At 38.0% G+C, this 144179-nt stretch overlaps 9 protein-coding genes across 10 annotated transcripts in view; 2 read left to right on the top strand and 7 right to left on the bottom strand.

Moving 5' to 3' along the window:
- Window positions 1-38635: 38635 nt before the first annotated feature.
- LOC107775466 (U-box domain-containing protein 44) lies at window positions 38636-41890 on the bottom strand. The gene is made up of 3 exons (XM_016595193.2): window positions 41008-41890; window positions 40367-40667; window positions 38636-40246 (listed from the first exon to the last, which is right to left on the bottom strand). Exons 1-3 carry the CDS (start codon window positions 41758-41760, stop codon window positions 38775-38777), a joined length of 2526 nt encoding a protein of 841 aa, XP_016450679.2. The 5' UTR covers window positions 41761-41890; the 3' UTR covers window positions 38636-38774.
- Window positions 41891-43141: 1251 nt separating this feature from the next.
- Window positions 43142-58827, bottom strand: LOC107775465 (uncharacterized). Its single transcript, XM_016595192.2, has 15 exons — window positions 58312-58827; window positions 57662-57804; window positions 56540-56629; window positions 54920-54982; window positions 54029-54115; window positions 53749-53898; window positions 53506-53663; window positions 52925-53159; window positions 52621-52731; window positions 50185-51243; window positions 49827-50090; window positions 47075-47260; window positions 45803-46957; window positions 44852-45202; window positions 43142-44112 (listed from the first exon to the last, which is right to left on the bottom strand). Exons 1-15 carry the CDS (start codon window positions 58598-58600, stop codon window positions 43810-43812), a joined length of 4644 nt encoding a protein of 1547 aa, XP_016450678.1. The 5' UTR covers window positions 58601-58827; the 3' UTR covers window positions 43142-43809.
- Window positions 58828-60520: 1693 nt separating this feature from the next.
- On the top strand, window positions 60521-67907 carry LOC107775464 (uncharacterized). The gene is made up of 7 exons (XM_075237941.1): window positions 60521-60959; window positions 61914-62251; window positions 63799-63951; window positions 65462-65554; window positions 66213-66271; window positions 66974-67067; window positions 67529-67907. Exons 1-7 carry the CDS (start codon window positions 60695-60697, stop codon window positions 67742-67744), a joined length of 1218 nt encoding a protein of 405 aa, XP_075094042.1. The 5' UTR covers window positions 60521-60694; the 3' UTR covers window positions 67745-67907.
- Window positions 67908-71979: 4072 nt separating this feature from the next.
- LOC107806197 (uncharacterized) lies at window positions 71980-75208 on the top strand. Its single transcript, XM_016630312.2, has 2 exons — window positions 71980-74601; window positions 74749-75208. Exon 1 carries the CDS (start codon window positions 72238-72240, stop codon window positions 74587-74589), a length of 2352 nt encoding a protein of 783 aa, XP_016485798.2. The 5' UTR covers window positions 71980-72237; the 3' UTR covers window positions 74590-74601; window positions 74749-75208.
- A 328-nt stretch (window positions 75209-75536) lies between these two features.
- On the bottom strand, window positions 75537-78665 carry LOC107806198 (uncharacterized). Of its 2 annotated transcripts, XM_016630313.2 has the most exons (6): window positions 78528-78665; window positions 78384-78443; window positions 76992-77118; window positions 76353-76474; window positions 76121-76242; window positions 75537-75989 (listed from the first exon to the last, which is right to left on the bottom strand). In XM_016630313.2, the coding sequence occupies exons 3-6, from the start codon at window positions 77095-77097 to the stop codon at window positions 75686-75688; spliced, it is 654 nt and encodes a 217-aa protein (XP_016485799.1). In that variant the 5' UTR covers window positions 77098-77118; window positions 78384-78443; window positions 78528-78665; the 3' UTR covers window positions 75537-75685. The 2 variants fall into 2 exon arrangements, with proteins under 2 accessions (XP_016485799.1, XP_075094043.1); XM_075237942.1 differs by lacking the exon at window positions 78528-78665 and having other exon boundaries at window positions 78384-78524.
- A 1503-nt stretch (window positions 78666-80168) lies between these two features.
- Window positions 80169-83381, bottom strand: LOC107806196 (protein trichome birefringence-like 41). Its single transcript, XM_075239155.1, has 5 exons — window positions 83029-83381; window positions 82276-82447; window positions 81891-82105; window positions 81513-81671; window positions 80169-80659 (listed from the first exon to the last, which is right to left on the bottom strand). The coding sequence occupies exons 1-5, from the start codon at window positions 83379-83381 to the stop codon at window positions 80359-80361; spliced, it is 1200 nt and encodes a 399-aa protein (XP_075095256.1). The 3' UTR covers window positions 80169-80358.
- Window positions 83382-85099: 1718 nt separating this feature from the next.
- On the bottom strand, window positions 85100-88222 carry LOC107806195 (protein trichome birefringence-like 41). The gene is made up of 5 exons (XM_016630310.2): window positions 87848-88222; window positions 86576-86747; window positions 86243-86418; window positions 85874-86032; window positions 85100-85475 (listed from the first exon to the last, which is right to left on the bottom strand). Exons 1-5 carry the CDS (start codon window positions 88189-88191, stop codon window positions 85187-85189), a joined length of 1140 nt encoding a protein of 379 aa, XP_016485796.2. The 5' UTR covers window positions 88192-88222; the 3' UTR covers window positions 85100-85186.
- Window positions 88223-103820: 15598 nt separating this feature from the next.
- On the bottom strand, window positions 103821-107040 carry LOC107817756 (protein trichome birefringence-like 41). The gene is made up of 5 exons (XM_016643622.2): window positions 106736-107040; window positions 105833-106004; window positions 105556-105734; window positions 105099-105257; window positions 103821-104374 (listed from the first exon to the last, which is right to left on the bottom strand). The coding sequence occupies exons 1-5, from the start codon at window positions 107014-107016 to the stop codon at window positions 104062-104064; spliced, it is 1104 nt and encodes a 367-aa protein (XP_016499108.1). The 5' UTR covers window positions 107017-107040; the 3' UTR covers window positions 103821-104061.
- A 33061-nt stretch (window positions 107041-140101) lies between these two features.
- The window catches only part of LOC107817755 (auxin efflux carrier component 5-like), a 4083-nt gene continuing 5 nt past the window's right edge, over window positions 140102-144179 (bottom strand). The window contains exons 1-5 of the mRNA XM_075237940.1: window positions 143421-144179; window positions 142753-142838; window positions 142343-142500; window positions 140547-140623; window positions 140102-140296 (exon numbers count right to left, since the gene is read on the bottom strand). The exon at window positions 143421-144179 is cut by the window's right edge and continues 5 nt beyond it. Of these exons, the coding sequence (XP_075094041.1) occupies window positions 140224-140296; window positions 140547-140623; window positions 142343-142500; window positions 142753-142838; window positions 143421-144127 (1101 nt within the window). The 5' untranslated portion in view covers window positions 144128-144179 and the 3' untranslated portion in view covers window positions 140102-140223. The remainder of the gene's footprint in view (window positions 140297-140546; window positions 140624-142342; window positions 142501-142752; window positions 142839-143420) is intronic.

Below are 144179 nucleotides of genomic sequence, written 5' to 3'. Positions count from 1 at the left end.
ATCGGGCTGTTCGCCCCGACAGTATGATGGTGACACTATTCTTATGGGATCGGGTCATTTTCCTCGGCAGTACTGAGTACCACAATTATTATGGGATCGGGCCGTTCGCCTCAACAGTACTAACTAGCACTATTCTTATGAGATCAGGCTTAATAATCGAAACGAGTTCCGGTTTGCGTATAATTGAGTTAGCCTTCACGGTCAGTTATAATATGTTGGTAACGTGATACAGACTCCTGATTTTATTTATTGTAGTTGCTTTTATTTGCTTCACTGATACTTGTTGTATACTCACCATGTCTATTTTATGCACTTATATTATTATTATTTGACCTCCAGCCCTCGTAACTACTTTTTCGAGGTTACACTAGATACTTACTAGGTACACATTATTTTCCGTACTCACGCTACACTTCTGCACTGATGTGCAGGTACTGAGACAGATACTACCAGTGGTCACGCGGGCGCGTAGACGATCATTCCGGAGACTTAGTGGTGATCTTCTTGCCTTGCTACGATCTGCAGCACTAGAGTCTCCATTTGCTTTATTTACTTTTCTATCTATTACTTTCAGACTGTAATTATAGTAGTTTTGTGTATTCCCTAGATTGCTCATACACTTGTGATACCAGATTTTGGGGGATCTTTAGCATTTATGTACCTCTGTATTTATCATTTCTTTCACCACTTCGGATGTTCTTATTATGATGGTACTTTGTTTCAAATAGATGTTATGGTTGCATGAAATCTAGTTTAAATTGTTCTTTAAAAATGAGGACTTTTGTTTTAAAATGTTAAAGAGGGGTTAGTAAATAGTAGTCTAACTTGTGGGCTTACCTAACTGCGGCATTAGGTGCAGTCGTGACCTATTACAGAATTGAGTCGTGACAACTTGGTATTAGAGCCAGGTTCACATAGGTCTCACGAGTCATGAGCAGGCCTAGTAGAGTCTTGCGGATCGGTGATGAGACATTCGTACTTATCTTCGAGAGGCTATATGATGTTAGGAAACTTCTCTTTCTTCATCTCCTATCGTGCAATTGATATTGTGCTAAGTATCTTTCTATTAATCTCTCACAGGTGGTGAGAACGCGTACGATGGATGTACCAGGTGGTCGAGGGGCTGCCCCCCTCCCCGTTGCTAAAGGCCAAGGCAGGGCCCGGGGGAGGGCTCCAACTACAGTCAGAGGACGAGGGCACCCTAGGGTTTTTCCCGTTGTACCACTAGTGAAGGATATTATTGTTGTGGAGCAGGATAAGGCACCTGCAGATGTGCCAGCCCCAACGGATTTCTTGACTGCGCTGGGATTCCAGGAGGTCATAGGCCGTATGCTGTGCTATGACACATGCTGTTTTATTTCCAGTGGACCCTACCATATCTCAGGCGGGAGGGGGAGCATAGACCCCTACTGCTCAGGCTACAGGGAACGTTGTTGTCGTTTATCAGACCCCAGGTGCCCTACCTGCGGGCGGAGCCCAGCCTGTTACAGCGGTTATGCTTGAGGTTATACCAGTCGCGACCGTTGATCAGCACAAATGGCTGGACAAATGGACTAGAATTTGCCCTCCTACCTTTTGGGGTGAGCCTTCAGAGGACCCTCAGGATTTCATTGGCCGGTGCAAGGATAGGCTCTACAACATAGGGATATTGGAGTCCAACGTGGTAGACTTCACCACCTTTCAGCTTGAGGGCAAGGCCCGCAGATGGTGGCAAGCATACCTACTTAGCAGGTGAGCAGGTTCACCTCCTTTGACTTGGGATCAGTTTACACATCTGTTCTTGGAGAAGTACATACCACCTTCTGAGATAGGGAAGCTTCAGGGCCAGTTTGAGCGACTCTGTCAGGGTCACATGTGTGTTACCGACTATGAGGCGATGTTCATCGACTTATCTCTCCATATAACTATTATACTCCCCACAGACGCAAAGAGGGTGTTGAGGTTCATTGTAGGTCTGCACCCTGAGATTCAGGTGCTTATGGCCCGTAAGGCAGAGATAAAGACTTCTTTTATTTAGGTTGTGGATATAGCTCGATGGATCATGCATATTCACAACCGCAGTGGAGAGTTTGCGCTGAGAGATAAGTGAACTAGATAATTTGGGGGATTCAGTGGCGCCTCACCTTGGGGCAGAGGTCAGTTCATAAGGGGTCAACCTAGTAGGCCCATGCAGTCAGCACCATCGCTTGCTCGGAGTTCTCTAACACGACCCCATTTCAGTGCCATTCCAAAGAGTAATTACCACCCACCAGCTATTCAAGGTTCCTCCAGTGTGTAGTCAGACAATCAGGGTGAGACTTTAGGTCAGCAGTCCATCGTTCTGAGGGATTGTTTCGCGTGCGGGGATCTTGGCCACACGAAGAGGTTTTATCCCAGACTTCGGGGCAAGGTCGAGCAGAAGGACTATCATCCCATGCTTACCACACCACTCGCCCGACCGGCCAGAGGTAGAGGGCAGGCAGCCAGGGGTCGTCTTAGAGGTAGAGGCGAGTCAGGTGGCACTCCGGCTAGATTCTACGCTATCCCCGCTAGGCCAGAGGCAATCGCCTCTGATGCAGTGATCACATGTATTGTTTCTGTTTGCCGGAGGGATGCCTTGGTATTATTTGATCCGGGGTCTACTTACTCCTATGTTTCTTCTTTATTTGCTCCTTATTTAGATGTGTACCCGAGTCTTTGGGCATTCCTGTATATGTGTCCATACTAGTGGGTGATTTTGTTTTTGAGGATTAGGTGTACCGGTTCTGTGTGGTGACTTTCTGTAGATATGAGACCTGAACGGATCTTCTATTGCTCGATATGGTTAATTTTGAGGTTATCTTCGGCATGGATTGCTTGTTCCTGTACCATGCCATTCTTGATTGTTATGCCAAGACTGTTACCTTGGCGATGCCTGAGTTGCCCAGATTAGAGTGGAGGGGTTCTTCTGTCGGTACTTCCAGTCAGGTTATTTCTTGTTTGAAGGCTCGACATATGGTCGAGAATGGTTGTTTTGCCTACTTAGCCTTTCTTCGGGATACTACTGCAGAAACTCCCATGTTGGATTCGGTGCCGGTGGTGCGTGAGTTTTACCTGGTATGCCGCCAGATCGGGACATCGATTTCGACATTGATTTGGTGATGGACACCCAACCTATTTCTACCCCGCCTTATCATATGGATCCCAAGGAGCTTAGAAAGTTAAAGGAGAAGTTTCAGGAGTTGCTTGAGAAGATTTGTGTTTCATATATTCCGAAGACGGCTTTCCGGACTAGATATAGCCACTATGAGTTTTTGGTGATGTCCTTCGGCTTGGCTAACGCTCCAACGACATTCATGGATTTGATGAACCGAGTGTTCAGGCCGTATATTGATTCATTTTTCATTGACTTCATTGGTGACATATTGATATACTCGAGTAGTATGAAGGAGCACAAGCAATATTTGAGAGTAGTACTTCAGACCTTGCAGGAACAGAAGCTTTATGTTATGTTCTCCAAGTGTGAGTTCTGGTTGGATTCCGTGGCTTTCTTAAGGCATGTTGTATCAGGTGAGGGTATAAAGGTGGATCCAGGAAGATTGAGGTAGTCCAGGATTGCCTCGTCCTACCATATCGACCGATATCAGGAATTTCTTGGGGTTAGCAGGGTAATATCGACGGTTCGCGGAAGGTTTCTCGTCTATTGCATCGTCCTTGACTAGATTGACCCAGAAGGGTGCTCCATTCAGATGATCCGGCGATTGCGAAGCGAGCTTTCAGAAGCTCAAGTCGGTTTTGACAACAACATTGGTTTTAAAATTGTCTTTCGGTTCAGGGATGTATACCGTATTTTGCGACACTTAATGCGTTGGCCTGGATTGTGTATTGATGCAGGATGGGCGAGTTATTGCATATGCTTCACGTCAGGTGAAGCCCCATGAGAAGAATTACCCCGTGAATGATTTGGAGTTGGCTGCGATAGTTCATGCTCTCAATATCTGGAGGCATTTTCTTTATGGGGTGTCTTGTGAGGTTTACACCGATCATCGTAACTTGCAGCATTTGTTCCAACAGAGGGATCTCAATTTTAGGCAGCGCAGGTGGCTCGAGTTACTAAAGGACTATGATATTACCATCCTCTATTATCTAGGCAAGGAAAATATAGTTGCAAATGCCTTGAGCAAAAAGGTTGAGAGTAGGGGTAGTTTGGCATTTATTTCAGCATAGGAGAGACCATTGGCTTTGGAAATTTAGTCCTTAGTTAATGGAATTGTGAGGTTGTATATGTTAGAGCCCAATCGAGTTCTTGCATGTGTTGTGGCTTAGTCTTTATTAATTGAGCGGATCAGGGCTCGTCAGTATGATGATCCGCACTTGTTGGTTCTCAGAGAGACGGTAGGACGTTGCATTCATGCCTGGAGGTATAGATAATAAATTTGACAATCCCTCATAGTAGACGAGATTGGCATCCAGCAAAGAATCGGTAAGACTCCACCTCATTCAGAGTGCAGCCGAGTCTATGAATCATCGTGTCAGGATTTTGCTACAGACTTATGGGTAGGCCGGTACCCTGTCCCATTTGATGTCAAATAATCTTAGAGGCTTTGTAGACAGAGGTTCATTTTGTACAATGTCAAAGGCCTTGACGGCCCATATGTATTCATGTTTTAAGAAAAATGGTTCAGTGATACAGTGTTGCCCACTTATAGTTATACATTACGAGTTGTGGCCATAGTTGCCCATGATAGTTACAAAAAATAATATAGTTGTAGAGAGGATCCTATTATTAAGGAGCAGGGTGAGGTGCCCGTAGCAGAGCCAGCTCTAGTGGATTTCACGTCTGCACCGGGATTTCAGGAGGTCATGGGCCATATGCTGCGGTTCATGGATACTATGACTCAGGTCGGTTTATTTCCGGCAGACCCAGCCATATCTCAGGCGGGCGGGGGAGCACTGACCCCTACCGCACAGGCTCATGGCTAGGGAGCTTTTGTATATCAGACCCAGGGTGCACTACCCGTGGGTGGAGTCCGACAGTGGTAGCAGCTACACCTGAGCCTAGACCAGCTGTGGTGTAACGACCTGGCAGGTCGTTTTGAGTATTACAACCCCACTTCCCCCTTTACTGCTCAAATTGTACTATACAGTTGTTGTGTGAATTGCTGGGGTAATTGGTTCGGGTCCGGTGAGGTTTTGGAATAAATTGAAATACTTAGTTCCAAGGTTTAAAGCTTAAGTTAAAATAGTGGTCGGATGTCGACTTATGTATAAACGACCTCGGAATTTAATTATGATGATTCCAATAGCTCCGTATGGTGATTTTGGACTTAGCAGCGTGTCCAGAAAATTATTTGGAGGTCCGTAGTGGAATTAGGTTTGAAATGCCGAAAGTTGAATTTTTGGGAAGTTTGACCAGGGTGTTGACTTTTTGATATCGGGGTTGGAATCCTATTCTGGAAATTGGAATAGGTCCGTAATGTGAAATGTTACTGTTGCGCAAAATTTGAGGTCAATCAGACGTGAAATGATAGGTTCCGGAGTCGTTTGTAGAAACTAGAAATTTCAAAGTTCATTAGGCTTGAATTGGGGTGTAATTCATGATTTAACGTTGTTTGAGGTGATTTGAGTTTTCGACTAAGTCTGTATGATGTTCGCGAGTGGGCCCTCGCGTTCGCGAAGAGGAATTTGTGGCAGGTGGGATTTACTCTCCGCGTTCGCGAAGAGAAGCTGGGTTGTGCATCGCATTCACGTATGGGGTATCGCGTTCGCAAAGGGAAACATAGTGGGCATGGACTTTTGCCTTCGCGTTCGCGAAGGGGGAGCTCGCGTTCGCGAAGAAGGGCTCCGTAAAGCATCGCGTTCGCGAACAGTGTCTCGCGTTCGTGAAGAGCAAATGTTGGGAAGCACATTTTGTGCTCCGCGAACGCGAGGGACCTGTCGCGTTCGCGAAGAAGAGAGGTCTGGACAGAAAGTTTAAGTTCAGAAATTGGGACTTCGTCCCATTTTTAATTTTTAACGATTTGGAGCTCGAATTGAGGCGATGTTTGGGAGATTTTCAAAGAAAATAACGGGGTAAGTATTCTTAACTCAATATTGATTAAATTACCCGAATCCATGGTTGTTTTTAGCATTTAATTGGTGAATTAAGTTGGAAATATTTGTGAAAACCCTCTTGGTTTAATTTAGAGATTTGAGGGTCGAGTTGATGTCGGATTTGAGTAAAATTTATATGGTTGGACTCGTGGTTGAATGGGCGTTAATATTTTATAACTTTCATCGGATTCTGAGACGTGGGCCCCACGGGTATTTTGGGGCGTAATTTCGGATTTTGTGGAAATATTAGTATTTTGATATAAAATTAATTCCTATAAAATTTATGGGCTGAATCAAATTAATTGTGACTAGATTCGAGCCATTTGGAAGTTGATACACACAGAGTGGAATTGCTGGAGCATTGCTTAACTTGCTCAACATTGGATTTGGCTTGTTCGAGGTAAGTAACTCTTCTAATCTTGGAGTTAAGGGTATGAACCCTGAATATATGTATTTTGTGAATTGTTGGGAGGTGACGCACATGCTAGGTGATGGGCATGTGGGCATGCACTATAGAAATTGTGACGTAATTGTTTATGTGGAATTTTATAGTTAAATAATCTTGACGTTTTCCATGCGATTTTATGTGTTAAAGAAATTGAGCTGAAAAGCGTATTAGAAATCATGTTGAGGCCATGTGCCAGTATTATTGGGACCCTCAGAGGTCATATTGCTGTGAATTATTGTGTTAAATTAAAAATTCATACTCAGTCATATTCATTTCATTGCATATCATAACTCAGTTTTATGACTCTATTTTGATGCATATAAATATTTTGGGCCGAATGCCCTGTTTTACTGAGATGCCCGAGTGGCTTAAGAGGTTTATGACTGAGTGAGGCCGAGGGCCTGATTTATGTTACATATTCATGGGATCGGGCTGCACGCCGCAGCATGTTTGATATTGGTTGAGGGCCTGATTTGTGAGGATGAGTGTGGATCGGGGCTGCCCGCCTGCAGCATATTTATGACTGTGTGAGGCCGAGGGCCTGATTTGTGAGGATGAGTGTGGATCGGGGTTGCCTGCCTGCAGCATACTTTATTATTATAGCACGTGAGTTGTCCATGCAGATTATAGCGCTTGGGCTGTAGGAACCCCTCCGGAGTCTGTACACACCCCCAGTTAGCGTAGGTACCTACTGAGTGCGAGTGCCAAGTGTTGAGTAACTGGGAGGCATGAGTGATTGTGAGGTATGCCCGAGTGGCAAGAGTGATTGGGAGGTATGCCCGAGTGGCACGAGTGATTGTGAGGTATGCCCGAGTGGCACGAGTGACTGTGAGGTTTTGCCCGAGGGGCTGTATATGAGTGATGTTCTGCCCGAGGGGCTGTTTATGATCTTATCATTGAGTTGCATTGCATTGGCATGCACACATGACATACATGAATAGAGATGTATTTCCTCGTGCTGTACTGCATCACATCATTCATGATTTTTCACACATTATTGACAGATGGGCATAGTGATGCATTTGTTTTTATACGGGTTATCCGGAAGGAAAATGAAACATCTTATTTATTATTGACAAGATTTTGGGAGAAATTTATTGTTTTCAAACTATTCATATTTTTGGCAACTCCAGCAAACGATTTGGTTTTTTTTTTGTACTGATGTATTTGAAAGAAAGAACTACTATTTTTGAAATCATGATTTGACTGGGTATTTTATCCCTGAGTTACTTCTGACATTATTTGCTTTATGTTGTAATGGATTGTTGTGGACTATTGGTTTTGGACCCGACCTTGGTGGAAGCTCGTCACTACTTTGAACCTACGGCTAGGTTTGTTACTTACTCTGTACATGGGGTCGGTTGTACTGATACTACACTTCTGCATATTGCGTGCACATGTTGGCTGTTGTTGTTGCTGTGCTCGATGGTTGCGGGACTTGAAGATGTACCTTCGTTACTGTTGTAGCTGCCTCTTGTTCAGGGTAGCCTTATATTTATAAAAGCTCTGTTTATGTATTATTCAAACAGACTATGCGTTTATTTCATTTCCGCTTTGTATACTCTATTCTTAGAAGCTCATGATTTGTACTACCAGTTCTTGGGGATTGTACACAATTAAGACCTTTATTCACTTAAATTGCTTTAATAATTATTATTAAAATTGGATACTTGGTAATTGGCTTACCTAATGGGTTGGGTTATGTGCCATCACGACTAGTTGGATTTTGGGTCGTGACAAGGTGGTATCAAAGCTCTAGGTTCATAGGTTCTACAAGTCATGAGCAAGTGTCTAGTAGAGTCTTGCGGATCGGTATGATGACGTCCATACTTATCTTCGAGAGGCTACAGGGCATTTAGGATATATACTTCCCATTTTTTCTTTCCTTATCGTGCGAGATTGATTCAGCTTGAGATATAAACTTTTTGAATTCCTTCCACGTATTCGTATGCGCACATGAGTGCTCAGTATCAGCTGTGCATCACAGGATTGTGATTCTATGAACGAGGTTCGAGGTGAGTATTCTGTGTTTTGGTGATGGGCCAGTCTGGAGGACTTGAGGCCAGGTTTAGACCGCAGCTTAGGCTCGGTAGCTTCAGTTGTAACCTGTACATTTGGATTCATATGTTCGGTAATGACCCTACAATGGAATTTGTGGCTCGATGAGCGGTGGAATGGCGGTATGATGTGACCGCAGGATGTGTTAAGACGATTTGAATGTGACGAGAAGTGCTTCCTTGAAATGTAAAGAAATGGCCATGGGATGCTTGATTTTCGTTTTAATGTGACGCACAGTCTCGAGTATGAATTTTTTGAAGGATCTTTTATATTGTTAAATTTTGGGGTAAATTAAATTCTTATGTCTGGGTAATGAGTTTGGACGCAGATTGACTAAGTGATTGCATAGTAATTGTGACTGCGAAAAAATATAACAAGATACCAGATTGAGGCTAAGCAGGTGAATTATCCCCTGCGGAGTAATCTACGTAGGAGTATTCCTTATGATGTGAGTAGAGAGTTTCTTTTCTGCCGACGGGGTGTATGGGTGGAGATTTGAATTTGAATCTAGTTGATAAAGTTGCCTCGAGTGTCAAGAGAATAAATGCGAGCTTAGTGGATGATTGAGGTATTTTATGGTTGGCGTTGTATGAGCTTGAGAATGATTTTTCGTTGAACCGACTGCGGTATTATGACAGTAATAGATTATGGATATTGCGAGATATCTAGTGTTTAAATTTATGGCTTTGAGCCAAGTGGGGGAGTCTGCTATTGACAATTTGATTTCATGGTTAGGTGTTACATTTTAATTTTGGTCTGAGGCATATTTGTGGGTTAGCTATGACTTGCAGAAGTTGAGATCGAGGATGACTCGAATAAGGAAATTTCTGGTTAAGGATTATATTTCACGTATGAGTAAATGAAATTCGCAGGATGAGTGAGTTGTTATTGGTGAATGATGTAGTGCGCATGGAGTATGAATTTGATATGTGGTGTTAAAGTGGAGTTACTTCTTTGAGTATTTTGGTTCTAATGGGGCACGTGTCTTGGGGCCCTTTTGGGCAGTGCAATTAGATCTAAGCAAAGTGGGTGACTCCCGAGAAAAGTCCAGTGGGTTTGAGAATTATATATAGCAATTGAGAATGTTTTCGGACTTGTGTAGGGATAAAATCCGAGATTTGTGTTTGATGGTGCTTGGACTTGCGGAAATTCTATATAACTATGGATTCTACATTTTTGTATAAGGAAGGTAAGAAGAATAATTTCAAATTCACATAAGGTATTCTCAGAATGAGTGTTATAGTTGTGGTATTTTTGAAGGTGCTGAAGAAGAATACAGTTACTTATGGGCCGTAGGGCGTTGTGGTTCTAAGCTAAGGTTTGTAGGGTAAGTTGTGGTTGAAGATCGTGGTATTTTAGCAAAGAAGAAGTATCAATCTGAATAGAAATTCGGAAGGGACTCGGAGAAAATAGGACAACTGGGTAGTAGGTTGGATCAGTATGGTAATGGATATGATCAATTCTTTGGGTGCTTATGATGTGGGGGTTTTCTACAGGTGCTTTGTGGCAATACACCTGGACTTGGCGACCTGCGTGGCTTGGTCGAGTTAGAGGAATTTAGTTTTAAGGGCTTGATTATGTGCAAATGGATTCCAAAGTATTCTTGATGGTTTCTACCGGTGTGGAGAACGTGTTGTGTATTGTGATTTTCTCTTGGAAGGAAGCAAGATAAAGGTTTCTAACTAACCGGATATGTAATTTGCCAGTAACCAGAGTTGATAATGAGATTCTTGTGCTTTTCACATGATGGCAAGATAGATGTTATGTGTTGTGCGGAAGTTAGATTTACATGTACAAGGTGGCAGTTCAGTCTTGAAGGAAGGTAACGAAGTTTGGGTAGAATAGTCATGAATTCTTAGACAACATGGGCGGTTCCAAATGACTAGATGAATACGATTACTACTTGGTGTATGAGAAGGGTGCGTATTTTAGAAGGCGCATTGTATTTTGACTTACGGATGTTTAATTAGTATTGCGGTACTCACATGGTTGATAGACTGCTGATACTCAATTTTGTCAAGTGGTACGAAAGAACTTTCAAAGTATTTCTCGTGGGATGATCGTGTATGAGAGAGTTATTAGGCATTCGGGCGGTGTAGATGGAATCAAATATGGTGATTCGCGTGTTCTATGGATTTGGAGATTGGGAGTTCTCAGGAGCAGATTGTTTCATGGTTGTGGACTGTGAAGTTGTGGCCGGAGCTAGCCATATGATAAAATGTGTTATGATTCAGTCATTATGGATTTTTGGAAGAATTGTTATCTATTTGTGGGTAACCCGAGTGGATTTGGGGGTCCATAGGTAGGCCCAATTAAGATGTGTATTCTACACCGAGCCGGAATGATTGGCTCCATACTGCTATTATTGAGGGATGTGTCATTTGATTGATGTTGAACTTATTCGTGTTCTCAAATGATCTGGGAGTTATTCCTTTATGCTACGAGGAGTTGTGATTCATTGGTGATGTGCACAGATGGTGCGGTTCTATTTGTGCTTTATAGCGAAATTTGAGTGTGATGAGTAATTGGGTATTGCATGATCGATAGCATAATGGTTATGTCCTTTCAGGTTTTTGTGTGGTATTTTTGTCATTTGCCTCTCCGTCGTTATCAAATTGAAGCAGGGTGGCTCGGAGTATATAATATGAACCTCGTGTTAGAATCGGGTGATGGTTCTATGGTGTATGATAAATTTTCAGCGTTTCGTTGTGGAAGTACTTGTTAATCTGGCGGGGCAATTCTCTCATTTGAGTCATTTTTCATGACTGGGTACATTTGAATTGTTGCATATTAGTGCACGGATGGAACGAGTTGTGGCTCCAAGTTATATTGGTGCGGTATGTCTGTGGAGTAGTTATGTTTAGTAATATAAGGTCATTGGACCTAGAATGGGTACTATCAGGTTTAATTTCGGTATATTCAGGAGTATAATATTGAAAGTCGGCTCAGAAAGTGATTATGGTTCTGGTTGGGACAAGAGAGCTCTGTGACTTGTTGATCTGGTAAGTAGTCATGAAATTTTGCTTGTTTCTTTTACTATCAATAGTGTACAAAGGTTGTGGGATGAGGATTGGTTCGATATGGGTTTAATACTAGTATTTGGTTGGTTTTGGAGTAGTCACTGTGGTCAGGAATGGTTCTATGAGCATGCGAGTTGTGTAATATGTTAGGTGATTGTGTCAGTGGTTATGGTCATGGTTATGGCTTGATACAGCTTGTTCAGACTCATACAGGGTGTAAATGTAAGATTCGTGTCTTGAAAGAAATTCTAAAGGTTGGAAATTAAATTCCAAGGTATATGGGCTAAAGTTAAATCAATGATTTCAGTTGTATTGTATTGTCAAGCTCATATGTAATAGGGTAACGTGGGTTCAACCCCGGGTACGTGTGTGGTAAGATGGAACAGTGATTTGATGGCTTGGAAACAACTCTTGGCACGTTCGAGGACGAACATATGTTTAAGTGGGGGAGAATGTAACGACCCGGCCGGTCGTTTTGAGTATTACAACCCCGCTTCCCCTTTTACTGCTCAAATTGTACTTTACAGTTGTTGTGTAAATTGTTGGGGTAATTGGTTCGGGTCCGGTGAGGTTTTGGAATGAATTGGAACACTTAGTTCCAAGGTTTAAAACTTAAGTTAAAATAGTGGTCGAATATCGACTTATGTGTAAACGACCTCGGAATTTAATTCTGATGATTCCAATAACTCCGTATGGTGATTTTGGACTTAGGAGCATGTCCGGAAAATTTTTTGGAGGTCCATAGTGGAATTAGGCTTGAAATGCTGAAAGTTGAATTTTTGGGAAGTTTGACCGGGGGTTGACTTTTTGATATCGGGGTCGGAATCCGATTCTGGAAATTGGAATAGGTCCATAATATGAAATGTGACTGTTGCGCAAAATTTGAGGTCAATCGGACGTGAAATGATAGGTTCCGGAGTCATTTGTAGAAACTAAAAATTGTAAAGTTCATTAGGCTTGAATTGGGGTGTAATTCATGGTTTTAGCGTTGTTTGAGGTGATTTGAGTTTTCGACTAAGTCTGTATGATGACTTAAGACTTGTTGGTATATTTGGTTGAGGTCCCGAGGGGATTGGGTGAGTTTTGGATGGTTAACGAATCATTTTTGGCCTTGGTGAGATTGCTGATATCTATTGCTGCATTTTTCGGATTTTCTCTTTCGCGTTCACGAGTGGGCCCTCGCATTCGCGAAGAGGAATTTGTGGCAGGCAGGATTTACTCTTCACGTTCGCGAGGAGGTCTCGCGTTCAAGAAGAGAAGCTGGGTTGTGCATCGCGTTCGCGTATGGGGTATCGCGTTCGCGAAGGGAAACATAGTGGGCATAGACTTTTGCCTTCGCGTTTGCGAAGAAGGGCTCCGTAAAGCATTGTGTTCGCGAACAGTGTCTCGCATTTGCGAAGAGCAAATGTTGGGAAGCACATTTTGTGCTTCGCGAACGTGAGGGACCTGTCGAATTCGCGAAGAAGAGAGGTCTGGACAGAAAGTTTAAGTTCAGAAAATGGGACTTCGTCCCATTTTCCATTTTTAACGATTTGGAGCTTGGATTGAGGCGATATTTGGGAGATTTTCAGAGGAAACAATAGGGTAAGTGTTCTTAACTCAATATTGATTAAATTACCCGAATCCATGGTTGTTTTTAGCATTTAATTGGTGAATTAAATTGGAAAAATTTGTGAAAACCCTCTTAGTTTAATTTGGAGATTTGAGGGTCGAGTTGATGTCGGATTTGAGTAAAATTTATATGGTTTGACTCGTGGTTGAATGGGTGTTAATATTTTGTAAATTTCATCGGATTTCGAGATGTGGGCCCCATGGATATTTTGGGGCATAATTTTAGATTTTGTGGAAATATTAGTATTTTGATATGGAATTAATTCCTATAAAATTTGCGGGCTGAATCAAATTAATTGTGACTAGATTCGAGTCGTTTGGAAGTTGATACACACAGAGTGAAATTGCTGGAGTATTGCTTAACTTGCTCGACATTGGATTTGGCTTGTTCGAGGTAAGTAACTCTTCTAATCTTCGAGTTGAGGGTATGAACCCTGAATATATGTATTTTGTGAATTGTTGGTAGGTGACGCACATGCTAGGTGATGGGCGTGTGGGCGTGCACTATAGAAATTGTGACGTAATTGTTTATGTGAAATTTTATAGTTAAATAATGTCGACATTTTCCATGCGGTTTTATGTGTTAAAGAAATTGAACTGAAAAGCATATTAAAAATCATGTTGAGGCCATGTGCCAATATTATTGGGACCCTCAGAGGTCATATTACTGTGAATTATTGTGTTAAATTTAAAATTCATACTCAGTCATATTCATTTCATTGCATATCATAACTTAGTTTTATGATTCTATTTTGATGCATATAAATATTTTGGGCTGAATGCCCTGTTTTACTGAGATGCCCAAGTGGCTTGAGAGGTTTATGACTGAGTGAGGCCGAGGGCCTGATTTATGTTGCATATTCATGGGATCGGGCTGTACGCCGCAGCATGTTGCATATTTATGGGATCGGGCTGCACGCCGCAGAATGTTTGATATCGGCTGAGGGCCTGATTTGTGAGGATGAGTATGGATCGGGGCTGCCCGCCTGCAGCATATTTGTGACTGAGTGAGGCCGAGGGCCTGATTTGTGAGGATGAGTGTGGATCGGGGTTGCCCGCCTGCAGCATACTTTATTATTATAGCACGTGAGTTGTCCGTGCAGATTATAGCGCTTGGGCTGTAGGAGCCCCTCCGGAGTCTGTACACACCCCCAGTTAGCGTAGGTACCTACTGAGTGCGAGTGCCGAGTGCTGAGTAACTGGGAGGCATGAGTGATTGTGAGGTATGCCCGAGTGGCAAGAGTGATTGGGAGGTATGCCCGAGTGGCACGAGTGATTGTGAGGTATGCCCGAGTGGCACGAGTGACTGTGAGGTTTTGCCCGAGGGGCTGTATATGAGTGATGTTCTGCCCGAGGGTTTGTTTATGATCTTATCATTGAGTTGCATTGCATTGGCATGCACACATGACATACATGAATAGAGATGTATTTCCTCGTGTTGTACTGCATCACATCATTCATGATTTTTCACACATTGTTGACAGATGGGCATAGTGATGCATTTGTTTTTACACGGGTTATCCGGAAGGAAAATGAAACATCTTATTTATTATTGACAAGATTTTGGGAAAAATTTATTGTTTTCAAACTATTCATATTTTTGGCAACTCCAACAAACGATTTGGTTTTTTTTTTTTTTGCACTAATGTATTTGAAAGAAAGAACTACTATTTTTGAAATCATGATTTGGCTGGGTATTTTATCCCTGAGTTACTTCTGGCATTATTTTCTTTATATTGTAATGGATTGTTGTGGACTATTAGTTTTGGACCCGACCTTAGTGGAAGCTCGTCACTACTTTCAACCTACGGCTAGGTTTGTTACTTACTCAGTACATGGGGTCGGTTGTACTGATACTACACTTCTGCACATTGCGTGGAGATGTTGGCTGCTATTATTGCTGTGCTCGATGGTTGCGGGACTTGAAGATGTACTTGCGTTCCTGTTGTACCTGCCTCTTGTTCAGGGTAGCCTTAGATTTATAAAAGCTCTGTTTATATATTATTCAAACAGACGATGTATTTATTTCATTTCCGATTTGTATACTCTATTCTTAGAATCTCATGATTTGTACTACCAGTTCTTGGGGATTGTACACGATTAAGACCTTTATTCACTTAAATTTCTTTAATAATTATTATTGAAATTGGATAGTTGGTAATTAGCTTACCTAACGGGTTGAGTTAGGTGCCATCACGACTAGTTGGATTTTAGGTCATGACATGTGGTCGCCGAGCTGCAGAAGCTATTGGATAGATGGACTAGACTACATCCTCCTGTCTTTGGGGGTGAGCGACATGAGGATCCCCAGGACTTCATTGATCTGTTCAGGGACAGACTGCACTACATGAGGATATTAGAGTCTCACGGGGTAGACTTTGCTACTTTTCAGCTGGAGGGCAGAGCCCATAGATGGTGGAAATCTTATATTCTTGGCAGACCAGCAGATTCTCCTCACATGACTTGGGACAGGTTTACCCATATTTTCCTGGACAGGTACATTCCACCCTCCCAGAGGGAAGAGTTGCGGTTTCAGTTTGAGCAGTTCCAACAGGGTAAGATGTCAGTGACAGATTATAAGGCGAGGGTTTCTGAGTTATCTCGCCATGCACTTACGATACTCCCTACTGAGACGGAGAGAGTAAGGAGGTTTGTTGCATGTTTACATACTTACATTCAGGCCAATATGGCCCAAGAGGTTGAGATAGGGACTTCTTATGAGTTGGTTGTGGAGATAGCCCGGAGGATTGAGGGTGTGCGTCAGCGTAGCCGAGAACAGGTTATGAGGGATAAGCGGTTTAGATATTCTGGAGAGTTCAGAGGTGCTCCGTCTTAGGGTAGAGGTCAGTTCGTGAGAGGGCAGTCCAGCAGGCCCCCATATCCAGCTCCACCGCCTCCTCGGGGTGCCCCAATGCGACCTTATTTCGGTACTATGCCAGAGAGTTCTTATCGCCCACCAGCTATTCGGGGTTCTTCCAGTGGGTATTCAGGTACCCAGGGTCAGACTTCTAGTCAGCAGCCCATCACACCGAAAGGTTATTACGAGTGCAGGGATCCCAGTCACATGCGGAGATTCTGCCCCAGGCTTCGAGGTAGACCAGTGCAGCATAGTCAGCAGCCTATAATTATCGCACCAGTTGCTCCACTAGTTGTCTGACCACCTAGAGGTGGAGGGCAGGTGGGTAGGGGTCGTCCTAGAGGTAGAGGCCAGCCAGTTGGTGCTCCAGCTCGGTTTTATATTTTTCCAGCCAGACCAAATGCAGAGGCCTCAGATGCAGTGATTACATGTATTATTTCTTTTTGTGGTAAAGATGCCTTTGTATTATTTGATCCAGGATCTACGTATTGATATGTGTCCTCTCTATTTGCTCATTTCCTGGGTGTTTCTTAAGGGTCCTTGAGTACTCTTGTTTATGTATCCACTCCTGTGGGCAATTCTGTTGTTGTGGATCAGATTTATCGGTCATGTGTTGTTACATTCTGTGGTTATGAGACTAGAGCAGATCTTTTGCTGCTTGATATGACCGACTTCAAGATTATCCTAGGCATGGACTGGCTATCCCCAGATCATGCCGTCCTAAATTGCCATGCTAAGACTGTTACTTTGGCAATGCCGGAATTTTCTAGGTTAGAGTGGAAGGGTTCGTCTGTCAGCACATTTAATCTTGTTATTTCCTTTCTAAAAGCTCGACATATGGTCGAGAAGGGTTGTTTGGCTTATCTGGCCTATGTTCGGGATACTACTGCAGAGACTCCGACTATTGATTCAGTGCATGTAGTTCGGGAGTTCTCCGATGTATTTCCTTCACATCTTCCAGGCATGCCACCGGATCATGATATTGATTTTTGTATTGACTTGGCTCTAGATACCCAGCCTATATCTATCCCACCGTATCGCATGGCTCCAAAAGAATTAAAGGAATTGAAAGAGCAGCTTAAGGAGTTACTGGAAAAAGGGTTCGTCAAACCAAGTGTATCGCCTTAGGGTGCACGGGTATAATTTGTGAAGAAAAGGGATGGAACTATGCGAATGTGTATTGACTATCGCCAACTGAACAACGTCACCATTAAGAACAAGTACCCGTTGCCGCGTATTGATGATCTATTTGACCAGTTGTAGGGTGCTAGCGTGTTTTCTAAGATCGACTTGAGGTCAGGGTACCACCAGTTGAAGATTCGGGATTCGGATGTTCTGAAGACTGCTTTCCGGACTAGATACGGTCATTATGAATTTCTGGTGATGTCTTTCGGGTTAACTAATGCTCCGGCGGCATTTATGGATTTGATGAACAAGGTATTCATTCCATATATCGATTCGTTTGTCATTGTCTTCATTGATGATATTTTGATTTACTTGCGCTGTAAGGAAGAGCACGAGCAGCATATGAGAGTGGTGCTTCAAACACTGCGGGAACAAAAGCTTTATGCTAAGTTCTCCAAATGTGATTTTTGGCTAGATTCTGTAGCATTTTTGGGACATATTGTATCGGGCGAGGGCATTAAAGTTGATCCTAAAAAGATCGAGGCAGTTCAGAATTGGCATCGTCCCACTTCGGCGACTGAGATCAGGAGTTTCCTAGGTTCAACAGGTTATTATCGTCGGTTCGTGGAGGGCTTTTCATCTATTGCAGCACCTTTGACCAAATTAACCCATAAGGGTGCCCCGTTCCGAAGGTCTAATGATTGTGAGGTGAGCTTTCAGAAGCTCGAGACGGCATTGACTACAACACCAGTGTTAGTGTTGCCTTCCGGTTTGGGGATGTATACAGTGTATTGTGACGCTTCACGCGTTGGTTTGGGTTGTGTATTAATGCAGGAGTGACGAGTTATTGCAGATGCCTCATGTCAGTTGAAACCCCACGAGAAGAATTACCCGGTACATAATTTGGAGTTAGCTGCAATTGTTCATGCTCTTACAATTTAGAGGCATTATATTTATGGGGTGTCTTGTGAAGTTTACACTGATCATCGCAGTTTGCAGCATTTGTTCAAGCACGGGGACCTAAATTTGAGGCAGTACAGATGGATTGAGTTACTAAAAGATTACGATATTACTATCATATATCATCCGGGAAAAGCAAATGTAGTTGCAGATTCCTTGAGTAGGAAGGCGGAGAGTATGGGCAGTTTGGCTTTGATTTCAGCAGAGGAGAGGCCATTGGTTTTGGATATTCAATCCTTGGCTAATAGACTTGTAAGGCTGGATATTTCGGAGCCCAGCTGAGTTCTTGCGTATGTTGTGGCCCAGTCTTCACTATTTGAGCAGATCAAGGCTCGCCAGTTTGATGATCCACACCTAATGGTTCTTCGAGAAACAGTACTACGGGGTGGTTCTAAGGAAGTTACTATTGGCGTGGATGATGTTCTGCAACTCCAGGATCGTCTATGTATTCCTAATATGGATGGACTGAGGAAAAGGGTTCTAGATGAGGCACACAGTTCTCGGTATTCTATTCATCCAGGTGCTACAAAGATGTATCGTTATTTGAGGCAGCATTATTGGTGGCGGAGGATGAAGAAGGACAGAGTTGAGTATATAGCTAGGTGTCTAAATTGCCAGCAAGTTAAATATGAGCACCAGAGGCCAGGTGGCCTACTTCAGCAGATGACTATACCGGAGTGGAAATGGGAACGCATTACTATAGACATTGTAGTTGGATTGTTGCGTACCTTGCGGAAGTTTGATGCAGTTTGGGTCATTGTCGACAGGTTGACAAAGTCGGCACACTTTATTCCGGTTGTGACTACGTATACTACGGAGAGGTTGGCCCAGATTTATATTCAGGAGATAGTTCGGTTACATGGTGTGCCAATTTTCATCATATCAGATAGAGTCCCTCAGTTTACTTCACATTTTTGGAGATCAGTACAGAGTGAATTGGGGACCCACGTAGAACTCAGCATAGCCTTTCATCCGCAGACCGACGGGCAGTCGGAGCAGACAGTTCAGATTTTGGAGGATATGCTCAGGGCATGTGTGATTGACTTTGGAGGTCAGTGGGATCGTTTCTTGCCTTTGGCCGAGTTTTCTTATAACAACAGTTACCAATCCAGCATCGAGATGGCTTCATTTGAGGCTTTATATGGTCGGCGATTTTGTTCGCCCATCGGATGGTTTGAGCCCGATGAGGCTTAGTTATATGGTACTGATTTGGTGAAGGATGCCTTGGAAAAGGTAAAGTTGATTCAGGAACGACTTCGTACAGCACAGTCCAGACATAAGAGTTACGCGGATCAGAAAGCGCGTGATTTATCATTTAAGGTGGGTGAAAAAGTTCTCTTGAAGGTTTCGCTGATGAAAGGAATCATGAGATTTGGGGGAAAGGACAAGTTGAGCCCAAGGTTTATAGGCCCATTTGAGGTGTTGAGACGAGTTGGGGAGGTTGCTTACGAGTTTGCTTTGCCTCCCAGCCTATTAGGAGTTCATCTGGTTTTCCATGTATCTATGCACCAGAAGTATCATACCGACCTATCTCATATGTTAGACTTCAGCACGGTTCAACTAGATAAGAGCTTGGGTTATGAAGAGGAGCCAGTTGCCATTGCTGATAAACAAGTTCGCTAGTTGAGGTCCAAGAAGATTAGTGCAGTAAAAGTCCAGTGGAGGGGCCAACCAGTCGAGGAAGCGACTTAGGAGGCCGAGGAGGACATGCGGAGCAGATATCCACACTTATCCAGCACTCCAGGTAAAATTCTAAACCCATTCGAGGATGGACGTTTGTTTAAGAGGTGAAAAATGTAATGACCCAACCGGTCATTTTGACTTTTAAAATCCCGTTCCCCTAAATAAAATATGTGTTTTTACTGATTTATGACTTGCGGGGATGGTTGGTTCGAGATTTGAAAATGATCGGGTTGAAATCGGAACACTTGGTTCCTTAATTTGGTTTTAAAAGCCCAAGTTTGACTTCGATCAACATTTTGAGAAAACAACCCTGGAATCGGGATTTGACGGTTTCAATAGGTTCGTATAATGATTTTGTACTTGGGCGTATGTTCGAATCGGGTTTTGGACAACCCGAGAGGGGAGCGTTTCGGAGCTTAATAGTGAAAAAAATCAACTAATTGAAGGTTTAATATTTTTTAAATTTGGTTTGGAGTAGGTTTTGGAGTAATTGAAGTCCGTTTGGAATTCCGAGCCTGAGAATAACTTCGAGACCGCAGGTGCGTGGAAGGCACCGCAAAAGCGGACTGGGCGCAGATGCGCAAGTACAACCGCAAAAGCGCATCGCAGATGCGATGTACAAGCCGCAGAAGCGAACGGGGCCGACTTAGGGGGAAGCCGCATCTGCAATGCCTTTTCCGCAGATGCGAAGCCGCAGAAGCGGCTTGTGAGCCGCAGATGCGAAACCACTGCTTGGCAAAATGGGTAAAAAATCGGGGCTCAACCATTTTTGAGCCCATTTTCTCCATTCTTGGGCGATTTTTGAGCTTTTGAGAGGGGATTTCAACTAACAACTTAAAGGTAAGTTAGTTCTATACACTTTGAGTTAAATGCATAGATTATGGGTAGATTATAACCTGTAAATCTTGAAAATCAAGGGTTTAGATAAAAAACCTAGGTTTTGACAAAAAAGAGATTTTAACCACGAAAATGGTTATGGAATTGGATGAAAATTATATATTTGAGTTCTTGAGATTATGAGTAACGTTTTTCTCCGAAAATTTCCAGAATCCGGGTACGTGGGCCCGGGGTGAATTTTAGGAATTTACCATTTTTGGATAGGGTAATTTATTTAATAGTCTAATTTCGAATTTTCGAACATGTATTAATTATTTTATATAACATTTGGATAGTTTTGGATTTTTAGGCATCGAATTGGAATTTTTACGCGACGTTGTGATCGGGAAGTGGGCTTTGAGACAAGTTAAGTCTCTTGTCTAACCTTTTAAGAGGAAATTTACCCTATAGGTGATTTAAATTAATAATTATTGCTAATTGTGGGGGCTACGTACCCACGAGATGACGAGAGTCCGTGCGTAGATACTAATAGTATAGGACTCAAATCATGAATTACTTGTGATAATTGTATCCTTATTTAATTAAAGCAATAGAATTATGTTGCAAATTGTTAGAGGAAATGGTAAAAGATTGAAATCTCACATACTTGAAATTTTGTTCAGAATATTTAACTGTTGTAGAAATTTGTACATCCTCCTGCGTTAAATCTCAAAAATGTATATATATATATATATATATATATATATATATATATTCTCATTCCGGAGGTTCATAAGAAAATGTCCTCCTTTCTTGTAGAGCGGGCCGAACAACTCGGCAGTATAGATGCATCTACGGATCGTGCCGCACGTCCCTCGGCAGCATACACGACACGCTGGATCGGGCCAAACAACCTCGGCAGAAATCGTGCCTAATAATAATAATTACACGATACCTTGATATTTTAATTGTTGCTTGTGAAGTAAATTGATAAAATTGGAAATTATTGAAATGTATGGAATTAATTACTTTTGCTTGTTAAGAAAATTATTGTTGTTCATCTAAAAATCATGTTTAATTTAATATATTTTATTGTAATATTATTGACCCATAGTGAGTGTCAAAGTCGACCTCTCGTCACTACTTCTTCGAGATTAGGCTTGATACTTACTAGGTACACGTTGTTTACGTACTCATGCTACGCTTGCTGCACTTTTTGTGCAGGACCTGAGACAGGTACTATCGGAGGACCTATCGGCGCGCACCCACGTTATCCAGAGGCTTAGTGGTGAGCTGCCTTTCTTAGCCATTCTGCAGCAACTAGTGCCTCTTCTTGTATTTGTATTTTGTCTATTTTTTTCAGACAGTATTTAGAATTTTATATAATCTACTAGATGCTCATATACTTGTGACACCAGGTCTTGGTACACACTAGTAGAATTTGTGGATTTAATTATTTTACTTGGATTTTAATTTATCTTATTTTCTCATATCTTTCTTTATTTTTTTTTAAAATTTCGAAGAGATTGATTACTCGAAATGTTTTTAGAGAAATGAATATATGTTTAAATCATTAGTTGGCTTGCCTAGATGGGATGTTGGGTGTCATCACGACCTATAGGTGAGTTTGGGTCGTGACAGTAGTCTAACTAAACAATAAAGCTATCTTGCGTACAACAATTTCGCACAAATGCCCGTGCAAAGGCACGGGCAAGGGTAATCTAGTTATTATAGAAATGGATCTTTACTATTCTTAGCGATTTCGCACAATTATATCTTATTTCATAAGCAACATCTTCGATGCGTAATTTTAAAATTCAATGTAATATATAGTTTATCTTTTTTTACTGATACAATATTAATTTGTATATTGGAGGTCATTTGAGCGATATCATTTTTTGATTTTTGCAAAAAAAAAAAAAAAAAAGAATATCCTGATTAATAGAGCTTTGAGTTAATTCTCATAGATTGAAAATTTAAAATTTTTTGCTTTGAGAATAATTTTCATCTAACTCAACAATTAAATTGAAAAAATTAACCCAAGGATAAATTAATCAAAGCAAAAAAAAATTATATAGTAATTAAGCTATTCTTTATGAAAATCTTCTAATTGGAGGCGTATTATCATGAAATATTTTTTTTTTTTTTGAGATTTTATCTTAGAACATAATTGAATCAAGCGTAAAAAAATTCGAACTAAAATCAAAATTATTTGTCTTTTTTGTAAATAAAAGACCTAGTTGGATTAATCAAAGATTAATTAAATTGTACGTTCTTCCTATTCTGTCTTTGTGGCTAGTAATAGGTATATTATATACATATAGTGGCACTTGCAACCTTCAAATTTTGGATCCGCATCTGCCTTCAACTTGTCCGGGGTGTTGAGATATATGCAAACAACATCACTTAGTTACTTAGTCCATTAGTTGTTTCTTGTATTGGGCCTCAAAAGCCCACTTTTGTATTTATTCAGGATAGAAAAATTACGCGACACAATAAATATATACACCGCATTTTTTATTCGTAGCTATACTTTTAGAAAATTACTATTTGCAGCTATATTTAAATTTTATAGCAAATTCGCATGTAGTACTGAAATAAGAGATTAATTATTTTCAACTGAGACAAGAGAGCAACAAGCTCTCGTAGCTTAGTTGGTTAGAGCACCCACTTTAGTAAACGGAAGTCTTGAATTTGGCTCTCAACGAGAGCATTCTATTTTTTCTGCATTTCTGTATTTTGCCTCTTTTGTATACCTATTGTGATGACCAAAAGTGTCATCTTTAAATTTAATAATTAATTTTGTGTTGTAAGACCTCGAAAAGTACTATTTATCATTTCTCGACTTGCGTGCGCAGTCCGTAAAATTTTCTGAAAAATTTTTATGTGAAAAATGAATTAAAATATGAATTAGAGCTTTAAAACTCAACTCAGTTGACTTTGGTCAATATTTTCAGTAAACGGACTCGGATCAGTATTTTGACAGTTCCGGTAGGTCCGTATCATGAATTGGGACTTGGACATATGCCAGAATCAAATTTCGAGGTCCCTAACCCGAGATATGGAATTTTGATGAAAACTATTAAAAGTTTAAGTTCAAATAGTGATCGGATATCGAATTATGTGCAAACGACCCCGGAATAGAATTTTGATGATTCCAACAGCTCCGTATGGTGATTTTGGACTTAGGAGCGTGATCGAAATTTTATTTGGAAGTCCGTAGTGGAATTAGGCTTGAAATGCCAAAAGTTAAATTTTTGAGAAGTTTGATCGAGGGGTTGACTTTTTGATATCGGGTCAAAATCCTATTCTGAAAATTTGAGTACCTCCGTTATGTTATTTATGACTTGTGCGCAAAATTCGAGATAAATCGAACGTGATTTGATAGGTTCCGGAGTCATTTGTAGAAATTAAAATTTTCAAAGTTCATTAGGCTTGAATCTAAGTGTGATTCGTGTTTTAGTGTTGTTGGATGTGATTTGAAGGCTCGACTAAGTTTGTATGATGTTTTAGGACTTGTTGGTACATTTGGTTGAGGTCCCGGGGGCCTCGGGTTAGTTTCGGATGGTTAACGGATCAAATTCGGACTTAGAAGAAATAGCTTAAGTTTCTACCCTCTGTTGCATTCGCACCTGCGGAAATTCTATAGCAGGTGCGAGCTTGCAGAAGCAAGCCTGGCAAGCGTAGATGCGAAAATGGACTATGGGGCAATGGTCGCAGGTGCAAGGGAAATTCCGCACCTGCGTGAGCGCAGATGCAGAGGGACGCGCGCAGAAGCGGCCTGCGCAGGAGCGCAAACAGGCGCGCAGATGCGGGCAAAGGCGTAAATGCAGGACTTTTTCCGCACATGCGGTTGGCGCAGAAGCGGCCAAGTTGCCGCAGATGCGAAAATCCCTAGAAAATACAAAAACAGAGGGGTTCGGAGCTTTTGCCATTTTTTTGGCATTTCAAGCTCGGGTTGGGCGATTTTGAGCAAGGTTTTCACGAAAAAACTTAAGGTAAGTCCCTTGTGATCATTTCTACTCCATAATATTGAATTATCATCAAATAATCCGACTAGATTACATATTTTTGAGGTGTAAATCGGGGGTTGGAACTTAGAGATTTGAAAATAGGATTTAAAGCTTTGAGGGTTGAGTTGGAGTTGGATTTTGATAAAATTGGTATGGTTAGACTCGTGCTTGAGTGAGCTTTCGGATTTTGTAACTTTTGTCGAGTTCTGAGACGTGGGGCCCACGCGCTATTTTTGAGATAATTTGGGATTTTTATTGAAAAATGTAGTCTTTTCTTACAGAATTAATTCTATAATTTTTGTTGACTGTATCGAATTAATTATGACTAGATACGAGTCGACCGGAATTGAAAAATCGAGAAAAAAGCATACTACTTGGTTAAATTGGAGCAAGTCGAGGTAAGTGACTTGTCTAACCTTGTGTGGGAGAAATTTTCCCTAGGATTGATATTAATTGTAATGTGATAAAACTCGTGTACACAAGGTGACGAGTGTGTACACGGACTAAATGTGAAGGATTATGTTTTTAAATTGTGAATATCACTGTTGCATATTAATTAGTTTATTAAATCTTGTTATATTCTCTATCATTGATTTGATTTGTATACTTTAAATTTGCTTGACCTTTTCTTGCTAATTGTTTTACCTGTTTTGTTGAAACTTGGTTTCTTTGATTCTATGCATTATTTGAAGTTAATTTTTTTTAAATTAAATATTATTAATATGAAGTATTTGACATTTTAAATTTGGTATTGAAGCAACGTATTAAAGATTTTGAAATATTATTTTGCTAAATTATTTATTCTTGGATATTTTTGTAAAATTTTTGTACTCATTTTGATGGAGCTGTGGTCTCTTTATTGTGGAAAAATTTTATTGATGATTTATGTTTGCATGAGCCGTGAGCTCTTTATTGTGGAAAATATCGTTGATTTATTTTGGCAAATTGAAATATTTGGGCACTTGAGGTGCAAATTGTGATATATTGTGATATTGATACGCATGCGGTGGTATAAGGTCTGGGTATTGAAACGCATGCGGTGATATAAGGGTGGCTTGATACGCGTGGCTAGTATGGGGAACTACTAGAAGTCATGCGGTGTGATAAGGATGGCTAAAACGCGAGATGATATTTCGGAAAAAATATTTTCTTTAAAATAAATTGTGAAGGCTCCCGCGGTGAGATAAGGAAATGAGATATTGTGAATTTATTTATGATTTGGGACTACGAGGCGGTACCTCGGTAGTGCCCTTGTTGATATTGATTTATGGCCATAGTTGTCTTTAATGGCCATAATAGATTCCACAAGATATTATTTACAATTATTTGGTATCATTAAATGTGACATACTATTTGATTCATTTCCATAGTCATTTTATCTTATTAAATTGTTTAAACATTTTTCCATGTCATTATCTATTCTCCAGTAGGGCATGACGTTACCTCGTCACTACTCTACCGAGGTTAGGCTCGGCATTTACTGGGTACCAATGTGGTGTACTCATACTACGCTTCTGCACATCTTTTTGTGCAGATCCAGGTACATCTTACCAGTCTAGACGTGAGTGAGTTACCTGCGCACGGAGACTTCGAGGTATATCTGTCAGCGTCTGCAGACTCCGGAGTCTCCTTCTATTATTTTTATGTTGCTTCCTTATTTTCTTTAGACCTTGATACATAGAAACATTGAGAATAAATTTTTAGAAGCTTGTGACTTATTTCTACCGGGTTTTGGGAGTTATAATTATTTGAATTGTAGTTTATTTATTTCAGATATTTATGATTATTCTGCATTGATAGGCTTACCTAGTCTTAGAGACTAGGTGTCATCACGACCTCCTACGGAAGGAATTTGGGGTCGTGACAAGTTGGTATCAGAGCACTAGGTTCATAGGTGTTATGAGTCACAAGCAGGTTTAGTAGAGTCTTGCGGATCGGTACGGAGACGTCTGCACTTATCTTCGAGAGGCTATGGAATTGGTAGGAAATATTCACTTCTTTGATTCCTTATCGTGCGCCTTTGTTGATTTCAAAGTTCTAAACAATTGTCTTTCTATTCTCTCATAGATGGTGAGGACACGCACAACTGGATCTGATGATCAGACACCTGCACCCCCTGTTGGAGCCGCAAGAGGCCAGGGATGGGGTAGAGGCCGAGTCAAAGGCCGAGGAAGACCACGTGGTGCAGCCAGAGCACCTGCACGAGTTGCTGCACCAGAGCCACCAGTAGCTCCAGTTGGAGAGCAGGCACCCGAGATGCCTGTTACTACTCCTGCACTTCAGGAGACTCTTGCCCAGTTTTTGAGCATGTTTGGCACTCTAGCTCAAGCAGGGTTAATTCCACTTGCTCCTGCCACATCTCAGGCCGGGGGAGAGCACAGACTCCCGCCGCCCGTACTCCAGAACCATGGGCCCAAGTTGACCATGCCCCAGAGGTTATACCAGTGCAGCCAGTTGTCCCAGTTCGGCCTGAGATTGGGACAACAGTTTCAGAGGGGGAGCAACTCAGGCTCGAGAGGTATAAGAAGTACCACCCTCCCACTTTCAGCGGTTTAGCTTCAGAGGATGCTCAGGATTTTCTAGAGGAATGTCACCATATCCTTCGTACTATGGGTATTGTGGATTCCAGTGGGGTTTCTTTCACGGCATTCCAGTTTAGAGGAGCAGCCTACCAGTGGTGGCGGGCATATGAGTTGGATAGTCCCGCTGAGGCATCTTCACTCACTTGGACTCAATTTTCGGATATGTTCTTAAGGGAGTATGTTCCTCAGAGTCTTAGGGATGCATGGCGCGCAGAGTTTGAGCAGTTGCGCCAGGGTTCTATGACCGTGTCAGAGTATGAGGTCTGATTCAGTGATTTGGCTAGGCATGCACCAGCCTTAGTTGCTATTGTTCGAGAGCGGGTTCACAAATTTATTGTGGGTCTTCACCCTGGTATCAGATACATTATGGCCCGAGAGCTAGAGATGGACATCACATACCAACAGATGGTGTCAATTGCTAGGAGATTGGAAGGTATACGAACTCGGGAGAGGGAAGACAGGGAAGCTAAGAGACCCCGAGATTCTGGCACATATAATAATTCTCGTGCCCCAGTTGCAGCCCGTCATGGTAGAGGTTATGTGAGCAGTCCTATTCATTCAGCACTTCCAGCTTCCAGTGGTATATCATGACTACTCCCAGACCTCAGGTTCCATATTATGCACCACCAGTGTCTTCTATACCTCCTGTACGGGGTGCTTTCAGTGGACAGTCTAGTCGATCAGGCCCGAGCCAATCCCAGCAGCCACATCCTCCGAGGGCTTGTTTTGAGTGTGGTGACACTCGTCATATCATGAGGGATTGCCCCATACTTAGGAGGGGTGCACCTCCACAGATTTCTCAGGCCCCACCTATTCTACAGGGTCCTCGGGCTTCTCAAGCCATGATTACTGCACCAGTTGCCACTCCACCTGCACATCCAGCTAGAGGTGGAGGTCGGGCAGGTAGAAGTCGCCCTATAGGGGGAGGCCAGGCCAGATATTATGCCCTTCCTGCTAGGACAGAGGCTATTGCATCCGATTCTGTTATCACAGGTATTATTCCGGTCTGTCATAGAGATGCATCAGTCTTATTTGATCCAGGCTCCACTTATTCTTATGTGTCATCTTATTTTGCCCCGTATTTGGGCGTATCACGTGATTCCTTGAGTTCTTCTGTTTATGTATCTACACCCATGGGTGAATCTATTATTGTGGACCGTGTGTATCGGTTATGTTTAATTGTTATTAGTGGTTTTGAGACCAGAGCTGATTTATTATTGCTCAGTATGGTGGATTTCAATATTATTTTGGGCATGGACTGGTTGTCGCCATATCATGCTAGTCTTGATTGTTACGCCAAGATGGTGATATTGGCTATGCCAAGTCTACCACGGCTAGAGTGGATAGGTACCTCGGATCATGTTCCTAGTAGGGTTATTTCATTTCTTAAAGCTCAATGAATGGTTGAGAAGGGGTGTGATGCGTATCTGGCCTATGTGAGAGATGTTAGTATTGATACTCATATTGTAGAGTCAGTTCCTGTAGTAAGGAATTTTCCTGATGTATTTCCAGCGGATCTTCCGGGTATGTCACCCGACAGGGATGTTGACTTTGGCATTGATTTGTTACCAGGCACTCAGCCCATTTCTATTCCACCATATCGTATGGCCCCAGCAGAGTTGAAAGAATTAAAAGAACAGTTACAGGATTTGCTTGATAAGGGTTTCATTCGGCCCAGTGTATCGCCTTGGGGTGCTCCTATCTTATTTGTAAAGAAGAAGGATGGTTCTATGCGGATGTGTATTGATTTCCGCCAGCTGAACAAGGTTACCATGAAGAACAGGTATCCATTGCCACGTATTGATGACCTATTTGATCAGCTTCAGGGTGCCAGAGTATTCTCTAAGATCGACTTATGTTCAGGCTATCATCAATTGAAGATTCGGGAGCCAGATATCCCGAAGACTGCTTTCAGGACTCGGTACGGTCATTACGAGTTCCTTGTGATGTCTTTTGGGTTGACCAACACCCCAGCAGCATTTATGCACTTAATGAATATTGTATTTTAGCCCTATCTTGTTTCCTTCATCATTGTGTTTATTGACGATATTCTGGTGTATTCCAGGAGTCGGGAAGATCATGAACAACACCTCAGGACTGTGCTTCAGATTTTGAGAGAAGGAAGTTATATGCAAAATTTTCAAAGTGTGAATTCTGGCTTGATTCAGTGGGATTTTTGGGTCATATAGTTTCGTGCGAGGGGATCAAGGTAGATCCAAAGAAGATTGAAGCAGTGCAGAGTTGGTCCAGACCGTCCTCAGTTACGAAAATCCGGAGTTTCCTTAGTTTGGCTGGGTATTATCGCCGATTTGTAAAGGGTTTCTCTTCTATTACTGCATTTATGACCAAATTGACCCAGAAGGGTGCTCCGTTCAGGTGGACCGAAGAATGTGAGGAGAGCTTCCAAAAGCTCAAGACAGCTTTGACTACAGTCCCAGTAATGGTATTACCTACAGGTACAGGATCTTATACTATGTATTGTGACGCGTCACATATTGGTCTCGGCGCAGTGTTGATACAAGACGGTAGGGTGATTGCTTATGCGTCCAGACAGTTAAAGGTGCATGAGAAGAATTATCATGTACATGACATGGAGTTAGCAGCTATTGTTCATGCCTTAAAAATTTGGCGGCATTATTTGTACGGTGTCCATTGTGAGATCTACACCGATCACCGGAGTCTACAGCATCTGTTTAAACAAAAGGATCTTAATTTGCGGCAGCGGAGATGGTTGGAGTTGCTTAAGGATTATGATATCACCATTCTCTATCATCCTGAGAAGGCCAATGTGGTGGTTGATGCCTTGAGTCGTAAGGCGGAGAGTTTGGGCAGCTTAGCATATTTACCGGTAGCAGAGAGGCATTTAGCCTTGGATGTTCAGGCCTTGGCCAACTTAGACTGGATGTTTTCGAGACGGGTCGAGTTTTGGCTTGCGTGGTTTCTCATTCTTCTCTTTATGATCGTATCAGGGAACGTCAGTATGATGACCCCCATCTGCTTGTCCTTAAGGATATAGTTCAGCATAGTGATGCCAAGGAAGTCACTATTGGAGATGATGATGTATTACGGATGCAGGGCAGACTATGTGTGCCTAATGTGGACAGTTTGCGTGAGTCGATTCTCCAGGAGACTCACAGTTTGCGGTACTCCATTCATCAGGGTGCTGCAAAGAAGGGCAAGTTGAGCCCTAGGTATATTGGGCCTTTTGAGATTCTTGAAAGAGTTGGAGAAGTGGCTTACAGACTTGCGCTACCACCTAGTTTCTCTGCAGTTCATCCGGTATTCCATGTTTCTATGCTTCTGAAATATCACGGCGATCCGTCTCATGTGTTAGACTTCACTTCTGTTCAGTTGGACAAGGATCTATCTTATGCTGAGGAACCGGTGGTTATTTTAGATAGGCAGGTTCGAAAGTTGAAGTCAAAGAACATTGCTTTCGTAAAGGTTCAGTGGAGGGGTCATCCGGTCGAGGAGGCGACTTAGGAGACCGAGCATGATATACGCAGTCGTTATCCATACTTATTTACCAGCTCAGGTACTTTTTCTAACTCCGTTCGAGGACGAACGTTTGTTTTAGAGGTGGAGAATGTGATGACCCAAAATGTCATCTTTAAATTTAATAATTAATTCTGTGTTCTAAGACCTCGAAAAGCACTATTTATCATTCCTCGACTTGCGTGCACAGTCCGTAAAATTTTTTGGAAAGTTTTTATGTGAAAAATGGATTAAAATATGAATTAGAGCTATAAAACTCAATTGAGTTGACTTTGGTCAACATTTTGAGTAAACGGACCCAGATCAGTGTTTTGACAATTCTGGTAGGTCCGTATCATGAATTGGGACTTGGGCGTATGCCGGAATCAAATTCCGAGGTCCCTAGCCCGAGATATGGAATTTTGATAAAAAAATTAAAAGTGTAAGTTCAAATAGTGACCGGATGTCGAATTATATACAAACGACCCCAGAATAGAATTTTGATGATTCCAACAGCTCTGTATGGTGATTTTAGACTTAGGAGCATGATCGGAATTTTATTTGGACGTCCGTAGTGGAATTAGGCTTGAAATTCCTAAAGTTGAATTTTTGGAAAGTTTGACCGAGGGGTTGACCTTTTGATATCGGGGTCGAAATTCGATTCTGAAAATTTGAGTACCTCTGTTATGTCATTATGACTTGTGCGCAAAATTCTACGTAAATCGGATGTGATTTGATAGGTTCCGGAGTCATTTGTAGAAATTAGAAATTTCAAAGTTCATTAGGCTTGAATCTATGTGTGATTCGTGTTTTATTGTTGTTGGATGTGATTTGAAGGCTCGACTAAGTTCGTATGATGATTTAGGACTTGTTGGTATATTTGGTTGAGGTCCCGGGGGCCTCGGGTGAGTTTCGGATGGTTAACGGATCAAATTCGAACTTAGAAGAAATAGCTGAAGTTTCTGCCCTCTGCTGCATTCGCACCTGCGGAAATTCTATCGCAAGTGCGAGCTCGCAGAAGCGAGCCTGGCAAGCGCAGATGCACAAATGGACTATGGGGCAATGGTCGCAGGTGCGAGGGAAATTTCGCACCTGCGTGAGCGCAGGTACGGAGGGACGCGCGCAGAAGCGGCCTGCGCAGGACTGCAAACAGGCACGCAGATGCGGGCAAAGGCGCATATGCGGGACTTTTTCCGCACATGCGGTTGGCGCAGAAGTGGTCAAGTTGCCGCAGATGCGAAAATCCCTGGACAATACAAAAACAGAGGGGTTTCGAGCTTTTGCCATTTTTGGGCATTTCAAACTCGGGTTGGGCGATTTTGAGCAAGGTTTTCACGGGAAAACTTGAGGTAAGTCCCTTGTGATCATTTCTACTCCATAATATTGAATTATCATCAAATAATCCGACTATATTACATGTTTTTGAGGTGTAAATCGGGAGTTGGAACTTAGGGATTTGAAAATAAGATTTGAAGCTTTGAGGGTCGAGTTGGGGTCGAATTTTGATAAAATTGGTATGGTTAGACTCGTGGTTGAATGAGCTTTCGGATTTCATAACTTTTGTCGAGTTTCGAGACGTGGGCCCCACGGGCCATTTTTGAGTTAATTTCGGATTTTTATTGAAAAATATAGTATTTTCTTACAGAATTAATTCTATAATTTTTGTTGACTGTATCGAATTAATTATGACTAGATACGAGTCGGCCGAAATTGGAAAATCGAGGAAAAAGCATACTACTTGGTTAAATTGGAGCAAGTCGAGGTAAGTGACTTGTCTAACCTTGTGTGGGGAAAATTTTTCCTAGGATTGATATTAATTATAATGTGATGAAAGTCGTGTACACGAGGTGACGAGTGTGTACACGGACTAAATGTGAAGGATTATATTTTTAAATTATGAAGATCATTGTTGCATATTAATTAATTTATTAAATCTTGTTATATTCTCCATCATTGATTTGATTTGTATACTTTAAATTTGATTGACCTTTTCCTGCTAATTATTTTACCTGTTTGGTTGAAACTTGGTTTTTTTTTTATTCTGTGCATTATTTGAAATTAATTTTTTTAAAATTAAATATTATTAATATGAAATATTTGACATTTTAAATTTGGTACTGAAGCAACGTATTAAAGATTTTGAAATATTATTTTGCTATATTATTTATTCCTGAATATTTTTGTAAAATTTTTGTACTCATTGTGATGGAGCTGTGGTCTCTTTATTGTGAAAAAATATTATTGATGATTTATGTTTGCATGAACCGCGAGCTCTTTATTGTGAAAAATATCGTTGATTTATTTTGGCAAATTGAAATATTTGGGCACTTGAGGTGCAAATTGTGATATATTGTGATATTGATACGCATGCGGTGGTATAAGGTCTGGGTATTGAAACGCATGCGGTGATATAAGGGTGGCTTGATACGCGTGGCTAGTATGGGGGAACTACTAGAAGTCATGCGTTGTGATAAGGATGGCTAAAACGCGGGATGATATTTCGGAAAAAATATTTTCTTTAAAATAAATTGTGAAGGCTCCCGCGGTGAGATAAGAAAATGAGATATTGTGAATTTATTTATAATTTGGGACTACGAGGCGGTACCTCGGTAGTGCCCTTGTTGATATTGATTTATGGTAATAGTTGCCTTCGATTAATTGTTGTGATTTTCATAAAGTTGAAAGGAATTCTGTTTTGATTCCACGAGATATTATTTGCAATTATTTGTTGTCATTAAATGTGATATGCTATTTGATTCATTTCCATAGTCATTTTATCTTATTGAACTATTTAAACATTTTTTTATGTCATTATCTATTCTCCAATAGGGCATGACGTGACCTCGTCACTACTCTACCGAGGTTAGGCTTGGCACTTACTGGGTACCACTGTGGTGTATTCATACTACGCTTCTGCACATCTTTTTGTGCAGATCCAGGTACATCTTACCAGTCTAGACGTGAGTGAGTTACCTGCGCATGGAGACTTCGAGGTATATCCGTCAGCGTCTGCAGACTCTGGAGTCCCCTTCTATCATTTTATGTTACTTCTTTATTTTCTTTAGACCTTGATACATAGAAACATTGAGAATAAATTTTTAGAAGCTTGTGACTTATTTCTACCGGGTTTTGGGAGTTGTAATTATTTGAATTGTAGTTTATTTATTTCAGATATTTATGATTATTCCGCATTGATAGGCTTACCTTGTCTTAGAGACTAGGTGCCATCACGACCTCCTTCGGTGGAAATTTGGGGTCGTGACACCTATGTATTTCGCCTTGGTTGTATTTGTTGCACAAACGAATTTAGTTGATACAAGTTGTATTTGTTGCGCGAACGAATATATTTGACACATGTTGTATTTGTTGTGCATCTGAATACGAGTGATACAATCTGGTAATAATTGAACAGTAGCTATAAATTATAATTAGGCAAACTATAGTTACCTATAGTAATTAGGCTCTAAATTGTTGTGCTTTATAAAAATTCTTGAAAGAATATAGTGTATAAGTGAGTCACTCTTATACATTGGGCTTCTCGGATATTCGGATCTATATAAATTGACTTGTATTTGCTGACAAAAAGGAGAAGCAACTCAAATAATATTAGATTCAACTCTATCACCACAAGTGGAGAAATAAGCATACTTTTCAAGTATATCAGTCAAGGCATTAACTTTTTCACAGAAATCGCCTAGACAGGGATTTATCATGATAACTATGATTTCAAGCTCTAAACATCAAATAAAGATATCAAATACCAATTAGCATCAGAAAAATACAACTTTATGTCTGCGCATAAGTATTTACCACCATACCAATATGGTGGTAATATTGATTTAAGGTAGTTGACAAAAAGGGAAAAGGGCCGAATATATCCTTCTACTTTCGAATATTGTCTACATTTAACCTTCGTTATATTATCCGGCCAAATTTACCCCTACCGTTATACTATCTGGCCAAATTTATCTCTAGCATCAGCAAACATTTAAAAATTACCCCTTGATCCGTTAAGTAATCTAAAATCTACCAAATTTCTTTTATTTAAATCACTTGTTCTTCTTGCTCCACTATTTTCGAAAATTACTATTGATATGAATGCTAAAGTTACTAGACTCTACAAATTATTCATAAACGTTTTTAATTGGGAAAATTTCACATAAGAACAACTAGACTCCCTACTTTTTAATTTTATAGCCCATATTTTAATTTACAACCAATTAGCCCAAAAATAATAGGCTAAGATTCAACATTCAACTCCAATAGGTTCTCGAAATTACTATTTAATTTTTAAAAAAGATTGCTCAAGCTTTTAAGTTAATTTTCGAATCATTAACTGTGACTCAAATATTAGTTCAACAAATAAAATCCATTTGGGTGGTGAAAATTAAATTTTTAACAAGCTTAAATATGTGGGTTTAAATTTCGAATTTGATTTTGTGAGAAATTTGGAGTGGGTGTTAATTATACTTATTAGAAATAGTATAAGGAGGTTGTATATAAAATCTGAAGTCATTTAATGGAGATTTGGACTGGTTTTGAACAAAAATTGCAACTGAAAATCGTAAAAAAAGTTCGTATACATACACTTGTATAAAGGTGTATAATAGTATATAAGATGTGTTTATACACTCTTATATATTATTATACAAGATTATACATAATTATACAAAAACTGACTACGTCTTCTTCCTTGCGTCTTTTCTGAAATTTAACTCAAATCTTGCTCAAATCTACTCCAAATCACTTCAAATTTAAATTTTGAACTCCTTTTGATATTTTCAATCAATTGGAACAACACCCAATCCAAACAACTAACAAACTCAAAAAATCCTATTTTCAAAAACAAAGCTTTGAATGCCCTTCAATAGTAGACTTCTACTCTTCAATTTTCTTATATTGCAACCAGGTGATACAGGGGGAGAAGCAGTAATGGCGGACGGCCCCTTGAAGCATATGTAGAAGATGTGACAAGAAGAGAGAGTGAAAGCAATGGTTGTGAGAACACAAATTTAACTCCATAGCTTTTAGAAGTAATGGTTGTAAGAACACAGATTTTGAATTTGCTAGTGCTTTCAAAATATGTACAATATGGGCTAAGTCGGGTAAAACTTAAAAACATGGGTCATTTTTTTTATGGTGTGAAGTCACGTGTATTTTCTTGTAATTCTTTCTTTTTAATTACCATGCACCTACTTCTCTTCTTGTAATAATGGGTTTGGAATTGGAAAAAAAATTATTTATTTTTCAATCATATACACATTGTAGAATTCAGTGGGTCTATTTATTGTGTATTATATGCAGTTGATCATCATGTATGTACATATATATATTCAAATATATTTAGTCATTGTCTGGTTAGTATAGAGGTCGATCGACTAACTAAGAGTGTATAATGTGTAGACATTTGATTAAAGCAATGTTGAGTTTGACAATGTAGACTCTGAGGACCTTCAACTTCAATCACCAATACTTGCAAAGTCTTCATACATTTGGTGAATTCAACAGGCATCCTAATATCTGTTTTCTTGGATAAATAAGAGATCAGCTAAAGTAATGGGCATACCCCTCCTCCCCCTATCTTCTTCTTTCTTTCCAAATACATTGGGATGTCCATCTTTCTATTTCTGCTACTATGCCTCCTGTTTACTGTTTAGTTTAGTTACTTTTTTTTTTCTTGCAAACAAGAAGGGGAAAAAATAGGCGATTTGAATCCCCGTTCTTCTGATTTCCTCTTACGAATTCATTAAAATTGTCGTAAATACTTTTAGAATTTAGACAAGCTACCTAATTTAGATTTTTCAATTTACTATACTTTGTTTATTAATGGTTGTATTATTTAATATTTTTTTCTCTTATTTTTTTTCTCCAATTTAGTAAGCGGGTAAATGCCAATTATTTCGAAAATAGTGGACCAAGAAGAAGAATCAGTAACTTAATTAAAATGATTTGGGAGATTCTGGGTGACGGACTAAAGGGTAATTTTTAAAAGTTTGTTGATTGTAGGGGTAAATTTGGCCCGATAGTATAACGGTAGAGGTAAATTTGGCCCGATAGTATAACGGTAGGGGTAAATTTGACCCGATAGTATAACAGAGATTAAATTTAGACAATATCTGAAAGTAGATGGGTATATTTGGCCCTTTTTCCTTACAAAAAAGACAAGGCGAGGATAATTGCGAATTATTAGCACTTTTGCGCTTGCTTTGGTAAAAATAAAATCTTCAGTTACATACCATAGTTTACTGTATTAATATTTGACGACACGAAAATCATTAGCTTTTTCCCTTAATTAAAGTACCAATAAACACGCAAATACCATAAATACAAACACGAAAAATTAGGAAAAAAACATATATATATCCATAAATAAATGAGTACTAAGACGCACACCCCAGGACTGTATAATGGTAGTAGGAACCTTATTAAAATTCCTGAGATTTTAAGAAGTCTTTCTTCTTCATAACACTATAGTCTATACACCCTTTCCCTATAATTTGATGTAGTTTAATTCTCATTAGGTTTTAAAGAGTGAGTGAATAAATCATGGCGAAAAAGGGAAGCATATTCAAGAGATCGTCAAGAGGAACAATACTTAACAATAAATCCAAGGAAGTGGAACCACCAATCATGGCTGATAATGAACAAATCCATGAGGAAAATAGAGACAACGACGAGGAGGAGGAGAGGGAGGTCATTAATAATGCAGCTTATATACTTTTATCAATGAAACACCATGTTTTGAAAGAGGAAGATGCTATTTTACTCCAAAACATGCTAAGCAAAAGATTGCCAAGAATTCCACCTATTCAAAGTTTAAGAGGAATCATTGGAATATGCAGTGAACCCTTCGAAAAGCACTTGACACACACAGATTTAAGCGATAATTTTAACAGGCTTTCTTTGAACAGAGACAAAGTCATAGCTTTTATATTGCCAATGTTGCAAGAACATGAAGATGTTTATGATAGTAAAGGAATACAAGTGACTACTTATGGTCCAGACGGGGTTGCATACGATATGATATTCAAGTCTTGGGCAGATTCTAAGCTTTATGTGCTTAATTCAGGTTGGAAGAAGTTCTATAGATCTTACGGTTTGCATGAACATAACGACTATTGGGCAACTGTTTGGATGTTTCGTCATAGATTAACTGACAAGCCTTGTTTTGCACTCACTTGGAAGCATGATCCGATCAGATCGCCATTGCCCAGGTCCAAGAACAATAACAGAAAGTCATGAACATAGAGGTTTTCGTCTTCACTTTTCAGTTTATTTTTAGCAGTGGCTACGTAGAGTTATTAGTAATATAGATCTTATAGATTTAACTTAGCTTCTAGGTTTCTAGTGGTGAACATTTTGACTAGGGGTTCAATTGCTCCAGCTCTCTTTTGATCTGTGAGCTTCATCTTGAAAGTGCTGTTGTCATTAGAATCTTATCAAATAGTTAGTACTAGGATAAATTAATCAAATAGGTACAATTCGTGTACCTTGGTTCAACTAGTGTACAAGAGGCTTGAAATAACCAGCTTCATATGAAGAGCCTAATTAAGTGTCTCTGTACTCAATGCCCCCCAAACCCCCCACCCCTCTCTCTAAAAAAAATGAAAGAGCAGTTCGGTGCAGCCGGACCACAAGAGCCTATTGTATGCAGCATTACCCTACATTTCTGCAAGAGGCTGTTTGTACGGCTCGAACCCTGACCTTCTACATTTAAGGGCATCAGAGAATGGTACATTTGTCCATCATTGATTGTGCAAGGGTCTCGAAGGGGCTTAAACAATCCTGGGCTACTTCACCAATTGTCATAAGGTTTTGAATTAGATGTTCATATTTTTTCACAATACTCACACGTTTAGGAGGAGAAGAAGCGGTTGCCTCTACACTAGGACTTCAGAATGCTGAAATAATGTGCTGAAGATAACAAGGTTAATTCATTTCCAAAAACCTTTTTTTAATAACGAGAAAAAATCGCAACTGAAAATGTTTATCAGTATAAGCACTGTACAATTTCAATATTTCAATCAATCAACAAATATTTGAAGTATACAAAAAGAAACTCATTAACATGATGTCTCAAAAGTAACTTGATTGGGGTTGCAAGAGCTCAAGTTGTGCTAACAGTTTAGCCACTGTAGGTTTCAACAATGAGTCACCATTCTGTGCTAGATCAATGAGCACCACTTGTGCAGATTCACCATACTCAACTCTATAAGCCTCCACTCTGAAAATCCTTTCCAAAATCCAAAGTGATCTCTCTTGAGCTTTCAGACTCATCCCTTCTTCAAGATTCTTGATAATTGGTTGTACACATGACATTTTCACTAAGAAATTGCTCCCATTTTCCCAAATCTCATCCTGTAATAATGTTGCGAGGCAAGTTAGTGCAGCTTCATCGGCTTCCCTTTCGTTGCCTTGTAATATTTCGACTAACAGAGGCACTGCCCTTGCTTTTACCAAGCAAAATGTGCTTCTTGTAGAGCAATGACAATCATGTACACTACAAAAACCATCTGTAGGATGAGGAGGGGCACAAGAAAACCATCTTGATTTTCTCGATTTTCTCAGAACGAATGAGTTTTGAGATAGTTGAGCTAGAGATGTTGCAGCTCTAGATTTGGCAACTATCGAACCACACGTGAGCAGCTTTACCAGAGCATTGATCACCCCATTGTCAGCAGAAAACTGTTGTAGTTTCTTATCCGAAGGAAGAGTAAATCGGATTAATATTGCGGCTATGTTCTCAGCCAATAATCGTGATGTTGTAGGAGTACAAGACATTATTATGGAAATCAAAATGGGCAATAAGTTTGCTCTCATAAACACATCCGTGACATTCTTATCACTCACTGGAAAATTGCTTAGTATACCAATAGCAGCGGCCTTTTCATCATCTGTTGTTGAAGATGATGAAACGACATTTATCAATGTATTCAGATGCATTTCTTCTAGTTGTTCCATTAGCTCTCCACCTTTCATGTCATTAGATAATACGTAAATCAAATTTAAAGCTCCATTCCTTATCTCGGTTTTGCGGTTTTCTGTTAGGAATGGCAAGAGAAGGCGAACAGCGCCATTTTCCTTCATTTTTCTTCTGACCCTTGAGGCATTCGGACGTGCAGAAATAGCATTAAGTGCTTCTAACAAGTGACACTGGATTACTGGACTAGTCAGATTAAGGAGCGAAAGCATCTGCTGCGCAACATCTTGTTTCACTAGTACAATGCCAGCTTCCGATTGAGCTGCAATTTTTGCAAGAATCGCGGATGCTGGCTCTCTTAGAGTCATGAGCACCGATGTCACGGAGAAAAGAAGCTGTAGTAGAGTTGAAACGATGCCTGATCTTATCAGACGCTGAACGTTTGCTTTCGAGCCAGATAAGTTGTGCAACGCGTTTAGAGAAGATTGCTTAGCTTCTAGGTTCCCGGTTGTGAACATTTTCACTAGGGGTTCAATGGCTCCATCTTGTCCAAGGCTAGCTCTATTTTGTTCTGTCAACTCCATTCTAGAAAGTGCTGTTGCCATTAGAATCTTACTCATATCGGATCCTGCAAACATATATTAATCAGTTAGCGACTCATTATGTTCATATCGATCAATTATGTGCCTCTGCATCTAGCAAATTGGGACGGAGGGAGTATATAATTTATGGAAGTTTCGTAAAATACCTTGGTTCAAGTAGTGTACAAGAGGCTTGAAGTAACCAGCCTCAGCCATATGAAGAGCATATTGAGTATTGCCTGATAAAGAATTTAACAAGTTGGCAGCATCATGAGAAGCCATTTGATCATCTCCATTAAAAATTGCAACCAACATTACAATGCAGCCTTGGATTCTCCCAACTCTTCTCTTAACTGCAGCAACATTAGAGAGACTCACCAACAACCCCACTGCTTCTTTTTGCTCTTCCAAATCACGACCCAACGACTTCACCAGTATCGATAAATTTCCCATTTCTGCCATCTTTTCCTGCACACAATGTGAAAAGTCCAAACTTTCAGCTTCTTGATCCTCAAAATATAGATGCATTTAATTAATACTCCCTCCGTCCCAATTCATGTAGCACAGTTCGGATTTCACGAATCAAACTTCTTAATTTTGATCGTGAATTCGAAGATAGAATTTCTAAACTTTTTGAAATAAAATTTACATAATTGGGAAGTACGTATAAAGGTACTATAAGTCATAACAATTAACAATTTAAACTATTTAAAAGGCATATGATAAAGTCAAAGAAAAACTTGTTTGACTCTTGAAATCTGAACGGTGCTAGATAAATTGGGACGGAGGGAGTACTAAGTTAATGTACCTTATGTTCCTCGTCTTGAGCGACCAGGGCTTTTAGTATTCTGAGTATGATCAATCTATGGTCAGCTTTACTTGAACTCAATCGATTAAACAGAACGGGGATCATATCTTCATGATGAACCCTTTCTTTAGTAACCATACCATCCAAAACCAATGTATTCAATCCATGGAGCGCACACTTAAGATTTTCAGCATCACTATATTTGATTTGAACAACAATATCATCGACATCTAAAGTTATTCGATCGTCTTCTTCTTCCACTATCTCTCGATCATATGATGAGAACTCGGATTCATCTGAACTCATGATCAAACTAGGCTTATTAACACTACTCATCTTCATCATCTCTCTTCTCAGTGTCTCAATCTCAACCTTGTTAGTAATTTCGACAACGTCATGACTAGCAAAAAGCACAAGGCCTAAAGCCCTTGCAAGATTCTGCACAATTACTTGTAATTGTATGTGTTGCTCATCATGTGCAGCAGGGGAAATTTGGCTGCTTTTCAATAAGGCCTCGGCACGTTTAAAATCGACTTCAAGTGATTCAATGGCTTTCTGAATAGGAGTACTGTTGGTCATAATAACCCTTTTATCATCTTTCAATTCAGTGAGAATTGAACTCAGTTTCTCCATAAATTCTAAGAGTTGTTCTTGAGCAGATGAATATTCTGAACCCATAGTGTCATCTGTTGTAATAATTGATTGTTGATCAGAGGACACCTCTATGATTAATGTTTCTTCTTTCACACTCATCTGCAGTTTTTTTCTTTTCTCAAGTATGAAAGAAGAGAAGAAAATGAAGAAAGACCAAGACTTGGTTCAACTCTTACTGTAGTACTAGTAGTTTTGTCTGTTATGTTCATCATCTTAGTTCATTGACGTGAAATACAAGGGTTAACTTGCCTTAAAATATTGAATCCTTTTCCTAATTGAAAGTGGTGTTTTGTTTTTTTTGTTATACATGTGGTCATTTTTATAACAACTATTTCTAGAATTATTTTGAATATTATGTTTTGTACGTTTTTCATGAGAGAAAGGGGAGAGAGAGAGATTGGAAGGATGTGCTTTGTATGGATGTGAAGGCAAGGCAGGCATCTATCTAATGATCCAAGAAAGCCTCACATCGTAATAAATGTTTCTAATAAACTTTGAATGTTTGACTTAGTCCTAAATATTCTTGTATGACTTGTACTAGTGCAAATCGCACACTCCACTTTTTCTTTTCCTTTTTCTTTTCCTTTTCTTTTTCTCTTTTTCTCTTTTTTTTTTTTTTTTTTGGCTGGTCCTTCTTTGATGGATATTTTCAAAAGTGGATTCTTCTGTCCGTTGAAATCTACTGTTAAATAATTTTCTGTCACGGAATATGGGGAAGGAGACGAAACAAATGTAGTAATATACGAGTCAAATTACTTTATAAACAGTATCAATTCTCAATTAAGGTCAACACAAAATGAAGCGCATATCTTATCTTAATGATTCGTATTAAGTAGGAAAAAAAAAATTAAGGGATGACAAAGTAAACGCAATCACTTTCCTCCAACTTACAACTGATTTTCCTCCACCTTTTCCTACTTTTTTGGAGTATGTAACTGTCTTTTCGCACCCTGGTTTAGGAAAAGGAAAAAAAAAGTGAATTCTTCTGACTTCTGAGGGTGGCGTTGGTCCATTTTGATAGGGGCCAGCGGCCGGCAGGCCAGCTAGGAGAATGTGGACACAGGAATGGCAGCTGACTAGGATATTCTGTTAAAGAGATTATAATAATAATTTGGTATTCGATCTAACATCTTTATTTGACATGACACGTTTACTACGCGAAGAGTTGAAGTCTTATTTACTCTAGAAGTTGCTAGAGACACAAGTTGGCCATTGTAGGAAGATAAAGAGAAGTTGTGTTTAAAAATGTAAAATTGGTCTCTTAGACCCAGCTTTATATATATATATAGATGAACTTAGAAGTTTCTTAGGTAAAAGATAGCATTTCATAAAGACCCACAAAGGGTAACAATAACAATAATAACAACAATAGCAATAATAATAATAATATCACTTCTATATTCCACGTTACCCAAATCAATTGTTTTTATGATGAGAAGAGAAGTATTTGATTTGATAGGTTGAAATGTGGAAAGATGTGTTTGAGAACGTTGAAATTGAAATTAAAGTGTCTGCAAGTTGAATGAAAGCTTAAGCTTTAGAACAAGAGGAGTCAGATGACAATACAGAGGCTAGAGATTTTAACAAGTCAAGCAAGGGTTAATATCAGAATACCTACTCTCAAAATAGGAGAACTTGGCCATAATTTCCGGAAATAAGTTACAAAAGTTGTGTCATTTTACCGACCATAGGCACCTCCTGAACTCGCTGGTAAGTGAACCAATGAGGAGCAGCCCCTCCCCAGCCATACACGCACAGTGTCTTGATGAGGATCTCGAGGTGGTGCAGTCCATTCGCCAACAGCACACCCTTCGCCCTGGGTTTTCCCCACCTCCAATCTCTACAGAATAATTATTTTGATTTACTGCTCATATTGGTGATTACCACCTACGAGAACACAATTTTGCTACACACACTGCAACCAAGTCACGGGCTGTGGAGCTTAGAACCGTGCTGCTTGTGGAAGTCGAATGCAGCCAACGTAACATTGCATTTGCAGCTGTTCCACGACATCTGGCCTTTGAACTGACAACCTTTTAAGAGATCTATACAACTTAGGGCCGCTGATAATGAATATCATATTTTACATCTCTGTGGCAATCAAGTTACATGGGGGGCCAGAAAGGCAAACTTGCAGAATAGCTTATATTACTCTTCCATCTTGCTTTCCACATTCAAGTTGTTCTCGATGTCCATTCCGCCAGTATCAACTCTCTCATCCTTACCATCAACCTCTCCATTTGAATGGCTTGCAACTAACATCTCTCCATCATCAGGTGGATCCTTCGGGGACTCCATCGACTCTGATGGTTCTGTGTCTTGTGCGCCATCTTCAATAGCTGTCTTATCAGTAGCCATACGATGGGATAGGGACATCGCATTCTGCTCCACACTTTGCACGGGGACAGATTCCGGATGAGGAGGATACTCAATATGGCTCATCATCCGTGCCTGTGCAGAAGATAGAGGAACACGTTGAGCACCAAATTATGAAAAAAGTAGGGCTTTGCATCCCGCGTTCACGAAGGATCCGGGGAAGGGGCGCACGCCTGGGGGTGTAATGTAGGCAGCCTGCCCTGATGCAAGCATCAGTGACTGATTCCACGGCTCAAAGCCGTGACCTATAGATCACACCATTGTTCCAAGGCTCCCCATCAGAAAAATAATGTGTATAAACGCTGTAAATTAAGTATCTAGGCAACATTGAGAAGTGAAGGGGAGGCCTCTCAGGTGTAGAGTTGAGCAGAAGGCATAAAAGAAGGAAACAAATGTCTTAAACTACACAAACAAGAGATGAAAGAACAGTTCCATGACATTTACAACATTTCTACCATTTCATGTTGACAGGGGGCTGCACCAACATGCACCATCGTTTAATCAGTATATGTTTCTAGATGTCACAAGACACTCAAGCATGTCACAGTATGCTACACCATCCAATAGTATATTACTCTTAATCGGTGACTTGTGAAGAAATTTATACAAAATAAAGCAAAATATATAATTGGCAACACCATCATATACCATTTCTTAACCGGTGTGTCCCCAGAAGTCAACACAGGAAACATCAAACAGTTCCCATTGACTAAGGTTTTGAATCAAATCCACAAGACTAAGCTAGCAATGCTTCAAGCTTCCAAAATGTCATCCAAAAATTATCATCCATATATTGCAGTCAGAGAGAAGATACCTGATAGACCTGATGCATCTTGAAATTCACAATACCCTGCATTTCTTCAGGTCCACTAACAAGACTGATTGGTCCAGTTTCTCCAACAGGACGATTTGTCAGGGATGTTGCCTCATCAACATTGAGGCCGAGGTGATCAGGTCTCTCTAAAAGAAGTCGAAACGTCGGTTGGAGTTCATAGCATTGTTCAAAAAGAGAACGTCGACAAAAAACATAAAGACCCAGACGCGCACGGGACATTGCAACAATCAATCTTCTGACATCACGAAGGTGGCCAACAAAGCGCGTACGGACGAGAGACAATAAGATATAATCATTCTGCTGACCTTGAAACTTATCGACAGTTGTAACCTATCCCAAAAAGTAACACAAAAATTAACAGACATTCAGAGGGAGAAACCATTAAGCATTTATTAACAATTCCCCCATTGTATGTTGCGGGGCCCCCTTGAAACGATAGAGGAAAGCATTCATTCCAAATACACCGACATGTTACACTATTTATGACATTTGAGGTAGTATTCCACCTTACCAGTCATGTTTCAACTCAACTTCCCCTTTTTCCAGACCACCCCCCCCCCCCAAACAAAGAAAGATGCCAACGAGAAAACAAAAGAGAGAATGTTGTTTTCCAAGTCTAAAGAGGATCTTCACTGCAACTGTTCAGAAACTTCTAGAATACAGACTCACATGTTATACTATTGATGACATTTGAGGTAATATCCCGTCCCGCTCTCTTTTTTTGGATAAAGATTATCCCGCTCTTAAAGATCATGTTTCAACAGAACCACCTCTTTTCCCACAATTCCCAATCCCCCTTTCCCGAAGATAGATGCCAATGAGAAAATAAACTAGAGAAAATTTTGCTTTCGAATTCTAATAAAGATCCTCACTAAAATGCCAGAAGCTGAAACAACAAGATACAGCTCAAAGAGGTAACAGTATATTTACCTTGTGTGGTGGACCAATAAAGTCATATTGGACACATCTTCTATTTATCACATCACGGATCAAAAGTTTCTGACCATTGTAAGTAGTCAAGATTGATATCTTATTCGCAGGATATCCAAGTAAACGCATATACATATAGACACTGACTACGTATTCAGCCTCTCCCTCATTCTGATAGAACCAGGGTGAAGGGGCACTTTCACCTCTGCCATTGTAATCGGGTACATCTACCAACTGATAGTCATATGAGAATCCAGCATTTGCTTTATGAAAGACCGCATTCTCTTTCACATAAGGCAGATCCCCCAGTTCTCTGTATCTCCAATTGTAAAGCCGAGCTAAACTTGGCCGTGCCCTACCCTGCGCATTCAACTCAATATATGGAATCCCTAGCCTGACAAATCTTGTGAAGAGACTCTGATCCATGTGGCTGTACTTCTGAAAAGCCATATTTTTCACGACAGGGGGCAATTGATGATGGTCACCAATCAGTATACAGCGTTTAAGCCGAGCATAGCCATCTTCCTGCCTCTGAAGCAACATAGGGATGAAAGTTTCAATTTCCAAAATTTGGGCACTTTCTTCCATCAACAGGTTGTCATACTTGAAACCCACTTGAAGAAAATCCTTCCTTTTAAGTGCCGCATGGGTGCAGGTCATTGCCACAATTTTTGCCTGTTTGGTCATCAGGTAATTAGATCGATCAACAGTGGACTTGAGTAATTCAAATGCCCTACATTCTTCGAGCTCCTGAAACATCGTTTTCAAATGACGAAAGCACCCCTTAGCTGCACGCATGTCCTTTTCAAAGGACTTTCCCGCGAAAACTGGCTGGGGAGTATTAGAAAAAAATTCCTTAAAGGGAAACCGGTCCTGAACAAATGTAGGTTTATCTTGATTTTCAGCGCAAGCAGCTAAAAATTGTTCCCACCGTGAGTATACATGAAGCAGCCAGAAATATCCTGCAGTTTCACATGTATAACCAACATCCTCAGGAAGTTGAAGGGACCTTGCAAGGCGCTCAACTTCACTAAGCAGTTCCAGCCGCCGAACAAGCATGGCATTCACTCTTCCCTGACGACTGAAGTCAAGATCAGTTGCTAATTCTTGTTCTCCCTGACCAAGCCGGAGAAGATAGCGAGCTGGCACATCTCTCTAAAGTAATCACAGCAGAGGAAAGTCATTATTAGTTACAAAAAAAATTGGAAAAATTGCAACAAATTCATATCGCATTTCAAATGCATAAAACTCAAGACCCAGAAAATATCTTACTTGCATTATCTTCTCAAAAAGATCATTTAAAGCTTGATTAGAATGAGTTATTATCAGGGTCCGTTGAGAAGGGCAATTATGATAGAGAACATTCAAAATCTGCACAGCCGTATCAGTCTTTCCCGTACCAGGGGGACCCACAACCATGGATAAACCTGGTTGAATGCCTGAGATAATTGCTCCAACCTACATAGGCCAACGATAGCAAAGATTCCAGAGTAAACTTAAGTAGAACAATCAGAGTGATTCTTAAACCAAATTAACACAATCAGACTTGAATTTTAAAAGAGACAAGCTACAAGGAGAATGAAAGAGAGCAACAACTTGAAGTCGAAGATACTTGATTTGATTGTACAGTAGTAAGACAACAAACAGTGTGAGAGGAGCACCACAGATTTTCACTCTGTTTTTCCGCTGGTCTTAAAAACAAATAGAACCTTGAAAATCAACTATATCTCAGTCCCAAATTAGTTGGAGCCGACTATATGAATCATTTATGTTCATTATGCTCTACTCAGGCCTGTTTCTTACCAATACTAAACAATTGGCTTTTTAAGGCAAGTTAGGGGTTATCTATAACTAGAGGTTCGCTAATCTCAAACTTATCCGCACACCAATATACAAGTCTCTGATCAAATTGAAAAGACCCCTCAGTGCAACAAGTAATTCTTAATCACAACCACACCCTCCATCTATTATATGTTTGGAACTTTTCATTTATTACACCAACTTCCAAGCTAAGTAAGACTAGACCAATTCACTTCTTTTAAAATTAAAATTTAGACATTTGGAAACTGTACCAAAAGTCACATGTTGCAATTCTCCTCATATCAAAACAGTGAAGAAGTACATTACAAAATACTGGTCAGAGTTCATGTATTTTGAATCTCGGAAGCGGAAAATGCCAAAAAATCTTGGTCCAAATGGAAAGGATCCTTTGCTTCCATTGTGTTTTTTCCTAAGACAAATTCACCTATATCTCAAATAACGATAGGTATATAAAGATGATCTCTCTCCATGTGATTGATGGAGAGTTTACCAAGAAATGTTTTTGCTTACTTAAGCTCAGTGCTCCTAACAGGTGTTACGGTCTAAATAGGACAATAGCATCCCTCTGATAAAACTTACTATTCCAGGATCATAAAACAGCAAGGAGGTGCAATGATAATTAATAGGTCGTCTGAAGCCAATTCTAGATATAGAATGTGTATCCAATCATGTTTTCCTAGTTGCACGCAAACAACTATAGTTAATAGAGATTGACGTGAATCTGTCTTGTTTTGGGAATGTCGTTTTGATACCAACAAATCCAAAAAACATAGAATTTCATGGGGTGACTCTACAAAATGCTCTTTCTTTGAACTCTAATTAGAATTTCAAAACTACCATTGAAACCAACAAGCATTACCAAATTCTGAATCTTGAAATTTAATACAATTAAGCAAGAGAAGATTCACCCACTTGAGCAGAAAGTAAAAGCAAAAGAAATGAAAAGATAATTTGGGCAAAGCACAAGTCCAGAAACAAGATTAAAGTGAGTCTCTTTAATCCACAACTTGCTTTTATGTAAGTTGTGCCCAAAGGATTCGGCACAAGCATCATAATTCAGAACTTTGAATACTTTTTTCCAATTTTCAAAGACGAGTTCATCTTCAATCTGCATCTATAAGAGGCAATGAAAAATAGTCTTCGTTTATCAGCGTATTTTAAATGTAACCAATAGTAGCACAATGCCATTACAACCTTGGGACATATACTCAAACACCATGACAACATCGATGCATGGAATCCTTGATGTTAGACAATTCCTCCATAAAGTAAATTACTACCCTTCTTAGGCAAGGATCCCAAGCAATACAAATTTGATTCGGTTATAGGGCAAAAAGGTAGAAAGTTGGATTTATTGCATATCATTAAAAGCAAGATTTACTGGCTCCACAAGCACATATTAGAAGGCAGGAAACTGCCTACCACAACCGTTTTTGTAACCCAACCAAAATAGAAGAAAAGTAGAACCAATACCACATGTCCACTTCAATGTGAAGGTAGCAGGCAGACTCAAGAACCCATAAAGCATTCAGTGTGAAAGTAGCAGGCAGACTACATAAAGCATTCAGTATTACTATAAAGTCATTTTTAAACTGATAGGTAACTACAAAGTCATTCTACATTTCACTTTGCCCCTAGAATCTGCATATTTCTTATCTGATTAAATACTGCACATTCAGATTGGACAACAGTGTTTAAGTATTCGGCTAGCCTTTTTTTCAAATATGAAATACGAATCATCTTAGAAATTAGGGGACATATGAGAATAAGAACAAGACAGCAAAAGTAATAGAATTCGATAAAACACAAACAAAAACAATGAGGTTATACAACTCCATATCATAGGCCAGAGGAGTTGTAAATGGAAGAGTCATTGGAGGGTTGAATAGGCATCCAACATAGAGTTGGCTGGATTGCTGCTATATAATGAGGTTCCAGTTTATACCCTTCCTCGAAGGTGCTGAGCCGGAACTAATGATAGCATTGTAAGCCCAATTTTGCTCAATGATGTAGATACAGTTTTGCGTTTTTTTTTTTTTTTTTGAGAACTAGCTCTGGAGTCCAAAAGAGTTAGCTGTGTACATTGTTATACTTTGGTTGAATTAAAAAAAAAAAATTGAACCCAAAAAAACAAAACAATGAGGATAACATCTGAGAAAATAAAGAAATTAGAACCATAAATCATGTATGATGTGATAAGCACCTGTGTCGGGGTAAATCTAACTGAGTTCCGCTTTGGTTGATCCTGAGGATAGGGACCTGGATCAGGAGGGATATATGCTTCGACAATAAGCTTGTCTCTTTCAGAATGAACTTCTGGCATACCTACAGCATCAGCTGAAGCTATAGTAAATTTTTCACTTCCAGGAAGAGCATGAGCTTTCCCTTTCAGATTCCTAGGAAGCTTAATCTTAAAGGGGGGGCTTGGTTGCAAGCTTTCTATGCCATCTTGGTTAACGAAGCAAACCTAGAACAAAGAAGATGAGGAAACAGAGAGAAAGACAGAGTGAGTACAATGAACACCACAGCATAAGTACCAGAAAAAGAAAGACAATAAATACCTGATAATCTGGAAAACACTCCCTAACATGATCAGCATTTAGGAAGGTATCTTTGAAATCCACTGTTTCAAGGAGGTCTGGCATATTAGTCCACTGTGCTGCAGAAGGATTTCCATAGCCCAAAAATACGTCGTGCAGCCAGTCAGGAACTATGCATGTTTCATTCATCAGATCTCTTATAGACTCTAAGATGGCTTTGAAATTGTTCTCCTTCGGTTTCCTCCTCATCAGTATATTAAATGTACCATAAATATCTTCTGCGCCTTTCTCTGCTATATCACCAACATCCATATGGTATTGTGCTGTGTCAAGCGCAACAGTAACAGTTCTAAGATCTCCTTTTGGAGGTTTCCACTCGTCCCGCTTGATTCTCCCAGTAAAATCGTTCATAAGAGTTCCCTCCTCATCACGCAACTCGATTATTTCACAGCCGCGCACACACTGAAGACCAAGCCTCTGTGGTACAGTTGCCTTAGCAGCCTCTTCGGCACTGAGAGGCTCAAATGAAGGACGAATAGAAAGTAAAAAGAGAACGTCGTGCTCTTTAAGTGAATTCCATTCTGACCTAATTTGTGATTTGTAGCTGGAGATGCTGAAAGTAACTTCTGCTGTTACGGCAGATGGCTTTACTTCACCTATATTTGGTTGTTTTACTGCTGTAATCTTAAATTCTTTAATTGGTACAGCCATTCTAGACCAACCTCGAAACGCCGCCTCTCCTTCATTATTGATATAAGCGAGGAGATGTGGCACAGCTTCTTGGATGTCCTCACGGATTTCATAGGTTGATTCAAGGCGAAAGAGGTTGAAGTTTCTAAGCAGATAGTCATGAAGTGTCAAAAACTGTAGATTGAGCTTTGGAAGTGCCAGGCATCCTTCCCCAGTGTAGTTGATACTTGGTACAAGGCTTTCATCCCACATTATTTGCTCATTAGGGTAAAGAGGAAGAGCATTTATGGCCTCTTTCTGCGACTGCTGTCTCTCAAAGAATGATACCATTACTTCAATTAAGAAATCAACTCTATCTGAACATGGATCATCCACTGATATCAGTTTTAGCTGCAATACAGGAGGAGGTATCAGACAAGCAATAACAATCTATCATTTTGCGGAAGATAATTACTTGTGCTATTATGGAGATAAGCGAGTATAACTACCAAAGGGATAAGAGAGCAAATGCACTAATATTAAACGTTTAGCAATAAAAACCAGAAAGCAATTATGAGGTAACTAAGCCACCAACAACACATCTCTGACTTAACAGTTTAAGCTGCACTATCCGACATGATATCAGTCAGAAAGCATACAGCAACCAATCTGCATTTTTTGCAAAGATAACTAGTAGGGGTTGCTCGAGAGGCAGCTCTCTAAATAGTTAAAGATAAGAGAGCACACACAGACTAACTGCACATCAAACAACAATTATCAGAAATCCCCTTCAACGGAAAATCGTATTTTCATCAAACAACTATAGAATTTGTCATAGAGCTAAGCAAAGCACCTATAGTTCTAGTCATCTGCCTTATATTCCTTCCTTTTCTTTTTTGGGTCCTTATGGACCTCAATGCCGTGAAACGAACAATCATTTTCTCCATTATTTTAAAGGTAAACAAGTTAATCATTTGTAGCCTCGGTAACAATCTATACGAAAGGTATAGTTTTGTGTACCAATGCTATTTTGCAAGAACGACCCGAAATCACGCTGATGCAAACATGGAAATAGACAAGGAGGAGTTGGCATTTCTAATAGAGCCCAATATGTTCAAATCCATGAAGCAAGTCAAACAATGCAAATTATCCAGATTGTAATTTGTTTAAGCAGGTTCACCGAAGAGAAAATCGCACATGTAAAGATTAGTAAGAATAGCTGTAAACCCATTAGCAGTTGAATCAGTGGTTTACAGAGATCATTAGTCCTTTGTGGCTAATCTATCTCTGAATCCTATATCTCCACAAGAAAGAGATATACCTTTTGGTTTTATCATCATTGTATAGTGTGCTGAGTCATTAACCGTCAAAAAAGTTGATTTAATCATCGTCTAGATGTCACTACTTCAGCTGAAATCTACTTTTCATAGAATTTGAGATAACAAGGTACCATAACAGAAGTTATACAAACATGACTATCAACACTGTCGAAGAACATCACTGAAGGGTTTAAGTATTTTTCAACAGATTTAGCACCCAGCATTCAAACTTTTACAAGACAAGTAGTGCACCTAAGTACTTGGTATATTCCGACTAAACAGAAGTTTTCCTCATCGAAAATATCAAAAGGATGACCTCTAACTTGCACTCTTTTATAATTTCTTTTTTAATTAGTAAACTTGCACACTTCATAATTTGTATATAGAAGAACTTCACATGATAAATAATGAACGATTATCCTATTTTCTATGTCATATATCGGAGATAGTAAAGAGCCATTTCACGAACCTTCCGGCATACTAAATCTCTCAGCTCCTCAGGAGTAAGCACAGAAAGTTTCTTGGATAGATCAGCACGCTTGTTTATTGCACCAACATTTGACAATGCAAGTTCCCGTAGCTACAGAAACATGGGGGGAGAGAGAGAGAGAGAGAGAGAGAGAGAGAGAGAGAGAGAGAGAGAGAGAGAGAGAGAGGGGTAAACAGATTAAATATGATACAGTTATATTGTGCATAAAAATTGCATTCTCTTAAAAAGAAACAATATCCAGAGCTGTTCATCATCATCAAAAGGAACAGAAATCAAAACAGACCTTGGGTATCTTCTTAAATGCAAGGAGCTGGAATGACTGGAAACGATCATAATGAGCCTGAACCACTTCATCATCAGTCATTTGTCTCCCTAAATGGTCATCAATTTCAAAACCTTCATAGAACTGAAGTAAGTCAACCAGCTGGGCAAAAAGTTTTCCTTTTTCATGCCTATAGAGAGCACTTAAATGACATTTGGCAACCACAGCAACATCAGCAACAACAGGCCTTATATATCTGCAGAACAACCAAATAGAAAAAGCAACGTGAGAAAATGGTAACAAATTGGAACAAATCTAGTGTTGATAAATTATGTAGCAAATATAACGGTGGTAGTGAACGTCAGCCAAACTGAGAAGTACCAAGCTCCGCAAAAAGGAGCACAATCAAGAATTAAATGATTTTATGCGCTTTAAACTAGCAATTGTGATGGAATGGTATCATGTTCCTAATTTTCAACACTAATCACTTTGTATCTGAGTCCACACCGTACGTGACACTCATGTTTATGTTTCTGCTACATAGCCAAGCATCCTTTAACTTTCTCCATCGGAAGCTATTCTACTACAGAGAGCATTATTACCTTCTAGTTGGCAATTGGCTCAATAGATCAATGAGGAACTCCATAAATCGTTCACAGTATAGGACAGAGGCATCATTAACACCTTCAAAATCATTCGTGATATCCAAGCGATCATCAACCTCAGAGTTTGGCTGAGGAAAAACCTTGCAATCAAGAACCTGATCATGGCAAAGTAAGCATCAGAAATTTTCTGCTAGAACAAGCTAGAGAGAATGGTGGAAAGACAAGTCCCTTATCAGATACCTCAAGAAACTCTTCAATTAGATGTCTCAAGAAATTCAGTTCTAGCATCTTTGAGGGATCAAAAGATTCCCCTCTTTTAGCTGCCTCCTTGGCTCTTTTTGCAATCTTCTTCCATTTCTTGATTAGATCAGGGTTAAGACAGAGCTCCATCTGTTCTCAAGAAAAATAATAATAATAATAATAAGAAGAATAAGAAGAAGAAGAAGAAGAAGAAGAAGAAGAAGAAAATGAGATGGGATGAGGAACATTCTACTCCATTTAGCAACACAGTACGAGTTACCTGAAATCGACCATATGACAAGCAATGCCAACACTGCAGACCAGCTAATCTCAATACCTTTTTGCTAACTATCTCATCTTCTAAACTCTGAAAGAACAAAAGTAGTAAATAATTCATCCAAATGAAAATAAATGACAACATAAAAAAGAGTACAATCAATAACACTCCCAGAAAACAAAATAGGAAAATAATAGTACAACGGCCATGAATTATGTACCAGGAAGCAATGCAGATACCTAACAGTCGCTACAGGTGTAGAAATACGCTTTTTTATTGGTGAATATAAAAACAATATGCTTTCCCAACATTCAAGATGCTATAATTTTTCATGAATTTAAAAACAAAAAAATTGGACCTTAGGCCAAACTCAACCACAAAAAACCACAATAATACTAACCTACCGCATACCAAAGGGCTGTATATATGGAGCATGGGTAGCATAACATGGATAACCAATATTAGGTAGCCCAACATTAGATATGGGTTTTGGCTATACCATGTTGAGAAATGGACTTCGGGACAAATGCAACAGTCAACACCACACAAGCAGAAGGATTGTTCAAGACCATATAAAGAGATTAAAATCCATATATTAACCGGGTGCAATTCTAACAATGAGAAAATCGATTATACGACTCAGAGATACATTCAACATCGATATAGGTTAAGAATAATTTCGTAAAACTAGGAAGAAGAAATGTGGATGTGTCCATCTCATATGCTGGTAGAGCAGGGAACATATACTTGCCCATACTTCATAACATTTACGATCTAAAATTAGAGAAATAATTAAAATTCAGAAAATGTAGAAAAAGAAATCAGATATTAGAGGTGAAGGGAAATGGAATCAGAAAATTAGAGTAAGATCCACCAATAAGTAAGTAAATGTACCTGGAAAGCATTGATCATGAAAAGTAGATAATTAATTTTCTCAGCAATTGTCAAGCTTCTACCCTGCAGCCAGGTCTTAGACTGTGAGATAAAACAATGAATAGCAGCAGTAACTTTACCACTAATGAACTACCAATGCCCTGAAATGTTCAACCATATGAAACAGCCGCAATCAGAAAGTTATCTTAAAAACGGAACAGTTTAACTTAAGAAAAGAAAATACAACACCAGAACCACAGTCTAGTATGAAAGTGTCGCACATCAACCAAATTAAGAGAAAGAAACAGTGACCTGGAGACCAAGATGATCGGAAACAATAGCTTTCTAGCATTCTAATGCTTAAACAACCTCCACCATGAAATTTTATAGCACCAAGGATGCATGATAAAACAAAAATGCCAAAAGAAACCATGTCATCACTGTTACGTACATATGGTCATAAAGTCTAACAAGATAAAAATTAATCGTTACCGCTGACAATTATAAATTCTTCTTTACCAGTCTGCATAAGATTTCAACAATTGCTCAAAGATTTTGGACAAACAATAGTTACCAGTAAAGTTACATAAAGAGCTGAAAAGTATAGGCTTGTTACATAAAACTGATTAGTAGTAGTTGTCATTTCCCTTTCCTGCATAAGTAATACTTACACAACTTATGCAGGATTTATGTATTATTTTATGTGTGATATAATGTGAAATAAGATCAATTGTATTAGCAATACCTGTCGAAGAGCACCTAAAATAGAACATAATTCCCTTAAAGGTGACTTACCCTTGATGTAAGCTGCCTTATTTTAAGATGTCTTGTCATAGCAAAAACAAAAATAAGAATATTTTATTTAAGAAAATCAAGATATTACTATACAGTAAGAATTCTAACATTCTTGAATTTAAGAATTTATTTTCACTATACATGTACACGTGTACCAAATAATTGAAGAATATATTGACTCTTATCCATAATGATCCGTGTATTGTTAATGACATAACATAACAATCCCTATATTATGATCCCTGCACAACTAGCCCGTCAACCAAACTATCCATACGCAGTAGCTATGCTAACTCTGCAATCCATGGTTTACTAACACTATATATAGAACCTAACAACAAAACAATTGCATTCTCAAGGTAAGATGCAAGTCAAAGTTTACAAGATATGATCCTTAGACTTGACAAAAAGCTGTGAATTATTTGATCGTTCAGCAAAGTAGACAGTTCACCTATGCATTTTTCAAGGGTCTCCACACACAAAAGGTGTTCTTAAAGTGGTTAGGCGCTTTTGATAAAAGTATATTGTTTTTCTCCTTTGCCTTTGTTTCTTTTCAGCACTCTCAGTTTCTAGCGCACCCTCACATCAGAGATAGAGAGAACTCTGTTGAAATAGATTCTTATTTTACACTTCATGTGGAGCTAAAATTTTCCTACTGATCAATCATCCACCAAGGATGCGTTATTATTCACATTAGTAGTCGAGGAGGAGTTACTGATGCTTATAAAGCAAGTTACAACGCAGCTTCAGGTTAGAAAACAAGCTTTTTCGATAGAACAAGCATTACCAAATTACTGAGGATAACTAAACCACTGAAAATTCGTTGAGCCCAAGACAAAAACAAACCTCTTTCAGCCGAAGAATCCTATCAAGGAATGCCTTGAACATATCCTTTCTATCATAGAAGCAGATCCATGCAGCCACATTCTCCCGAAACTACAAGTTGCAAAAATTATTTGGTAACCAGTGACAAATAGCGTGCAAAGATTAAATAAAGGAATCATAAGCATTTACATGATCCTTATTTGAAACTATTGCACATTACAGACTCTAAATTTTCTGCTAATGCAGCCAGATATCTCACTAACTCTACCAATGCTTAACTTATTCCGTCTTTCATCATCTTATAAGTCAAATGCAGCTTTCCTTCTATTTAACTTGTAGGAAAAAGAAACAGAGCCACCAATTTCCATTTTGAACATAACACAACAGACGTACAATGCAACAAAATTACCCACAGATATGCAGAGTAAAAGTATATGGCTTAATGTTTTTTTTTTAAATACACGTGTTACCATTCTCAAAAAAGAGATATGCAGAGTAAAAGCAGTTCAATCCTTAACTGAATTGCATTTTTGAGGTTTTGAAAGACATGAATATCATAGTGTACATATGAAGTATGGTTGTAATCAAGATGGACGGATTTATGGATGGTTCTTAAGGAAATGTTTACACATAGGACAAATGCGTGGAAAGGGATTGTGAAGGAGAAAATGACATTAAAATGCTTCACGGGATTTTTGGTAGCAAAGGGTAAGAAGTAAAAAAACACAACACTGAAAGAAGATTCCCCAAATTTTTCTGGTGTTGCGAATTACAAGAATTCCATCGCAGCTCAACTATTAAGAAGGCGCAAGCCGCGCAACAAAGGTGACCTTGGATGTTTCTTTTAGGAGACCCTAATAAGACACGGAGGTTTAAGAAGTGGAAGCTTTCTTTCAAAGCTTTCTATCTGAGAAAGGTGCGTTCTGTATGTGTTGTGCAGTAACAGATGCTATCAGATGGCAGACAATTTTAGTAGAAGATGTATAGTATTATAAGTTGCTTTTTGTAAAAACATGGTAATAACATGCACCATCTCTGTGTACTTAATAGCTTTGCCTTGTTATTGTGAGGCGGAACACCCTGACAAGCAACCAGAAATTCGTAGTAACTCAGATGAGTCCAAAGGCAGTAAGAATATTATACCTTTTCATTGACCATCAGCATCATTGACATCACATGCTCAAAGGAAGAAGCCTCTGGATCAAAATTGGGCCAAAGATAATTCTCCAAATACTGGCTAACCTCCAATATCATCACCCTCTGCAGCGGAACCGTCTTTCTCCCCCCTTTACACGAACCATGATCAAATATCATCAATCAAAATTTATTTCTACGACGGCCTAATCACAAGATATCATCAGATACCACCATATGCATATGCACATACATTTATCTGTTTTTTATGACAGCGGTGTCCAAGCCAGCTTGTGCACACCTAGGCTATTCCACCCGGTACTTGCTATCTCCCAATACAGGTAGCAGGTAACTCTGTCCACCGAGGTGGCATGGACAGATGGGAAGAAATCAGCAAGTGTTTGTTATCTCCAAAGGAAACCTGAGAGCTCATGGTTCTCTACCCACTTCATCGACCACTAGGCCACACACTTGGGTGCCAAATACATATATATTACTAGCACACACATTAATAGAAACTCATATATCCAATTATGTTTTTATAAAATTTAGTCCTTTGTTGACTGACTTTCAGACGTCAGTCGAAACACATACTGATCATTTACTTTTAAGAATAAAACACAAACATTAAAGCACTTTTTCTAATTTCAACTACTAACCTTTTACAGTGAGCTCCGTGTCATAAATTTCTTTGACGAGCTCAGGACTAAAGGGTTTCTTCTCCCCAGTTTTAGCCCAATTAGAAGCAGCGGTTTTAGTCAAGCGGTCGCGTTGGATCTCAGCAAGGGTTATGGAGCTAGGAATGTTCGAACCGGGCTTTGACTCAGGCGGCCTGTCTGTTACGGAAGGAAGCATTTTCTCTGCCGGCTGCGGTAATGCTTCCACCGGGTACTCAGCTACGCGGTGGCGCCGGAAATCGTAGGTTCCGGTTCCGTAAACCTTAGTCATTATTGGTGTATTTGAATTTTGAACTTTAGAGGAGAAAATTTAGGGGATTTGGTTCTGGTATGAGGTTCTAGAATCTTGTAGGGGAGGAGAACAGTAGGGTTTATGGTGAAGAAAGGTTTGGGTTTTGAAGATTTTTGCAGTCACTTCAGAGGAAGTGAAGGCGGTGAAGAAGAAAGTGCAGAGCTAACTTGAATTTTTTAGTTTCGACTTTCGACCCGAACCGGCCTAAACTAAATTTAAATGGATCTTTACTAAAAAATAAATACGGAAAGAAAATTAAAACAAAAAATAAAAATCAAAACAACTCAATGGAAACAAAAGACGCCTCTAAATTCCTTTTTCATTTATTTTTGGTCATTCGATAGGTTGTGGTATAAATTGATTATCTACTCAATCTGTGCAGTAAAGAAAATATTGTGAAAGGTCGTGATAAGTTTGCATATTAACTCCAAAACTTCCGTATGTTATTTATCTTTAACTCCAAAGAAAAAAATAATTATTATTATTGTCAAATCAAAAAATAGAAAAAATGATTTGGGGTTACATTTTCACTACAATTTGAAAAATGGTTTGAGTCTAGATGGTTAACTTTAACATTATCTTTGAGAATACATGCAGCTCAAATAAACGGAAAGACATTGGAAATTCAATATAAGGGCTTAGAACCTATGTATGAGTCTCTTTTATGATAAAAATTGTGTATTCTTATTGCTTCTTGGGTATCTACATCTCTCTCTTTTGTCTTATTTCTCTAACTCTCTTTTGTCTATTATTTTCCTTGTTTCATGTGTTTGTTGGGATCGTTTGATTCCTTTGTATCGTCAAAAAATAACCTAGTATTTTTTCTTTGTTAGAATTTGAACTTGAAACCTCTCATAATTCACTTCATTGACTACTAGGTCACACTCTTGAATGTTTACCTTTTGTCAAATAATGAGCCGCATATAGTTATTCCTCTTGTTGGTAGTCATGCAAAAGGATTTCAAAACAAACATCCTTCTTTGTCGGAAATGTGGCCATTTAAGCATATGCAAAATCAAACACTTTTGTTAGGATACAGAATAAGCTCAAAATGCGAGAATGTAAGAGAAAGAGCAAGCAACTAATTGAATGGATTGATACCGAGAAAGAAAACATATTTTCCTTGATAGTGTGAAATAAAAAGTGTATCTTTAGTGAAAAAAATGTACTTAAATACTATTATCGAAGATTTGATTATATCTCTCTCAATTTTAAATCGCTTGAACTTAATAGAGTTTCGATGTGGACATAAAAATGCTGCCGTGAACTTGAAAAAACAATTCCAACAAAAAAATGAAGATCGGGATCAAGAGCTCAAGCACAATCTCAATGCATAATAACAACTAATGCCTTTTTTCGAGGAATGTCTTCGATATAAAATTTTATTGCATCTCTATTATGCGAGTTGTTTTGTCTGTATTCATCAACCGAAAACCTAAAAATATAAGAAGTGAGCTTTTTCAAGAAAACATCTCTCATGAAAAAGGCAAATTTGATACACATCCATGCAAAATTGTCCAAAAAACTAATTCAGAAAATCATTGCTATATTCTTTGGTGAGTACAGAACAATGAAGTAGAAGGGAAAAAAATGATATATAGCTAATTAATCAAGGGAAGGAAATATTTTTACAACTTCCTATTTCTTTGTTTGGTTTGATAAGAGAAAAGAGAAAATTAAGGAGACAAAAAATAATATTCTTGGTACACTTATATATCTTTTTCTTTATAGAGGAAATAAAACAAATAGAGATGTAGTTGTCCCAACCCTTCTAGTAGCATTTTCCCTTTCACTCTAATTACCAAACAAACAGATACACTTTTCCCATTACCTGTTCAATTTTTCTACATTTTCCTAAATGCAAAACAAATTAAAATAAAAATAACACGAAAAAGGAGAAAAGAGTGAGGCTGAAAATAGTACTAGCAGCTAAAATCTCCTCTTATCTGAGCTCGCAAACAGCAGGGCAGCTGTTTATTCCACTCCCATGGCCAATTCTGCACCTTCTTTATTATAGAGAACAAATTCTTTGAAAATCTTGGCCCATTAATTCAGCACCAGAAAAGAAGAGACATGGCGTTAGTCCCACATTCCCAAGTCTTCTCTTCTTTCCCAGCCATCAAGTCTGGCCCATATCCCAAAATCATGAAATCTAGAACTCTCAAAATCTCAGCTTCCAATAACTCAGAAGATAAGCCTCAGGACCAGAAGGTTGAAACTGATCCTGTGAAGCTTGCATTTTTAAAAGCTAAGGCTTACAAGAAAGAAACTAAATTAGATGATAAAGTGGTGCCTTCAGCTGATAAACTTGCATTGGACAGTAACACTGTACAAGAAAGTGAGACAAATATCTTCTTACTTATTTATATGCTTTCTCTATTTCCCTATCTTTTTCCAAAATTCTTCACTTTACTCTTTTCAATAATTAAACTTTCGCCATGATTTTTGGACAATTTTTTCTTTGAATGTTTACTGAGAAAAGTTTCCGCCCTCTACTTATATTCAAATGATTAATATATTCACGTAAATATTTTTTGTAGAAATTAGTAAGCTAGAACTAAAAAACCTTCAATATGGAGTTGTGAAGGATTTTTTTTTTTTAAGTTTAATGCAATATGGATGTGCTTAGCATTTTATATTGTGTAATTTTCTTTTAACTGTAGATGGATTGTATGGATATTGTAAACCATGGTTAAAGGATGTAGCTTAAGAGTTATACTTCTAGTAGTTTGATCAAGATTATTTGGGGTTGTTTGGTTAGGGAGATTAAAAAAAAATATTCCCTACATGAAATGGCATAATGTTTGGTAGGAGGGATTATAAAAAATAAATTCATTCGTGACTGATGCAGTGTTTGGTTGGTTGTATAATAAAAATAATAGCCGCATAACTAAAGCATTGTTTAGTTACTGGTATTAGATAGTACTTGTAGTGCGAAAATCTATGTATTATTTTATGTGATATAGAACATGAAATAAGAATACATGTATTAGTAATATGGAGATTAAAATATCTACTGTCTAAAATTAAATACAAAAAATTCATCAAATTAGGTAATCTCTGCATAACATTCTCTGAATTGTTATTCTTTACCGTATAATGTTCCCTTCATTGTTATTCATCCCATAAAGAATTAATGCATTATAATCTCAGCAACATGTGAACCAATGACCCTTTAGAATTTGATTGTTATGCAAAAGATAAGGGCTTTATTATCCTCCATTTGGTGCATCAACGTTATCCTTTGTAATCTGAGTTGTATTCAATTGAAGGCTGTGAGTTTTTTCTGTAGGATCAAATAAAGGGAATGGAGAAAGTGACAGAAATGCCTTACCCAAAAAGAGTGTTAGTAAGAAGGAAAAGTTGACGATCTCAAGTAGTGATTTCGTGGGGCTTGGTTTTTCTGATAAAAAGCAGAGCAGGGGACTGCCTGCTGGATTGGTTCCAATAGTAGACTCATTCCCTGAAGGAAACTTGCCTGATGTAGAGATACTTGTTGGGGACACAAGCAAGTTTGTAGATACTGAGACATCAAAGTCAAACCGCATCCAAGAAGATGACACAAATACCTATAAGCCGAAGGTTTCCACATGGGGAGTTTTCCCCAGACCAAATGACATCTCAAAAACTGTAGGTTGCCCATTATGACTTGTGCTTTAGCTTTTTGTTATGCATTGTCTTCTTATTCAGTATGCTTCGTGTTATCATTATCTACTATGATTTCATGGAAATAGCAGCTTTTACTGCTATTGTAGGATATGTTTATTTGAGTGTGTTCTGGTGCAATTAATGTTTATGCTTTCTTTGATATGCCCTGAGTTCAATGTTTTATGAAATAGCAGTAGTTTAATTTCAGTGCTAACTCCCGATTCCAGAACCTCACCAATTTGACCATGATTCTTCCTAAAGCAGAAAGTTAATCAAAAGTGAAACAGTAAATGCAAGTTTGGAGAATTAAGCTCCATCAGGAAAGATACAATCGTTGTAAAGTACAAAGGAAAGATATTCATAGAAAGCTAAGCAAAACTGGATAAATGACATCATATTACAATCGTCTCTCCAAAAAATGAACAGGCTCATTGTTTGGAGAAGTAAGCTCCATCAGTTTCTTGCATTACGTTGTAAAACAATCTGTTTGTCCATGGTATTTCAAAAATATGCGTAGCATTTAAGGTCGGGGATTTTATTGTGGAAATTATCTGGGGCTATTATGTGTGTGCAATAGATGAGTACAATTGACCATTACAAGCATTTTTAATGATGGCTGAATCCCTGTTGATAACTCCGGTGCAGCAGTAGAAAGTAATGAAGGTAAGCTTCAAGTCAGGAATAATTTTAGAAGAGAAGGGGTAAAAGTAGAAAACAGGCATGCAAAATGATAGTTTACTCATCTGGTTAATATTGGAAATAAGTGGGTTTAGAGCTAATAAAAATTGCTGATGACGAGTGCATGGATATTTTCAGGAAATTGCAACTCAGCTTAATCCATGCATGAAACCTTATTCTTTTTGCAGTTAAGAATGACAAGCTGTAGTATCTGCAAATGTTTTGTTGCTAGGAGATTTAGAAAGCAAAGGCTGCTACATAGTGTTAATCTCCGTGGTATAGAATATTCTGATTGACAACTTCCAATTTTCGGTGTACTGACAATGTTTTACAGGAGAGTTTTAACTTTTGTAAGGATACACTTGAATAAGAACTTTCTCTCTTTTCTTTTTTGGTAGTAAGGGTGGATTGGGAGAGCGATTCTCTTTGTGGTAAGGTGGAGCAGGATAAAAAACTTACTCATTACTGATTACTTCTAAAATAAAGCACTGTTTAATGGTTTCTTGGGTAGTGATACCTTATTAGTTTGGTATGTTTTTGATAATTAGCATAAAATCGAACCATCTGACCAGCAAGCTGCAAAAGGTTAAACACTTGCCATTATTCATTCTCGGCATTAGCGTATAAATATGTGTGTAGAGGTTGCATTTCATCTCTTTCTCAGCCTTCTTAGCCCTGGCCCTCCTTGCATACTGCCAGCTTTATGAAATTATTTCTCGTTATCATTATGTTGGACTATGCCTCTCTCTATCAAATTTTAGTTTCTTTGAATACCCCGCTCTCTTAAACTAATGAATGTAGTTATTTATGCAAAACACTATGAATAACCTTATTGCTTATTTGGAGCTTAGTTTGGCGGTGGAAGAACTATACGTCCAGGAGAGGCACTTGAATCAGGAGAAGAGAAAGCAGCTAAAGAAGCACGTACGAGGGAGCTACTTGCTGCCTACAAGAAGAGAGTAGGCCTAAGTATTGATCAAAACGTAAAACTTGAATGTGAGAAGGTATAGTTTAACTGCTACTGTTATTTTTCTTTATATCATGTTCCTTAATGCATCAGATTTCTTTCATTAAGGAAAATACATTTAATCTGCTTCTTATTGTTCTTGAGAGCTGATGCAGAAGTCTCATCATTTATACATAACTTATGACTTTTCAGCATATAAAAGCTGTTGTACACCATCCCCAGTTCTATGAATTGCCATGTTATTGGCGACTTGATTCGATAAACACCATACTTGTTAATTCAAGTAGTTCTACGAATTGCCATGTTGTTGGCGACTTGATTCGATAAACACCAGACTTGTTAATTCAAGTAGTGGAATTGAATGTTTTTTCCAATCATTTCTACTTTGAATACATAAACCAGAGTCTGATTTTGAAATGAAGAGGGGTATCTTGTCACATTGTCAGTCACTTAAATGAATGAGGAAGATTGATAGTTTTTGGAGGGTTGGTACTGATATGCTCCGTATTCTCACAAATCCATTTAGATGGACTGAAATTAAAGGTTTTAAGACTTGGAAATTATATCATCGCCGTGCATTTTCGAAAAATTTATATCATCGCCATGGCCCTTGGTGAGTGGGATAAATTCACATTACCATCAGATGGAGTTAGAGAACCTCCGGGATACTGGCCTTCAGAGCTCATTATAACTTAAGCACACCTACCAAGCAGTGTAATTTTCCTCGATTTGATGATGCTTTGGATCTCCACATTCCAGTGGTTAATTAGATATATTTGCAAATCCAGGCTATTGTAGATTATATTTAATTGGGCCATGAACGAGAAATAGTGAAGCTAAATGCTAGATGTGGACAATTGTTACATTAGTCCCGAAGTAGTAAAAATTAACTTCTGAAGTTTCTACAACTGACATCTGTGTTTTTGCATTGGCGGGTAATCTTGAATGAACTTTTAGCATTAAGGGTGCCAACATTTCATGTTCATGGAGAGCCATTTTGACATGCGCGAATGGTGCATATAAGATTTATTTTACAAAAAGCATGACATTACCGGCAAAACTATGGTTAGAAAGACTCACTGGGTTTGGCAATGGGACGTGCGAAGGAAATGGAATGATATTGGTCTGATTTAGTTATTCTCTAGAACCAAATAGTCCAAAAAGTCCTCTATGGACGACATGCCTTTCCATTTGTGTTTCTTAATGCATTTAAGAGGCTAGATGTGGTTTCATTTCCTGAATTGACAAGTGGTAAATTAGACCAACGACTTACCAACATGATTGAAATTGATTGAAGCACGCTTTTTTAAAATGGATTTACTGACAAATACTCCATCCCTTATAAGCAAGATAAACTGAAAATTAAACTACTTCAGAAACTTATGTTTATGGTTGATTTAGATAAGTTAATAAACTATGTTGAAGGAGTCCTTTGAAAGGGAAGAGTGTTTCTAGTATTATGCCATTCTTATGCGGGTTTATATTCTTGATTGATTGAGAATCATGAGGTATGACTTACTTCTTAATTTTAGTATTGTCATGCTTAGGCACTGAAGGATGGCGACTCTTTCATGGACCTTGGCAAGCTCAGGGAAGCACTACCATTTTATGAGAAAGTTATGAATGAGTTGCCATTTCAGGTGATTTCTTGTACTAGTTAGATATTCTTCAACCTTATAAGCTTGCATAATTTATGCATGTATCATTTTTTTTTTCCTTTCCTTTTCACATCTGCATTTTATCCAACTTCATTGTCTGTTATATGAGTAAAGGCACAACTCCCTAAGCACTCTCCTGCAAATGACCCACATCCGTCCACCAAAAAAGAAGGAAAAGTGCCAATTTCACACTCAAATATCTTTTGGGGATAAGGATTGCATATATGAACATTATTATGATAAAAGAGGCCTTAAACAAGTTGATTTGCATGCACATAAGTAACGAGGACTAAAGTAATAACTCATACTTTTTTGTCTCTCTTTCGAATGATGTGAAAACTTAAGATTTGCTTTCTCTTTTGAATGTGAAAACTTAAGATTTGCTTTCTTACAGAATGAATGCCCTGTTTCATGAGACACTAGATACATTTGTCTTACTTTTATACTTAACATAGTGTTATCCTGTTTTTAACAGAAGCGTAATACTTTGTGTTGTCCTGTTTTTAACAGAAGTGTAATACTTTGTGTTATCCTGTTCTTAACAGAAGCATAAAGTAATATAATGCAAACCTGAAGGCAATTGGAACTTCTCTTCTCCAGTACATTTGACATTGAAATATATGACATAATGTTTGTGCAGACTGAACTTCATGGATTAGCTGCACTGCAGTGGTCTATTTGTCAAGACTCGCTTCGTAGGTTTGTCATCTGTAGTTCTCTAATTTTCCAAGGGTTTAAACAAGTTCTTATGAAATGCCTGTCTTTATCTGTTACAAGAGTAGTTAAAGAATTTATGCTAAAGAATTCCAGCTCACCCAAGAGAAAAGAAAAAGGAAAAGAGAAAATGATGCTTTGCATTGTTCTCATATGCTTTCTACAAGGGGAATAACATACTGAATACTGATATGTCCATCACGTTTTGCAGCCATGCCCATATTCCTTACTCACTAAGCCATGACCTACTCTTTCTGACAATTCTAAAATATAACATGGCTAATACTCGGAATGTTAAGAGAAAGTATGAATGATTATATGTCTCTCTAACAAGATCAAGTGCTTAACGCTTAAGTTAATTAAATGTTATGGACAGAAAAATCTCTTGTCACCGTGAAGTGTCTGGATAAAACTAAAGTTATATGAGCATGCACTGGAAGGTTTTCTTACATTATAGAATCTTCATAATATAAAAGATAGGTGTTAATCCAGTTATGTCAGAGTCCGGGGAAATTGGAGCTCTAGAACTTCACTGTGGATTGACAATTGTTGCAGCAAACTCTTGTCATTTCATGATCTCTATGATGTTTTGAATGTTAAAACATTTAACTGTGAACTTGCATTTGCATTTTTGGCCTTGTGCCTGCTTCTAAGACTGACCATTCAAATCCACATCATAATTGACAGGTCCAATGAAGCTCGTATAATGTATGAGAAGCTTCAGTCTCATCCTAATGGTCAAGTGAGCAAGAAAGCAAGGCAATTCATGTTCAGTTTTCAGGTAATAGTTAGCTATTCAGGGAGTACAAGTTGTGCATCAAACTAGAGGGTAAAGAACCATCGAAAGTTGAAGTTTAAAGCACACTTGATTTCAGCCAGGAATTTATACAAAATGATTAAAAAACAATGCTATTATGTCATAGTTGGCATCTGAACCTGTGGCCTAAAGTAACTTTTGAACCGCCTTTACTACTAAACTAGAATTTCCCTTTTGTCGAGAGAATTCGACATCAAAAAGATATTGTTAATTGCTCTACTTGCGTAGTAGAATTTTCCTACGAAGGGGATACAATTGAACCCCCTTCCCGTCACCGAGATAACATTGAAGCTCTCAGTATATCAGAATTGGACCATTGGCTTTTGGTTGGATCTTTTATAAGCTGGAAATTCATATATTTGAAATCCTTGATAAGGAAAATGTTTGGTATGAGTACTCAAATTGTTTGTCTTAATTGATGGCAGGCCATGGAAATGATGAAGGTAACTGGCTCAACATTCTCTTCAATGAATCTTGGCTATCAGAATTATTTCAACGCCTTTATTAGGGATAAAGTAAACTATTCTTTAAAAGAGGATGAATCTGAAGAAGGTGCAATCCGACAGGCAATCCCTTACATTATATTTCTTCTTTTCCCTATTTTTATTGTGTTACTAATTGCTCTACGAAAAGGTGTATAAACTTTGTATTTCACATGCTTAAATAGCTAGGTAGTCTTGGAACTTCATCATTCGTTTGATCTTAACCTTCACATCAAAGGGTGAAACCTAATTTATATGCTATTTTGGAACTTCTATTTTGTAAAATATTTATATAAGTGAAATACATTCGATGAAAGACCAATTACTATTATATTTGCCACTTTACTTAAAAATGATTACCACTGTGATAAGTATTGATGATACTATGATAGTGAACCAAAGTTCCACCATGAGTTTAGAAATTCCTTTCATGTAACCTAGTTTTTATGTAGAAAAACTTGACCCGCCCAACCTGCCCAAGGTGGGGCGATCATTGACCCACCCGTTTATTGAAATCAACCAATCTTGACTCACAACATCGCAACTCATCTAAAATTGGGATGTTTTTTAGCCCAAAAGCGATCCATGAGTAACTTTAACAAAATATCTTACAAACAATTTTTTTTTGTTTGATATGTTATATACGATCATAACAAAAGAAAAAAAATCTTATTTGTTAATTAAACAATTCATAAGAAAATAACACACATTAATTAAAGCATGATAAATGTTAGGCTTGTTGGGCTATGTCCCAAGTTTTAGTCATTCATCTCAGATCAATTAACTTTTGAAGAGTTTATTCACCCGCCCATTTATTGACTTAGCCCGCCTAAAATCAGTCCAATCCGCCCATTTTACACTCCTAAATTTAACTGATACTTGTAGTTGTTTTAAAGTCATCACTTGCACACAATTATTGATACTTAACGCGAGATAACTGATTATCCGCAATTGATGATTACATCAAACAATATATTTTAGCTTTAGCAATTAAAAATAAAAATAAAAATACATATTACTTAATTATAATTAAGAGAGAAGTGTGCGTTCCATTGAACTTGTATTTTACGTTCATTAATTTGGCATAAATACTAAATGCTCGTAATTTTTTACCAATTATATGCAATTAAAAACAAGACAAAAAACTATCTTGAAACAAATGAAAGGAAAAGAAGAAAGAGTAACTCAAAAGTCCAGTCAATTATGCATGCATTTGACAAGACATGACAGCACCATGCTACTTCTATTAGGAAATGACTTCGATTTATATCCACATTTTTCATGGGCGGTACGCAACAAGTTAGGGACAAAAAAAGTGACTACTTATATAATTGAGTTAGCATCACTATCTTATCAAAATACCATAATGAATTACTGTAATCTTAATATTATCAATCACTAGTTTGGAGTAAAATAATGGAAGTTGATACTGTAATTCTTATAGCATTATAGTTTGAACGAAATTAAATTTGCAAATTATTTTTTGTCTTTGTCCTCCCAAAACTAAAGAGATGCTGATATAATAAGTTTATTCTTTTTTTTGGTCTGATAAATACTTCAGTTTGCAAAGCACGGTGACTAAAATACATTTGAAATATATAAACAAAGAATTCAACGTCAACCTTGTGTGTAGATAATTTTAAATTTTTAGATAATATTAAAAAGATTACTGTCTTAGTTTATTTGATTCTTGACAACGAATTATTTAACCTAATTTAAGAGTATGGAAGTCATTTGGCCATCAATTAAGAATACAGTTACAATATGTAAAAGCACTTCAATTAATCGCAAATATTCTTTCAACGAAACCAAATAAGTTTAATTATGTTACGTATAGTCACTTCGTGGAGCCGTTTGATTGGGCAAATAATTTCTATATTTAGCATAGCTAGTACATTGTTTGGTTGCTCAGATAAAAAGAATCAATCTCCTCACTAAAATCAACATAATTTGCACCTCGATTGTTTGTAAATTTGTTTCTTCTTATAAATTACACTCCACTATTATTTTATTCGAGATAAAATATGAAATAGAAAAATGTATATATTAGCAATTCATGAACTAAAACTACTGAAATAACAAAAGATACAATCATCTATTCAAATTCATACGTCTTATAATATCGTCTAACAGAAATAATTCTTATATTATTGAATTACTAATTTTAAATTATATATAAATCTCTACATCATCAATTTCTGCATAACTTGTTTCCGAACTCAACGACTCCTAGATATTCAAGAATAATTCAATGATCAAAATAAAAATATCAAACATGATCATTATTCAAGAAAAAACGTTTAGCACAACTTTTTTTTTCTACCTTAAAGAGAAAGCAAAGAGAAAAGAAGTGCGGAGTGCCTGGAAAAATCTGCTGTACCTAAGACGCTCCTCCTTTAGGTGGGTGGTCCTACAATAGGCAAGCTTTTTGGCCGACCATTAGCTTAATTCATTTTTTGTGACCATTTCCACTAACTTTTTTTTTCCTTTTCAAAAAAGTAAAATAAATATAAGAGCACTTGGATTTTCTATGGTCAACTAAATCACCCTAGAATACAAGATTTGTCTTCTCCATATTCTCATTTCTTTACTTTCCTTTATCTAATCTAATAAAATAAAGCAAAAGAAAGAAAGAAAGAAAGAAAGAGAAAAAGAATCCTCCATTTTCAGCATCATCTCTGATATTTTATATTTTCAAGAAGTTCCTCTACATGTTTTAGCTTTTTAATTAGAATAATGATTTTTTATACGGTCTAATACTTGAAAACAAACGATTTGGGTATATTAAAGATCTGCATAATCAGCTAAACTATATATTATGCTCCCTTATTTTATGCCATTATGGTTGGCCAACAAAGTTGATCTTTAACTAAAATCGTTACTCCTATCATTGTCATTTTTTTTAAAAAGGATGATTTTGTTTATAACTTATAATTTTTTTAAGCTTCAAAATATCGTGAATTATTTACTTATAGAACTAACAAATCTCATCCCAAAATGGCAAGTTATTTTACTGGATAAAGCCATCCCTTAACGTATAAAATTAGGGTTATTTAAAAACCGACTAAACCGACCGAACCGTACCGTACCGTACCGAATCGATTTTTAGGTTTTTAAAAATAAAACCATAGATTCTTATATAAATCTACAGCCGTACCAATAATTATGGTAGATTTTTTATTTTATAAAAATAAATCGAAAAAATATCGAACCGTACCGAATAAATTTATATGTGGAAAATATATTTATATATTAAGTTTAAAAATAATAATGCATTAAATTTTTCTTTGGGCCATGAAATTATGAAAATGGTTACAAGCCAATAAGTAATTAAAATCAAAATCCTAAATTCCCAAACCTATTATGCTACTCCTATTGAAACTAAATTATTCTTAGCATATTTACTAGCAAGACACAAAGTATTCTAGCAATTATGAGTAGCAAACTACAATGTATTGAATTGAATATGTTTCATTTCGTCTGATTTAGATTTATAAATATTTAATCTTCTATAGACTTTATTCTTGAGTCCCAACTTGATTAATATCTTTTCACTCGTGTGATTTATCTTTTCTTTGTCCTTGCTAGTTTCTTTTACGCTGCTGTAGAGTAGTGGATGGATCTATACTCTAGCCATCTTTCATGTTTCTTAATTCATCACCATTTAAATACTAAAACTGCCTAGAGAGTTTTGCTAAGTCCTATAAAAGTATGTATATTATTGCATTCTACTTTTACTAATGACTTTTACATGACATTTAAAAAAATACCAAAAATTAACCGAACCGTAGATACCGAAGAGAAACCGACATGGTTGGGACGATTTCGAAAAGTTTAATTTTAGTTATACATAATAGAAAAATCGAAAAATTGGTATGGTACAAATTTGATAAAATAACAACCCGAACCGAACGATTGACACTCCTATATAAATTGAGGATACTTCAGTCGTTTAATAAATACATTACACTGGAAATCTGTAATGGCTCATCACTTAATACTTTAACAGATCAAATCTCCATTATGCCATATGTTTGAGTTCCCTTTCCTTGTCACATATCACAATAATACAAAACCAGAATGACCATAAAAAGAACCATCAAATGTTATCGTGGATTGATAAGTATTAGTTCATCTTTAATAAAAAATCTCGGGTTAAAGCTCCGAGTATGAAGTCACCTTTGGTAGGTTACGCTTTACCAAAATGTAACTTCCCAACGCGAATCCAGATTAGTCGAACTCATACAGGATATTAAATGGGAACCAGAAAAAAAGAATGAGCATAAAATAAGCCAAAAGGCACACAGGGACCCATGACCTCCCAATTAGTGCAGGTCAGCATCTAATTCTTATCTTAACCTTAATATTATTAATAACTTCCCACATGACAAATCAAACACCAAAAAGCAATAAGCGCCCCCCCCCCCCAACCCACACACACAAGAAAACAAGACAAGAAAATAAAAAGAAGGCTGCAAACCAAAGGAAATAAACTTAGAATCTCTGGTAGTTGAGATTTCAAAAACTGCCTTCTTCATGATCTCAAAGTCCTCTATCTCAAGAAGAAGAAACACCCAAGAAAATCCTACCTCAAATCCAAATATCCTTGTGGTTTTCCTTTGAAAAGAATATATCTTATTCCAACAACTAAGATGGTGCAAAGAAAGGTTCCAAATAAGCTTGATATCAAAGCTGATCATATTAAAGCCAACAAGCAAACGATGAACCTCAAACCATCTTTACCAATATCACCAAAACATGATATCAAAAACAGAGGAGCTGACCTCAAGATAAAGATGATGAAGAAATCAGGCAAAACCAAGCTCTCAGAATATGAAATCTGTCACTCACCCAAATTTAGAAGGCATGTTCCTCAGCCAGGAAAGCCACCACCTCTTGTTCATCCCACTACTAATTCTTCAACACCAAAGAAGTCCACTCCAAATTATATGAAGTCCACCAGCAGTTCTGTTGCAAGGAAAGAGCAGTCTCAGGTTAGTTCAAGGAGCCCTCAAACTTACTCTCAAAGTTCTAGCAGAAAGAATTCCAATAACTCAAAGTTAGGCTCAGCTTCTTCTGTTAATAAACCAACAAGAAGTTTAGCTAGAACTTCTAGTTTGAAACTAGTGAGGACAACACTGACAAAAACTCCTAGTTTTAAACCAGTAAGAGTTTCGGCCAAGAAATCATGTTCCCCAGCAGTAGTTCTGTGTGAAAACTTCCATGTTGAAAGAGCAACATGTTCATCAACTTTGAAAGAAGCTAAGTTTCCTTCATACCTTGAACTTAGTCCCGGAGCAACAGAATCAGATGGAACTTCTGTTTTTAAGGTCTGCCCCTACACATATTGCTCTCTTAATGGCCATCATCACCCTCCTTTGCCTCCATTAAAGTGTTTCTTGTCAGCTAAAAGGCGTGCATTAAAGACTCAGAGAAACTTCAAGTTGGGATGCCTATCTCCACGTCGAGCTAATCCCCATGGATTAGGCTTGAATGCTAATGTACCAAAACAAATAGTGAATCCTACAGAGGTAGCTCCTGTGACAAATGAAGACGACGACAGAGATTTTTTTGTCGAAATTTATAACAAAGAAAGGGAAGAGATGGCTGATACCATTAGCAAAAACACAAACTCGGCAGATGATCTAGTAACTTCGAATGAAGGCAGTGAAGTGGCAGCAGATGATACAGAGGGCAATCTTGATCAAAAGAGAGAAGATATTTCAGCAGAAATTAACATCCTTGGCTTCTCTCTTGCAGAGAATCTAAATGAAGGTGCTACTGAAGAAACAGATTGTGAATCCTTGAGTATGCACAGTGAATTAGATATAGAAGAGTCTGAAGCTTCCGATATGGACTGGGATGTAGAGAAGTACTATGCATACAGCGAAGGCGAAACAGGTTCAATCTCAAATGATATAGAGCCCATCACACTGGTTGATGATTCAGTTGGCAGCGACGAGTTCATGGCAAAGTCATCTATTCTGGAAGAGACCTTGGATAATGGAAGTATCATCTCTGGAATAAGTTATGATTATGATGACTCACGATCTGCCTGTTCACATACAGTATTTGACATTGATGAGTGCGTTGAAGCGTCTGAGGACACTTCAAATAACTCTCTGGATGCCACTTTCTTTCTGGAAGGTGAAATAGCTGAGAAGCCAGAAGATGAGCGCAGTCCCTGTCTAGCAGACAGCGAGGCAGCAACAATGGATTATCAGGTTGAGGTTGCTGTTACCTTCTGTCTAGAAGAAGAAATTTCAGCTTCTTGCGAGGACTATACAACTCTTCAAGATGATTGTGCAACTGCACTTATGGGGTATCAAGAGCTAAATGTTTGCAATTTCAATGAAGTACAAGATGAAACATGCAAGGACAATCAAAAAAGTTCTGATGAAAACATTGCTGTCAAGATGGAAGATGTGGGAACAAAAACAGATTGTTGTGAACAAGGAAATGAAAATGATCGTGGCAGTAATGATAAACAATTGGTAGTGGATGCAGATCCCAAGAGAACTGAAAACGCTTCTGGTGTCGAAGCGGATTCAACAGCTGAGGCATGTGAGGAAAAGCTGAACCAAATCAAAGATGCACCAAGATTTAAAGATAAGAAGACACATAAATATGATTCGAGTGTAGAACTGTCTGAGAGCTACACAAACCTGAGAGGCATAGCCAGGCGCATTGACATTGAGGAGCCAGGGGAATCAAAAGAATTCAATCCACGAGCACCAAATTTCCTGCCAGTGGAGCCAGATCCAGAAGCAGAGAAAGTTGATCTCAAGCATCAGATGATGGATGACAGGAAAAATGCAGAGGACTGGATGGTTGATTTTGCACTCCGACGAGCAGTGGACAAACTTGCACCAGCTCGCAAGAGAAAGGTAGCATTGCTCGTGGAAGCTTTTGAAACAGTCATGCCAACATCTAAATGGGAACCTCACCTCAGGCGCAGCGCAGCAGGATTTGCACATTCTAGGCCAATTCAAGCTTGTCGCTGATGCCAGTTCAAGGTCAGTTACAAACTCGTAGAATTTGATACAATCCTGTCCTTGTAGCTCATAATCAAACTAGTATGATAAGGATCAAATCTTGAATTACATAAAGTTGTTTCCATAGATGAGTTACAGATCGAAACACATGTTTCCATTGTGGCACAGGTGGACATCAGCGGGGAGCAAGTTCTTTATAAATTAAGCCTGTCAGACCAAGAAAGCCCAAGAAAAAATACATTTCTAGGAGCAAACAAGAATCTTAGGTCCAGGAGCAACTGTTTGTTTTGGTCCAGGAACAACTGGCTTGCTGCTCACAAGTCACAACCCTCCAGCATGTGCAAAGATTTCAGCTTAATGGCATTAAGGGAGTTGATTGGGATTGAATGATGGAAAACATCATCATGGATTCTCCGATAATTTGATAGAACCTGCTATTTAATAGAACCTGCTATTATGCTTATTTGTCGAGGATGATGCCTATCCATGCTTTAGTGTTGTTAAGGGTTTTTATGTATTTTCATCTATGGCTTTAGCTACAGTTGGTTAATATTTCATGTATGTATCCATGAAATGTTATGATACCATGATCTTCAGCTATTATTTCACAACTTCCACTTCATATTAATTCTTTGCTACATTCCTTTCACAATTTTTTTATTAATAGTATAATCTTAAGGCTGAAATGCTGAGCTGCTAAGATCAGACAATTTAGTCATGAACTATAAGGTGCTGGACTTTCTTTATGAGATCTGCGATTTCAACTCTTTTCAACAGACTATTCTCCTATGCAGTAACAATAGCAATACACTGATATCTTTTCTCTTGAATCTTTTTGAAAACTTCCAATTTCTAAAATTTTAGCAGTATTACTTACCTTTTTTCCTTCAGTATTAGTTACCTCATGGGGCCAAGCTCAAACATGTCAAAAAGTAATTTTTTATTACTCTTTAAAATGCCACACAACTTTAACTTAACCTTGCATATAATATTAGAAAATGGAATTATTCCACATACAAACTATGCATTCAAGTATACTATCTTTTTTCTTCTGAATGCAATTTTCATGGGGTATGATGGAAAAACATCACTTCTGAAGGAAAAGCTATTGCTTTGTGTCTAAGTGCAATTTGAGCCCTGATTCATCAATAAGTGATTGTAGCTCTTTCTGGTAATGGTCCAGAAGATAGTCATCGGGACTGAGGTCATTGGCATCGGCCAAGCAGGAGCTGGATTTATCATCTTTACCACTCTCTTCCGATTTCTTTGACAGATAATCATGGAACACCTTAAGCACTTCCGTTGTTGAAAGAGATTGCACAGACTCGTGTAAGTGTTGGAACTTATTCTGGATTTCCTTAGTATCAACCATTCTTTCTTTCAAGCCATCAGGAAGAGAGGCAAAAGCACTTCAACAAAGAGGAAGAAAACAAAAAGAGAGAGGATCAAATTTAAATCCAACCCAGCATGAAGAAAATTTCTAGTTGGTAATACAAACTCAAATCTCCACAAATTCCATCAAAGAGATGCTCATACTCACCTAGTGATACCTCTGACAAGACCCCAGTTGTATCCAACATATACAGAGTCCCTAAAACCGATGTTAAATCCCTCTTGTGCTGAAGTTTCTTTCCCTGCCATAAGACCATCACGGTATCCAATCTGATAATTCATCAGGAATTACCAAATACAAATTGAATTTGCAACCAAAAGGAATACATCTAGTTATGTTTTTCTGGATACTCTCAATCAGATTAAACTTGTAAGGATACAGTATGGAATTGGTCATGCCGCCTCTGCCATTCCCTGTCCATTTCAGATGTTTTATCCAATTTATCAGTAGAATCATGACACAAATCTCCATCATCATTCCACACGTCGTCCCAATCGCTGTCTGGAATTAGATGTTAATCACAGTCAGTGCTATTAACACAACTATGTGCTGGAGAGAGCCAACTAAGTAAACCATACATAAATATGGGAATATCTCCACTTAGCAGCATTTAACTTACATAATTATTCACAAATCGCGATAAAGTTTTAAAATGTTTGAAATGAAAGAATAGTAAAAGACAGGAGAGATACAGTTCTTTCAATTTTAATTAATCTTAGGCACACAAATAAAGGAAAGAGAGAAAAAAGCATTGGTAGCTGAAGTTTGCTATCATCCAAATCTGCTGAGAGTAGCCAGCAAAGAAGACCTTTTTAGAATACTACTCTTTAAAATGCCAATGAAGACCTTCAGTTTTTCACTTCGATGGTTATTCAAATAAAGATGCAATTCCAGATTTCCAGGAATAAGAGCACCGGAATATACCTCTTTTAACAGTAATCTATTTGATGTTCAAATCTTAATACCAAATGCATTTCTAATTTAATTATCAGTTGACGCAATCAGCTGAAGTCCATACCATGTGAATCATTGTTTCCGGTATCGGTAGTCGACCTAAGACTTGATTGAAGATTTGACATATCAAAAATGTCAGAGTAGAGTTCATGCTTTATACTGCTATCCATCTCCAAACCTTGGACAATCAGCTGAAAACATTACAAAGAAAAGAAATCAAGCCAATTCAAGCATCATAAGCCAGAAGGAAACCAATTAGTAAAGAATTGCGTCATAATTATACCAACAGCCTTTGTCCTGTTGTGAAAAACTACATATAACTTTTAATAAAAAGTTTCCACATGAATGCACAAAGTGTATTTTACTAATAGAAGCATTCAGGTGCTCAATAGAAGATAATTGTACCAGAATACATATCACTGCAGCTGTCATGCTTCTTGTAAAAAAGCAACGGAAAACTTTTAAAATGATTGATGCAACGGATCATCATCTATACCATTTTATATCCAGTAGCTTCCAAAAATGCCATCCATTGCAACAAAATAAAAGATTTCATTCCAATTATTCTTGAACACATTTATACCATCTTCAGTACTGTTTGGTTATATTCCCTCTTTACCGTAATAGATGAAAAGTTCAGCTTACCAAGTTCGAATCAAGCAACCTCTGGTTGGAATGCAGGCACTGATAAATAAGTTTTAACCCAAAATTTGTAGCTTTTGATAATTTATCGGAAAAATGTTTGTAGCTTATGAATCTACATAAAAATAAAATAAAAAATAATAACATAAATGTCTACTATCAAACAGAAATTGTATAATATGCAACCAAAAAGAAACAATGTGCCAGGAATAAAAACCTATTCCCAGCCTATGAGCTTCTCCTATAAATTAAAATCTTTTCCCCCCGATTAAAACTTATCTTTACCATACAAAATCAAGTCCTAGAAACTTTAAAGATGAGATGCAAGTAATAAACAAATACAAGAAAGCAATGGAAAAAATAACATCATTTACCAATACAAAGCAGTAATATTAACAAGAAACAAGCAACTCCATAACCCCATCATCATTATAACCCAAAAGTCCATGTTAAAAGGACACTTATTAACCTCTTCTTCGTTGTTATTATGATTCCATTGTTTTTACTATGAACTGATACTGATATCTCAAACCAAAAAATGGCATATGAAGTAAATGAATCTCACACAGCAACCGAATCACAGTAATTGTTATAACACAAGGAACAAATCATTCCTTAACCTTAGCAAAACATTAATCCTTCTCTAATAAGATTTCAATTAGGATTTACTGATCGATTGCCAACGTCTGAGCTTCTCCTAATGGATTTTAATCTTTTCCCCAGATTAAAACTTATCTTTATCATTAAAAAATCGTGCTTTTTACGTCAGTTTCAATACTTAGAGTGAGCTTTTTGAATAAGAGGATCTTCTTACCTTGATTTGAAGCTTTCGAATTATGGAGTCTACCTTCCTTTTGTTTCTTCCCCTCCTTTCCTGTACTCAGCACCAACTCCTTTTACACAAAAATATACTCACCGGAGGTAAAGTTTGGAACCGTAAAGGTAAAGATTTTCTCACCGGAGGGAATTCGGACAGAATGGCGTAGAGAAGAAACCGATTGGGGTCGTCACAGATATTTGCTCACCTGAATTTCATGTTAGTTTTAATTGACGGTGTTAGGGTATTTGCTAACGGAGACTAAAAACTGTTCATTACTTATAACCATAAAGAACTAAATATGCTTAAATTATATTTTGAAGGACCATTTTAAATCTACCCAGAACTTAAGGAACTATTTATGTCATTTTCTCCACAAATAACCCCAGAACTATGAAGTCCTAACATTTAAATTGCATACAATCATCAAATTTTCTAATTTTAATATAAGTCTAATTGTTCAAATTTAAGAAGTAATGTTTCTTGAAATTTCTCATAATTTTTTTTATCACTATTTTTCTTCAAATAATTTTAGAATATCTTAATTAACAAATCGCTGCAATTATATCAAATCCGTCAAAAAGATCTATTTATGCACCAAAAACCTGCAACGAATAATAAATTGAAACACTTCCTTTGTTTGATTGCAATCTAACGAACGATTAAATATTTTGTCAGATTGACACACTTCCTTTGTTTGATTGCAAACTCCGTATAAGATGGCCTTTAATTGAAAAAAGTTCCTATTTACTCATGTTTTGTACTTACATTTAAGCAACGAATAATAAATTAACGGAAAAAGGCCAAAACTGTCCTGAAGTATTGAAATTGGTACAAAAATACCCTCCGTCCACCTATTTGAATAAAAATGTCCCTATCGTTATTTTTTTGGCTCAACATTGCCCTTATTACTAACAGAAAATTCTGGAAGACAAAAATATTTAATTAATATCCACGTGTCACCGTTCCATTGACATAACTTAAACTTCAACTAAAATATAACTAAACTCACCCTTAACCCGTCCGAATATTGAATATAACAATCAAAATAAGAAAATAAATACTGAAGAAATTATCAAAAAATATTGTTAACTATTATTAGCACATCATATGAACCCAGTGTGTATGAAATGTGACAATTGCACAATACCCATTACACGAAGTAGAAAAGCTTACATATTAATTGAATAAATAGTGAAATAAATAAAAAATAGAAATACACATCACATAAATAATAAAAAATTGAAAAACAAATCCTCAAATTTTCATGGAGGAATGACAAAAAAATAGTGAAGAAACCCTCCCATAAATTTTAAATAAAGAAAATTATATAATAAAGAATACCCATTGCATAAACAAAAAAAAACTAAACTTTTTGCATTAAGAAGAATATGACAATTCCTTGCATCTTACATAAAAATAATTCTAATAGATAACTCAATTTTAAATTTGCCTCATGAATAATAGTAGACATACACTCGTAATTAAATGATCACTAATATGAAATAGCGAAGAGAGAGAGAGAGTTATGTTTTAAAATTGGGGCGGGTCAATATCTGGGCAGGTTGCGGGTTGGGGTTTATGTTAGGGGGTTTATGTTAGACCAATGGGACGGTGACACGTGGATATTATTTAATTTTATTTTTTTTTAATGAATTTTCTGTTAGTAATAAGGGTAGTGTTGAACCAAAAAAATAACGGTAGAAATATTTTTATTCAAATAGGTGGACGGAGAACAATTTTGTACTAATTCCAATACTTCAGGCATTTCTGGCCCTTTTCGGATAAATTAAAGCCCTTAAGCTTTCCTAAAAACAAAATCCAAGTGTTTCACTACTAGAATTATTAGAAAATAAGTAATGAGTACATAACAAGTTGTCTTAATGTTCAAAAAAAGAAGTGTGGTAAAGTAGAAAAAAAGAGAGAATAATTCCATAATCTTTTCCCAAAAATATTCTTCGATGTTTAATTTCTAAGACGTTAAATGGAGAAGAGAAACATAAAAGAGTTGGTTCCAAGTATCAGGGACTCCAGAAAGGCAAAAATGTGTACAATCAACGCCTCCGTAGCCATTGTAATTGCCTGGATGTCCATCTTTTCTTAAATGGGTTAGTATTGTAATATCCAGCAGAAATATTGACTTTGACTTATTCTTCAATACTTCTTTCACTATTTTTGCAGGTAATGGCAAACCACCTGGGTATATTGATCCAGCTACCGGTGTTGTTTGATTTAAACAACCCTTCACTCCTGGCTCACCCCAATCTTCTCCGCTGAAAAAAACAAACAAAAACAAAGTGCAGAAATCCATTAGCATTAAGGTAAAAATGGTCAAATTTGTTCTATATTATTTGAAATTGCTCAATTTTGTGTTTCTTTTGCCTCGGTCAGCTTCAGCTCAAGGTTGGTTAGTCCTTCCTTCTTCCAAGCACTTGAGTCTACGACCCTTGATGGACTTGACGAGGTCAAAGAGTCAGTAGATCAAGCAAGTTTTGAGCACAAGGAAGGACTAACCAACCTTGAGCTGAAGCTGACCGAGGCTGTATCAGCATTGCACGGGGAGATTGACGTAGGAAGTTACTCCTAACATAGTTCTGCGTAAAGGTAGTTTTAAATCAAACTCCTTTCGGTCCACTTTAATTGATCTTTTGACTATTTTCACATTTATTAAGGAGTTAATCTTTTAATATTAATTAACAATAAAAATGATAACCATAATTTGTTCATTGAAAGTATAACAAATACTCCTAGTCACTTTACTCCAAGAGAAACTTTGAAAAAAAATAAATTAATTTCTTCTTGATATCTGAAAAAGTCAAATATTATGAACCAATAATAAAGGCTAAAAAATCAATTAAAATGGATTGAAGAGAACAGTAAAAAATTGAAAGGAATAAATTTGAATTTTTTTTTCTTAAAGAATTTGGACTCGTGGAGTCCATGTCATTTCATGATGGAGTTTCTTTATGACAATTTAGGGCAAGTATGAGATGATTTGTTAATGTAAAAAAATAAAAAATAATAATGAACCAAAGTTTAATGGAAAGGCAAAACGAGAGATATTTCGAATAATACACGAGGATATTTGGATATTTTTCCTAGAATTACAATCAACAAATATCTTACTAGTGATGAGAAGCAGCTTCCCCTTGGTAGAAAACTTTGGTTTTGGTCAGGTCCACTTCTGTCTCAACCCATTTGACCCATGTGTTTAAACCTCTCCGAAATGCAACCATACGATTCATATCCTTCACTACCTTGCCACCATCCTCAATATAATCCCACCTATACATATTTACACCATTTCAACAAAAAAAAAATCATGGTTAACATGATAATATTCAACCGATAATCTCATAAAAATGATAAATTACCTGTTATCACAAGTTAAATTATATTTATAATGTGAAAAATATTTACACGTCCGATGTGTATAACCTAATTCCTTATAGAGAAAAAGTATTCTTATAGAGAAAAAAGTGAGTAGGTAATGTGAGTTCATACGGTTGTCTTGGCTTTCTTCTCGCCCACCAAAGCCAAGTATTGAAGATCAAAACATCAGCTTGCTTCCAAATCTCTCCATTTTTAATGGAATTGAGTTTTAATACTTTTCCAATATGTTCCTCTTCAACGTCTACTAGGTATAATGAGTTGAATAATGTGGCTGAAACGTTGTAATCCTTCAAATGAAAGTCCAGAAAAATAATGTATGATGATATGAAGAAAAATAATGTTTAAGTAAAATTTATTATACGGACTTCTAGCTCTGCCTCTTTTCTGAACTACACTGACTGGTGCACTTGTCAAAACAGTTTTGAACTTTAGGTTAAGGGAAATGAAATAAAATAGAGAGTACCCAACAAAGGAAATGAAGAATATAATTACTTACCTCAAAAATTACAGTAACGCTTTGGTTGGTTAACTTAGTCTTATAATTTATTCCAGGCACTGAAACATAGAGTAAGCATAAAAATGAGTCATAATTATTTAGACTTAGAGAATCCCCAATAAACATGATCTGCTTCCCGTTGAATCTCTTCAAAAAATCTCTACCATCAAACCTGCAAGAGAAACTTCACGTGAGATGCATACACTGAAAAATACAATTACGATAATCTTTCAAACTACGCGTTATGACGTTTAAAGGGTAGCCCGGTTCATAAGGTATTCCGTGGTCAAGTAGAGCTCGGGGAAGGGCCGTAATCCAATGTATGTGATGTAGACAGCCTACCCTAATTCAAGCATTAGTGGCTGCTTTCACGGCTCGAACTCGTGACCTATAAGTCACACGGAGACAACTTTACTGTTGCTCCAAACTTTTTAATTATGACATTTTAATTACATTATGTATCATCTGTTGTAATATATATATTTGTAGAAAACCAAATTTCCCCCAATAACAGGCAGAAAATAGAGGTAAACTAAAACAACATCGTTTAACTGGGTAATAATCAGATGAGAGCTGGCAGGGCCGACCGAGCTACTGCTAGTGAAGGGTGATCAGCTGAACATCCTTTGCCATAGAATTATACCGTGTATATATAAGTTAAATAATAAGTACTATTTTTATACATAAATACTAAATCTTGATCAACACCTTTAGCAAAATTTCTGACTTCACAAGCAGAAAGAGAGAAAATACCTTGGTAAATTACAAGCAGTAGGTTGCCATATATACTTCAGATATTGACGATCAGGGCGCTTGGTACAATCAAATGTCTTTCGAATAAATGGACAAGTAGTCGTGTTATATAAAGGATCAAGATAATCATCTAACACCCAACTCCCTTCAAACAAGTTGCAATTTCTAATTTCTGATTGTTCGTGTTTTGATATTCCTTTTGTATTTCTTTCAATTTGAACTAACTTCTTGGCAAATGCATCCAGATAAAACGTTGAGAATATTGTCAACATGGCTTCGAAAACAAACACAAAACTCACCATAAACAAGGCACCAAGAATATATACTAAAGTACTATTCACACCTTTAGCCATCTTCTCTCTCGCTTTCTAAGCAAACGACTAAACTGAACAAAAAATCCCTGAAAATAACAATTGGGATGAGATATTTTCTGGTTGATAAATAAAAGATATAGAGCTAGTATTTTAAGATTTTGTAGCGTCATTAAAATCAGACAAGCAATGTAACACGTGCGTTGCTGCTACTACTAGTGATTAATTAAGGAATGATAGTAATTGTCATAATAGTGTCTTTATTACTACAGTCCTTTTTTGGTCGCTTATTGAAAGGTTTGTTTTTAAATTTGCAGATGCTTAACTAAAGGAACAGTGAATATATATATATACTGAGAAACATTTAACTTTTATGCTGGAAAAGTGAGATGAAACAATAATGTGGATAGAAATGGAAAGGTGATTAAGTACATGCATGAGCCAATTTATCATGGTATATTTTGATGACATGTACAGAGCACATGGTGTAAAATAGTGAAGTTGTGGAAGTGTACATTACAATCCAATAAGAAAATACTTGAATATTAAACATGATCATTCGTTTAAATTTGACCACCCTATTTTCTATTTGAGATATGCAAGCTAGCTCTCATCTAATTGCATATAATCCTATAAAAGGAGCCTTGTGATATGTACCTTATTCAGATTGTTATGAAAATCACGTTTTTTTTCAAATTGAACTCAAAGTTTTATGCTTAATAAAGATTCTTGGATACATACCATATCCTTACATCTTGTTTGGATGGTTGTTATGTATCCTTTCATAATATATTATATTGTATTGTATTGTATTGTATTGTATTGTATTGTGTTGTGTTGTGTTGTGTTGTGTTGTAATGTACTGTACTATATCGTTTTGATTTTGGATATATTGTATTATTTATCGTCTTTTCATGATATCATGCACCAACAATATGAAGAATGAACTTGCAATATTATAAAGAAAAAGTAAGGTATGAGGTAGAATTATTATATAAAAAGGTAAGAGTAAATGATAAAATAGAATTATTTAATAATAAGGAACGGCAAGATGAGAAAAAAAAAGGTAATGACGCGACCACACCAAATCGGGCATTTCATAAAGTGATACTTTTCGTCGTTACGTAACGATAGATTTAATGATACGATACAATAAAATTTAAGTAATAATCAAAACAAATATTGTATTTAAAGTAACACTACGATACAATAGAGCAGGTAACAATCATCCAAACAAGAAGTCTCTTCTTCTTCTTCAGTGGAGAGCATATTGATCTGATTTCTAGTGCGTCTCGTGTTCTTAATTAGGTGATGAAGATGAAGGGAACTTTTGTTTTGATTTCTTTAGTTTGATTAATAGGTTGTTTTCTTTCTTTGACATTTATATGTGCAACAGAAGTAAAATTGACAACTAGAGAGGTGATCTTGGACACAAAGGAATATATATATATATATATATATATATATATATATATATATATATATATATATATATATATATATATATATATATATATATATATAATACCTCATCATATTGAATAAAAAACTGCACAATGGCATAAGCCGTTACGCCACAAAATCATACTCGAATGTATGTTCTACGGTCAGACCTATCTATAACAACATTTTTATATAATATCACTTCATTATAAAAGTCAAGTTATTTCGGAACCAAATTTTATGTTCTGTTAAAATATATGTTCTCTATAACAAAAATTTGCTATAATATCCAAAAATATCCAAAATAAACGAGGCTATTATAGAAATGTTTGACTGTATATATTTCTTTAAGACACAAAATTCCTATTTTCTACGGTCAGTACTTTGACTGTATATTCTCTAAATTAAATAAGAGATCCATAAAAAATCTGATTCCAAGTATCAGGAACTCCAGCAAGGCACCAATGAGTACAATCCATGCCTTTAAAAGCATTGTATTTGCTAGGATGCCCATCTTTTCTCAGTTGTGAGAGTTTTGTTATGTCAAGTAAAAATACTGGTTTTGAAATATTACTCAACACTTCTTTCACTATTTCTACAGCAACAGGTAAGCCACTTGGGTATGTTGATCCATTTACTGGAGTTGTTTCGTTCAAGCAATTGTTCACATTAGGTTCACCCCAATCCGATCCACTGAACATCCATTATAAAATAATTAGTAGTAATTAAAGATATAATTACAAGAAAAAACAATATTGACGTAGGACCCGTTTGGACATAAATTCCCAAATATTTTTGAAAAAGCCGATTTTAGTGAAGTTTGATGTGAAATTGTTAAAAAGTCATATTTTTATTCCAAGCTAAAAAGTCCCAAATGGTCATGATTTGGCCCAAATAGAGGGTTTAAACTATATTTGGGATTTGAAGTTTTGATTTTCAAAATCTCCCAAAAACTAAATTTATTCTATAAACAAACACATATTTGAATCTTTTTGATTTTTTTTTTCCAAAACTTATGGCCAAACGCCTACTTAATATTATAGCTCAAAAAATAGTAGTACTATATAAATAAATAAAATAAAAATACTTACTGGTAATGGGCTGGAGATGCTCCTTGAAAGGAAACTTTGGTTTTGTTTGTATCCACATCTGTTTCAACCCATTTGGCCCATGTATTTAGTCCAGCCCGGAAAGCTTCTACCCGGTCCATATCTTTCGATATTTTGCCACCAACTTCAATAAAATCCCACCTTCAACCAATATTCACACATCGTGAACTTAAATTTCTTTAAATAATAATAATAAAGTTCAAAAAAGCAATTAAGCTCGACTATGTGTGGGCCCGATTACTTGTACCAGTGACTTAGTCAAAAAGTGATAATTTATCTGAGACTCCTTTCAGCGGAATAAAGCTAAGAGTAGAAAAAAAATTAAGAAAATATGGATGTTAATCAACATACGGTTGTTGGGGTCCTCGTGTTGAATACCAAAGCCAAGTATTGAAAATCAACAAGTCAAATTCCTTCCAAATTTGTCCGTTTTTAATTGAGTCGAGTTTCAACACTCGTCCCATAGGCTCAATTTCAATGTCTACTAAAAGGTTCGAATGAAATAATACGACTTGAACTCCATAATCCTGCAATAAAAAAAAATAATTTCAGTGTTCTACAACACACACGCACAACATTTGATGTAAATAATATTTCCTTATTTGACTATTTTGAATTTGTGCCGCATAGATCTCATTATGATTTATATGTACATAATTTGCATAAACAAAAAAAGAGTTTTACCAGAAATGTAACAGTGACATTTTCCTTATATATCTCTTGATTGAATTTTGCATCTGGGACTGCAGCATTAAGTAAGCAGAGAAGGGATTCAAAATTATTAAGACTCAAAGAATCCCCAACATACATAATCTTCTTTCCCTTAAATCTTGTCAAAAAATCTTTGCCATCAAATCTACAAATTATTCCAAAAACACAAAGAAATCAACTAATTAGAACGGAATGAAACACGTGCACAACATTTTTTTGTTATTGGTCATAGATTTCAACAAACATAATTAGCATCAAGTCCCTCCCCCACCACTTTGATATTTATCCTTTGTGAAGAAATTAAATTTTCAGTCAAACTTCATTTATAATTAGGAAAACGTTTTAATTAATATCTTTATCAACAAGATACAATGTTGTAATTCCTTGGTGTAGTAGGTTCAGGCCAGTTCATTTTAGTTTTCGAAAATGAATTGGTAATGCTCCATTGTTGCCTTTCTAAATATTCATTTCATTGTGTCCGGGCCAGTTTGTGCACATCTCGATAAATTTCACGGGATTTCTGCTACTTCCCTCGACAACAAATACCAGATAACTCTATCTATCAAGGTGTGAATAAATAAGAAGAAATAGCCTAGTAATTTTAAGATGTGTTTTCCCAAAAAAGATTTGATGCTTTAGAATCCATAGTATTATTTCACTTCCTTTGATATCTAACTTTTTTAAACAATTGCAAACGAAGTATTTTCTTCCATTCATTTTATATTGCAATTGGGTGCAAAATTTAAGAAAAAAAATTACTCACGAACCATATCAAAAGTATTCTTAGAATACGTTGGTCTTAAATATCTTATGTTATTTCTATGACTACAGGAGAAAATAAAAATTTAAAGGTAAAGACTTTACAGATATATATATATATTCAGCTTAATTGATATGCATTGACATCGCAAAAATATTTATACAATCAAAGTCACTTCTAAGGTAATTTCAAGTAATTGGTTGTAACTTGGTTCGACTAATATACAGGTCAAACTATAGTAGTAGTATAAAAAAACTTTTACATTATCAGTGTATAAAGCTTAGGCACATTTATAAATCTCATTCTTTTTCAAACTACTACACAAAAAATTATAAAAAAATTACACTATCATGTATATAACTTAAACTCATATATAATCTCATTCTTTTAAAGCAAACTAAAAAGCAAAGAAAAGAGTATCGTATAAACAGAAATTAATGGAGTACTATAAGTTTTGTTCTGGGGAGAGAGACAGAGAAATGAACCTGGGCAAGGCACAACCAGTGGGCTGCCATTTATATTTAAGGTATTCAAGATTACTTCTGCCAAATTTGATGCAGTTAAATTCCTTCCTTATGAATGGACATGCTGTTGAATTATACAATGGATATGAATTATCAAATATCCAACTTCCTTCAAATAAATCACAACTCTTTATTTCTGCATTCGCTTTTGATGTGCCAAATACTGCTAAACCCACAACAGCAATAAGAAGAAGAAAACTAAACTCCTCAATAATTGCTTTGCCCATTTTTATTCTGAGAAGCAAAAAAAGAAGAAGAAAAAGAAAAAAAGAGAGAATTATGGTGGAAAGATGTGGATTTAGCATTATATATGTGTAGGTAGCAATTACAAATAAGGCAAGTCATTTATTTAACGAGTTTTATTATAATAAATAATTTAATTAAAAAGAATCTAATTCAATGTTTTTCTCAATCAGTTTCAAATATTGCGGACGTGTTAAGCCAAGTTTAAAAGACCATCTATAGTAAGACAGGAGATTACCGTAATTTCCCTATTAGGAGATGGTTTGAAAATAATTGACCAGAACAAAAAAGAGATGTACTTAATGAATTGTGTTTACATTATATATTAATAGTATAAATTCAAACTGATCGTGTAGATTAATTATATTATTAGCAGTTACTCCCTTGTTCATATTTACTTGTCAGTTTGTCAAAAATAACTATTTCAAAATATTTGGCATTTGAAAAATCAAGAAAGTATTAATGAATCTTTCTAATTTTATCCCTAGCATTAATAGGTTGAGCATTTATTGGATAAATAAAGATAAGAGCGTCTAAATTAGTCAAATAACTCTTTGTATTAATATTTTAATAGAGGGAGTTTAAACGACTAATATGAAAACTAAATAGGAACAGAGGGAGTACAAAAAATATTAAAATAAATATCAGCTATTAATTGATAAATATTTATAAAAGATTTATTTTTTATATTTATTAATTTAGTGTGAATATAAAGTACCAATAAATCTTTCACTCTTTTTTCCTCCCTCTTCATGCACTTTTAGGGAGCGTGTATAGGAGAGGTTGAGGGAACCAAATTTTTGTATGTGAATTGAATGAGATACTACTAAAAAAGCAAAACCAAAAGTAGCTTTTTGATTGTGGGTGTGGGTATACAAATGAGCACACAGTTTGTTAAAGCACCAATAAAGATTACCATGAAATTGTAAGTATCTATTCATTATTAATAAAAAGTCTCGGGTTCGAATTTTGAATATGAAATTATCGTTATTGAGAAGCATTTTACCTTCAATTCGAATTTAGTCGGACCGTAATATTACTACCGACACCGAAAGAAAAAGAAAAAAGGTATGTTAAAGTAAAACGACTTGAGGCGACGCAAGGCTGGATGTGTGATGTGCATTTGCCATTTTCACATGGCAAACACCTCACATTGAAGAATCATACGCCTTTATATTATTTATTGTTTCTCGCTCTATCATATCTGGCTGGTTACTAGTAGCTTCATAATTAAGAAGCACAAATAGAAATTCAAAACACTAATCTGTGTTTCAACAATAATCAACACTTAGTAAAATATTGGAATTTACCAGCAGGTCAATGTTAATAGAATGTTGATCTTATTCTCTTGAACCTAAATCTAAGCTAGCGTTTGGCCATAGATTTCCAGATTTGTTTTAAAAAATTTGATTTGGGTGAAGTTTGATTTGAAGATGAAAATTTGTTTGGACATAATTTTTCAAAACATATTTCACTTTAAAAAAAAAAAACATGTAATGTGAGTATGTGACTTAACCCATAAATACTAAAAGCTATCAAAAATACTCAACAATATCAAACAAACAAACTTGTTAATCCTGTATATGCATAACCTTCTTCGATGCCATTCAACATCATTATCAAAAACCATAGTCCTAAACATAGATAAGTTTGGCACAAAATTATTATTTTTATAATGAACTACACAATACACTATCCCAAAACTACAACCTGATATTTTAATATCAACTGCTAATAACATAATTACCAACCACTATACTTCGTGAAATTGCAATAATATTACAAGATTCATCTATCCAAAAGAAAATGATAGTGATTAGCTGGTAGATTAGTTGGGTCATAATAGATGGTGAGTTTTTTTATAAAATAGAAAAGTTTGGGGTAATTTTTAAAATTGATAAAAAATAAAACAGTAAATTTGGGCCAAAAACAGGTGTAGAGCTAGTTTTGGGATTTGAAAATTTTATTTTCTAAATCGGCCAAAACATGGATAGAATGGCCTAAATGGCACTTATACTTGAGCCACTTTGTCATGCCAGTACCCAAACTTAGAAGTTTGCCAATTGAATACTTACACTCATTCAAACTGTGAATAATAAACGCTTATCCTACGTGGTTGATCCTATGTGTCATATTTGGCTTTAGTGCATGATTCACACGCTTGTAAAGGGCGTGAAGGCATTTTAAAAAGCCCTAACGATAATAATGTGGCCTATTTAACAACCATCTTCTTCTTTCTACCTTATTCTACATTGTTGAACATTATAGAAGCTGATTTCTATCCAAATTTGATGCCTTCTTTCTTTGTTAGCTTCAACAGTGCAAAATAAATTTTTTTTGCTGGGATTCTTCATTGCCCATCAATTTTTGCCATCTCCTTTTCTTTTGAAATTCGATTTTTTTCTTCTTCTCTGGCAAGAAATAAGCTACTGTCGCATCTTCTCCTTTAGCAATGAAGAAGGAACCTTTGTATTATTGTGGACTTGCTGCAGATCTTAAAATGTCACGAACACCCACCAATCCTGAAAGAAGGTTCCTAGGCTGCCGAAGATATGAGATTGGTGAAGGTTGTGGCTTTTTCCGATGGGTTGATCCTGCAATTGAGGAAGAACACTACAAGACTCTTCTTGCGGGTCTTATTAAGAAGAGTGATCGATGTCATTGTCAGAGAAGACAAGGAAGGTCGAAGTTCAGAGTTGCTGCTATTATAATTGGGGTTGTAGTTGTTCTTATGTTATGTGTTTAGGATTGATAGTGTACTTTCTTATTTCCTGGGTTTAGGCTACATATTTTGTGTTTTAAAATTTTGTTCATGGAATATATTGACAAAGGTTCCATTACAGCAACAAGTACAAGAATTACTAATATCATGGCATATTATAGGCAGTTAATAAAATATCCAAAATAAAAAAGTTGCTTTACAAAATATTGTCTGCGATAGACAGTCAACAAAAACATACATAATAAAGTAGCTTTACAAAATATTGTCTACCATAGACAGTCAACAAAAATATCCATGATTAAATCTTCAAAATATCAGTTGAGCACTTCAATTAATGTATGTTGTATCTTGGTTTCCTGGTGTGAATTGTGTCATTGATGTGGCTTGAGTGGTTGTAGCAGAGTTTGCCCTTCTGTAACTCTGTTCTTGCAGCTGCCTTTGTGTAACTGCAGCTCGACCCTTCCACTTTAGCCCATGGGGTTTGAACCTAAGTTCAATGTTGGTAGGGGCAGAACTTATGAGTGTAGAAGGATTGTGTACTACTCTATGAGTAGTTCCAGACTGTACAAAGATAAAAGGTTGTGAGTGAGGGATTATCTAGTAAACCATATATGTTGATTGTATAATTAAGTGGAAATATTTACCCTATGTATCACAGTGCCACTTGAATCAAATAGCACACCATATCCTGCTGCCTTTGGTTTCTTAGACCCTGCATTTGCCTCTTCTAGGTTCATTGGTCTTCCTTTTTGGACCTCCAGCAACATTAGTTGATTGTTGTGTGCTTGGATCAGTGATTGGTTGAGTAAATGTGTCACTTTCCATATTTGAAGCTGCTGCTGATGATCCAGCTGCTGCTGCTGATCTAGCTGCTGCTACTGATGCACTTCCAGCTGTTGCTGCTAATGCACTTCCACTAGTTCCAGCCCTTCCACCTGATGTTGTTGATGAATTATTTTCAGCAGTTTCACCTCTAACTGAACTAGTTCCAGCCCTTCCCCCTTGGTTTCTCTGCATACACATAACAAAACAAATATTAGTAATTGAATTCATCTGACAATGACCACAAAGAACATTAATACTTACTGCTGATGGACATCCTTTCTTGTTATGTCCAAGAGTCTTGCATAAAGAACATCTCATTTGTCTCCCTATCCTTGTACCCTTCCCAAACTTCTTCTTTGGTTCATCAGCAACTTTTCTCCTTTTTTTTCTTTGCCTTCCCGGAATTGCAGTTATAACATGTGGCTCAATAGCTGGCAGTGTTCTTTTTGGCCACAAATTCATTCTAGTTAGAGGTTGAATGAATCTGTTGTATGCCTTAAGGTAGGTGTCCTTCCTATACCAATGGTCAACATATGGCTCAACCTCATAGTTCTTATAATTCATTGTTGTAATTGCATGTGCACATGGAATTCCTTTGAGTTGTCATGATCTACAAGTACAGGAACACCTCCTAAAGTCAACAACATATTTATATGGCCCATCTTGGATCTCATACCTTATTTCACCATTAAATTTGACATCACATTTGGCTGCCCTTTGAGTATTCTCTCCAAGTATTTCCATAGCCATGGGTGATATATCACCTACCCATTTTTCAGAAAACTCTATCATGCTATTCATACACTTGATTCTAATTTCCTCTAATATAGTAATGATAGATTTGTGCCTAGCTGCCAATATCCAACTATTGAATGTCTCACACATATTGTTCTCTATTACATCACACTTACTATGTTCTTTGAAGTATCCCCTACACCATGTCTCCTTGTTGTATTCAATAAGTCTTGAACAATATCTCCCCCCAGTTGGTCCATTTCATCCAACTTCTTGCTAAAGTAAACTTCAAATGTCGCTCCTGCACACTGCCAAAATTATTTTCTTCTTTCCTCACCAGGCCAAGTTTGCTTCCAATTATCCCAGATATGTCTAGCACACCACCTCATCTCAGCATTTGGCAATAACTGAGTTATGGCTAGATGAAGACCCTACAATCAACAACATTATATTGTTATAACTTAAACATAAATGAAAACAATTACACTTTAAAGACAATGTGTCAAAAACCATACTTTCTGCATATTAGACATGACTGTCAGCCCTTCTCCTTCAGATTCTATTAAGTTCAGATCATGCTTGAGACATCTGATAAACCAAGATCATGTATCTTTTGATTCCTTTTCAACTACTGCCAAATCCACAAGGTACATTTGATTATTTCCATCCTTGGAAATGCAGGAAAGCAATTCACATTTACATGTTCCCTTTAGGAATGCACCATCAAAGCCAATTATATTTCTACACCCTTCTAACCATCCAGTTTTTAATGCTTCAAGACAGACATAAATGCCCATAAACACCTCCTTGCTAGGTTCTGCATTCTTAGATGTCCTTATCACTACAGTAGTTCTAGGATTAGTAGACTTTAGCATTTCTGCATAATCATGAAGCCTAGCAAATTCTTTCTTGTAATCACCCATATTCTCCTTCATAACTATCATTTTTGCTCTTCTGCAAGAAGTTTTACTCACATACAGACCATATGCTTTCCTAATTAAGGCTTGAGTTTGATGAAGCTTAATTTGAGGCTCACTAATTATTCTGTCTTTGAAGTTCTTTGCAATCTATGGTGGGTTACACATCTTGTTCCTTGTTTTCTTGAAGCATTTGTGGACAGGGTAGTATGTAATCACCCTAAAATTCCTGTTGCTACCTTTTATGCTGCCAAGAATATGCTATGGACAACCTTTCTTTGTGCAGTTTGCCCTAACCCTTTCCCTCTCATTAGGTTTTAACTTAAGGTTCACATCTTTTTGAATAGAATAGGTCTGCAATGCCTCCCTAAACTGTACAACATTCTCAAATATCATATACAGTTCAAAAAATATTTTTTTATAACTTGTGTCAATGTAGATCTTCTTACTTGGATTCCTACCTTGTGCATCCCTTACTTCATCAGTGCCAACAAGTTCTCTTTCATCATCACTACACTCATGTAACAACCTGACCGGTCATTTTGAGCATTTGCACTTTGCTCGGTAGTTTACGGGTATGATTAGCTCCGTATGATGTATTATAACTTATGTGAATCGTCGATTTTGATTTTTAGATTATTCAGAATCGAATTGGAAGAATGGATTTTATTGTCGAAGCTTTAAATTGGGAGAGTTAACTAAGTTTGATTTTTTTGAATTTGAATCAGGAATGGAGTTTTGATGGTTCCGTTAGCTTCGTGGATAATTTTGGACTTAGGAGAGCGTCCGGATTGTGATTCGGAGGTCCGTAGTGGAATTTGACTTGAATTGGCGAAAGTTTAATTTTTGAAAAGTTTGACCGGGGGCTGACTTTTTGATATCGGGGTCAGATTTCGATTCTGGAAGTAGGAATAGGTCCGTAATGTCGAATGTGACTTGTGTGCAAAATTTGAGGTCAATCGGACGCGATTTGATAGGTTTCGGCATCGGTTGTGGAAGTTTGAAGTTTCAAAGTTCATATATTTCAAATTGATGTGTGTTTCGTCATTTTGATATTGTTTTGAGGCCTCAATTAGGTCCGTATTATGTTATGGAATTTGTTGGTACATTTGAACGGGGTCCCGAGGGGCTCGGGTGAGTTTCGGACGTAGTTCGGATCATTTCGAATGGTTTTTGCATTGTTGGTTTTTCTGGTGTTACTTGTTGCTTCTGACGTTCTTCGCGATCGCGAAGGCTTGGCCGCGATCATGAACGATGTTTGGTCAGTGGAGATATTTGTTCTTCGCATTCGCGCTTTTGAGGTCGCGTTCGCACTGGATTGAAGATTGTAGTCTTCACATCCGTTCGCGTAAGAGGATGCCTGGGCAGAAGTATAAAGTACTCTATTACGAGGGTTTCGACCACTTTTATATTTTTGGAGCTATGGAGCTGGGATTAAGGCGATTCTTGAAGCAATTTTTACCATATGAATTGGGGTAAGTGTTCTCTACTCGGTTTTGGTTATATTTCATGAATCTATCTTCGATTTTAGCGTTTGGTTGATGAATTTTAAAGAGGAAATTAGGGGTTTTGGTCTAAAGTTTCATAATATTAATTTTTGAGTTTTGAATATCGAATTGGAGTCGAATTTAAGTGAAACAAGTATGGTTGGACTCGTAATTGAATGGGTTGTCGGATTTTGTAAATTTTGTTGGGTTCCGAGGTACAGACCCAGGTGAGGCTTTTTGGCCAATTTTGGGCTTTTGATTCAAGATTTGATCTTTTTCGATCGGGATTGGTTCCTTTAGCATTGTTTGATGCATTTGAGTTATTTTTGGTTAGTCTCGAGTCGTTCAGAGGTCGGAACGCACGGGATGGCATCTTTGGAGCATAGCTTGGCTTGCTCGGCATTGGTATTGGCTTGTTCGAGGTAAGTAACTCTTCTAATCTTTGAGATGAGGGTATGAAACTCCGAAATACGTATTATGTGATTTGTGTTGAGGTGACGCACATGCTAGGTGACGGGCGTGTGGGCGTGCACCATGTCAATTGGGACTCTGTTGTTTCCATGGCACTGTATAAGTATAGTGGCCCTATTTTGTTGATATCCGTGTTTTCACCATGTTATAAAGTAATTGAGCTGTCAATCATGCTAGATATCATGTTTAGGCTTCACGCTGATGTTGTTAGGACCAACAATGGTCGTTTCTTGCTGCATCTCACTGATTTCATCGATATTTTGTACTCAGTCCTATTCATGCATTCATATCATATCTCAGTCTCAGTTGTTGTTATTGATATATCATATCATTGTTGTCGGGCTAGTTTCATGACGTTGTGAGCCTGTGAGTGAGACTGGAGAGAGTGATGACTGAGTGAGAGTGACATTTTGGGATCGGGCTGCACGCTGCAGCATCTCTCTCTCTCTCTCTCTCTCTCTCTCTCTCTCTCTCTCTCTCTCTCTCTCTCTCTCTCTATATATATATATATATATATATATATATATATATATATATATATATATATATATATATATATATATATATATATATAAAATATTATTGGATCGGGTTGCACGCCGCAACAATATTGGATCGGGTTGCACGCCGCAACAGTATTGGATCGGGTTGCACGCTGAAAAAGTATTGGATCGGGTTGCACGCCGCAGCAATATAGCGCTTGGGCTGAAGGAGCCCCTTCGAAATATGTACACCCCCAGTGAGCGCAGTCGACTATATATATATATATATATGTGTGTGGATCAGGCTGCACGCCGTAACAGTTATTATACAGCGCTGAGTGATTGAGTGTGCTGAGCATTGAGCATAGTGAGAGAGGATGCAAGACAGTGAGATTGAGCACTCTGAGAGTATGAGTACATGATTCATCTTTGAGGTACATGGCATTTGTATGCACGCATGACATACAGGCATAGAGATACATTTTTTCTCATGCTATACGGTATCACGTCATTCATAATTATTTTTATACACATTGATATGTGGGCATAGAGAGGTATTTTATACTTGTTATCTCGAAAGAAAATGAAACAGTTTTATTTATTGTGGAGAGGATATTTGAAAAATTACAGTTTTCAAACTTACTCGTATTTTTGACATTTTCGGTAAGAAACTTGGCTTTTCATTGAGATACTTAAAAAACATGACCATTTTCTGGAACTGTGAACGAGCTAAGCATTTTTACTTCTGATATACCTATTTTATCCTTGTATTTGTGCTGTTATGAACTATTGAGGGATTTTGGTATTGAACCCGACCTTGTGTTAGCTCGTCACTGCTTTTAACCTAAGGTTAGGTGGGTTACTTATTGAGTACATGGGGTCGGTTGTAGTCATACTATACTTCTGCACCTTGCGTGCAGATGTTAGCTGCTGTTGTTGCTGTGTTTGATGGCAGCTGGATTGAAGATGTACCTGCGTCCCGGCATCTTTGAGGTACATGGCATTTGCATGCACGCATGACATACAAGCATAGAGATGCATTTTTTCTCGTGCTATACGGTATCACATCATTCATGATTATTTTTATACACATTGATATGTGGGCATAGAGAGGTATTTTATACTTGTTATCTGGAAAGAAAATGAAACAGTTTTATTTATTGTGGAGAGGATATTTGGAAAATTACAGTTTTCAAACTTACTCGTATTTTTTGCATTTTCGGTAAGAGACTTGGGTTTTTCATTGAGATACTTGAAAAACATGACTATTTTTGGAACTGTGAACGAGCTGAGCATTTTTACTTCTGAGATACCTATTTTATCCTTGTATTTGTGATGTTATGAACTGTTGAGGGATTTTGGTATTGAACCCGACCTTGTGTTAGCTCGTCACTGCTTTTAACCTAAGGTTAGGTGAGTTACTTATTGAGTACATGGGGTCGGTTGTAGTCATACTACACTTCTGCACCTTGCGTGCAGATGTTAGCTGTTGTTGTTGCTGTGTTCGATGGCAGCTGGATTGAAGATGTACCTGCGTCCCGGCTGTAGCTGCCTCTTGTTCGTGGTAGCTTTAGATCTGTAAAACTCTGTTTATGTACTATTCAAACAGACTATGTATTTATTTTATTTTCGCTTTGTAAACTCTATTCTTAGAAGCTAATGATTTGTACTACCAGTTCTTGGGGAATGTATAAGATTAAGATTTTTTATTACTTAATTACTTTATAAATTGTTATTAGAATTAGTTAGTGGTTAATTGGCTTACCTAGTGAGTTGGGTTAGGTGCCATAACGACTAATCGGATTTTGGGTCGTGACGCGTGGTATCAGAGCTTTAGGTTCATAGGTTGTACAAGTCATGAGCAAGTGTCTAGTAGAGTTTTGGAAATTTGATTCGAAGGCTTGTGGGCTAGGTTGAATTAAGAAATTTCAGTTATGTTGTGTTATTGGACCTGTATGAGATAGAGTGACGTGGGGTCAACCCCGGGTATGTGCATGGTAAGGTTATACAGTGGTTTGATGGCTTTGAGAACAACTCTGGACACGTTCGAGGACGAACGTATGTTTAAGTGGGGGAGGATGTAATGACTCGACCGGTCATTTTGAGCATTTGTACTTTGCTCGGTAGTTTACGGGCATGAGTAGCTCCGTATGATGTATTATGACTTATGTGAATTGTCGGTTTTGATTTTTAGGTTATTCGAAATCGAATTGGAAGAATGGATTTCATTGTCGAAGCTTTAAATTGGGAAAGTTGACTAAGTTTGACTTTTTGTGAATTTGAACCCGAAATGGAGTTTTGATGGCTCTGTTAGCTTCGTGGGTGATTTTGGACTTAGGAGCGCGTCCGGATTGTGATTCGGAGGTCCGTAGTGGAATTTGACTTGAACTGGCGAAAGTTGAATTTTTGAGAAGTTTGACCGGGGGGGAGGGGGGAGAGGGGTTGACTTTTTGATATCGGGGTTAGATTTTGATTTCGTAAGTAGGAGTAGGTCCGTAATGTCAAATGTGACTTGTATGCAAAATTTTAGGTCAATCGGACATGATTTTTTAGGTTTCGGCATCGGTTGTGGAAGTTTGAAGTTTCAAAGTTCATAGATTTCGAACTGAGGTATGATTCATCAATTCGATGTTGTTTTTTATGTTTTGAGGCCTCGAGTAGGTCCATATTATTTTATAGGATTTGTTGGTACATTTGGACGGGGTTCCAAGGGGCTCGGGTGAGTTTCAGATGTAGTTCAGATCATTTCAAATGGTTTTTGCATTGCTGGTTTTTCTGGTGTTACCTATTGCTTTTGACATTCTTCGCGATCGCGAAGGCTTGGCTGCGATCGCGAAAGGTGTTTGGTCAGTGGAGCTATTTTTTCTTCGCATTCACGCTTCTGAGGTCGCGTTCGCACTGGATTGAAGATTGTAGTTTTCGGGTCTGCGTCCATGGCTATGCGTTCGCGTATTGTTGAGCGGGGGTTGGTAAGTTTATATGGATTCTTCATCACGTTCGCAGGGAGTTGTCCGCGATCGTGGAAGTCTGGTAGGGTGTTTCATCGCGTTCGCGAGGGTTTTGCCGCGAACGCGTAGTGCAAAGTGAGGCAGTGTGGATTTGTGCTTCGTGAACGCAAGGCTTCTACTGCGTTCGCGTAAGAGGATGCCTGGGCAGAAGTATAAAGTACTCTATTTCGAGGGTTTCAGCCATTTTTACATTTTTGGAGCTATGGAGCTAGGATTGAGGCGATTCTTGAAGCAATTTTTACCATATAAATAGGGGTAAGCGTTCTATACTCGGTTTTGGTTATATATCATGAATATATCTTCGATTTTAGCATTTGGTTGATGAATTTTAAAGAGGAAATTGAGGGTTTTGGCCTAAAGTTTCATAATATGAATTTTTGAGTTTTGAATATCGAATTGGAGTCGGATTTAAGTGAAACAAGTATGGTTGGAATCGTAATTGAATGGGTTATCGGATTTTATAAATTTTGTCGGGTTTTGAGGTGCGGGCTCAGGTGGGGAGTTTTGGCCCATTTTGTGCTTTTGATTCAAGATTTGATCTTTTTCGATCGGGATTGGTTTCTTTAGCATTGTTTGATGCATTTGAGTTATTTTTGGGTAGTCTCGAGTCGTTTAGAGGTCGGAACGCGTGGGATGGCATCTTTGGAACATCGCTTGGCTTGTTCAGCATTAGTATTGGCTTGTTCGAGGTAAGTAACTCTTCTAATCTTGAAGCTGAGGGTATGAAACCCCAAAATATGTGTTATGTGATTAGTGTTGAGGTGATGCACATGCTAGGTGACGGGCGTGTGGGCGTGCACCATGTGAATTGAGACTCTGTTGTTCCCATGACACTGTATAGTGGTCCTACTTTGTTTTTATATCCGTGTTTTCACCATGTTATAAAGTAACTGAGCTGTCAGTCATGCTAGATATCATGTTTAGGCTTCATGCTGATGTTGTTAGGACCCACAATGATCGTTTCTTGATGTCATCTCACTGATTTCAACGATATTTTGTACTCAGTCATATTCATGCATTCATATCATATCTCAGTCTCAGTTGTTGTTATTGATATATCATATCATTGTTGTCGGGCTAGTTTCATGACATTGTGAGCCCGTGAGCGATACTGGAGAGAGTGATGACTGAGTGAGGCCGAGGGCCTGAGTGAGAGTGACATTTTGGGATCAGGCTGCACGTCGCATTATATATATATATATATATATATATATATATATATATATATATATATATATATATATATATATATATATATATATATATATATATATATATATATATATATATATATATATATATATATATATATATATATATATATATATATATATATATATATATATATATATATATATATATATATATATATATATATATATATATATATATATATATATATATATATATATATATATATATATATATATATATATATATATATATATATATATATATATATATATATATATATATATATATATATATATATATATATATATATATATATATATATATATATATATATATATATATATATATATATATATATATATATATATTTATTATACAGCGCTGAGTGATTGAGTTGTGCTGAGCATTGAGCATAGTGAGAGAGGATGCGAGACAGTGAGATTGAGCACTCTGAGAGTGTGAGTACATGATTCATCTCTAAGGTACATGGCATTTGCATGCACGCATGACATACAAGCATAGAGATGCATTTTTCCTCGTGCTATACGGTATCACGACATTCATGATTATTTTTATACACATTGATATGTGGGCATAGAGCGGCATTTTATACTTGTTATCTGGAAATAAAATAAAATATTTTTATTTATTGTGGAGAGGATATTTGAAAAATTACAGTTTTCAAACTTACTCATATTTTTGGAATTTTCGGTAAGAGACTTGGGTTTTTCACTGAGATTCTTGAAAAGCATGACCATTTTCTGGAACTGTGAACGAGCTAAGCATTTTTACTTCTGAGATACCTCTTTTATACTTGTATTTGTGTTGTTATGAACTGTTGAGGGATTTTGGTATTGAACCTGACCTTGTGTTAGCTCGTCACTGCTTTTAACCTATGGGTAGGTGGGTTACTTATTGAGTGCATGAGATCAGTTGTACTCATACTATACTTCTGCACCTTGCGTGCAGATGTTGGCTGTTGTTGTTATTGCGTTCGATGGGAGCTGGATTGAAGATGTACCTGCGTCCCGGCTGTAGCTGCCTCTTGTTCGTGGTAGCTTTAGATCTGTAAAACTCTGTTTATGTACTATTCAAACAGACTATGTATTTATTTTTTTTCGCTTTGTAAACTCTATTCTTAGAAGCTCATGATTTGTACTACCAGTTCTTGGGAATGTATAAGATTAAGATTATTTATTACTTAATTGCTTTATAAATTGTTATTGGAATTCGTTAGTGGTTAATTGACTTACCTAGCGGGTTGGGTTAGGTTCCATCATGACACGTCGGATTTTGGGTCGTGACAACTCACTACCTGGATCTGAGCTATCAAAATACTGGTCATCCCCTCCTAGTTTCCATTCATATTTTTTCCTTTTGTTTTTATGCATATCTTCAAAACCAGAATCTATACCAACTGGACCAGATGATATTTCATCTATATTTACTTGGGCATCCTTCTTTTTGTTGATTTTAGACTGTTTAATTTCAGCTAAATCATCTTCCAAATCACTACACTCTTTAATGTTCTCATCTATCTCAAACAGTGAGTCAGACCCTTCAGAATCATCAAAGTCCTCATCAAAATCAGATTCTGATGTTTGAAGGTGATATGATGAGAAGTTATTACCTTCACCTTCATTTGATTTTTTTTTATCTCTCCATTTATACTGTCCCTTTACCCTTATCTTTGTCATTTTCAGTCCTATTTATATCATTGTTGGGAGGTGACACATCAATCCTAGCATTTAACCCATTGTCATTCCCATGTGTTTGTATAGTGGGGTCTAGTTCTGTTATGTCCTCAACAAGAATAGGATCACTAATTTTATGGATAATATAAACATCAACAAAGTCGCCACCTTTTAATGTATTAAGAAACTTTAACACATCAACATCTGTTTTTAAAATGTAATAACCACCCCTTTTGTTAACTTTGCATCCAAACAAATTAACTTCTAAAAATTCTAAGTCCCTAGCAAACTTGTGAAACAACATAATATGCAGCTCATCAACATCAACGGTAGCTAACTAAGGACAAGGTAGTCCATTTGCATAGGGTCAGGGTCTGATACAAAATTACCACTGTGGTGGATTTGTAGGTTAACTAGGCTTGAAGCCATTTTCTTCTCATACCTGCAAAGTAACAAAAAAACAGTATTATCAATGACTATTTGTTATCAAAAGTTGTACCTTTACACAACTCCATAAACAAACCAACAAAAAAGACAGATTTTTAAAGTAAAAAAGCTTCTAAGATTCCTTTTTCGTCCCCACAATACCCTATAATATTCAAAAATACTCTGGTGGATCACTAACAAGAAGGAGACCCAACAAACTTCACAAAAAAAATGCATAAACCTAAGATGAAATTCTGCTTTGACAAAAAAAATCAAAAACTAAACGGAATAACCAAATATGCCATTACATGCTTGACACTACATTAAATAGGGTTTTTACTCCAACATGTAACGAAACACAGCAAAAGCCCCATATATTGAGGAAAATTAAACAACAATTATGACCTAACCCAGCCTTCCCCTAAAAACCCTAAACAGAGCAAAAGCCCTATATATTGAGAGAAATAAAGATCAATAAAGACAAAATATGAACAACAGGTGAAGAAACTTACCCCACAAACTTCGATATCAACTGCGATGATGAAAATCCCGGCAACGATGACAGAGAAGAGAGGAAAGACTCACTGTTGTTTGATACTTTCTAAGCCCTAACTACGCGTGTAATTGTAAAATAAGGGAAAAATCTAGGTTTGTGGTTTGGATTTGGGGGGTAAATAATCATTTCCCGCTTTATTTTCCTATGTGGCCATAATAAGTGACTTGGAGCCTATATGGTCTAATTTTATTGACGTGGCGTCCAACGTGTAGGCGTTTGTATTACACGCACTAACAGCCTCCTGTCATAAGCGTTTATTATTCACGATTTGAATGAGTGTAAGTGTTCAATTGACAAACTTCTAAGTTTGGGGACCGGCATGACAAAGTGGCACAAGTACAAGTGCCATTTAGGCCATTCTGCCAAATCTATAAACAAACATGTTTTGCCAATTTTCTTTTGGAAAAAACTTGACAAAATCTATGGCCGGGGCTAAATGAATCTTAGAGACAAATGCAATTACTTTTGTTAATGCTACATGATTAGGCATTGTTTCTGAGAATGTGTGTGCGTTTTTATTTAGTTTTTTTTTCTTCAAAATTTTCAATTATAAATACGGTTTTGGGTATCCGGCTAATATGCAGAGATTATTTGCAGAGATTATCAGGCGATAATTAGTATTACATAAATTATTACGTTTTGAATATGTAGAAATTACTTATTCGAGGACATTTTTGCCTTTGCACACTCTTATCCAGCTATTATTAGTATACATATTCTTATTTCATATTCGATCTGACATTATAATAAAAGTATAAAAATTCTGGTTTTGTAATAGTGATAAGTCTAATGTCTCATTTGGTCGTACATAATACAATTGACTGCATACACTCACGTGGGTCAGTCGCTCTATACTGTCTAAATTTTGGCGTTAACAAGTCCCTTACATTTTCTCCAACATTGAAAAGCTTTGTTCGATTCAACCAAGTTATAAGGCTTGTACACATGGTGTATTTGCTAAGCTACCGTCCAAAGGACGAAGTGAGACCTTAACTAATTTGAATTTGTGCCGCATTAGATCCATTAAAGAACGAATCGTTAAATTCTTTTTATTCCGGAGACTTGAACTCAAGACCTCTGATTAAAGGTGGAGGAATTCTATCCACAATCCTCAATAATAAATATAATTTCCTCAATGTACTTTGACAGTAACTTCTTTCGTTGTACCTCCAAATATTAAATTCTTACATTTTGGACTTCCAATCAACCCTTACACGATAAATTTCAAACTTCTTAACAAGCTAATGAATTAGAAGGATTATCAAAACTCAAACATATACAAAGTTGGGTCTTGATCTTATTTATGTAGTCTAATTAAAATAACTAAACATACATTTTTTCTAGTAAATATTGAAATCATAAAATAGTTAAACATGGTGTTTTTCTAATAACAATTGAATGTGCTTACATATAAATTACATAGAGTGTTTGGGAGAATTGGGGAGGAGAGATGCATATAGAATTTGATTCCAAGTATCAGGAACTCCACCAATGCACCAATGTGTACAATCAAATCCATGTAAACCATTGTATATACTGGGATGCCCATCTTTTCTTAGCTGTGTAAGTTTAGTTATATCAAGTAAATATACTGGCTTTGACATCTTCCTTAGAACTTGTTTCACTATATTTACAGGAATTGGTAAGCCACTTGGATATGTTGATCCTTTTACTGGTGTTGTTTCGTTGAAACAATTCTTCACTTTTGGCTCACCCCATTCAGATCCACTGAAAAAATTGAAAAAAGAATTTTAAAAAGGGCAAAATAGAAGGATATGATTATGTATAAGATTAGACATCACTTGGAAGAAATTAGCATTTCTAAAGGTACTATACACTTTCATGCAAATTTATTGGGTTGAAGTGTTATCTACAAGAACTTTTGTTCACGCGTAAATGATATTTCAACAAAATGGGAAAAGAGTAAAATGAAAAATCCTCTACTATATATATATAAAAATATCTTAATTTTACTCTCCATTATATTTTGGATCATTATTCGAATGGATAGAACGGATGGTCCAACTAAATAATTTTTTCTTTTTCATTACTTCTATGATCGTGTCTCGTGGTGCAGCAGCACCCATGATCATACTATTGAAATGATTCGTGGGTACAGATATTCACACGATTTCCCTTTTGTTATAGGAGGGAAAAAGAAATTCTAAAGGCATAAATTTGTATCTTTTTCCAAAATATTTTGACAGGTGAAATTTACCCACTTCTTATTGTAGCTTCGTTAAAACATTAGCATTTCGAGAAGATGTTTATTTTCAGACTCCGGCTTGATAACATGTTAATTAGATAAAGGAGAAAAAGGATAGCCCATTATGCCCTATATATTTTTTCAATAATTGTTTGTTTTAGTCAAATATTAGTCCTGAAATCTGCAAAAAGGACATTGTGAAGCAGAAAAGCAATAAGGAAAATAAAAAGATGAAAACGTTCTTACTGGTAATGCATGGCAGCTACTCCTTGGAAAAAAACTTTGGTTTTCTTTGTATCAACATCTGTATCAACCCATTTAGCCCATGTATTTAGACCTACACGAAAAGCTGCAACTCGGTCCATGTCTTTCGATATCCTCCCATTATTTTCAACAAAATCCCATCTACAAAACATTGAACAATATATCAACTATAAAGAACTAGATTTATCTTAAAATCATAAAGAGAAGTTAATCTCATGTATAAAATCACCTCAATTGTATGTTTTGTTGTTAAAGTGAGTAAAGTTTAGTGATGTTACTGCTCATCAGTAACAAAAAACGTATCACTAAAGTTAAATACTTTTATATTTTTTGGTTTATAGTTTATAAAGTTCAATGATCATAGGTAAAATTAATTATAAATTCTTACGCGGAAACAACTGAATTAAGAAAACATATGCTTATATGTTTAGGTACATACGGTTGTTTAGAATCGGATCGTGGATACCAAAGCCAAGTATTGAAGATCAAGACGTCAGCATTTTTCCAAATTCGTCCATATTTCATTGAATTGAGTTTTAATACTCGTCCAACATTGGGTTGCACTTCAATATCTACCAAGTAATTTGAATGAAATAGTATGACTTCAACTCCATAATCCTGTAATTTTCATACAATTAACGTCCACATTCCTATATATCTATCAACATATATTTTAAGATTATGAATCTTTATGAGAAAAAAGAAATATTACTCACCTCAAATGTGACGGTAACAGTTTGTTTTTTAATCTCTTGCTTGAATTTGGAGTTCGGGACTGCAGCATGAAGCAAGCACAGAAGTGATTCAAAGTTGTTTAGACTTAAAGAATCCCCGATATACATTATCTTCTTTCCTCTGAATCTTCTCAAGAAGTTTTTACCATCAAATCTGCAACATTGTAAATAATATGAATGTGATATGTAAAGCATTGGTAAAATAGCATTTTATATTACTCATATAGTATATTTTTTGTATAATATGTCGGCTTTTTTACTAAGTGTAAAATGATTTCAATGAACATTGTTTTTCTGGAAAATATGGCAATGCGTTATTCATCAACTTACATTTTTGTCTATCAACTTACACAATGTTCTTGCTAATTGATTCATCAATCTTACATTTTTTTCTCTGTTAGGAATTGATCAGTAGTAACGTGTTAATATAAAGGTCATAACCTTGATATTTATAAATACGTTGGTGATTGTGTATGGTGGAGGTGGTTAATGTTGGTGGTGGTTGATGGTGATCGGCTAGTGGCAGATGGTGGAGGTGGTCGGTGATGACGGTTGTGGTTATGTGGTGGAGACTAGTGGTAAAGGTGGTTGGTTGTGGTGGCGAATGATTGGTAGTGATAATAAATATAGTAGTGGTAAATAGTTAGAGTATATTCAAATGAATTTTTAAGTAAACGTCTTAATGATTATAAGATTCTGTACAAAATTTGAATGATCATACCAATTAAGAGCTAGGAGTAATAAATAATTGTGAAAGAAAAAAACAAAATGCACTTAGTAGATTGAAATTAAAATGATTTAGAGTTTAAGACCTCTATTAAATGCAAACAAATATGGCATTGACATAAGAATAGGAGCACAAGAAATTAAGAGAAAGATAGTAACCTGGGCAAGACACAGCCCTTGGGCTGCCATCTATATTTAAGGTATTCAAGATTAGGTTTGCCAAATTTGATGCAGTCAAATTCCTTCCTTATGAATGGACAAGCTGTTGAATTATACAAAGGATAGGAATTATCAAATATCCAACTTCCTTCAAATAAATCACAACTCTTCTTTTTTGTACTGTTGGTGACTACTTCAGCATTTGCTTCTAATAAACAAAAGCTTGCTATTATACCCACAAAAATAGGAACAAACCCAAATCTCTCAACTACTTTTCCCATTTGAAATTTACAGATGGAGAGGTTTTTGAAGTTATTCTGGCTGCTATATATACGCGAACGTAGTGATATTGCATATATTGAAAGTAGAAAATTATCGGATAATATTTCCATAGATTTAAAAATTAAACTAGTAATATCTTCTAAGACGTGAGATATACATTTTCAAATTTTAGGATTAGAATTTTTAAATCATGGAAAAGTCTCCCGTTCTTAGTTGGATGTCTTGCTTTAAGTTCGAATTAATTAAATACTGCCCCAAACAATTATGCTTCAAATTTTATAGTTTATACAATTTTGGGCAATTAGATGAAGCTACGTACATGAGTTAGCTACATGATTTTGCCAATTTCACATGGTAAGCACCTCACTTAGAGAAATCATACACTTCTCTATTCTCAAGATATTACTATATTGTTCCTCGTTCTTGCATGTTTGGGTACATAATTAATGTATTGTTGCTTATTCTTGCATGATGTAGATTTTGACGTAAAATGGCATAATAGAAAGTCAAATCATCTAATAATGTACTAACAATTGATGGACGGTGTGTACGGGTAAAATCGGGGGCAATGTCTACCCCGATTCCCTGATGAAAGAATGAAGGGGGAGTACATATCCGCGAGATTGTAATCTGTAACGACTCGGTCGGTCGTTTTGAGTATTTTAGCCCCGATCCCCTAATTATTGCCCCCTCTATGTTGTATTATAGTTATGTGATTTGCCGGGGGTATTTGGTTGTGGTTTTGGGTGAGTTTCGGAGTGAAATGGGACACATAGTCTCTAAGTTGGAGCTTTAAGTTGAAAGAGTTGATCGTAGTTTGACTTTTGTGTAGACGACCCCGAAATAAAGTTTTGATGGTTCCAATAACTCCATACGGTGAGTTTAGACTTAGGAGCGTGTCCGAATGTTGATTTGGAGGTCTGCAGGTCGTTTTGGCCTAAATTGGCGAAAGTTAGAAAGTTGAAGATTTGGAAGATTGGAAAGTTTGACCGGGAGTTGACTTTATTGACATCAGGGTCGAATTTAGATTCCGAAAGTTGGAATAGGTCCGTCATGTCGTTTATGACTTGTGTGCAAAATTTGAAGTCCATCAGAATCGTTTTGGTATGAATCAGTATTAGTTTTTTAAAATTCGGAAGTTCATAGTTTCATAAGCTTGAATTGGGTTGCGATTCGTAGAATCGATGTTGTTTGATGTAATTTTTGACCTCGAGTAGGTCCGTTATGTGCTTTGAAACTTGTTGTTATATTCGGACGGGGTTCCATGGGCCCCGAGTGTGATTCGGATTGAATCCGGAACAAATTTTGGCTTGATCATGTTGCTGAAGTCCTAGACCTGCTGGTGTCATCGCACCTGCGGAGGGATTGACCATAGGTGCGAACTCGCGGGTGCGGAAGGTGAAGCGCAGAAGCAAAAAGGAGAATCCAGGGCTAGGCTCGCAGGTGCAGACACCTGGACACAGGTGCGCCTCCGCAGGCGCGGACATTTCTTCCGTAGAAGCGAAATTTGGAAAAGGCCATTGGGCGGGACGGCAGGTGCGGTTGCTTTTTCGTAGAAGCGAAACCTCAGCATTTAAGTGGGAACCGAACCTACGATAGTTTTTTCTGCAGGTGCGACCCCAAGCCCGCAGAAGCGAGGATCGCTGGCAGAAAAGGGGTCTTCGAGGGTTTGAGTTTCATAACCCATTTTTGGACCTAGAGAGCTCGGTTTGTGGCGATATTTTGGGAGTTTTGTAAAGAAATTATTGGGATAAGAAATCCCAACTCGGTTTTGGTTAAATTATATGAATTTATTATTAATTTCATCATTTAATTAATGATTTGAGTTGAAAAATTGAGAAAAAATTGTGAAAACTTCTTAGGCTAAAATTTGGGGATTTGAAAGATGATTTGAGGTCGGATTTGAGTAATTCTTATATGGTTGGACTCATTATCGAATGTGTGTTCGGATTTTATAATTTTGATCGGGTTCCGAGACGCGGGATCGAGTTGACTTTTTGGGTTGACTTTTTATTTTTTTGCAAAGATCATAATTTTATTGTTCGAAATAGTTTTCTATAGTTTATATTTATAGTATGAAGTTATTTTGGCTAGATTCGAGCCGTTTGGAGTTGGATAATCGAGGGAAAGGCCAACTAGTGGATTGAGTTAGTGTGGTTCGAGATAAGTGTCTTGCCTAACTTTGTGTGGGGGAATTACCCCTTAGGATTGGTGTTATTTGTGATAACTGTGATGTGTGAAAGCCGTGTACGCAAGGTGACGAGTGTGTGCACGGGTTAAATATGGAAATTTACCGATTTTAACTACGTAGATTCCTGTCATGCCTTAATTGAGTTACCTTAACATGTTATAGTCATCATTTCTAGTCTATCTTCACACGCTCTACTTGTCTTATCTCTTACTTGTTAATTGCCTTACATGTTTAGTTGAAGTTGTTGTTGTTTCCTCTATTCCGCATTCATTATTTAACTGTGAATTCTTTACTTGAAGTTGTTATTCTTGGAATATCTTGTTGATGAAATCGGTATTGAGTTATAAAAGCCGTGATTCACATTGAGGCAAAGTGTTAAGTTGTGAAATACTATTCTGTTGAGTTATTCACTTTCGGATGTTATTGTTGAGACTCTTGTGTACATTGTGGTTGAGCCATGGGCTCTTTACTGTGAAAATATTATTATTGTTGATTTCTTTGGCAAGTTGTGATATTGGGCACTTGAGGTGCAATTTGTGATATGTTGTGATATTGATACGCATGCGGTGGTATAAGATTTTGGGGTTGAGACGTATGCTGTGAGATAAGGTTGGGTTGATACACGTGGCTAGTAGGGGAACTACTAGAAGCCACACGGTGTGATAATGTGGGCTAAAACGTGGGATGCTATTTCAGAAAAATTATTTTCAAAACTAAATGCAAGGCTCCCGCATTAATATAAGAAAAGATTGTGAATTATTCTTGTGATTTGAGACTACGAGGCGGTACCTCGGTAGTGACTCTTGTTAGTATTTCTCTATTATTTCACTTGTCTTTGGTTGTTTTGTTTTCTTAGCATATTATTCCTTGTTTTCTCCGTGTTGCATTATTTGCTTTAGTTCCGTGTAGCTAACCTTGATATGTTATTTGTTGTTTCAATTTCATTGCTTTCATTACTACATTGTCATTCACTTGTAATGTTTTTCTTATTTATTCCAGTAGGGCCTTGACCTGACCTCGTTACTACTCTATCGAGGTTAGGCTTGACAGTTACTGGGTACCGTTATGGTGTACCCATGCTACGCTTATGCACATCTTTTTATGCAGATCCTAGTACCTCCTACTAGCCTAGGTATTAGCGAGAGCTTAGCTTCGGAGACTTCATGGTATACCTGTCGGCGTCCGCATACCTCAGAGTCCCCTTCTACCTAGACTATTCTATTTTCCTTATTCATTAATATACATTGATGTATAGGATTATTCAGTATTACTATTTAGATCTTGTGACTTGTATTCGCCGAGTTTTTGGGAAATTGTATACACTGAGTTGCAAAGTTTTTTTATGTTAAATTGTTGAGTATTTGGGAGTTATTTGTCATTTCAGTTATATTCCGCATGTTTTGTTAGGCTTACCTAGTCTTAGAGACTAGGTGTCATCACGACATCCTATCGAGGGAAATTGGGGTCATGACAAGTTGGTATCAGAACTCTAGGTTCATAGGACTTATGAGTCACAAACAAGTTTAGTAGAGTCCCACGGATCGGTACGGAGACATCTGTACTTATCTTCGGGAGGCTATGGAGCTGTTGGGAAAAGCTTCACTTCTTTGATTCCTTATCGTGCGAATTTGTTGACTTCAAAATTCTAAATCTTTGTCTTTCTATTCTCTCTCAGATGGTGAGGACACGCACAGCTGGATCTGATGACCAGACACCCGCTGCCCCAGCTAGAGCCGCGAAAGGTTAGGGTTAGGGTAGAGGCCGAGGACGGGCATGTGGTGCAGCCAAAGCACTTGCCCGAGCTGCTACATAGGAGCCACTAGTAGCTCCAATTGGAGTGCAGGCACCTGAGATGCATGTTACTACCCCCGGACTTCAGGAGACTCTTGCCCAGTTTTTGAGCATGTTTGGCACTCTAGCTCGGGCAGGGTCAATTCCACTTTCTCCTGCCACATCTCAGGTCGGGGAAGGAGCACAGATTCCCGCCGCCCGTACCCCAGAGCAGCGGGTCCAGGTTGACCAGATCCCAGAGGTCATACCAGTGCAGCCGGTTGTCCCAGTTCAACTCGAGGTTAGGGCAGTAGCTTTTGAGGGGAGCAGCTCAGGCTCGAGAAGTATAAGAAGTACCACTCTCCTACTTTCAGCGGTTTGGCTTCAGAGGACGCACATAGTCTTCTTGAGGAGTGCCATTATATCCTCCATACTATGAGTATTATGGATTCTAGTAGGGTTGCTTTCACTACGTTCCAGCTTAAGGGAGCGACTTATCAGTGGTGGCGAGCGTATGAGTTAGGTAGCCCGGTCGAGACAGCCTCACTCACCTAGGCTCAATTCTCAGAGATGTTCATGAGGGTAGCCCCAGGGTGCTATAACCATATCAGAGTATGCTGTCAGGTTCAGCGAGTTGTCCCGACATGCACCAGCTTTAGTCTCCATAGTCAGAGAGCGAGTTTGTCGATTTATCGAGGGGCTCAACCACAATATTAGATTCACCATGGCTTGAGAGTTAGAGATTGACATCCTATACCAGCAGGTAGTGTAGATCGCTAGGAGATTGGAGGGTATGTGGGCCCGGGAGAGAGAGGAGGTGGAGGCCAAGAGACCTCGAGATTCTGGCACATATAGTGGTGCCCGTGCCCCAGTTGCAGCCCATCATGGTAGAGGCTATGTGAGCCGCCCTGTTCATTCAGCACTTCTAGCTTCCAGCGGTATTTTTGCCACTCCCAGGCCTCAAGTTCCCCATTATGCATCACCATTGTCTAGTGCACCTCCTGCACGGGGTGCTTTCATCGGTCAGTCCAGCCGACCAGGCCCGAGCCAGTTTCAGCAGCCACATCCTCTAAGAGCTTGTTTTGAGTGTGGTGATACTCGTCATATGGTGAGGGACTGCCCCAGACTCAGGTGCATCTCCACAGACTACTCAGGCCCCACGTATTCCACAGGGCCCTCAGGCTTCTTAGCCGTGGTTACCGCACCAGTTGCCACTCCACCTGCACAGCCAACTAGAGGTGGGGGTCGGGCGGGTAAAGGTCGCCCTAGAGGGGGAGGCTAGGCCAGATGTTATGCTCTTCCTACTAGAACAGAGGCGGTTGCATCCGACTCAGTTTTCACAGGTATTGTTCTGGTTTGTCATAGAGATGCATCAGCCTTATTTGATCCAAGCTCCACTTATTCCTATGTATCATCTTACTTTGCTCCATATTTGGGTATATCTCGTGCTTCTTTGAGTTCTCCTGTCTATGTGTCCACGCCTGTGGGAGATTCCATTATTGTTGACCGTGTGTATCGATCGTATTTAGTTGTTCTTGGTGGTTTTGAGACCATAGCCGACCTATTGTTGCTTAGTATGGTAGATTTTGATGTTATCTTGGGTATGGACTGGTTGTCACCCTATCATGCTATTCTTGATTGTCACGCAAAGACGATGACGTTGGCTATGCTAGGTTTGTCGCGGTTGGAATGGAAGGGTACATTGGATTATGTTCCTAGCATGGTGGTGTCTTTCCTTAAGGCACAACGGATGGTTGGGAAGGGGTGTGAGGCATATCTAGCCTTTGTGAGAGATGCCAGTGTTGATACTCCTATCGTTGAGTCAGTTCTGGTAGTGAGGGATTATCCAAATGTATTTCCGGCGGATCTTCCGGGCATGCCGCCCGATAGGGATATCGATTTTGGTATTGATTTGTTGCCGGGCACTCAGCCTATTTCTATTCCGCCATATCGTATGGCCCCAACAGAGTTGAAGGAGTTAAATGAGCAATTACAATAGTTTCTTGATAAGGGTTTCATTTGGCCTAGTGTGTCACCTTGGGGCGCTCAGGTCTTATTGGTAAAGAAGAAGGATGGTTCTATGCGCACGTGTATTGATTATCGATAGTTGAACCAGGTTACAGTGAAGAACAAGTATCCATTGCCACACATTGATGACCAATTTGATCAGCTACAGGGTGACAGAGTGTTCTCAAAGATTGATTTACGGTCAGGCTATCATCAGTTGAAGATTAGGGAGCTGGATATTCTAAAGACTGTCTTCAGGACTCAGTATGTCATTACGAGTTCCTTGTGATGTCATTTGGGCTGACCAATGCCCGGCAACATTCATGAACTTGATGAACAGTGTATTCTAGCCTTATCTTGACTCATTCGTCATTGTGTTTATTGACGACATCTTGGTGTACTCCCGAAGTTGGGAGGACCATGAGCAACACCTGAGGACCGTGCTCCAGACCTTGAGAGAAAAGAAGTTGTATGCAAAATTTTCAAAGTGTGAATTCTGGCTTGATTCAGTGGATTTTTTTGGGTCGTGTAGTATCGAGTGAGGAGATCAAGGTGGATCCAAAGAAGATTGAAGCAGTGCAGAGTTGGCCCAGACGGCCTTCGGCTATGGAGATCCGGAGTTTTCTTGGTTTGGCAGGGTATTACCACCGATTCATAGATGGTTTCTCATCTATTGTTGCACCTATGACAAGATTAACTCAGAAGGGTGCTCCATTCAGGTGGACCGGGGAGTGTGAGGAGAGCTTTCAAAAGCTCAAGACTGCTTTGACTACAGCTCTAGTGTTTGTGTTGCCTATGGGTTTGGGGTCTTACACTATGTATTGTGATACGTCGCCTGTTGGCCTCGGCACAGTGTTGATGAAAGACGGTAGGGTGATTTCCTACGCGTCTAGACAACTGAAGGTACATGAGAAGAACTATCCTATCCACGACCTTGAGTTAGCAACTATTATTCATACCTTGACGATTTGGTGGCACTATTTGTACGGTGTCCCTTGTGAGGTCTATACCGACCATCGCAGTCTACAACATCTGTTCAAAAAGAAGGATCTTAACTTGCGTCAGTGGAGATGGTTAGAGTTTCTTAAGGACTATGATATCACCATTCTATATCATCCCGGAAAGGCCAATGTGGTGGCCGATGCCTTGAGTCGTAAGGCGGAGAGCTTGGGCAGTTTAGCATATCTACTGGTAGCAAAGAGGCCATTAGCATTGGATGTTCAGGCCTTGGCCAACTAGTTTGTTAGATTGGATATTTTGGAGTCGAGTCGAGTTTTGGCATGTGTGGTTTCTCGGTGTTCTTTATATGATCGTATCAGAGAGCGTCAGTATGGCGACCCCCATCTGCTTGTCCTCAAGGATGCAGGTCAGCACGACAATGCTAAGGAGGTCACTGTCGGGGATGACGATGTGTTAGGAATGCAGGGCAGGTTATGTGTGCCCAATGTAGATGGGTTGCATGAGTTGATTCTTCAGGAGGCTCACAGTTCGTGGTACTCCATTCATCCGGGTGCCGCTAAGATGTATCAGGACTTGAGGCAGCACTATTGGTGGAGGAGGATGAAGAAAGACATAGTGGAGTATGTAGCTCGGTGCCTAAATTGTCAGCAGGTGAAGTATGAGCATCAGCGGCCAGGTGGATTGCTTCAGAGGAAGTTTGATGCAGTGTGGGTGATTATGGATAGGTTGACCAAGTCGTCTCATTTCATTCCAGTGGTGACTACTTATTCTTCATAGCAGCTGGCTCAGGTTTATATTCGCGAGATCGTCAGACTTCATGGAGTGGCAGTATACATCATCTCTAACAGAGGTACGTAGTTTACATAGCGGTTCTGGAGGGCCGTATAGCTTGAGTTAGGCACACGGGTTGAGTTGAGTACAATATTTCACCCTCAGACGGACGGACAGTCCGAGCGCACTATTCATATATTAGAGAATATGCTCCGTACATGTGTGATAGAGTTTGGGGGTTCTTGGGATCAGTTCTTGCCGCTTGCGGAGTAGACCTATAACAACAACTACAAGTCGAGTATTCAGATGGCTCTGTCTGAGGAGTTGTATGGGAGACGGTGTCGGTCTCCTATGAATTGGTTTGAGCCGGGTGAGGCTAGGCTATTGGGTATATACTTGGTTCTGGATGCTTTGGAAAAGGTTAAATTGATCCAAGATCGGCTTTGCACAACCCAATCTAGACAGAAGAGTTATGTGGATTGGAAGGTTCGCGACGTTGCATTCATGGTTGGGAAGAGGGTATTGCTCCGGGTTTTGCCCATGAAGGGTGTTATGAGGTTCGAAAAGAAGGGCAAGTTGAGCCCCAGGTATATCAAACCTTTTGAGATTCTTGAGAAGATTGGAAAGGTGGCTAACAGGCATGCACTACCACCTAGTCTACCTGTAGTTTATCCAGTATTTCATATTTCTATGCTTCAGAAGTATCACGGTGATCCGTCTCATGTGTTAAATTTCAGCTCAGCCAAGTTGGACAACGATTTATCTTATGTTGAGGAGCCGATGGCCATTTTGGACAGGTAGGTTCAAAAGTTGAGGTCGAAGAGCATTGCTTTAGTAAAGGTTTAGTGGAGGGGTCAACCAGTCGAGGAGGAGACTTGGCAGACCGAGCATGATATTTGTAGTCGTTATCCGCATCTTTTCACCACTTCAGGTGTGTCTCTATACTCGTTCGAGGATGAACGTTTGTTTTTAGATGGGAAGGATGTAACGACCCAGCTGGTTGTATTGAGTATTTTAGCCCCGATCCCCTAATTATTGCCCCTTCTATGTTGTATTATGGTTATGTGATTTTCCGGGGGGGGGGGGGGTTTGGTTGTGGTTTCGGGTGAGTTTCGGAGTGAAATGGGATACATAGTCCCTAAGTTTGAGCTTTAAGTTGAAAGAGTTGACCGTAGTTTGACTTTTGTATAGATGACCTAAGAATAGAGTTTTGATTGTTCCAATAGCTCCGTATGATGCTTTTCCACTTAGGAGCGTGTCCGAATGTTGATTTGGAGGTCCGTAGGTCATTTCGGCGTGAATTAACAAAAGTTAGAAAGTTGAAGGTTTGGAAGGTTGGAAAGTTTGACTGGGAGTTGACTTTATTGATATCGGGTTCGGATTCTGATTCCGAAAGTTGGAATAGGCCTGTCATGTCATTTATGACTTCTGTGCAAAATTTGAAGTCAATCGGAGTCGTTTTGGTATGAATCAACATTAGTTTTTGGAATTCCGAAGTTCATAGTTTTATAGGCTTGAATTGGGTTGCTATTCGTAGAATCGATACTGTTTGATGTGATTTTTGGCCTCGAGTAGGTACGTTATGTGTTTTGGAACTTGTTGGTATATTCAGACGAGGTCCCCTGGGCCCCGGGTGTGATTCGGGTTGAATCCGGAACAAATTTTGGCTTGATCATGTTGCTGAAGTCCCAAACCTGCTGGTGTCATCACACCTGCGGAGGGATTAACCGCATGTGTGGACTCGCGGGTGCGGAAGGTGAAGCACAGAAGCGAAAAGGAGAAGTCAGGATTGGGCTCGCAGATGCGGACACATGGGCGCAGGTGCGCCTCCGCAGGGCAGACATTTCTTCCGCAAAAGTGGAATTTAGGAAAGGCCATTGGGCGGGACCACATGTGCGGTCGCGTTTTCGCAGAAGCGGGCTCGCAGGTGCGAGCCATGGTCTGAAAATACAGAACCTCAAAATTTAAGTGGGAACTGCACCTGCGATTGTTTTTTTCGCAGGTGCGACCCCAAGCCCGCAGAAGCGAGGATCGTTGGCAGAAAAGAGGTCTTCGAGGGTTTGAGTTTCATAACCCGTTTTTGGAACTAGAGAGCTCGGTTTGTGGTGATTGTTCGGGAGTTTTGCAAAGAAATCATTGGGGTAAGAAATCCGAACTCGGTTTTGGTTAAATTACACGAATTGATTATTAATTTCATCATTTAATTAGTGATTTGACTTGGAAATTTGAGAAAAAATATAAAAACTTCTTAGGCTAAAATTTGGAGATTTGAAAGGCGATTTGAGGTCGTATTTGAGTAATTCTTGTATGGTTGGACGCATTATCAAATGTGTGTTTGGATTTTGTAATTTTGGTTGGGTTCCAAGATGCGGGACCGAGTGGACTTTTTGGGTTGACTTTTTATTTCTTTGCAAAGATTGTAATTTTATTGTTCGAAATAGTTTCCTATAGTTTATATTTATAGTATGAAATTGTTTTTGCTAGATTCGAGTTGTTCGAATTTAGATAATCGAGGGAAAGGCCTACTAGTGGATTGACTTAGCGTGTTTCGAGATAAGTGTCTTGCCTAACTTTGTGTGGGGGAATTACCTCTTAGGATTGGTATTGTTTGTGTTAACTGTGATGTGTAAAAGCCGTGTACGCAAGTTGACGAGTGTGTGTACGGGCTAAATGTAGAAATTTACCAGTTTTATCTAGGTAGATTGCTTTTATGCCTTAATTAAGTAGCCTTAACATGTTATAGTCATCATATCTAGTCCATCTTCACCTGCTCTACTTATCTTATCTCTTACTTGTTAATTGCCCTACATGTTTAGTTGAAGTTATATTTTTTTTCCTATATTCCTCATTCATTATTTAACCGTGAATTCTTTAATTGAAGTTGTTATTATTGGAATATCTTATTGATGGAACTAGTATTGAGTTATAAAGGTCGTGATTCACATTGAGACAGAGTATTAAATTGTGAAATACTATTCTGTTGAGTTATTCACTTTCGGTTGTTATTGTTGAGACTCATGTACATTGTGGTTGAGTTATGGGCTCTTTATTGTGAAAATATTGTTATTGTTGATTTCTTTGGCAAGTTGTGATATTGGACACTTGAGGTGCTATTTGTGATACGTTGTGATATTGATACGCATGCGGTGGTATAAGGTTTTGGGGTTGAAACACATGCGGTGAGATAAGGTGGGCTCAAACGCGGGCTAGTAGGGGAACTACTAGAAGCCACGCGGTGTGATAAGGTGGGTTAAAACGCGGGATGCTATTTTGGAAAAATAATTTTCAAAACTAAATGCAAGCAAGGTTTCCGCGATGATATAAGAAAAGATTATGAATTATTCTTGTGATTTGAGACTATGAGGTGGCACCTCAGTAGTGACTCTTGTTGGTATTTCTCTATTGCTGCACTTGTCTTTGGTTATTTTGTTTCTTTCGCATGTCATTCCTTGTTTTCTCTATGTTGCATTATTTTCTTTAGTTCCGTATAGCTAACCTTGATATGTTATTTGTTGTTTCAATTTCATTGCTTTCATTACTACACTGTCATACACTTGTAATGTTTTTGTTATTTATTCCAGTAGGGCCTTGACCTGACCTCGTCACTACTCTACCGAGGTTAGGCTTGGCACTTACTGGGTACCGTTGTGGTATACTCATGCTACACTTTTGCACATCTTTTTGTGCAGATCCAGGTACCACCTACCAGCCCAAGTATTAGCGAGAGCTCAGCTTCGAAGACTTCCATGTTTACTTGCCGGCATCCGCAGGCCTCGGAGTCCCCTTCTACCTAGAGTATTATATTTTCCTTATCCTTTTATAGACATTAATATATAGGATTATTCAGTACTACTATTTAGAGCTTGCGACTTGTATTCGTTGGATTTTTGGAAAATTGTATACACTGAGTTGCAGAGTTTCTTTATGTTAAAGTTTTCAGTATTTGGGAGTTATTTGTCATTTCAGTTATATTCCGCATGTTTTATTAGGCTTACCTAGTCTTAGGGACTAGGTATTATCACAACATTCTACGGATGAAAATTGGGGCCGTGACATAATCGGATCCAGAGACCTATCGTATCGATACCCAGGAATGGTGAACGATATATCCAACATCGGATACGGTAAAGCAACGGACCCCGGACTGAGCATAACTTCCAGACCTCGAGAGACGCGGTGGACGGTTATGCACGACTGATAGGGAACCGTAATAATCACCTTCAATTGGATAGCACAATGCGAATCTCGTTCAGAATTAATTATGAATCAATAATTACCGGGAAAAGAAGATTTTTACCTCTTTTAAACTTGTACTAGGACTGAAATTCTCCTACTATATAAAGGGAAAGTTTTTCTTTTGATCAGACATATTGTAACATGCAATTAAAAGAAATAAAATTTTATTTTTACCTTCTAGTTACTGTTGAGAACTTTGCTTACTTGTTTTGTTCTTCATTCACGACTGAGCTCGAACCGAGGGTCCAATCGAGGACGAGGTCACTGTTCAATCTAAGATCAGGCTTGGTCATAACATTGCGATTGGTTTGATCGTTTATTTCATCATTAATTCATGTATCTGCTATTCTTCATTATTCGTGTTGAACCAAACCACGTATCCTTTAAACTGCATACAAATTTAATTGTTATCCAATTTTTGGGTAAACAGTTTTGCGCCCACTGTGGGGCTAAGGAAAATAATGGTGATTTGATACGAATCTCCATAACACATCCTATTTTATGCTTGTTATTTGAAATCTTAATTTCAGGTTAGCTTAAGAATGTCAAACTCTCAGTCCGCTCACTTGAATGTTGACGCTGAGTCAGGCCATCACGACGAGAATAATAATATGGTGCCTAGTAATGATGTGCCTCCGGCCGATCCCAATGGTGTCCCAAACGCCAACCAGGTCGATGCTAACTCGCAGGTGGCCATCAACATCAATTTGTCAACTGATCCTGAAAACAGTGTTCGTGTAGGACCACTTCCAACAGCTCGAGAAGCGCCTGAAGGCGAAGGTGATGGGGTGAGCCTACGACTAATTTTTGAAATGTTGCAGGCTCAACAAGCAGCAATAGCACAGCTGCAGAATCAAAGCCACACCCCAATAGGGTTGAGTCCGAATCCCGAGATAGCAATTACTGAGAGACCGGGTGAAGCCGAGCCCGGGGTAAATCCCGAGGTAATGAAGATGCTCGAAGCATTGACAAAACGGGTAGAGTCAGACGAGAAAAGGATTGAGGCTAATGACAAGAAGATGGAGACATATAACTCTAGGGTCGATCAAGTTCCGAGAGCACCTCCGATATTGAAGGGACCGGACTCCAAAATATTTATCCAAAAGCCCTTTACTCCGAGCGCGGTACCAAAGCCGATCCCAAAGAGGTTTTGTATGCTCGACATCCCCAAATATAATGGGACCACGAATCCAAATGAGCATGTGACCTCCTATACGTGTGCAATCAAGGGGAATGATTTGGAAGACGATGAGATCAAGTCAGTGTTACTCAAAAAGTTTGGGGAGACTTTGTCTAAGGGAGCGATGATATGGTATCACAACTTGCCCCCAAATTCCATTGACTCGTTTGCTATGCTTGCAGATGCTTTTATAAAGGCTTATGCTGGGGCTATCAAGGTCGAAACCAGAAAGTCACATCTTTTTTCAAGGCCAAACAAAGGGATAACGAGATGCACATGGAGTTCGGGTCAAGATTCCAGATGGAATGGATGGACCTACTACCGATTGTAGATGATTGGGTCGTTCATGCATTCACTCAAGGGCTCAACCCCCGAAGTTCGTTGACCTTTAAACAGCTAAAACAAAATTTGGTGGAGTACCCGGCGGTAACCTGGGTTGACGTCCACAACAGGTACCAGTCGAAGATCAGGGTCGAAGATGACCAACTCGGGGCCCCTTCTGGATCTGTTTACCCCATCAGGGCCGATGACAAATCTAAGAGAGCCATTGATCAAGAGCCAAGACCGGTCTGAGATCGGTATTAACCATACAGCGCAGACCGAAGGGGAAATGGATCCGGGCATCACCCCGCAAGGAACGGGAAGAGAAGCGATCGAGGGCCCAGTGAACGAGGTCTGATGAGAAAGAATGGATTCGACAGGTTGCTAGGGAGCAGGGAAGCACCTAGGTTATATGAATATAACTTTAACGTGGACGTTGCAAGCATCATGTTGGCTATAGGGTGCATCGAAGAGACCAAGTGTCCTCGACCATTACAGTCTGATCCAGCCTTGAGAGATCCTAACTTGATGTGTAAGTATCACGACACTCACGGTCACAGGACCGAATATTGTCGACAACTAAGAGAAGAAGTTGCTCGACTATTCAACAATGGGCACCTCCGGGAATTCCTAAGTGAGCGAGCCAAAAACCACTTCAGAAATAGGGACTCCAGCAAATAGGTCAAACAAGAGGAGCCTCAGCACGTGATCAACATGATCATTGGGGAAGTCGAAGTCCCCCAAGGGCCAATGATAAAATGCACTAAAGTGTCTATTTCGAGGGGAAAATGCACCTGGGATTATGTTCCGGAGGGAGCCATTTCATTCAGCGACAAAGATATCGAGGGCATCATATAACCTCATAACGATGCACTGGTATTATCCGTACTTATCAATAAATCTCGAGTTAAACGTGTGCTGATTTATCCAGGTAGCTCGGCCAACATCATTAGATCAAGGGTCGTAGAGTAATTAGAGTTACAGGACCAAACCGTACCAGCTGTCCGGGTACTGAACTGATTCAACATGGAGTTTGAGACCACGAAAGGAGAGATAACTTTGCCAATAAATACAGCCGAGAAAATCAAAGAGACAAAGTTCTACGTGATGGAAGGGGACATGAGGTATACTGCTTTATTCAGAAGGCCATGGGTTCACAACATGAGGGCGACACCCCCGACCTTGCACCAGGCGTTGAAATTTCCCACATCGGGGGGGGAGTCAAAATGGTCTACGGAAAACAGTCAGTCGCAAGGGAGATGTTTGTTGTCGATGAGGTAATCCCGGTTCTTGCGGTTTCGACATCATGGAACACGAAACCGACCAAAATGGAAGAGATTAAATAGCAATCACTGATATCGGCTTCAGCCGAACCGAAGAAACATGAAGAACAAGGGGCAGGCGATGAGGATGATTACGGCCCCGAGATCGTTCATAGCTCCTGATGGCACCGACGCCACCAAATCAACGGATGAAGAGTTGGAGCAAGTCATATTAATCGAGCATCGGTCGGATCGAAAGGTATACCTGGGCACGGGTTAACCTCCGAGCTCAGGAAAAAACTTATTGATTTTGTTAAAGCTAATGCTGATTGTTTCGTTTGGTCCCATCTTGACATGACAGGGATCCCACCGGAGGTAACTACTCACAAGCTGAGTTTGGACCGGAAGTTCCATCCGGTTAAGCAGAAGAGGGGACCATAGTCTGAGATCAAACATGTGTTTATCAAGGATGAGGAATCCAAACTTTTAAAAATAGGATCCATCCGGGAATACAAATAACCACATTGGTTAGCTATCGTAGTGGTAGTACCTAAAAAGGGAAATAAACTAAGGATCTGTGTGGATTATAAATACACAAACAAAGCATGCCCAAAGTATTCTTTCCCTTTGCCTAACATCGATCGAATGATCGACGCGATGGTCGGGCATGAGAAACTCAGTTTTATTGACGCCTACTCCGGGTACAACCAAATTCGGATGGAACCGGACGATCAACAAAAAACTTCTTTCATAATCAAATTCGGCACCTACTGCTATAACATAATGTCGTTTGGATTAAAGAAACATCGGTGCCACCTACCAATGCCTAATAAACTGAATGTTCGAAGAACAACTAGGGAAATTATCACGCCCCGAACTTGGGGGGCGAGACCGGTACCCGGTGCCTCACCTATCCTTGCGTACCAACTTACGACTAAGGGACTCTGAACATATAATGTCATACTTTGGCCACGGGCCATATTGCAAAGCAATTTGCGAATGCTGATTAAAAATCAATATAAAGCTGGGCTGACAAGGCCGTCATAACTACTACAGCTGGCAAACCAACAAAATATACATACAAGGCTTACAAGCCCAACATACTGCACTAACTGCCAGAATATGCCTACAAGCCTCTACTGATGGATGTACTGTGATCGGAACAGGGCCCCGACCTATCCATAACATATATATACATATATACACAAGATGTATATAAAAATCTAGACCCGGCAACTCTGAAGGATGCGGAGCTTACTGATCAAGCTGAACTCAGGCAACACCTACTGAGGAGGTCTACTAATCTGTCTGTCTGAACCTGCACGTATGAAATGCAGCTTCCCCGGCAAAAGGGACGTAAGTACGAAATAACATACCGAGTATGTAAGGCAACATAATAACTGAAAGCTGAAACTGAACTGATAATATAATAACTGAAAGTAACTGGGAGTCAAAGATAATTTGAAGATATGCTTACCTACTGATACTACTCACTTCTCTCAATATAATAAGTAAAATAGTTGTCTAGCCTTATAGGTCTCGGTATATATAACTGCTCCGCCATAGTAGGCTCGCTCATAGGTGCTCGGCCATACTAGGATCTGTATCTCGACCATTCTGAGCTCGCTCATAGGCGCTCGGCCACAGTAGGCTCGGTATATAACTTACCATCTGATCAGAGGTTGCCCAATAGGGGCCTGCCTATCGATTATAGCTCGATGATAATAAAAATACTGTAATACTGTATATATAGGCTCTCTTCTCTCTTAACTAGAAGAAGACAATACTCAATTAAATATAAAGTCCCGATAAGGAGAATATTGTAATTTATGAGACTAAGATAATGTATATAAATTCTTGAGTATGAACTTCTCTTTATGCCTCGTTATCAAACACATGTAGTTACGAGATCATGCCAAAATGAAGGAAAGGTTTAGCCTTAACATACCTGGGGTAGGGAAAATCCGTATGATATTCTTGAGAAATATTGCACCGTACTATCTTAGAATCGCAAAATCCCGTTGCCATAACATTACATAGTCTCGTATGAATTTTTTATTGAAGAACTCACATTACATGTATATACATGTTCTTGTATGAACTTGATGAAGAAAACTCACATTAATCTATCTTACTCTGTAAAAGAGTCATATGAATCTTGTTTGAGATTTTCCATCCGTAAGTGTCTCGCTTAAACATATATGAAAATCCTTTACATTTAAGATTTGTGGGCCCCATTTGCATAATGACTAAGCCACCCAAAATTCACCTAACTTTGCATTTTGCAACATAATTCATGAGTCACTAATTATAGTGATGGGTTGCCACGTTGGGGAAGGATCTAATTTTATCCAATTTCTCTAATTAATCACCCAACAATTCCTTAATTAGCTAGGTAATACCCATTATTCAATAATTAACTAATTACCATATAGTTAAGAATTATCTCAACTTACTTAATATACTACTTACTTTTAACATACCTTATACACCATACTATCATGGTCATGTAGTTCCTTGTATGGCACTAGTCCATAAGTACCGGGTATTATAGCTCGGACCGTATTTTATCCCCAAATTGCCAAACTTCGACAAAACTCATTTTCTTCGATTCGCTTACCCTCTCTCCTTCACAAATTTACTTATCACTTTTTTTAAATAGCGTAATACTTATAATTTCAAAATAATCTCATTCCCGAGCTTACGTCGATTAACTTACGACGAAACTTTAACGTACAAAAATGCGGGATGTAACATCTCATTTTCGAACTTCCATTAATTTATTTATGGCATACTTTCACGTATGAAAATATGGGGTGTAACATCATCCCCACCTTTAGAACATTCGTCCTCGAATATTGACTGATGCACTTATAATTTTCATAACTTATGTCTTCCGAATACTTTAATATTCTCTTGCCATTTAGGCAACTGTTCTTTGAATAAATCCAAAGGCCAGGGCATTCCCCCCTTTAAGCCTCTTTCTCACACCACGACTTGTAGTCGGAATCCTTCTAATCTCGTAATTATTGCTACCTTCTATCATGCAGCCTGTACGACTCTAACTTTGTATGTGCGCCTATGTGACTCTTCTCTTCTCTATCCTCCAGCTTTTAGCCAATCTCTAGGCTTCACTTTGTGTTCATATATAAAATTATATCAAGTTGTCCCTCTGGGCGTCATCAGCTTTACTTCATCTAAGTAGGCCATACTATACCATAATTCTTACTTCGATTTATCGTTACTGAGGTCTGCTACCAAACTCCAGGTTACTCTCGTTGCTTTTCTTATATGTATAAATCTAAGTCCTTTAATGCTTGTTCATTACTGTTCATCTTAAGAATGATGGCCTAATCTCATCTCGTACTTTGCAGCTTTTACCCATCCATTGTTGATTTACCTCAATATTGATCTACAATCTTCCACTGATAACTTGAAACTTCTTACGTAATATATTGCCACTAGGGCTTACGCTGCATCATGGAACATTTGAAGTGATTTTCCTGATCCACCTGGGGGCGATACTATACTTTCATAACCATATTTCATAGCATCCCAATGTTATTTTCCTCACGTGAGTATTTTAATCCTGTACAATTCATGAAATCATTACTCAACCGAAAGCCCAAACGCCATCCTTCATTTATCACAATTACACCCTTATTCTACTACCAGGGCAGCATTTCATCTCTTCTAAATGCTACTAGTCTTAGACTCCTTTGAGTTCACTCGGGCTATACTGAGCTTTCTATAACTTAGAGAGACCATTAGCTCCCTTATTTTCATGGACTTAATCCTGAGGACTTATCTATTCTCGTCACCTTCTCACTCGCCCTTTCTTATCCTTACTCCTGCCTTCCTAAAACCTTGTCGCTTTACCATACTTTAGCTTGCGACCTACACATATCTATTTATACTACTCACAACCTTCCTTCAATTTACTTGCACCATACATTTCCTCGTGTTATTCTGGAACATCAAGCGAGACATCACATCGTCTCTAACTCTTCTTTACTCTTTTAACTAGACCTCTCGATACATAGAAACCATAAGCTGGAAGGTATGCCACTGACGACGCTGCTATCATTCCTGGATACTGAATCTTAGCGCTTTTAGCCTTCTATCTGAAGTATGGACTATTATCACATCTTTTATCTCTTTCATAACCTTCCTTCCACTTAGGTATAATTCACATCCACAACTTGAAGCTTTATTATAATACTTGCATATACAATCCGGTGGGAGCTTTGTACTAACTTCTTATAAGGCTGGTACTTCTTCTAAGTGGCTTTATCATAAAGCCGTTATAGAATATGGTTGTTGTACTATCTCTCTTGTACCTCTGTTATTAGAGTAAGTCTGCAATGTTCTTAATCACAATTTCTATAATTTTCTGGGTCTAATAATCAGACTCATAATTTATTTGGTTGATGTAACTCTTTAGTTTCCTCTTCCTTCTGATTAGCCTTCATGTAGGCTTGAGCTATCTTCCGATCTGCGGCTCCTGGTATTAGTTATTACTTTAGACTTCCATGGGTGCTATAGAATATCCATGATACAATCTTCTAACAATTCAATCATTTGTTTATACCCTGGGCTCAATTCTTTCTTTTAACTTTTACCGGAGTATTCTACGACTGTATGAATGTCAATATATATGTTGCATGGATAATATTCCGAAATCGTAAGTGTGTTCATGACGTAACTAACTCTGGATCACTGATCGAATAATTCTTTTCATTCATTCTCAGCTTTCTTTAAACGTAGGCAATTACTTTTCCTGGTCTTTCTGCCCCTTGTTGCGTGCATACTTAACTTATCTTAGTGCCCATACATATTGGAATTTCATACCACTCATATGATCTTGAATATCACTTCTGATTTTTACTTCCTGTTTGTTAGCCACGGTAGGTGCCACTTTTTTATGGAGTGCATACAACGTTGTTGTGAGACTGTTGTTATAAGATCATTTCCTCTTTAGGTCACTGAGCTTAGGTCGAAGCTTTCTTCCTTACTTCCTCATCTAGTCTTTCATTGTAGTACTTAGGGAGGACCCTCTGATTTTTGCAAGGCTGCAAACTTATTACATCGTTTACGTGGCGGAATTTTTGATGGTCTTTCTTACTTGTAATTATCCTTACTTACTTACCTTCATGCCCTTGTGCTCGTAGGGTTTCTTCTAAGCTGATATTTTGATTGTCTTCCCAGTGGCACTCTCTTTTTCCTCCGTAACACTCATACGGTGTCTTTAACTACCCAACTCCTATCTTAATATTTCTCAAGGTTACAATGTCATATCTTCGAGACTGAATTCACTATATTGGGTTTTATTATGTTTATCTTGCACGATCTGTTGATTCGTCTGTAACCACATTTCTAGCCATAACTAGGCTCTTCCTGAGTCAACTACTAACTACTCTTTGGTCCATTTTCATATCAATATTCCACGTAATCTTTCTTGGGTTATTCCTTTTGTCTTAACTCACCTCTCGCACTGGCTCCTTATTTATCAAAAACATCCTGGGCCAGAACCTTAACTTCCTCTCCTTGACCTCGTTCTTGCATAATGTTCTAGAATCATAGCATATCTGTAGGATTTGAATAAGTGCAATCTCATCCCTTTCTCATTTTTATCACATTCTTCCTTTACCATTCCATAGTTACTAGAACCACTTAATTCTGACTTAATGCCACATTACACCATATTCCCCCCTTTTGGGGAGTACTATGATTTAGTGTTACGATGATCTACATATAGATGTTTTACCTCTTCATCTTTGCAGTTTTTTCACATCATCGATGACCCTTACTCGCCTCGCGGTAATCCTTCTGTACCAAGGATAATAAATTTCCTTACTCGCGAGGGTGACACTTAGTATAACTGGCACATACAGTCCCTTAAGCTGAACTTTGCTCACATTGCTTGCTTTAGGGAAGCGCCTTCCTGAATGACCATTCTCTGAATTTCTCATGAATCTTCTTATGTTGTCCATTTTATTATCACCGGAACGAAATCTGAAATTCTCATGGCGTCGACCATTATCAAATCATTCAGTCCCTAATTCATGTTTAGTTTATCTTGTTCACCAGCCCATACTGATTTCTATTACTCTGGTCTAACTTTTCCTTCTGGTAGTCGCGTTGGAGTCACAAACCTATTTCTCGAAATGAGAATATGACTTTATGGCCTATACTCTTTTGTTGTCTCCAGGCCTGTCACCTCTCGTCTTTTCCTTCACTTGACTATAGACTCTGTAATACTGTCTACTTTTGATCTATCGTTTTCATCCATGTATCATATCTTACTCATAATGCTTCATTATCTCTTTTCTTATTTTCCGCTAACATTTATGTCTATCACTTTATTCTTAAAACTCGAACAAGACATTCTTTTGCTTTTAGCTCCCCTTTGCTCCATCCAGTGGCTCTTTGGGTTGCTTAACGTTCTCGCTCTACTAGGGACGCGAGCCACACTAATGTAATATTTATCCCTTCTAGGCTTTCAGTGCCTATCTTCTGGATTTTTTTTTGATCATGCTAATATTCACATCTAATTGTAATAATCTAGAGTGCACCATCTAGGTACCTCGCAAGGAGATCTGTTAGCACCTTTGTAATATCCTTCGAAAATGTTAACTAACACAAACAATCCATTCACCATTTTGGGTTACTCTAACCCCAGCCGGATCCTAATATCCCGTCCTTTTCTTAAACTACACCTGTTATGCCCCAATAGGGTATAACTGAAATGAGTAGGGCCAATTCTACATACCTCTGTTACTGTTGAAGTTAACTCACAATGCTTATATTTTTCTGTCGGAGTTGAAAATACCGATAATCTTCATTAACTGGTACCTCATACCATTCTCATCTTGCTCCTTTTACTTGTTGAAGATTGTATCTATCTTCTGAATCTCTCATTGCCTTTTACCATAGGGGTGGATAGATATTCTTTGCCTTAAGGCTCCTTATCAAGAGGCTTACACGTCTTAGTACATACATGATCTACTGAAGACCTTAGATTTACTTATCATAAGCATCATGCAAAATCGAGTTCCTCTGACTCAACTCTTTCACATCCACCTAGAATCTCTTACCAACCGTCTTTATAGATGTAGGCATCGTCGTATTATGAATAAGATAGAGTTTAGGAAATTGAGTTCTTACAACTGAGCTCTACCACACGATCTAGAGTAAGAAGAAAGAGTGACAGTCCTAAATTCCATGTAGCCTCCTACTTATAAGTGTGATGCACAACTCACCCATAAATAAGACTCTACTAGACACGGCTTGTAGACTCCCTAGGACAGAACTACTCTGATACCACTTCTGTTATGCCCCGAACCTGGGGGGAGAGACTGGCACCTGGTGCCTCACCTATCCTTGCGTACCAACTTACGACTAAGGGACTCTGAATATATAATGTCATAATTTGGCCATTGGCCATATTCCAAGGCAATTTGCGAACGCTGACTAAACATCAATATAAAGCTGGGCCGACAAAGCCGTCATAACTACTACAGCTGGCAAACTAATAAAATATACATACAGGGCTTACAAGCCCAACATACTGCACTAACTGACAGGATATGTCTACAAGCCTCTACTGATGGATGTACTGTGATCAGAATAGGACCCTGACCTATCCATAACATATATATACATATATACACAAGATGTACGTAAAACTCTAGACCCGGCAACTTCGAAGGACGCGGAGCTTACCGATCAAGCTAAAATCGGGCAACACCTACTAAGGAGGTCTACTCGTCTGTCTGTCTGAACCTGCATGCATGAAATGCAGCATCCCCGGCAAAAGGGACGTCAGTACAAAATAACGTACCGAGTATGTAAGGCAACAAAATAACTGAAAGCTGAAACTGAACTGATAATATAATAACTGAAAGTAACTGGGAGTCAAAGATAATTTGAAGATATGCTTACCTGCTGATACTAACTCGACTCTCTCAATATAGTAAGTAAAATAGCTGCCCGGCCTTATAGGGCTTGGTATATATAACTGCTCTGTCATAGTAGGCTTGCTCATATGCGCTCGGCCATACTAGGCTCTGTATCTTGGCCATTTTCGGTTCGTTCATAGGCACTCGACCACAGTAGGCTCGGTATATAACTTACCACCTGATCAGAGGTTGCCCAATAAGGGCCTGCCCATCGATTATAACTCGATGGTAATGAAAATACTGTAATACTATATATATAGACTCTCTGATCTCTTGACTGGAAGAAGACAATACTCAATTAAATATGAAGTCCCGATAAGGAGAATACTGTAATTTATGAGACTAGGATAATGTATATAAATTCTTGAGTATGAACTTCTCTTTATACCTCGTTATCAAGCACATGTAGTTACAGGATCATGCCAAAATGAAGGAAAGGTTTATCCTTAACATACCTAGGGTAGGAAAAATCCGTATGATATTCTTGAGAAAGATTGCACCGTACTCCCTTAGAATCGCAAAATCCCATTGCCATAACATTACATAGTCTCGTATGAATTTTTTATTGAAGAACTCATGTTACATGTATATACATGTTCTTGTATGAACTTGTTGAAGCAAACTCACGTTAATCTATCTTACTCTGTAAAAGAGTCATATGAATCTTGTTTGAGATTTTCCATCCGTAAGTGTCTCACTTAAACATATATGAAAGTCCTTTACATTTAAGATTTGTGGGCCCCATTTGCATAATGACTAAGACAGCCAAAATTCACCTAACTTTGCCATTTTGCAACATAATTCATGAGTCACTAATTATAGTGATGGGCTGCCACGTTGGGGAAGGATCTAATTTTATCCAATTTCTCTAATTAATCACCCAATAATTTCTTAATTAACTAGGTAATCCCCATTATCCAATAATTAACTAATTACTCACATAGTTAAGAATTATCTCAACTTACTTAATATACTACTTACTTTTAACATACCTTATATACCATACTATCATGGTCATGTAGTTCCTTGTATGGCACTAGTCCGTAAGTACCGAGTATTATAGCTCAGACCGTATTTTATCCCCAAATTGCCAAACTTCGATGAAACTCATTTTCTTCGATTCGCTTACCCTCTCCCCTTCACGAATTTACTTATCACTTGTTTGAAATAGCGTAATACTTATAATCTCAAAATAATCTCATTCCCGAGCTTACGCTGATTAACTTACGACGAAACTTTAACGTACGAAAATGCGGGATGTAACATCTTATTTTCGAGCTTCCATTAATTTATTTATGGCATACTTTCACGTACAAAAACATGGGGTGTAACAGAAATCAATGGAAGTTTATATTAACGATATGTTATCCCTGCGAGCAGAGGACCATTTGAAATATTTGCAGGAAACCTTCAACATACTAAAGAAATACAACATGACGCTAAACCCAAAAAAGTGCGCATTCAGGGTCAGTTCGGGTAAATTCCTCGAATTCATAGTTTCCAATCGGGGGATAGAGATCAACTCCTATAAAATAAAGTCCATAAAGGACATCACTGTAGTGGACAATGTCAAGGCGATCCAAAGACTGACCGGACGTATAGCCGCATTGGGCCGGTTCATCCCGAGATCTTCGGACAATAGCCATCGATTCTTCTCACTATTGAAGAAGAAGAATAATTTTTCCTGGACTCCAGAATGCCAACAAGCTTTGGAAGAACTCAAGCGGTACTTGTCGATCCCCCCTCTACTGCACACTCCGAAGGCAGACGAACAGATGTACCTCTACTTGGCAGTTTCAAAGGTGGCGGTAAATTGCGTCTTGGTCCGGGAGGAAGAAGGTATGCAATTTCCTATTTACTATGTCAGTAGAACTCTAGGCAATGCCGAATCGAGGTATCTTCACTTGGAAATGTTAGCACTCGCTTTGCTAAGTGCTTCGAGGAAGCTAAAACCGTAATTTCAATGCCACCCTATATGTATCGTAACCTCTTACCCACTAAGGAATATCATGCATAAGCCCGAGCTCTCGGGCCGGTTGGCCAAATGGGCCGTGGATATTAGCGGGTACGATATCGAGTATCGACCCTGAACTGCCATAAAATCTCAGATTTTGGCAGACTTCGTGGCCGACTTTATGCCGGCCTTAATAAACGAAGTCGAAAAGGAGTTATTGCTCACCTCGAGGGCTAATTCGGGAATCTGGACCCTATTCACGGATGGTGCCTCCAAGGCGAAGGGGTTCGGGCTCGGTATCGTGTTGAAACTACATGCGAAAAGCGCAATTAGGCAGTCTTTTAGAACTGTAAAATTGGCTAACAATGAAGCTGAGTATGAGGCCATGATTGTAAGTCTAGAACTGGCTAAGATCCTTGGGGATGAAGTGATCGAAGCTAAATGTGACTCCCTCCTCGTCGTAAATCAAGTCAAAGAAACGTTTGAAGTAAAAGAAGAATAGGTGCGGAGGTACTTGGACAAATTTCAGGTAACCATGCACCAATTTAAGGAATGAACTCTGTGGCGTGTACCCCGATATCAAAACAGTGAGGCTGATGCACTAGCTAACTTGGGGTCATCGGTCGACTCCGATTAATTCAGCTCGGGGGTAGTGGTACAATTGATGAACTCGATGATAGAAGAAGGTCACGCCGAAGTAAACTCAACAAGTTTGACTTGGGATTAGAGAAACAAATACATAGACTACTTGAATAGATGAAAATTTCCTTCGGATCCCAAAGAATCGAGAGCCCTGTGCACCAAAGCTACCAGATTTAGCTTAGTCAAAGGGGCATTGTTCAAGAGATCTTTCTTTGGCCCACTGGCTAGATTATTAGGGCCGGGAGAGACCGAATATGCCATGAGAGAACTTCACGAGGGCACCTGCGCGAACCATTCAGGGGCCGAATCCTTAGTTCGGAAGCTAATCAGAGCCGGCTACAACTGGACTAAAATAAAGAATGATGCGAAAGACTTCGTACGAAAATGCGACGAGTTCCAAAGACACGCCCCGATGATCCATCAACCGGGAGAGATGCTCCACTCGGTCATGTCTACCTAGCCATTTATGAAGTGGGGAATGGACATCGTCGATCCCCTGCCATGGGCTCCCAGTAAAGTTCAATTCATACTATTCATGACCGATTATTTTTTCCAAATGGGTCGAGGATCAGGCGTTCGAGAAGGTCCAAGAGAAAGAAGTCATCGACTTCATCAAGGATCACATAATATGTCAATTTGGGATACCGGCCGAGATCATTTGCGACAACGGGAAATAATCCGTCGGCAACAAGATGAGTAAGTTTCTCGAAGATCACAAGATCAAGAAGATATTATCAATGCCTTATCACCCTAGTAGAAACGGGCAAGTAGAATCAACGAACAAAACTATACTCTAAAACTTGAAAAAGAGGTTGACCGGTTCGAAAGAAAAGTGGAAGGAAATCTTGCCTGAAGTTCTGTGGGCATACCGTACGACTTCGAAGTCAAGCACCGGGGCGACCCAGTTTTCTCTAGTCTACGGAGCTGAAGCCTTAATACCAGTCGAGGTAGGGGAACCTAGACTCAGGTTCCAGTATTCTACCAAAGAGTCAAACGGCGAGGTCATGACCACGAGCCTGGAACTACTGGATGAAATATAGGAAGCCGCCCTAGTTCGGTTGGCCGCCCAGAAGCAGCGAGTAGGAAAGTACTACCACTGAAGAGCCAACCTCCGATATTTTCAAGTCAGGGACTTGGTATTGAGAAAGGTAACACCACACACCAGAAACCCAAACAAAGGCAAACTGGGCCCGAATTGGGAAGGACCATATCGAGTTGTCGGAATAACCACCAAAGGATCATATAAACTCTAAGCGGGAAACGGTGTACAACTACCAAACAACTAGAATGTGGCACACTTAAAGCGGTACTACTGCTAAGGTACAAACTTAATTCCTTTTTAATTTTGTTACATTACGGACTAACGTATGTAGGTACTCGTCCAGGAGAGGATGTGGCTATTAGGTCTTAAAGCATGTATTGCACTCTTTTTCCCTTGAACTGGTTGTCCCGAAGCGGGTTTTTCGGCAAGGTTTTTAATGAGGCTACAGTAAAATGTGCTACCTTAATTTTGAAGACCGGCCTTAAACCGAAATTGATGATCTTTTGTACCAAATCAACAGTATCCGATCCCTCACAAGTTCGGCCTCGAATACTGGGGGCCATTACCCCTAGATTAAGATCTTTAGCAAGGGAAAAGAAAATTTTGTGTACCAAAAGCTAAGGCTTGGTGGTTAGGATTCATTGTAAGGGTCAAACGGTCATATGAACCGTGCCTATATAGTCCACTCTAGCCACGACACAAGGCTTATGCGCCTCTGATCATGGATCATAAATCCCACGGGCCACCCCTACTGGGGGTCTATCGACCGATAAAAATTCGGATGACCCGAGCTACTGGATCCCGGAGGCACCAAGCCTATTAGGCAGTGCCCGAATATGAAAGGCTACGGCCGCCCAAAAAATGGCTCAGAGAAGTCCAAAGTCCGTACTCAGAAAGTAAGGCCCTTACGTAAAATCGAAATCTATTAAGAGGTTACCCTCGGCAAAAACATCATCTAAGACACTTAAGCATCTTAAAATCCTTCAATTCTACCGAAATCTCGAAGCCACGAGTAACCCGGAGTCGCTATCGAAATCGGGCCTCATTAAGACCTCCAAATAATAGATACTCTAGATTACATATGATTTTATGCTAAGGCATTTAAAATGATGTCGCAAATAAAGAATTACAAATAGATGCTGGAAAGTAAAGATATGATTTTATGCTAAGGCATTAACGCCTGGTCATCACCGGGGCTCGACTCATCATCGGAACCCTCGGAGCCTTCGGAGCCCTCAGGCTCATAGAGTTCCTTTGCCTTGTCCTCGAGTGTCTTGGCTTCTTCGATCTTGGCCGACAGTTCAAAACCTCGAGCATGGATCTCCTCGAGGGTCTCTCTCCGGGATAACCGCTTTACGTACTCGATCTTTTTTTTAAGCGGGCCTCGGCTATCTCCACATTAGCCTTATACTGGGCCAAAGTTTCCTCAATATCGGAGGAATCAATAGAAGTTTCCTCCAACTTGGACCTCAGCGCATTATATTCTTGGCCGAGAGCATCCCGTTCTGTGACGACTGAGTTCAGTTGTGCCCAGAGTTCATCATTGAGCCGAGACCACTTGTCAGTCTTGTCCCTTGCCACCCAAAGTTGGTCTTTGACCAATGCCAACTCCTCTTTTGCAGCCTCTTTTTCCGAAGCAAACAGGTCTATCCTGCCCTTCCACATCTCGGTCGTGGCCTTGACCTCATCCTTCTCAGCCCAGAGCTGTTCGATCAAGTCTACCTTCTCCTGGACCTGCAAAATTGCATTGTTAGTCACCACGAGTAGCATCTCGTTTTTAGCCTCAAAGATTCTTACCTTCTCAACCAGGTTGGCGTGCTCCCGCTTCACGGACAAGGCCTCGTTCTGAGCCTTTTCCATCTCGGCTCGGAGGATTGGGAGGTCCCTGAAGGCCTCGTCTTGCTGTTCACTAAGAGCCATGTGCATGTCCTTCTTTCGAACTTGCTCTTTGAGCTCGAACTCGAGCTGGTTGATCTCCAAATAGGACCGAAGGAAGCTTTCATGATGAAGCACTGAAGCCTGAAAAATTACGAAGTCATTAGAACATATCTAAAACTAAGAAAATATTGCAGGGGATACGAAAAAGTAGACGCCTTACCTGGTTCAGTGCCTGTTGTGCCTCGTTGAAGACGCTTGACGTGCCTACTTCGTTCATCTTTGCTTGGTCCTCCTCGGTCACCAGGCAACGAAGGTAGATAGCCATGCCCATCGGAGCGTGCAGGGCTTGGGCATCCGTTGGGATAGTAAGAACAACCGTTCTCTTATGATCGGGGTCCACACTCAGGGCAGGGAACAACTTTACTAGTTTCTGGCTAAAGCTCGGCTCAACCGCTCCTGATGGCACATCCTTTGATTTATCTTTACCCGCTTAGGCCTCTTCGAGCATGGACTCGATATAGAATGGTATCTAAACGTGTCGATGATAGCAGCTACCTCCTTCAGGATATGAGCGGCTTCTCGGGAGGCCGTGACCTCCGTCTCTCCCTCTACTTCCCGAGCTAGAGGGGGATCGACCTCTTGGTCACTTTTCTCGGTTGCCGCTTGCTCCCCCTCATTGAGGGTCGACTCATGAGCAATGAACTCAAGGTTGTCTTCCTCGGGATAATCCCTGAGCCTGTAGAGGGAATTAAAGTCCAGTCCCCTGGACTTGGTGCTCTTTTTGCATTTCCGAACATGGATGGTCACCTTCTTCTTCTTCACCTCGGAATCCTGGGTGCCCGGGGATTTCCTCTTCTTCCTCTTTTTCTCCTCCTTTGCGGCAGCCTCGGGCTGTCCCGAAGCAGAGGGTTCGGCGAGCAAGGAAGGATCCTCGTCCTGATCCAACGGCCTGAGCTCGGTGGTCCTGGGGAAAAGCTGTGAGAAGAAAGAACACTTAGCTATATATAAGTCAAGTGTATGAATGTAATCGTTAGGGAGAGAGCCTCACCATAGGAATGGGCCTCCCACTTGCCCTTCGAGAGCTTATGCCATGTGCGCTCGAAGTAGGGCATCTGTTTACAGATCCCCTCGATCCACTCCTTGAAATGAGGACCGCTGCACAACGACAAATACAAGCAATTAGAAAATGAATAAAAGGTAATCCCAAATACTCGAGAAGGAAAAAACTTACGGGATGCGTTTTACTTTTTAGGGAACGGCAGAAATTCGAAGGGGATGAGAGGTCTTTAGTTTTCACCCGAATGAACCTCCCCTGCCAGCCTCGATCTTGATCCTCGTCGATGCTCGAGAATGGAGCCTTGCTTGCTCGGCGAACGAGCTTGATCAATCCCCCCCTCCCCCGGAAGATTGGGGGACTGTATAGACGAAGTAGATGATCGAGGGTGAACCAAGGTGCTTCAGTGTTGTTTATAAAGTGCTGGAGGAGGATTACAATCCTCCAAAAGGAAGGGTGAATCTACCCAAGGCAGTCCTAAAACCTTTTGTAGAAGTCGTGGACAATGGGGTCCACCGGAGCTAGCGTGAAGGGGTAAGTGTAAACACTTAAGTACCCCTCCACGTGAGTGGTGATGTCCTTAGGCCCGGGAACGACCACCTCCTTTCCCTCCCAGTTATAGTCTTCTCAGACTCTTGGGTAGTGTTTTCTCAGTAACGGAGAGCATATGTACCTCCATTCTCCCTCGCCTCGGTCCTATTGACTGGAGGCCTTCTCGACGTTGAAGTCGTTCCCGATGGAGCAGCCCCCGGGTACGAAGCTCTTCAAGGGAGGCTCCTGGGCCACCTCAGGGATGGTCACCTCGACGTCCGTGGACGGGTTGGAAGATGAAAGGGCGGTTTGTTGAGGCACGGATTTGGAAATTTTTTCCATCGGTATCTGGGAAATCTGAAGGTTTGAAGAAATGATATAAAGATTCGAATATGGGATAAAGATATGAAGGTATGGGTTGAAGATCCAAAGATAATGTATGAAGATTGAGGATGAATATACAAAGGTCTAAGGAGCAATGTATGAAGATTTGAAGGATTTAAAGGTAAGTAGAGAATTCGAGGGTAAGTCAAAGAGTTCTAGAATCGGAAAGTGGAGAAGTGAAAAAGGGTCAGAGTTTTTATAGGGGGAGAACAATCAATGTGCAACATTTCGCATTCGAGGACAGTCAACCGGCTGCTGACACGTGTTCAAAGTTAGAACGACGCGACTAATGGGATGTTTCATTGACCCAACAACTCGATCGTAAGGTACGGAGGAAGGAACCAGGGTTCACTTTTCACTTCCCGTCACTTCGATAAATCTACCCTCTGGAAAACGGGGGGACTATCTATGTACGGGTAAAATCGGAGGCAATGTCTACCCTGATTCCCCAATGAAAGAACGAAGGGGGAGTACGGATCCGCGAGATTGTAATCGGGGCTAGAGACCCATCTTATCAAGATCCGGGAAGGGTGAACGATATATACAAAATCGGATACGGTAAAGTGACGCACCCCATACCGAGCATAACTTCTAGACCTCGATAGACGAGGTGGACGGTTATGCACGACTGATAGGGGTCATAATAATCGCCCTCAAACGGACGTCACGACACGAATCTCATTCAGAATCTACTATGAATCAATAATTACCGAGAAAAGAAGATTTTTACCTCTTTTAGACTTGTACTAGGACTGAAATTCTCCTACTATATAAAAGGGAAGTTTTTCTTTTGATCGGACACATTATAACACGCAATTCAAAGCAATAAAAGTTTATTTTTACCTTCTAGCTACTATTGAGAACTTTTCTTACTTGTTATGTTCTTCATTCACGACTGGGCTCGAACTGAGGGTCAAATCGAGGACGAGGTCATTGTTCAATCTAAGATCAGGCTTGGTCATAACATTGCGATTGGTTTGATCATTTATTTCATCTTTAATTCATTTATCTGCTATTCTTAATTATTCATGTTGAACTAAACCGCGTACAAATTAAACTGTTACCCAATTTTGGGGTAAACAGAAGGAAAAAAAAAGACATATATGCTATTTTTTTTTAAAGAAATTATATTATATAAGGGATAGGGGGAATGGTTAGAAAAAGATGACAGTGAAAAATTAAAAAAGGAATTACAAAAAAATACACGTGACTTCACACCATAACAAAAAATGGCCCATGTTTTTAAGTTTTACCCGACCTAACCCATATTGTACATATTTTGAAAAAAATGGCCCATGTTTTTAAGTTTTACCCCACCTAGCCCACATTGTACATAATTCTTTGTTCTCACAACCATTATTTTCACTCTCTCTTCTTCTCACATCTTCTACATATGCTTCAAGGGGCCGTGTACTTTCTGCTTCTCCTCTTGTGTCACCTGCTTGCAATGTAAGGAAATTAAAGAGTAGAAAGTCCATCATTGAAGGCCATTCAAAGCTTTGCTTTCGAAAATAGAATTTTTTGAGTTTGTTAGTTGTTTGGATTGGATGTTGTTCCAATTGATTGAAAATATCAAAATGAGTTAAAAATTTAAATTTGAAGTGATTTGGAGTAGATTTAAGCAAGATTTGAGTTAAATTTCAAAAAAGACGCAACGAAGAAGACGAAATCAGTTTTTTGTATAATTATGTATAATCTTGTATAATAGTGTATATGCGTGTATAAATACATCTTATACAATATTATACACTTTTATACATCTTTATACAAGCGTCTGTAGACGAACTTCTTTCATGTTTTTCAGTTACAATTCTTGTTCAAAACCAGTCCAAATCTCCATTAAATGACTTCAAATTTTATATACAACCTTCTTATACTATTTCTAACAAGTCTAAATAACACCCACTCTAAATTTCTCACAAAATCAAATTTAAAATTTAAACCCACATATTTCAGCTTATTAAAAATCTAATTTTTACAACCCAAATGGATTTGGTTTGTTGAACTAATATTTGAGTTACAGTTACTGATTCGAAAATAAATTTAAAAGCTTGAGCAATCTTTTTCAAAAATTAAATAGTAATTTCGAGAACCTATTGGAGTTGGATGTTGAATCTTAGCCTATTATTTTTGGGCTAGTTGGTTGTAAATTGAAATGTGAGCTATAAAATTGAAAAGTAAGGAGCCCAGTTGTTCTTATGTAAAATTTTCCCAAAATTAAACTCACCCATCTTTTGAGATTCTACAACTAAATTATAAGTTTTGTTGATCCTGCGCAATAAAAAGACCTAGTTTGAGAAGACTGAGAAGGGGTATATTTTAGAACAAAGATCACTTTTTTCCGGTGATCAAAACTATTTATATTCTGCGGCCGTAAAAGTATATAAAATTTGTATATTTTTATATATAAGATACAAAAAAGTGTATATATATATATATATATATATATATATACTTTAATGTGGGTATCAAATTTAGCCCATACAAATGTGATTGGGTAGGTTAGAGTGAGCATATATTGATTGGTGGGCCAATTTGGGCAATAGTCCATCTATGTTTGGGCCAATTAGGACAAAGTCTGTAACCAAAATTGACTGATGTCCATCCAAAAGTTTGGGCCAATTTGAACAAAATTGGCCCAAAGTATATAATGTTGAGGCTTTTTTTACTTTTAACCCACATCAAAAACTATTTATATTTGGTAGACGAAAAAAGGTATAAAATTTATATAATTTTTGTATATAACATATATATATATATATATATATATTTAAAAAATATGTATTTTTTCGGTTATTATTTTGAGAGCGGTTATACAGTATTATTTTCCCTATTTTCTGTGTAATAATAGAATTTACTTGTCCGATCATAACACATACGGTACTCTTCTTTTTTTTTTTTTTTTTGGCAGCCAGTACTCTTTTGTTTAAGATTCTGAAGTAGTGAAATCACAAATGGATATATAAGAAAATTTGTTACAGATTTACAATTACAAGCAAAATTCTATCGACTTAACTACATTAATCCTAGCAACTAATGATAATAGCCTGCTCGCATAGATCTTAATGCATAATATCCAAAACTGCATAATATGCTATTAACAGCGGTAAGGAAATAATCGTGCCAACAATGACCCTGAAAAAATAATTCATCCTTGTTAGAAATAAATACAATTGATTTATACAAAGGAGGAGAGAACTCTAAATTTCATTTTGCTCAAGGTTACAAAGTACTCCTTTTCCAAAGGGAGAAACTTCTTTTGTTTAATGATATTCATATTTTAATTTTAAGTGTATTCATAAGTTAAATTTCATATTATCAAAAGTTATTTGAGTTAGTTTTTAGCTTTCAAATTGAGTATTTTTTAGGAAGTTGTAGAACTTACGCAGTGCTGAGTACGTCTGCATGTAGTCCATATTCTTGGGCATAAACGAATGAAGTGACTGCTTGGGGCAATGCTGACTGCAAGAGTTTAACATAAAATAGATAAGTAAATTAGTGTAATAGTTTGAACGTAATATGCCCAAGTCCATATTCTTGGGCATAAACGAATAAGAATCTATGAACTAGTCCTATTCACTAATCAGGGTTGGATCTAGAGGGTCAGTTACGGGATCAGTTTGAACTCAATAAATTTTTTTTAGGCTCTATATATGTATTATAAAACGGTAAAGGGCCAGATATACCCCTCTATTTTTGAAAATGGTCTAAAAATACCCTTCATTATATTATTGAGTTATCTATACCCCTGCAGTCATACTTTGTGTTCAGATATACCCCTCATTTAAATGGAAGGGCACGTGTCATCGTCCTATTGGTCAATTCTAAATATTTCCTAATTAATTAAAAAGACTCATTACCCACACCCGAAAAATAATTTATTTTTATAAAAACTGAAAAAAATTGAAATTATTTTTACTAAAAACTGAAAAAATAAAAATATTTTTTTTTCAGTTTTTACAAAAAAACTGCTTTAGAAAAAACTGAAAAATATTTTCTAAAACAATGTTTTTGTAAAAACTGAAAAAACAAAAAAAACTGAAAATCAATTTTCTAAAGTAATTTTTTTTGTAAAAACTGGAAAAAACTGAAATATTTTTTACTAAAAACTGAAAAAATCAAAAATATTTTTTTTTTTCCAGTTTTTACAAAAAAAATCTGCTTTAAAAAAGCTGAAAATATTTTCTAAAATAATATTTTTGTAAAAACTGAAAAAAAAGTAATTTTCTAAAGCAATATTTTTGTAAAAACTGGAAAAAAAAATATTTTCTTTTTTTCAGTTTTTAGTTAAAAATATTTCAGTTTTTCCAGTTTTTAATTACTTTAGAAAATTACTTTTCAGTTTTTTTTTTCCAGTTTTTACAAAAATATTGTTTTAGAAAATATTTTTACCAGATGTTTTGTAAAAACTGGAAAAAAAAAAATCAGTTTTTAGTAAAAAAAAATATTTAGTTTTTTTCAGTTTTTGCAAAAAAAAAATAAATTATTTTTCGGGTATGGGTAATGGGTCTTTTTAATTAATTAGGAGATATTTAGAATTGACCAACAGGACGATGACACGTATCCCTCCGTTTAAATGAGGGATAAATTTGAACCCAAAGTATGACCGCATGGGTATAGATAACCCAATAGTATAACGAGGTGTATTCTTAGACATTTTTCGAAAGTAGAGAGGTATATTTGACCCTTTGCCGATTATAAAATATACCTAATAATATCTGATTATAAACTAAATTATTATTGTAATAGTAACTTGAGATTTCAATAGAAATTTATAATTTTCAAATTCTGAATCAGCCTCTATGATTAATGTATATATAAAAGTAGTCTTCTCAAATTGATTGTCTCTCGATAAATTTTTTAAATATGATAGCCGTCTGAAGTGCTCTTGACAAGATTGCAACATGCTGGTAAAGTGGCTAGATGAATAAGAAGTGGAGGTCTAAATACTAATATTGGCTCCTGTATTTACCTTTTTTAATTCTGCTAGTTATGATAGCACTATAAGCTAAACTTAAGATCGACTGGTGCGAATTGAAGCACGATTTCTTGACTAACTAACAAATTTATTAGAAGGTAATTCACATTTTCATACATCTTTTTCCTTACTAGTTATTGTAATATAAAATTAAGCATTAAATCCCATAAAGATGAATTATAGACAAGTGTTTTTATTATTACCTGGATAATAGCAACACGTAAAACATTTCCATGCAAGCCCAAGACAACACAGCCGAATGCCATTGTTGCTGGCCCAACAACAAACCTCAAAATCATTGCATATATTGTCAAAGCTGTTCCACATGCAATTATTTTCCCTTGCAATGCCATGAAAAGTCCTACAAATATAATTTTAAAAACATAAACACCCTTGTTTAGTGAAAAAAAATTGCATTAAATTTCGATATTATTTTAAATATCGTCTTTAATTTGGTCAAAAACAGATCACAAAGAACAAAAGTGGTTGTTGGTTAAACAGAATAGCAGAAGTTATTTAATGAAACATTAAAAGAAAATCAAATGTTATTTAATGCTATTTTGCATTAAAAGGAAGACCCTTTAATTTTGTTCCAAGTGTTTAAGACTCTTACCCATGCTAAACATTGCAACACCACTACCAGCCTTTGACATGATTAAGATTGGTCCCTCTATGATGCTTGGCATTTCAAAATTCCACCTGAAAAAGAAAAGGAATTATAAAAAACATACAAGTAATTATTCAATCAATTAAAATGCTGAATATTCTTTGTGTTGAACTGTGTCAAGGAGATCGCATTTTTCGATAACGGGTGACGGTAAGACTCTAACTCAGGACCTCCGTCTGCTCTAATATCGTATTGAAATGTATAACCATATAACGTTAAAAAAAAAAAACTAAATTTTTAGAAAGAGGATACTTTTCTTTATTTAAAGAGAAAACTACCCGGCTGAGTACTTTTACAAAAATATTTAGGAAAATAACATCACTCTATTATGCACATAATTAATAACCAAACAACATGCACAATTACGAAATATTTGTTATTTAGTTGCCATAATTGTAAAATACTTACTGCTACTAGGTTTTTGAAATCTTTTATTAAATATTGCCTATTTATGTATTTTCCCTTATCTATTCAACGGTTCGTCTTTTATTACTTTGAAGTGCCGTTAAAGTGAAAGCTTAATATTTTTTCCAAAGAAGTTAGTAAATGAAAAATTTACTAAAAACAACTAGTTGCTTGAACAAGTAAAAACAGAATAAAGAAGTTATACATACCTGTTAGCTAAAAGAGCCCAAATGAGACCAAGAAAACAAGCATATGAATTGGGATTCTTAGCAAGTTTAATAGAAACAACCTTAATCAAAGGCCTAAAAGCCAGACCATTATTAGTATTATTCCTCACTGGAGTAACACTTGTATTATTTCCTTCCAAATCACTAATACTTCCCAATTCAACAGAATTTCCTTCCAAATCACTCAGTTCAACAGAATTACCATTAGAATTCATCTTTGTTTTCCAAAATTCAAGTGCAAATAGCAATGAAGTAAGCCATAACAAAGCTTGAATAACAGCTGCTTGAATTACAAGATCAACCCCTAATTTCCCATACATGGCTTTCATCAATGGAACACCAACAACAAGTGTGTTATTCAAAGTGGACAAAGAAAAAGTTGTTATGGACCAAGAAAAGTTTCCTTTTTTGTAAAAGTTAGCCCATAAGACGAGAATTACGATCAGTAAGACTTTGGAAATTACGTCTCCGGTTAAAAAGAGGCCGTTGACGTTGTAAGGATCGAAATTAGCTATGAACTCAAAATTGAAAAATGGGAGGATGAAGAAGCAATTGAATCTGTTAATTGCATCACATTGTTCTGACTTGAACATATGCCACCATTTTACAGAACCATAGCCTAAAATAAGTGCTACATAGAGTGGCACCATGGCCGTCACCACCTTATATATATCTTCCCACCCTATCATGTTTTAATATGTGAAGGTTTTGTGATTTTGTAAATATATGTTGGTTGTTATT

This window comes from Nicotiana tabacum, chromosome 19, assembly GCF_000715075.1.
Source record: "Nicotiana tabacum cultivar K326 chromosome 19, ASM71507v2, whole genome shotgun sequence".
Lineage (NCBI taxonomy): Eukaryota > Viridiplantae > Streptophyta > Magnoliopsida > Solanales > Solanaceae > Nicotiana > Nicotiana tabacum.
Note: the sequence above shows the minus strand (reverse complement) of the source record. Positions and strands in the feature narration are given on the sequence as shown.

What these genes read in the sequence shown, in the direction of transcription:
- LOC107775466 (XM_016595193.2), bottom strand. Translation starts at nt 41,760, where the DNA reads ATGAGTGTGAAAGAAGAAACATTAATCATAGAGGTGTCCTCTGATCAA. An exon ending in CTCAAGACGAGGAACATAAG is followed by an intron (nt 40,668 to 41,007) that starts GTACATTAACTT and finishes CATTGTGTGCAG; the next exon opens with GAAAAGATGGCAGAAATGGG. An exon ending in TGTACACTACTTGAACCAAG is followed by an intron (nt 40,247 to 40,366) that starts GTATTTTACGAA and finishes ATATGTTTGCAG; the next exon opens with GATCCGATATGAGTAAGATT.
- LOC107775465 (XM_016595192.2), bottom strand. Translation starts at nt 58,600, where the DNA reads ATGACTAAGGTTTACGGAACCGGAACCTACGATTTCCGGCGCCACCGC. An exon ending in TTAGATTTACCCCGACACAG is followed by an intron (nt 47,261 to 49,826) that starts GTGCTTATCACA and finishes TGGCCTATGTAG; the next exon opens with GTTGGAGCAATTATCTCAGG. An exon ending in TTTTTGAGAAGATAATGCAA is followed by an intron (nt 46,958 to 47,074) that starts GTAAGATATTTT and finishes TGATTACTTTAG; the next exon opens with AGAGATGTGCCAGCTCGCTA.
- LOC107806198 (XM_016630313.2), bottom strand. Translation starts at nt 77,097, where the DNA reads ATGGATAGCAGTATAAAGCATGAACTCTACTCTGACATTTTTGATATG. An exon ending in GGCATGACCAATTCCATACT is followed by an intron (nt 76,243 to 76,352) that starts GTATCCTTACAA and finishes ATGAATTATCAG; the next exon opens with ATTGGATACCGTGATGGTCT. An exon ending in CTTGTCAGAGGTATCACTAG is followed by an intron (nt 75,990 to 76,120) that starts GTGAGTATGAGC and finishes TCTTTGTTGAAG; the next exon opens with TGCTTTTGCCTCTCTTCCTG.
- LOC107817756 (XM_016643622.2), bottom strand. Translation starts at nt 107,016, where the DNA reads ATGGGAAAAGTAGTTGAGAGATTTGGGTTTGTTCCTATTTTTGTGGGT. An exon ending in CGATCCGATTCTAAACAACC is followed by an intron (nt 105,258 to 105,555) that starts GTATGTACCTAA and finishes AATGTTTTGTAG; the next exon opens with ATGGGATTTTGTTGAAAATA. An exon ending in GTAGCTGCCATGCATTACCA is followed by an intron (nt 104,375 to 105,098) that starts GTAAGAACGTTT and finishes CAATTTTTTCAG; the next exon opens with TGGATCTGAATGGGGTGAGC.
- LOC107806196 (XM_075239155.1), bottom strand. Translation starts at nt 83,381, where the DNA reads ATGGCTAAAGGTGTGAATAGTACTTTAGTATATATTCTTGGTGCCTTG. An exon ending in ACTGCTTGTAATTTACCAAG is followed by an intron (nt 82,448 to 83,028) that starts GTATTTTCTCTC and finishes TTTCTCTTGCAG; the next exon opens with GTTTGATGGTAGAGATTTTT. An exon ending in AGAAGAAAGCCAAGACAACC is followed by an intron (nt 81,672 to 81,890) that starts GTATGAACTCAC and finishes AAATATGTATAG; the next exon opens with GTGGGATTATATTGAGGATG.
- LOC107806197 (XM_016630312.2), top strand. Translation starts at nt 72,238, where the DNA reads ATGGTGCAAAGAAAGGTTCCAAATAAGCTTGATATCAAAGCTGATCAT.
- LOC107775464 (XM_075237941.1), top strand. Translation starts at nt 60,695, where the DNA reads ATGGCGTTAGTCCCACATTCCCAAGTCTTCTCTTCTTTCCCAGCCATC. An exon ending in CAAATGACATCTCAAAAACT is followed by an intron (nt 62,252 to 63,798) that starts GTAGGTTGCCCA and finishes TTTGGAGCTTAG; the next exon opens with TTTGGCGGTGGAAGAACTAT. An exon ending in TGTCAAGACTCGCTTCGTAG is followed by an intron (nt 66,272 to 66,973) that starts GTTTGTCATCTG and finishes CATAATTGACAG; the next exon opens with GTCCAATGAAGCTCGTATAA.
- LOC107806195 (XM_016630310.2), bottom strand. Translation starts at nt 88,191, where the DNA reads ATGCTAAATCCACATCTTTCCACCATAATTCTCTCTTTTTTTCTTTTT. An exon ending in ACTGGTTGTGCCTTGCCCAG is followed by an intron (nt 86,748 to 87,847) that starts GTTCATTTCTCT and finishes AATAATTTGTAG; the next exon opens with ATTTGATGGCAAAGATTTTT. An exon ending in GCATCTCCAGCCCATTACCA is followed by an intron (nt 85,476 to 85,873) that starts GTAAGTATTTTT and finishes ATGGATGTTCAG; the next exon opens with TGGATCGGATTGGGGTGAAC.